The 137,907-nt window shown below is 43.4% G+C and overlaps 12 protein-coding genes, 4 long non-coding RNA genes and 1 pseudogene across 31 annotated transcripts in view; 6 read left to right on the top strand and 11 right to left on the bottom strand.

Annotated features, from left to right (window-relative positions):
* Positions 1-9,637: 9,637 nt before the first annotated feature.
* LOC130520524 (uncharacterized) lies at positions 9,638-11,093 on the bottom strand. Its single transcript, XR_008948898.1, has 2 exons — positions 11,020-11,093; positions 9,638-10,491 (listed from the first exon to the last, which is right to left on the bottom strand). It is a non-coding gene; the product is annotated as an uncharacterized LOC130520524 (long non-coding RNA).
* Positions 11,094-14,865: 3,772 nt separating this feature from the next.
* On the bottom strand, positions 14,866-15,303 carry LOC130517847 (NLR family CARD domain-containing protein 3-like). The gene has a single exon (XM_057020022.1). It carries the CDS (start codon positions 15,301-15,303, stop codon positions 14,866-14,868), a length of 438 nt encoding a protein of 145 aa, XP_056876002.1.
* On the bottom strand, positions 15,009-18,477 carry LOC130520120 (protein NLRC3-like; annotated as a pseudogene).
* A 6,015-nt stretch (positions 18,478-24,492) lies between these two features.
* On the bottom strand, positions 24,493-31,460 carry LOC130520223 (NACHT, LRR and PYD domains-containing protein 12-like). The gene is made up of 6 exons (XM_057023916.1): positions 30,932-31,460; positions 29,831-30,007; positions 29,547-29,720; positions 26,634-28,786; positions 26,253-26,426; positions 24,493-25,721 (listed from the first exon to the last, which is right to left on the bottom strand). Exons 1-4 carry the CDS (start codon positions 31,363-31,365, stop codon positions 28,576-28,578), a joined length of 996 nt encoding a protein of 331 aa, XP_056879896.1. The 5' UTR covers positions 31,366-31,460; the 3' UTR covers positions 24,493-25,721; positions 26,253-26,426; positions 26,634-28,575.
* Positions 31,461-32,497: 1,037 nt separating this feature from the next.
* LOC130520511 (uncharacterized) lies at positions 32,498-33,168 on the bottom strand. The gene is made up of 2 exons (XR_008948889.1): positions 32,826-33,168; positions 32,498-32,726 (listed from the first exon to the last, which is right to left on the bottom strand). It is a non-coding gene; the product is annotated as an uncharacterized LOC130520511 (long non-coding RNA).
* A 2,938-nt stretch (positions 33,169-36,106) lies between these two features.
* LOC130520479 (uncharacterized) lies at positions 36,107-37,058 on the top strand. Its single transcript, XR_008948869.1, has 3 exons — positions 36,107-36,317; positions 36,613-36,723; positions 36,879-37,058. It is a non-coding gene; the product is annotated as an uncharacterized LOC130520479 (long non-coding RNA).
* Positions 37,059-40,762: 3,704 nt separating this feature from the next.
* LOC130519844 (NACHT, LRR and PYD domains-containing protein 12-like) lies at positions 40,763-53,902 on the bottom strand. Of its 9 annotated transcripts, XM_057023461.1 has the most exons (12): positions 53,880-53,902; positions 53,393-53,509; positions 49,369-49,536; positions 48,666-48,767; positions 48,283-48,395; positions 46,358-48,182; positions 45,261-45,437; positions 44,977-45,150; positions 44,499-44,672; positions 42,531-42,704; positions 42,150-42,323; positions 40,763-41,618 (listed from the first exon to the last, which is right to left on the bottom strand). In XM_057023461.1, exons 3-12 carry the CDS (start codon positions 49,497-49,499, stop codon positions 41,438-41,440), a joined length of 3,225 nt encoding a protein of 1,074 aa, XP_056879441.1. In that variant the 5' UTR covers positions 49,500-49,536; positions 53,393-53,509; positions 53,880-53,902; the 3' UTR covers positions 40,763-41,437. The 9 variants fall into 9 exon arrangements, with proteins under 9 accessions (XP_056879441.1, XP_056879436.1, XP_056879459.1 ...); XM_057023456.1 differs by lacking the exon at positions 53,880-53,902 and having other exon boundaries at positions 53,393-53,738; XM_057023479.1 differs by lacking the exon at positions 53,880-53,902 and having other exon boundaries at positions 49,397-49,536; positions 53,393-53,738.
* A 997-nt stretch (positions 53,903-54,899) lies between these two features.
* On the bottom strand, positions 54,900-57,785 carry galr1b (galanin receptor 1b). Its single transcript, XM_057023879.1, has 3 exons — positions 57,046-57,785; positions 56,579-56,644; positions 54,900-55,582 (listed from the first exon to the last, which is right to left on the bottom strand). The coding sequence occupies exons 1-3, from the start codon at positions 57,715-57,717 to the stop codon at positions 55,271-55,273; spliced, it is 1,050 nt and encodes a 349-aa protein (XP_056879859.1). The 5' UTR covers positions 57,718-57,785; the 3' UTR covers positions 54,900-55,270.
* Positions 55,269-56,740, top strand: LOC130520498 (uncharacterized). Of its 2 annotated transcripts, none has more exons than XR_008948884.1 (3): positions 55,269-55,358; positions 55,445-55,611; positions 56,459-56,740. It is a non-coding gene; the product is annotated as an uncharacterized LOC130520498 (long non-coding RNA). The 2 variants fall into 2 exon arrangements; XR_008948879.1 differs by having other exon boundaries at positions 55,445-55,641.
* A 1,952-nt stretch (positions 57,786-59,737) lies between the features above and the next one.
* On the top strand, positions 59,738-61,605 carry LOC130520253 (chymotrypsin B-like). The gene is made up of 7 exons (XM_057023972.1): positions 59,738-59,888; positions 60,025-60,128; positions 60,203-60,282; positions 60,517-60,598; positions 60,801-60,981; positions 61,090-61,223; positions 61,327-61,605. Exons 1-7 carry the CDS (start codon positions 59,837-59,839, stop codon positions 61,486-61,488), a joined length of 795 nt encoding a protein of 264 aa, XP_056879952.1. The 5' UTR covers positions 59,738-59,836; the 3' UTR covers positions 61,489-61,605.
* Positions 61,606-62,998: 1,393 nt separating this feature from the next.
* Positions 62,999-64,881, bottom strand: LOC130520246 (chymotrypsin B-like). The gene is made up of 7 exons (XM_057023966.1): positions 64,726-64,881; positions 64,486-64,589; positions 64,322-64,401; positions 64,006-64,087; positions 63,623-63,803; positions 63,381-63,514; positions 62,999-63,277 (listed from the first exon to the last, which is right to left on the bottom strand). The coding sequence occupies exons 1-7, from the start codon at positions 64,775-64,777 to the stop codon at positions 63,116-63,118; spliced, it is 795 nt and encodes a 264-aa protein (XP_056879946.1). The 5' UTR covers positions 64,778-64,881; the 3' UTR covers positions 62,999-63,115.
* A 2,291-nt stretch (positions 64,882-67,172) lies between these two features.
* Positions 67,173-69,045, bottom strand: LOC130520259 (chymotrypsin B-like). Its single transcript, XM_057023974.1, has 7 exons — positions 68,890-69,045; positions 68,650-68,753; positions 68,497-68,576; positions 68,180-68,261; positions 67,797-67,977; positions 67,555-67,688; positions 67,173-67,451 (listed from the first exon to the last, which is right to left on the bottom strand). Exons 1-7 carry the CDS (start codon positions 68,939-68,941, stop codon positions 67,290-67,292), a joined length of 795 nt encoding a protein of 264 aa, XP_056879954.1. The 5' UTR covers positions 68,942-69,045; the 3' UTR covers positions 67,173-67,289.
* A 2,284-nt stretch (positions 69,046-71,329) lies between these two features.
* Positions 71,330-73,201, bottom strand: LOC130520267 (chymotrypsin B-like). Its single transcript, XM_057023986.1, has 7 exons — positions 73,048-73,201; positions 72,808-72,911; positions 72,654-72,733; positions 72,338-72,419; positions 71,955-72,135; positions 71,713-71,846; positions 71,330-71,609 (listed from the first exon to the last, which is right to left on the bottom strand). The coding sequence occupies exons 1-7, from the start codon at positions 73,097-73,099 to the stop codon at positions 71,448-71,450; spliced, it is 795 nt and encodes a 264-aa protein (XP_056879966.1). The 5' UTR covers positions 73,100-73,201; the 3' UTR covers positions 71,330-71,447.
* Positions 73,202-74,398: 1,197 nt separating this feature from the next.
* On the top strand, positions 74,399-75,919 carry LOC130520275 (chymotrypsin A-like). The gene is made up of 7 exons (XM_057023990.1): positions 74,399-74,536; positions 74,681-74,784; positions 74,864-74,943; positions 75,034-75,112; positions 75,194-75,374; positions 75,475-75,608; positions 75,705-75,919. The coding sequence occupies exons 1-7, from the start codon at positions 74,485-74,487 to the stop codon at positions 75,864-75,866; spliced, it is 792 nt and encodes a 263-aa protein (XP_056879970.1). The 5' UTR covers positions 74,399-74,484; the 3' UTR covers positions 75,867-75,919.
* Positions 75,920-78,420: 2,501 nt separating this feature from the next.
* Positions 78,421-79,364, bottom strand: agrp (agouti related neuropeptide). Its single transcript, XM_057024130.1, has 4 exons — positions 79,222-79,364; positions 78,988-79,127; positions 78,792-78,889; positions 78,421-78,712 (listed from the first exon to the last, which is right to left on the bottom strand). The coding sequence occupies exons 2-4, from the start codon at positions 79,124-79,126 to the stop codon at positions 78,542-78,544; spliced, it is 408 nt and encodes a 135-aa protein (XP_056880110.1). The 5' UTR covers position 79,127; positions 79,222-79,364; the 3' UTR covers positions 78,421-78,541.
* Positions 79,365-81,511: 2,147 nt separating this feature from the next.
* vps13c (vacuolar protein sorting 13 homolog C) lies at positions 81,512-124,882 on the top strand. 6 transcript variants are annotated; one of them, XM_057023179.1, is made up of 86 exons: positions 81,513-81,724; positions 82,842-82,885; positions 84,119-84,161; positions 84,617-84,712; positions 84,819-84,920; positions 85,679-85,741; positions 86,775-86,840; positions 86,991-87,100; positions 87,209-87,268; positions 87,343-87,402; positions 87,672-87,752; positions 88,451-88,508; positions 88,640-88,767; positions 89,118-89,224; positions 89,333-89,507; positions 90,424-90,486; positions 90,570-90,705; positions 91,042-91,136; positions 91,237-91,379; positions 92,023-92,215; positions 92,316-92,430; positions 93,107-93,243; positions 93,570-93,690; positions 93,787-93,904; positions 93,976-94,108; positions 94,820-94,892; positions 95,041-95,135; positions 95,345-95,498; positions 95,599-95,678; positions 95,911-95,970; positions 96,161-96,311; positions 96,415-96,531; positions 96,614-96,717; positions 96,867-97,034; positions 98,997-99,301; positions 99,452-99,599; positions 99,738-99,846; positions 99,934-100,055; positions 100,140-100,296; positions 102,513-102,592; positions 102,716-102,775; positions 102,983-103,127; positions 103,390-103,509; positions 103,586-103,689; positions 104,263-104,430; positions 104,663-104,967; positions 105,080-105,224; positions 105,409-105,547; positions 105,642-105,766; positions 106,271-106,437; positions 106,523-106,776; positions 106,913-107,139; positions 107,213-107,305; positions 107,471-107,701; positions 107,860-107,991; positions 108,230-108,319; positions 108,526-108,681; positions 108,803-109,067; positions 109,303-109,463; positions 109,536-109,657; positions 110,165-110,462; positions 110,576-110,965; positions 111,416-111,520; positions 111,852-112,007; positions 112,087-112,212; positions 112,292-112,425; positions 112,586-112,712; positions 113,075-113,310; positions 113,445-113,589; positions 113,674-113,814; positions 113,890-113,971; positions 114,136-114,205; positions 114,298-114,409; positions 114,587-114,700; positions 114,772-114,899; positions 115,612-115,693; positions 116,072-116,185; positions 116,445-116,520; positions 117,401-117,564; positions 117,646-117,691; positions 117,786-117,909; positions 118,473-118,587; positions 120,800-120,891; positions 121,165-121,288; positions 124,303-124,383; positions 124,468-124,882. In XM_057023179.1, the coding sequence occupies exons 1-86, from the start codon at positions 81,625-81,627 to the stop codon at positions 124,564-124,566; spliced, it is 11,160 nt and encodes a 3,719-aa protein (XP_056879159.1). In that variant the 5' UTR covers positions 81,513-81,624; the 3' UTR covers positions 124,567-124,882. The 6 variants fall into 6 exon arrangements, with proteins under 6 accessions (XP_056879164.1, XP_056879180.1, XP_056879177.1 ...); XM_057023177.1 differs by having other exon boundaries at positions 85,679-85,756; XM_057023184.1 differs by lacking the exons at positions 124,303-124,383; positions 124,468-124,882 and adding an exon at positions 122,664-124,059 and having other exon boundaries at positions 81,512-81,724; positions 85,679-85,756.
* A 3,815-nt stretch (positions 124,883-128,697) lies between these two features.
* The window catches only part of LOC130519819 (EMILIN-1-A-like), a 13,934-nt gene continuing 4,724 nt past the window's right edge, over positions 128,698-137,907 (top strand). Inside the window, exons 1-8 of one of the 2 annotated variants that reach the window (XM_057023411.1) lie at positions 128,698-129,142; positions 131,001-131,126; positions 133,533-133,780; positions 135,207-135,460; positions 135,721-135,888; positions 136,187-137,101; positions 137,191-137,542; positions 137,656-137,883. In XM_057023411.1, coding sequence (XP_056879391.1) covers positions 129,009-129,142; positions 131,001-131,126; positions 133,533-133,780; positions 135,207-135,460; positions 135,721-135,888; positions 136,187-137,101; positions 137,191-137,542; positions 137,656-137,883 — 2,425 coding nt within the window. In that variant the 5' untranslated portion in view covers positions 128,698-129,008. Of the gene's footprint in view, positions 129,143-131,000; positions 131,127-133,532; positions 133,781-134,585; positions 134,650-135,206; positions 135,461-135,720; positions 135,889-136,186; positions 137,102-137,190; positions 137,543-137,655; positions 137,884-137,907 lie in introns of those variants that run through there. The other variant, XM_057023418.1, reaches the window with a different exon arrangement.

Here is a 137,907-nt window from a genome sequence, read left to right as displayed (position 1 = left end):
AATATAAGTACAATATCTGCAAACAACATAACATTTACATTCCTATTATACAACACTTCTTACTGCATGGATAGCCAGCTCTGAAAGCCACGATCTTGGAAGCCAATCCACACTGGACCACGCCCCAGCAGAGGAGAACGGAAAGAAAATGGATTTATCTCCTGAATACTCTTCTGCCAGATGGATTGAATGAAAAATAGTTTTAAGAACAAATGTTTATTACTCACCTTGTGGACATTTGTTTAAATTGCCTCTGTCCTTGCTTTGATGCAAACCCTAACCCAATCCTGAACCTGAACCTGAACCCTAACCCTGGGCCCTAACCCTAACTTGAACCTGAACCCTAACCCTGGGCCCTAACCCTTACCCTAACCCTGGGCCCTAACCCCAACGCTGGGCCCTAACCGTAACCAAATCCCAGGCCCTAACCCTGGGCCATAACCCTAACCCAATCCCGGGCCCTAATCCTAACCCTTACCTGGACCCTAACCCGGGACCTTAACCCTAATCCCAGGCCCCAGGGCTCAAACTTCTCACCTTCAATTTGACTTTTACTGGGAGTCCAAAGCCCTATTGAAGAGATATGGTGATGTGATTCCAGGAAGGGGGGATGATGGACTGTGCATCCAGTCTTGGTGTCGTAGACACCAAGATTAACTTTATCTCATCCTAACCCAGCCCGTGCCTCTCCCTCCGTCTCCTGGTTCCCCCCCTTTTTTCCCCCAGGAGGACAGGACCGCACTATGGACCAGATGTAGACATCTTCACAGATAATTTTGGTTACTATTCTATGCTAAGTGATATATTTTTCAACTTTCCTGTAATAAAAATGGGGTTAGGATCTTAGGTCTTCCTAACTGATAATTTATACCAATGTTCATATTTAACTAAATTTGGTAAGACTTGCCTTGTAGAGAAAATAAGAAAACTTTAATGTGTTCCTGTTCATTATCACGTTTGACAAAATCCTGATTGTACATTCCTGCATGTGATGCGGACATTTTCTGTTTATATGGTGTCAGGGTTTCTGGGTTGTGTAGGTCGTTGTGCTGCAGGGGGTGGTGTGGGGCACAATTGGTGGCAGCTGGCACTGCTGGCGGGCGCACCTGTAGGCAATTTACATCGTGCTGCCTATTTAAGCAGGTTGCGCCTGCCTGTCAGTGCCAGGGTATTCTGTTTGTCTTGTGAGGGTGTTCTGTTCGTCTTGTCAGGTCTTGTTTGTCTCCCTCGTCGTGTGCTCCTGCTCCGTGTTTCCCTGGAGGGCCACCCCTGTTCCCTGTTCGGCTGCCTTCGTGTTCCTCGTGTGCCCCCTCCCCCTGTAAATAAAGATTGTTTGACCATTTTACCACTGTGTCCTGGCCTGCGTTCGGGTCCTGATCACCCTGTCCGTGACATATGGATTTGGTCTTTGGTTATTTTAATAAGGAATTTCATCACATTATATTGTACTGCGCAACCTGTTACAGTAAGGCTTAATGGAAGACGTGGGTATTTTGAATTTAGTCAATTATCTTTGTAAAAAAAATCAAAGAAAAGTTAAAAACGAATTGATTTTTAAGGAAAACAACTTGAAATTTATGGATGGTCTTGAACTCCTCGCAGGGCTGGCGCGAGATCCTGTTGCCCTGCTCTTCCTTCCGTCGTCCTTTCGTCTCCACTTTAGCCTTCCACGTTGGATGGATGCACGTGCTGTTTAGCGCATCATTAGCTAATTAGCCATGAAAAGCAAACCATTGATTTAACAACCCTAGCCTGAAGAAGGTTCATATTAACTGAAATGTTGCAACTTTTGTGCTCACTTTGGAGCAATAAATTTAAAAAGTTTTTTATTCCAGTACTGGAAGAGTCAGCTTTTCCTTAATCTTAACATCTAAATCAGGACGACTTAAACGGAGATGGCCCATTATGACCAAGATGGCTGGACGACGGTGCACTATGGTGGTCGGCGAAGAAGAAATAGGTATGTTTCACCGCCACCTCCTAGACACATCTACACGATACCTACCAAAACGTCCAACACGGCCATAAGCGCTCCTATGCCTCGGTTGTTCGAGGCCAGCCTCCTACTCCGCTTCCCGTTCCAGACAATGAGGCGCGGGAAAATCACAGTACATCAACAGACAAGCTGATAAAACTAATCAATGTTCCAGATTTAATCAGCATTTAAACAGACATCAAAAAACTCCACAAAACTTTCGATCACGTGACAGAGGTGCTCCGGATCGACGATGGTGGCGTACATCGGACGCGGACCGACAGGTGACAACACACTCCACCGACCGTGATTTTGGAGCCAAGGTACGCATACTCCATAAAATCATCAAGGCCACGCATCACCTACTGAATGTATCCGGAGATAAACCTCCTGTCACCATAGAAAATATGACAAAAACCCTTGCTACAAGCATCAAGCCTTCGACACCATCGGACAACACCATGGACCTCATCTGGGGAAACGCCAAGAACTGGGCTGTGACCACTCTGCTCATTCTGAGGGACCACTATTTGGAGGTCATTGAAACAGAAATAACTAAACTAACAACTTTTACGAACCCTGACTGGGAACAACCCTTCCATATAGCAGCCAACTGGGCACGGCATCATCTGGGAAGACGCCTTCTCCCAGAGACGGTGGAACGCGCCGAGGCTGTCCTTACAACCCGACTGTCTGAAGAAGATACAGCCCCACTTCAACCCCAACAACCAGGCGAGTCACCTGGGGACCCCTCCCACCCAAAGAACAGGGTCCCCTTATTTCACCTATCCCCCCCATGGATCCTCCCGGCATCAGACAACTGACCAAAACTGCCCTCACCACACCCAAAGCACTCATAACAACAGCGGAACTCCACTACTCAGAAACCCGACTGTCGAGAGTTACCAATACACAGGATCTCATATCTATTACACTCAGTCCCCATTCAAATGATTCTTCCCACTCACCTGATAACTCTGTCCCCTCCTTCACACAGCGACCTCCTGCCGAAACTCATAAAGACCTGATTCAACTGTCCACTCCATCGCAATACAACCTCCAGGGAGCAAAAATGATGAGCAGGTCCTCAAAAGTCGACACTGACTGCCAGACGACCTTTTCTGAGCCCCCCACTTTACTTGAAACATCTGAGGGGTCCTCATTGATAAACCGCCAACCTCAAAGCACCAGCACACCTACTGACTCTGCACTTACCTGTCCCTTCTCCCCCCCCCCCCCCCACTTTTTTCCTCTGTAAACCCCACCACAGAGCCCGGACACAATCGCCTCCCCCCTCCTCACACACCTCCCACTGTATCATCCTCCAACCCCTCCCCGACATCAGTAAACACCCCTTCTCCCGCTATCAGCCTTCCCCCACCCACCCTGGAACTTCCCCAGGACACTACATCTCCCAACAGGATCACATACAGACCGATTTACCACATCGCAAGACCCAACCGTAAAGTCCAGGACTGGTCCTTTAAAGGGAGGAGGCCAATACTCATCCTGGGTGACTCTAATATCAAGCGCATCCCAGGACACACCAATCCCAATATCCAATTGGACAGCTACCCCGGTGCTAATACCTACCACTTCCTAAAAATCTGTGAAAAGACCCTCCCAAACCCAAATACCAAAATCGTGATCTTCTCAATAGGAATTAACAATAGAGACCAGGACCCCAGAAAAACAACAATAAAACAACTCAAATTACTGTCCCGTACTGCCAAGTCGACCTTCCCGAATGCGGACATCTATTTCCCAATCTTAAACTACTCAACACAGCTCACCCAAGAACAACAAAATAACCTGGAATTCATTAATAACACTATGGCCACATACTGCCCCACACTCCCAGCAATCCCTCAGGACACCTTCACAACGGAAAGGGACAACATTCATTGGACCCCGGCTACGGCCGAAAGGATTTTTGAAAACTGGTGTCGCAATCTAAATTTATGACACCGCTCAAAACAAAACCAGTGAACAGAAGAGGCCTGGGCTGGGACTCCTCTTCCAATATCTTAAACTTATCCACCCTCTTCACCCCATCCATTCACCAACGAAAACTGTTAGAACGAGGCCTCTCTTCATTCATTCCTCACCCCACCAAGTTCGACCGGGAGGAGCTTCAAAGGGACCTATACAACTTTCACAGAAAAATCAAATTAATCGATTACTTCCACCTCCACCCCAAAAACAACCCCATTAAATTCACTTACCCGTCACACTGGGAGCCGGAATCAAATACAATACACCACCTCACCAAGAAACTCATCCATACAAACACACAAGCCCTCAAACACACTACACTAGTTACAGACATTAAGGATAACATATCAAACTTAGAACGCACAGCCCTGACACAACTTTCTCACAACCCCAACATCATCATAAAACCAGCCGATAAAGGAAGCAAGGTGGTCATCATGGACCGACAACAATACCTCACGGAAGCGAACCGACAACTAGCCAATAGAAACCATTACACACCCCTGCCAGATACAATCCAACCCCAAATACAACATAAACTCAGAACTATAATTCAGACACTCTACAATAAAAGATACATCACTGCTAAACAGAAACAATACCTCTTTGGACCAGACAATCCACGTCCACGATATCTCTACCTGCTCCCAAAAATTCATAAGCCACCGGAAACCTGGACCATTCCCTTTGAGGTTCCTCCCGGCCGACCAATTGTCTCAGACTGCAATAGCGCCACATATCATCTCTCCCAATACATCGATCATTTTCTAGGCCCCCTCTCCACCCTTCACCCCAGTTACATCAAAGACACCTACCATTTCATCAGCACCATTCAACCCATGGCTGTTCCGACACATTCCATCCTTTTCACATTAGACATAGACAGTTTATACACCAACATAGACACTACACTTGGATTACAGGCACTACATAGAATATTCAACCAACATCCAGACCCCACTAGACCGGACAAAGAATTACTACAGTTAATAGAACTCTGCCTCAAGAATAATGACTTCCTATTCAACCAACAATACTATTTACAAACACATGGAACAGCCATGGGCCAAAGATTTGCCCCCTCATACGCGAACCTCTACATGAGTGAGTGGGAGCGAGAAGCCCTCAGCAAATGCCCCCTCCGACCAATCCTTTACCTCCGATACCTGGACGATGTTTTCGGCATCTGGACATATACCATCCCACAATTCATGGAATTCATTAACACCCTCAACACCATCATCCATCCATCAAACTCAAACACACAATAGACACGGAAGAAATTAACTTTTTGGACACCACTGTTTTCTTTAACATCATCCAGGCAACACACAAAACATTACAGACAAAAGTTTATTTCAAACCCAGACAACTCACGCCCTTCTCCATAAATCTAGCTATCACCCAAAACACACTTTTAAAGCTATAGTTAAATCTCAGATAATCCGATTTCATCGCATCTGCTCAACCATAACTGATTTCCATAATGCCACCAGCACACTCTTTCAAAGCATTCGCACAAGAGGGTACTCAAAACGCCTCCTTCGTAGCATTAAGACACACTGGCCTCTCTCGCTCCCACTCATTCTGGACACCTTACTACAACACCTATCTCCCTAACCCTAACCCCAACACCCCTCCTTACCCTAACCCCAACCTTCTCCCTAACCCTAACCCTAACCTGAACCCTAAACCTAACCTTCTCCCTAACCCTACCCCCAACCCTAACCCCAACCCTAACCCCAACCTTCTTCCCAACCCTAACCCCAACCCTAACCCTAACCCTACCCCCAGCCTTAACCCTAACCCCAACCCCCCTAACCCTAACCCTAACCCCAACCCTCACCCCACCCCCCTCCTACCCCTAACCCTAACCCTAACACACCCACAAACATAGAGGACAATTCAGGGGGAGTCCCGGACCCACAGACCTCAGCCTTCCCACAGAAATCACAAATCATACCATTCATTTCTACTTTTTCACATAGAACCACAACCCTACAGTACACCATTAAACAAAACTTTTCAACCATACTACACCAACATCCGGCCTTCTATAACCACAAGATCAGCCTAGCACACAGAAAAAACAGAAACCTCCATTCCATACTCACCACATCCAAATTCCCGGACCAATTCATCACACCCCGACCCAGACATAGCCAACACTACCGAAACAGAAAATTCATTCAAAACACATACACTGGTACAGGGTTCCCCACGCTAGGCCTCACTTCCATCCATTCCACCAACGCAGTCTACATCATCACATGCACCCTCTGCAACAAACATTATATAGGTGAAACACAAAATTCCATACATACCCGTCTAACACAGCACCTTTACAATATAGCAGGAAGTCGACTTGGCACCACCCTTGTCCGCCACTTCCAAGAGCACCCAGTCAGCCACCTTATCATCTCGGGGCTGGAAACCAATAACTGCTGGACAGTGGGACAGAGGAGGAGAGCGGAACGCATATGGATCAACAAATTAGGCACAAAGACACCACATGGCCTCAATGAACACCCATAGAACTTATCTGTCCCAGTCAGCCAATTTAAACAACTTAATATTCTTACAAGCCGAACCAGTCTCTTATCTACCTATTGATCGACTTATTTATCTTCTACCCTGCTTTTATTACACAACTTCGTTTTCTCTATTTTATTTCTAATTTATTTTTATTTATATTTATTTTTAATTTTATTTATAATCTGACTGGATTAACCTGCTCTCCTCCTCCCCCCCTCTCCCCCTCCCCACCCACACCCGGCCTCGAACCCTGACTCCTATTGAGAGACAACTCTGACCTGCACACCTTGCCATCAGTCCGATCAGTAGGCCAGTGCACAGAAAGTTGTAACCCAAACCCTGAACCCCAACCCTAACCCAACTCCAACCCTAACTCCAACCCTAACCCTAACCCTAATGCTAACCCTAACCCTAACCCTAACTCCAACCCTAACCCTAACCCTAACTCCAACCCTAACCCTAACCCTAACCCTAATGCTAACCCTAACCCTAATGCTAACCCTACCCTAACCCTACCCTAACCCTCCTGGTTACTTCAGCAGGGAGGCTCAGGGAACCTTCTCCCAGCTGCCCCTCAGCTCAGGTGGAGCACTGAGGTGCAGCAGGGTGAGATGGCAGCAAAGATCCAGCTCATTTTGGGCTGTTTGAAGGTTCTCCAGCCTGACTGGGGGGCCCAGAAAAGGCTCCTGAGGTGGCCTTTACTGACTCCTTCAGGAGGCGAGTCCCTCCACACTGTCCAATGATTTCCCTAACCCAAACCTTAACCTTAACCCTAACCCTAACTCTAACCCTAACCCTAACCCTAACCCTAACTCCAACCCTAACCTAACTCCAACCCTAACCCTAATGCTAACCCTAACCCTAACTCCAACCCTAACCCTAACCCTAACCCTAACCCTAATGCTAACCCTAACCTTAACCCTAACTCTAACGCTAACCCTAATGCTAACCCTAACTCCAACCCTTACCTTAACCCTAACTATAATGCTAACCCTAACCCTAACTCCAACCCTAACCCTAATGCTAACCCTAACCCTAATGCTAACCCTAACCCTATATATGGATATATGAACATGTGATTTTTCCACTATAACACACACACATACACACATCAGTATCAGGGTTCCAAATCCTGTTTTCTTTTTCTGCCAGCTCTTCCTCCAGCGATTACCCTGCATCTTGCGCATGTCCCGCCCTGCTGAGGCAGAGCCGTACTGGGATGGAGCGTTACCGCGGCGATCCAGCTCAGTGGGCTCCATTGCCTCGGCTGAGGAGTACGACAGTGTGAAGTCCCGCAGTGAGCTGATGTTTGAGAAACAGTCTGGGAGACACGGACTGGTGACCCGAGTCACACACGCTGCCAGTACGTTTCCAGAAACATTTAAACACATGAGATATAGAAGCATCAGTAGCTTCATTTGAGTTCTGAGCTTTGGTGTCTGTGTGGAGCTGTGAAACCACAAGAAGAGGGAGGAGCCATCAGCTGTACGCAGAGATCAAGCCGGCTGTGGATGGAGCCACTACATCATTAAACACATGCGCAACAAGAACGACTACAATGAGCTCAGAGGGTTCAAACAGAGTCCTCAACCCAAAGTCTGATTTAAAAAGATCAAAAGTGGCGTAAATGTCTGGTCCTGACAGGAGAAGGATAACTGGAGCGGCATCGCTCGTACAGTAGACCGACTCTGCCTCTTCCTGGTTACCCCGGTGATGACCTTTGGCACCGTAATCATCTTTCTGAGGGGAATCTGTAACCAACCTCCTCATCTGCCCTTCAAAGGAGACCCGCATGACTCCAGAGAGGAGAACCCACGCCTGCTGTGATGCACACACACAGCCAGGGCTTTTTCCATCGCCATCGTTTCTCTGGGGGAAATGTTGCATTTCTTTATCTTAATAACAACAAATCTTTAGTTTGTTCTATAGGAGCTCCATATGTTTAGTGTCAGAGACTTCTTAGATTGTGTTCATTGCTGGCACATAAAGAAAAATGCTTTGATTTTACTAAAGTGACACAAACCCATCTCAGCACTGTTTTTTATATCCTCTATATTATTGTGCGTAGTCTGTGTAACTGTTGTGCTTTATTTCTGCTGGCTTCTTTAATGGGATGTAAACCAGCCTGACATAATACCAGTTGAGTACTTTATTTGATGTTGCCAAAGGTTTAAAAACAGCCTGACAGAATAAGAAATTGTGAAAATGTAGAGGATGAATTATACCTGGTGATATCTGATCTTGAATGGCAAATTTTAGAGTATTTTATAGGGAAGTGAAATAATCTTTGGACCTCTTATCAGGCAAAGAGAAAGTAGCTAAGAACTGCTCTAAAAACACCACCTCAGGGGGACTATATCCAAATCTCTCCCTTTACTGATGGGACGTTGAAACGTCAATACGCGGATTCATACATTTAGAACTGGACGTTGCACCAGAACTGGAAGCGCGGACTGATACATTTTTAACAGCGGTCCTGCTTCAACCCTCCGGGGCTTAATAACAAAATACGAAAAATACGAAAATTTTAATTTTGGAAACATTGTTGTCGGTTGTTCGACTTGCCGGCTTTCCCAAAATTGCTAAATACGCGCTAGCATGCATGTTTTAAGCTATGGTAGCGGTATGTTTTACCATGCCCGCGCCCTATAATCCGGAGCGCCTGATGTATGTGTTAAATACAGAAACAGCACCCGTAACTGAGGCTGCACCTTTTAATACGGTGCGCCCTTTGGTCGCGAACATACGGGATATAGAACATAGGGCACGTTTGTGCGTGATATCACTCCACGTCTGCGCAACGACCACAACCTCCTATCTTTAGTATTGCTGCGCCAACTGGTGGTCTTTTGGGTTGAGGATAACGGTGATCTATATGTAGCTATATGTAGCTATAGCGTCATTGGCCTCCACTCCAGCCACTCCTGGTAGTTCCTCAAAAACACTGAGTTTCTAGTGGATGCACAATCTGTGGAAGCCAACATAGAAACTTCTGAAGAGCCAGTTCTTGCAACAAAAATATAGTCCCCAATTAGGTTGTTTTGTTATCACACGATCCCGTCCACATTATCTTAAGAGAATATAAAAGAATGAGTGGAGACAGAAGAGAGAATGAGACGTTTTTGGCGCGTGTCACTCTTGATTTTGTGTTTATTTTTGCAGTAAACTTAAAGGAGGCCTTTTAACTTTATGTTTGATTAAATTTAAGCTGATATAACATTCTTGACATCTTTAAATTTACAGTATTCATGGGAGTTTTATTTGGTCATTTTGCTTCTTTTTATTTCCTATTTCCCACATTTATTCATAGTTTTTATTATATTGCAATAAATCCTATAACATTGAACAGATTGACTAAAGTCAAATGAGCTGCGGTTCCCACCATAGCGTCATTCTGATGGGTTTTTGCTGGCTGCAGCTGAAATATTCCAGTGCTCCATGTCACAGAGACAGTAAATACTAAACCCTAAAGATTCTGAAGGCATGATGTAAAATAGTAACGTATAATACAGACATTTGAAGAGACAATTAAGAGAATGTTTCCATGCTTATAAGAGTGGCCGAGGAGCCATTTAGAACTTTATAAAGATGCATTGTGTGATACCAGGAACTAATTCAACTTCAAGGCGAAGCTGCTTCTGCTTTGTCGACCATCGACTGATCTCCTGAAAGTTCACCAGCGCTTTTTAAAAACTGAATTCTTCATCTATGGAGGGAGTAGACGGCAGATGTTTCCACAGATGCTCTTCACCAGTGGTCAGTGAGTGATGCAGCAGAGGAGCGGGAGTTGACTGGCTTCAACCAGCTACCGTCTCAATGTCTCCAGCCCATAGTGTGGATTCTTTACGAGATCAGACAGCGGCTTCACTCCTGAATCCTGCAGATTGTTGAAGCTGAGGTCCAGTTCTCTGAGATGGGAGGGATTGGACCTCAGCGCCGAGGCCAGAGAGCCACAGCTGATCTTTGATAACCTGCAGTCCCATAATCTAAATAAAGAAGGGAAACTTTTATAAGGTTATAAGTGAAACCAGTATTCATCTGAAAGGTTAATCAAAGGCATGATCTGTAAATATTTAATTTAGTTACAGGCTAAAAAATGATAGTAATATGTAATTACCACAGTTCCAACCTCTCAGGTTTGCACTGTTCCAAAGGAGAATATATTGTTCTGGCCCTCACTCTTCCCAGGTTCTCCCACCTCTTTCCCTCCCATCTCATCATGGAGATCCATCTCACCTGTGGCTCATCTTTAAAGGCACAACCTGTCTTAGATGACTTCCTGTCTCCCTCACCATCTCCCTCCTCGTTGGCTGGTGTCTACCAGGCACCCTCACCTAGTTTTGTCTATTTTGGTTACCATCTGTGGGCTTTTTCATTGTCCTTAAATCAATTTATCATGAATAAGTGGTCCCCGTGTGGCCCTCCCTCCTGAAGGAACTGGGCACAACACACACACTCAGAAAGTGTGAGGACCCTCGGATGGAATAATGGACATTTTTGAGAATGGTGTTTACCTCAGAGTTTCCAGTCGGCAGTTTGGAAAGTGGAGAAAACCACAGAGCAGCTTCACTCTGGATCCTTCAGCTTGTTCTGACTCAGGTCCAGTTCTCTGAGATGGAGGGATTGGACCTCAGCGCCGAGGCCAGAGAGTCACAGCTGATCTCTGATAAACTGCAGTGACTTAGGCTAAAATAACAATTATTTTGAGAGAAGACAAATAAAAATCAACATGTACCAGAGCAAAGCACAGCTTACAAGCAACAAACCTCTGGTCCTGCACCGGCTTATCTGCCGTATGTTCCTATTTTGGGTTCTTTCAGGTCGGTTGGACAAGATCTACACCGTATGTAAAGTGTGTGTGGGTCAAAATACCTTCCAAGTTGTGAAACCACATTTCCCAGTAGCACTCAACTCTTGTCAGGAGTTGGGACAAAGCGACCCACTCCTGACAGCTTGTGGGCGATGCTGCAGCGACCCTGCAATCCCTACACTCTCTGGTGAAACAAATCAAAGATTTTAGACACTGCTGGATGCTGGAAGGGTGGCTATAGTCTGGACGCATAGTTCCCCTGACTGCACATTTCTCCAACAATGATTGGCAGCTGGTGTCACTTGTTCTCCAGATGAGAGAAGGAAAGAGAGCCCCCCCACAGTGTGTTTGATTGCCCCACTGCAAGCTCAATGCTGCCAGAAAACATTGCAGAAGCATCAATTCCACTCAGGGCATCAACAAGGACCTCAGGAAAGGTGCAGCTGCCACCTACTAGAGACAAGCACGCTGAGCTGAGATTCAAAGCCCTCTCCTCCCAAGAGAAGAGCTTGTTTGTTGGAGGCTCTTCTGGCGATACCTGGTGCCACAGCTCCAGCTCAGCCCGTCTCTGGAGCTGAGGTGGCGCTTAGCAAGTTTCATGGTTCTCCACCACTTCCTCTCGCTGAGGACCTTCTCAGCTGGTGGTTTCTGCTCCACCTTCCAAGTTGAGCAGGTGATACTTCTGCATTCCTGCCACCAGTGTCTCTGCAGAAAGAGTCTTCTCTACTGTTTTATATTAGATTGTAGAAAATTAGGATGTTTGGGTATGTCTTAGATGTTGTTGACTAAGAGCAGGTTTTTCTTTAATAACATAACAAGATTCGATGAGAAGAGCAAATGTATTATTTTATGAGCTACTTCCACTACTATTATATACAAATACTTCCATATTGTCTTAGATTGCCAGCTGCATTTATTGCATTGTTCATAGAAAGTCATATTTGTGAGGAGAAAAACTCAAATAAGGTCATTTTCTTTAATGACCATTACAACAGAAGGAGGCGATGAACAAACAGATTTATCTAAATATTCGTGAAAACTTATGCATGGAAACCTTTTTAAAACGGTTGCATTGTGTAGAATCGGTGTAGAATCAACTTGTTGACTTCTGATTTGGACTCCAATGGAAGTGAGGTGCAACAATTGTGGATGCTGAAAGCTTCAGATCTTCATGAAGGTTTCTGTGGTTGGACTGACCTGCTGCCCCTTTAAGAGGGAGGCAGGTTTGGGCTTCTGGCTGGAATGAAGCCACCTAAGATGAGAATGACTGCAGGCTTTCGGTACCAAGGTTTAACAGGGCGCTCACTTCACACTTGGGCTTTTCTCTTTTTTTGGATGGCTTTTCTCAGTAGAGAAGGGGCATGGCACACTGCAGCAGCTTTCTTTTTGGGTTTTCTAGTTTTCCTTCTGATCTTTAAAAGACAGGAAGAACCATTTTTGATTGGTCTGAATATTTGGGCGGTTTTGTGGCCAGCCTAAAACAAAACAAGACAAATCTACAACTGGTACTTCCTTTCTAGTCATTGATGACCATCCTCACATGGGACAGATTTCCACAACCAATTTAATACTGCAAATCCGTCCTGTGTGGTCTTTTTTCCGAGAACTGTAACACTACGTTTATAACAAAGATCAAACATGTAAACATTATTGTCTAACTAGTTACACCTGGGAAAGTACTGGATCATCTCTGACTGACCTGAGCGTCTTCAGCTTACAGAGAGGATCCTGGAGAAAACCACAGAGCAGCTTCACTGCTGGATCCTCTAGACTGATGTATTCCAGGTCAAGTTCTCTCAGATGGGAGGGATTGGACCTCAGCGCCGAGGCCAGAGAGTTACAGCTGATCTCTGATAAACTGCAGTGACTCAGTCTGGATAAGGAATCATGGCAAGAAATGATCTCTTATTGGAGGAAAAGTCATATTACACTTGCTCAAAATCATTATTTCATTATTTAATCAGGGCCCTTGGAGTCAGGAGAGCTCTGGCCCACACTGATAAACTGGGATATTACATCAACAACACAGTTAAAAAGTATCTATAAAATTGACTTTCAATGGCTCATTTATATTCATACTAAACTTCTCTTCTCCAAAGTCAGTGGAGTTTATCTTGAAGCCTTTCATTGTTTAGTTGTTATGTCGAAGATAAAAGAAAGCTGACCTGAGAGTCTCCAGCTTACAGTTTAGACTCTCCAGTCCAGACAGAGCAGCTTCACTCCTGGATCCTGCAGCTCGGTCTCAGTCAGCTCCAGAACCCTCAGATGGGAGGGATTGGACCTCAGTGCCGAGGCCAGAGAGTCACAGCTGATCTTTGATAAACTGCAGTGCGACAGCCTGGAAAACCAATAAATGGGGCAAATAAAAACACATTTCTAAATCCGGAAATGAAGAGAAAAGCAGAAAATGTAAAGAAATTTAGAAAAGACCAACAGAGGCCTCCTGACCTGAGCGTCTCCAGTCTGCAGTTTGGATGCATCATTGCAGAAGACAGTAACTTTACCGCATCTGTCAGGTTTTGGTTCTCGCTTAAGCTCAGCTCCCGTAGATAAGAAGGGTTTGACGTCATTGCTGAGGCCACAACTTCCCAATGACTCTTTAAAAGAAAACTACCAGACAGTCTGTTGTGTATGAAACAAAAATAGTGAGTCAAACTTTGGGATTTCTGATCAACTTATCTGAGAATCTACCTCAACACAAATGTAGCTCATTTCCTGGAAAAGCTAAATTCAACACCGTAGAGCAACAGTTTGAACGACCATCAGATCTGAAATGTAACTGAATCATTCTTAACATTTGTCTTATTTTAGAACAGCTCATAATTACTCAATATTTAAAATGATTACAGCAAATGGTTTAAAGAAACGTGCATCTTTTTATCTGTCTATCGGCTCTTTGGATATTTTGCATTTCATCCAATTTGTACGATCGTGCGTCAAGTCTTAATTCAGCGATCCGATCGATGACATCAGAGTCTCTGGTTGCATCGATTGCCCTCAGCTTCTGTTATATCTGCCTGTTTCCCTTCAAATCATTTTCACTGCACCTTTTGTTGCTAGTGATGAAGTTGCCACCTAACGGGTGTGGAAAGGGTCAAATAACTTTGTGGGTCACATAAAGGCTCCAAACGGAACCGCCACAAAGACCTAAAACACCCATTTAAACCAACAAGGCCGGCTGTTTTTACGTTGAACAAATGAAGCAAAATAGTCACGTGTCATTAGTTAAAATGTGTTTTTCTGTCGTTAGAATACGATGTATACAAACAAACAAAAGTTATTTAATGACATGACAGGAATTTCATGATAGTCAGTTAACTTGTGGCTCCTATTATTCCTGCCTTATGTTGGTTTGTCTGGATTGACCTTTGAACTTATATCCAGCCAGTGTTGAACATTTCTGGATGAACTGTTTTTTGTTTGTTTTAAATTCATGGACGCTGCAATGGAAATAAAGAATTGAACAAATGACCACTGGAGGGGGTATTGCTGCCTAACATGATCCACTCGCTTGATTTAAACGCCGATGTCCGGCCCCAAAAATCTTTACTTACTTGGCCTTCCTGAAGTTCCTCACAGCTGGAATCAGGCAGCGTCGTCCCTCCTCTGAGGTGTTGTACAGCTCCAGGTTCAGCTCATCCAGAACCTCCTCTGACATCTGCAGCAGGTAGGCCAGAGCTGAACAGTGGATCTCTGACAGTCTCCTCTTTGATTTCTTCTCTGACTTCAGGAACTCTTGGATCTCCTGATGGACTGACTGATCCTTCATCTCCATCAGACAGTGGAAGATGTTGATGCTTCTGTCTGGGGAGATTTCATCACTGTTCACCTCCTTCAGGTTGTTGAGGACCTTCTGGGTGGTTTCTGGGTGGCTCTCCATCTGATCCAACAGTCCACCCAAGATCCTCTGATTGGACTCCAGAGAGAGACCATGAAGGAAGCGAACAAACAAGTCCAGGTGGCCATTTTTACTTTCAAGAGATTTCATTAGTGCTCTCCTGAGGAAGTCATCAAGAGATGTGACTGGATCGTAATTTGTAAACAACCATGTTACCTGGAAAAGCGGTTTGGTTTTAGGAACTGATTTATAACCGCTGTGTCTTTCCTGGTGTAACGGTGGAACATGTAGACGGCAGCCAGAAACTCCTGAATGCTCAGATGAACAAAGCAGTAGACTGATTTCTGGAAGATCACACTCTCTCTTTTGAAGATCTCTGTACAAACTCCTGAGTACACCGACACCTCGGAGACGTCCAGTCCACATCGCTTCAGGTCTTCTGAGTAGAACAGGATGTTTCCTTTCTTCAGATGTTAAACGCCAGCCGACCCAACTTCAGAAGGAGTTCTTTATCAGCCTCAGTCAGTTCCTCTGGTCTCTGTTTTCCTCCATACTTCTGCTTCTTCCTCTTTATCTGAACCCTCAGGAAGTGTGAGTAGAGGTCAGTCAGGGTTTTGGGCAGCTCTCCTCTCTGGTCTCTGGTCATCATGTCCTCCAGAACTATAGCAGTGATCCAGCAGAAAACTGGGATCAGACACATGATGTGGAGGCTCCTGGAGGCCTTGATGTGTGAGATGATTCTCTTGGACAGATCTTCATCACTGAACCTCCTCCTGAAGTACTCCTCCTTCTGGGAGTCAGTAAAGCCTCGTACTTCTGTGATCCTGTCAACACACGAGGGAGGAATCTGATAGGCTGCTGCAGGTCTGGAGGTGATCCAGATGAGAGCTGAGGGAAGCAGGTTCCCCTGGATGAGGTTCACCAGGAGCACGCCAACGGATGATACTTGTGTGACATCAGAGATGACCTGATGCTTGTTGAAACCCAGTGAAAATCTGCTTTCATCCAGGCCATCAAAGATGAACAGAAGTTTCCAGACAGTCAGATCTTCTGCTCTGATCTTCTGTAATGTTGGATGGAAAACATGAAGCAGTGAGAGAAGACTGTGCTGCTCATCTTTGATCAAGTTCAGCTCCCTGCATGAGAGCGGAAGCACCAGACTGATGTCTTGGTTCTCCAAACCTTCTGCCCAGTCCAGACTGAACTTCTGCACTGAGAAGGTTTTTCCAACGCCGGCGACACCGTTGGTCAGAACCACTCTGATGTGTCTCTGTTGCTCAGATAAGACTTTGAAGATGTCCTGGCACTTGATTGGAGTGTCCTGGATGTTCTTCTTGGAGGTTCTCTCAAGCTGTCTCACCTCATGTTGTGTGTCCACCTCCTCACTTTGTCCCTCAGTGATGTAGAGCTCAGTGTAGATCTTGTTCAGCAGGGTTCCACTTCCTGCTTCATTAGTTCCTTCAGTCACATGTTCACATCTTCTCTTCAGACTGATCTTATGACCTTCTATCACCTCCTGCAGATCACCTCCTGAAAATAAGTAAACCAATGATTTCCATCTATAATAAATCATCAACACAACTCCAAATTCATGACATCACAAATTAAATCTCATATTGAACAGTTTTACTTTGTTTGGGCTTCATTTCAGCATCTCCAGATCTGCTTCCAGATTGTGAACAAGAGGACTCTCCTGGTGGAGCTGCCTGGTCCCAGTTTGATAGGATGTGCTCCCCCCTCTCACTATGAAACACATCTCTATCAGTCCTTTGATTTATAGGATGAAAGAACCTGATCAAGACTCAATATTGTTCCAGCATTTATGTCTGAATTCATCTTCCAGTTTAAACCTGATTCTTGTTTCTAATCAACAATATTCACATTAAGTATGTAACTATATGACTGTCTGAGGTTTAAGTGTTAAACATCTCCAATAATAAACTCACAACCTGCTGCTGTTAATGTGACTAACAGCTGGCACACAAACACATCATCACGCTTTAGTTTTCTTACATTTCCTCTGAACTTCTGAAGTTTATTCCTCCACCTTTGGAGTGGTCACTCTTCAGGGACACACAGCTGGGCACTGTGGACTCTGCTCTGTCCTCATCCATCCTGAGGAAACATCAGAAATAGTGATGAGACTGTGATGAAGGTAAATAATCTGTAGAGGTTGGAGTTAAATAATCCCAATTCACTGCATTTTATCAAAAAGGAACATTTCTAATACATTCTGGATAACAACTGAATCAATAAGTCAATGATGTATCTGTATAATTTCCATGTTTTCAGAGTTTAAGCTGCTTTTTTTAACTGTTCCCTGCAGTGAGAAAAGAACTGGCACCTTTTCCAGCCCCTCATCCTGCAGCACTGAATGTGCTCTAAAGTTCTTTCCAGAGCAAACGTCTCTGCACTTGCAGCAACATGTTGTAGTCATGGATCCGTGAGGAGAACCGGATACAGGAAACGCCCCCACTTTGATCCCAAAAACCCAACTGGTGGCCAACGGTGGTCCGGCAACGACGGGGACGCTGGTCCATCGGCCCGAAAACACTGGTTTTCCACAGGCCAACATGGTGAAAGGACTGTCTTCAGCTCAGCCAATAAAGTATTTGGTGCTACATAAACATACTAGTCAGGACTTTTTAACTCCCCTCCTTTGTTCCCCTCTTCAATTATTTCTATAATCCAAGTTGTCAAAGATCACTGCTCTATTTAAAATAGATGAAAGAAATGACACCCACTCCTGCATTTCTTTCACAGTGGTTCCACAACATAGAACAATAAACCACTGTGAGAAAACGTGCAACATGAACCAAAAATCCTGTTGGTGTCCTGTGATCCTGTGTGGATTTATTTAATTATTTTTAAACTTTATTGTCTTAAATTGGTCCGGCTGAGAGATGCTAACTTGCACACGATTAGATGTTGTTTGACAGGTAATACCAAAATATCCAGCTGTAACCTGGACTGTTGAACAACTCTAATAACTCTAAGAGCTTTTCACCTGTCACAAAATGTGTTGAAATGTTGTTAATACCTGTTAAGACTCTCTAACTACGTTAACAGCATACTACTCACTTTACACTCACCTTGTTGCTCTTCCTGCTTCGTCTGAACAGAATACTTTCACTTTAACTTTAACAACCTAATCAACAGCTTCATGGCGTATATATTACTACCATAAAAGCGTTCTGGGAGGGTTTAAAGTTCAAAGTTCTTTTAGGATCAGTAGCAAAGAGCAGAAACATAAACTAAACTTTACTTAGAAAGACTATTCAACTATAACTAAAGCCAGACTATAAGAAAGTTAAATAAGACCGTATAATGTATGTATAATGATGGTTTGTGCTAAAACTAAATATGAAGTCTAGTTGAATTTTCTTAAGCCAAGAATTCTTCAGCTCTATGCAGCTCTTCAATAGTAACAAAATGTTTTCAAATCTTGATTTTATCTCCAAACACAACTGTCAATTCTTTTCAATAATGCTCTTCGTTTACACTCACCTTGTCGGTCTTCAGTCTTCCTGCTCAGTCTGAACGGAATACTTTTACCTTTCCTTTTTCCTCTGTTAATGAACAACTTTATGGCTGTTGATTAATATTCCACTACTATAAAAGCATTCTGGGAGGGTTCAAGATTAAAAGTTGTTTTGTTATTTTAATGCCTTAAATATTTTTTTGCATTTAAATTAAAACTGACTAACTTAGTTAAATAAATAAATAAGATTTATGATGCTTCACGGATTTAGAAAGGCTTGTAAAAGCAGCATATTTCTGCAGCCCTGGAGTCCAGGAGGAGCAGCAGAGGTCAGAATGTGTAGGAGCGCGTTTAACTAATGTCTGCAGTTCCACGCGTGTCCACCCGGTGGCGGTAAAGCACCACATGATATTTCTCCTTTTTGGAACTTCTTCAGCTGCTTTGAGCTTTAAATCTTCACCTGTCGCTCCCCTTAAGCTCCAAACTTTGCGGTTCTGTGTGTAGTTTGTTGGTTTAAATATTTTTGATGAATTGGGATGATGATGACTGAAACTGTCAATGACCAATAGAAAGTTTGTCCATTTTTCTACTGCGTCACACATTTTCATTATTTATTGTCATTTTTGGGTCTAAACTGGACCAGTTCTGTGAGCTGTTTTGCTTTTTCTGTGGACCAGATGTTCCAGGCAGGTTCCATCATCGGACACAGACGGAGACAGGTCACGTGACAACAGTCAGCCTTTAGTTCTTTATTACAGGAGGATCTGGTTTATATACAGACACGAATCTGCAAAATACTAAAAAGTATATGAACCCAAGTACTAAAAAGTCTACATACACGCACACGCGTGTATTAAGTGTTTATACACACGTTTGAATGAAATGGTTTCATCAGCGCTGCCGGGGGCTGAGCAGGCTTCATAAATCTGAAGCTCTGAGATCCTTTAAAGATCTCCTGGAATCAGCATTTCTGAGAACACCTGTTCCCAACAGAACCTGTTTAAAACGGGACCAGTAAAGACGCCCGGCGTGACCACGACCACGGGGAGGGGGGGGGGGGGGGGGGGTGGCAGAGACAGGCGGTAACGCCGCTGCCCACCGATTCACCTGAAACAACAAAAACCCCAGCAGCTTGGACCCAATATGGCAGCGTGCTCCTCAAAAACGCTCCTCAAACTCTCCCCACAGCTTCATTGCTAAACAGGATTTGGGGTTTTTTGTCCGTGCTAAATGGAAAGTGTTTGTCCTTTGGTGGTCCAACAGGACAACGATTTGGATGGATGATTTGATGTTATTGAGAATAAAAACAGCTGAAAATGGAAGCGGAGATGTTTCAGAGCACCAGAGTTCAGAAAGAGTTTCTAATCAAACACCGCCTGTTCAGAATGATGAATGGATGAATTTTTATTTAATTTAGACTAATTTAGACTAATTTTAACATCCTTTATGCCAGTTCCATAGAGCGTGCGCACACACACACACTAGAGATGAAGATGATATCCAAACAGCCAAATAAATGGGAGTCAAAATAAATCATTTAAAGCTCATATGTCAGAGTCAAGGTCGAGAGTTTTCTATGGCCCCCGGGATGATATTGATTTATTATTAGAACCGGCCCACAGGCCGCAGATGTTTTACACAGGCCAATACTACATTTCCCACAATGCAACGGTGACAGTCTGAGCAGGAGGTGGCTTCATTTCATTATTTATCAGTAGTCATTAGCATAACAGCAAAAGTTAACGTTCAGATACCCATAAAATGGCAAAAGGGAAGGTGGACACTGAGAACCGGGGGTTCAAACAAGGTGGGAGTGGGAGTACATGTTCACGGAGGCAGCTGGGAAACCTGGGTGTCTTCTGTGTGGAGAAAGGGTGGCGGTAATGAAAGAATATCATCTGAGACGGCATCATGAAACTAAACACGCGGACAAAGACAAGAATATGGACATGGAACAAAAGCTACAGAAGGTTGAGGAGTTAAAACCAGGCCTCAAATCTGGACAGGCTCTGTTCAGAAAAGCCAAATCTCAAAGCGAGGCTGCTGTCAAGGCCAGTTTGATTCTGGCAGAAGAGATCGCTCAATCAGCCCGGCCATTTCCAGAGGGGGATTTCATCAAACACTGCATGCTTAAAGTTTGTGAGCAAGTTTGCCCAGACAAAAGGCAACTCTTTTTAAACGGGAGCCTGAGCAGAAACACCATTGTTGTCCCTCAATCTAAAAGAGCAGCTGGAGAAAAAGGGGAAAGATTTCATGGCATCTTCCCTGGCTGTGGATGAGAGCAGCGACATTAGAGGGGACTCCAGCCTCAACGTGACAGAGGAGTTTCTGGCGTTACGTCCTGTGCACGGCACAACCACAGGACAGGATTTGTATGAAGAGGTGTCAAGATGTGGAAATGAGATGGAGCTGCCTCGGGAAAAACTGGTGGGTTGGACAACAGACGGAGCACCTGCCATGTGTGGACACAGGAGTGGACTGGTGGCCAAGATACGGGAGAAGATGCAGGAGGAAAACGTTACGGCTGAACTGACAGCTCATCATTGCATCATACACCTGGAATCGTTGTGTGCTGAAGCCCTGAACATGGAACATGGAATGTTCACCATCACGCACGCAGTGAACTTTATCAGAGCCGAAGGTTTAATTCAGCGCCAGTTCAAGGCGTTTCTGAGCCAGTGGCAAACGCAGCGTGGTGATTTGCCCCATCACACTGAGGTGCGATGGCTAAGCCAGGGAAAGGTGCTGCAAAGATGTTTCCAGCTTCCTGAGGAGATCGGATGTTCTTGGACAGCAAAGGGAAAGACACAACTCAGCTCCCAGACCAAAGGTTCTTGTGTGAAACGGCTTTTCTGTGGGACATTCCGAGTCATCTGAATGCAATGAAGCAGCAGCTGCAGGGTCGGGGTGGTGTCCCCTCTGATATGTACAGTACAGTGAAGGCCTTTAAAACCAAACGGACTCTGTGGGAGGCACAGATGCACAAAGAAAACTTGAGCCACTTTCCCAGCTGCCAGACCCTGAAAGAGAAGCTCTCTACCAGTGTGTTCCCGAGCGCACAGTTGCTGATTAAATGAGTGTTCTCGCCGCTGACTTCCCACGCCGAGTCACTGACTTAAAAGCACCAAAAAGCAGGTTTGAACTGCTCAGCCGTCCGTTTGAGGTTGAGGTGGAAAGCTCAGCACCAAAGTTCCAAATGGAGTTGATTGAGCTCCAATGCAGTGATGCCCTGAAGGCAACACATGGGGCAGTGGGTGCTGCGGAGTTTGCCCGTTTCCTCCCCGACACACATCCAGGCTGCTCCAACGTTGCCTGTGTTTGGCAGCACAGACCTGCGGGAACAACTGCTTTCTTTGATGAAGCTGAACAAAACATCACACAGAAGTGGACTTCCTGCTGAACACCTTCACTCAACTGTGAGGAGTTCCTCAGCTCAGAGCCGGACCCCCAACATTGATGAACTCGTCCAAAAGATGAGACACCACCAAGTATCAGCCTCAAACAAGTGAACATTAAGCTGCAATAACACATTTACAATTATTACTCAGCTCAAGTTTAAAAGTTAAATATTTTTCACTGCACATGTGCCTTTTCCTTGAAGAAAGTGTTGTTTTTGGTTCATAGATTTTTGCACTTTATGTTATTGTATTTCAATCCAATTATGTTCCAAAAATATTTCAGTTGAGTGAATGATAAAATTTTTCTTTGAAGTAAATTTAGCCCACTTTTGCTAAATGAGAAAATATACTGATGGTGCCTTGAATAATTCCGCTTCATTCATTTAATGTTCATGTTATGGGGATTTTTATGGAAAGCAAATTTGTCTTTTGTGCCTCTTGAAAATTAAAAATGACTGACAGAGCCATAAGAAACTATTGCTTTATTTATCTGATCATATTGTAAAATATTTGTTAGGTTTTCAGTTGGTTCAATTTGGTTCACTAGACCAGGGGTCACCAACACAGTGCCCGCGGGCACCGGTCGCTCGTCAGAACCACATGAGTCGCCCACCGGCCTGTTCTAAAAATAGCTCAAATAGCACCACTTACCAATGAGCTGCATCTAATTTATTTTGTTTGCGATTCTTGTTTAAATCACACTTACACATAAACTGGAAATAACAATATATTAAAAAAATGTTTAATATAAATGAACTATGACCTAGTCAACTATGACCTTTGAACTGGTATCAGTTCAAAGGTCAGTATGATGCGCATGACCAAAACGTAGCGTCTACGCAGATCGCTACGACCAAATAGCCTTGCGGGCGCAGCCAAAACGTGGAGATGACTGACCCATAAAAAGATGGCAGAAAAAAGAAAGAAGACAGATCATTTTCACGACGAACTTCTCACACTACTGCCCCTAAAGACAACTACGAGGGGAGTTGACACATATAACGAGGGGAGTTGACACATATAACAAGGGGAGTTGACAATATAACGAGGGGAGTTGACACATAACGAGGGGAGTTGACGTATATAACGAGGGGAGTTGACACATATAACGAGGGGAGTTGACATATATAACGAGGGGAGTTGACATATATAACGAGGGGAGTTGACATATATAACGCGGTGAAGGAGTTTTTGGTGGAGAAAAAAGTGCCGCTGGAAAAGCTGGTATCAGTGACGACAGACGGGGCTCCCGCTGTGAGCGGCCCACTACAGACGGGGCCCGCTGTGAGCGGCCCACTACAGACGGGGCTCCCGCTGTGAGCGGCCCACTACAGACGGGGCTCCTGCTGTCTGTAGGCCTCATGTGCCAGAGTGATGGGCTTTGAGCACGTGATGACTCCTGTGGTGAAGATCAGAAACAGCATCCGCTCCAGAGCGAAACAGCTCAGAACATTCAAGGTTCTGTTGGAGGAGCTGCCAACTGAATATGGTGACCTGCTACTACACACAGAAATCCGATGGCTCAGCAGGGGACGGATTTTGCTTCCTTTTTTGTCACTTTTGAGTGAAATAAAAGAGTTCATGCAGTCCAGAGGGGAAGACGCCGCGCTGCTGGAGGACACTGACTGGACACTTGACCTTGCATTTTTAACGTTTTACTGGGAAACGGAACAGTTTGAACTGGGAGCTGCAAGGCAAAGGTGAGACTGTTGCTGATAGGATCAGTGCTGTAAATGCATCTAAAGCCAAGATGAACATTTTCTCGATGCATTTACAGACAAAAGGTGCTGCACTTCCCCTCTGTGCAGATGGTGCTGAGAGACAACGCTTCTGCATGTGAGGCTTTGGACTAAAGCGCAGAAAAGTGCTCTCAGCTCATAAAAAGACTTGGGCAAGAGTTTGAGAACAGGTTTTGTGACCTGGATCAGCTTGAGCCATGTGTGTCATTCATTTCTAACCCTTTCATGAACGTGGACATATCATGCATTGCTCAGCAGTTCAGTGCAACCTTCAGCCTGGATGCTGCACAGATGCAAATTGAAATTGTAACATTGCGAAATGAGCTGCAGCTCAAAGCCTCTCAGGCTGCACCAAACTTTTGGTGCCTTGTTGACACAGAAAAGTACAGTGGTGTATGTACAGCAGCTATGAAGGTTGCAAGCCTTTTTGGTTCGACCTCTCTTTGTGAATCAGCCTTTTCTGACATGAACTTCATCAAGAACCAACACAGAACAGGCCTCACTGATGCACATCTGCCAGACTCACTCAGAGCTGCACTGTCAAGTTCCCCACCAGAGGACAACACACTGGTAACCGCAGCAACGCCAGGCTTCCCCCCAACGGACAAAGAAACGGACACCAGATTTGGTGTCTCCTTCAGAATTTGTTAAATGTGTTTGTAAAATGTAACAATTGTTTATGTTAAAATGTTAATGTGAAAAAAATCTGCAGACTTAAGTGTGAAGTTCAAAACGTAATCAGATTTATTTTAAAATCTGAAAGTTTATTTTTGTATTTTACATGATTTATTATTTGTACAAACGTGGTGCAAAGTAATTCATGATTTGTTAAAAAATGTCAGTGGCTGGTAAAAATGGGACATTGTGATTTCCTAGGACTGTTGTAGAAGTGATCATTTTAAAATGGTTTTGAACATTTTTATTTCAATTTGAAAAACACTTGCACTAAGACAAAATATAGAAATAAAGTGTTGCATATTGATATTTATCTGTTCCCGATCTTGTTAAATCATTGTTGATATTGATTGTGAGAAATCATTAACATGATCAGTGTCTTTGCAGAGATGAATATCATTAACTATTAATAACGACATTTAGTTAAAGGTAAATTGAGCAAATTGGCTATTTCAGAAGTGTGTATCAAACTGGTAGCCCTTAAATTGCATTTAAGCTGATATTCCATTCTTGACATCTTTAAATTTACAGTATTCATGGGAGTTTTATTTGGTCATTTTGCTTCTTTTTATTTCCTATTTCCCACATTTATTCATAGTTTTTATTAGATTGCAATAAATCCTATAACATTGAACAGATTGACTAAAGTCAAATGAGCTGCGGTTCCCACCAATAGCGTCATTCTGATGGGTTTTTGCTGGCTGCAGCTGAAATATTCCAATGCTCCATGTCACAGAGACAGTAAATACTAAACCCTAAAGATTCTGAAGGCATGATGTAAAATAGTAACGTATAATACAGACATTTGAAGAGACAATTAAGAGAATGTTTTCATGCTTATAAGAGTGGCCGAGGAGCCATTTAGAACTTTATAAAGATGCATTGTGTGATGCCAGGAACTAATTTAACTTCAAGGCGAAGCTGCTTCTGCTTTGTCGACCATCGACTGATCTCCTGAAAGTCCACCAGCGCTTTTTAAAAACTGAATTTTTCATCTATGGAGGGAGTAGACGGCAGATGTTTCCACAGATGCTCTTCACCAGTGGTCAGTGAGTGATGCAGCAGATGAGCGGGAGTTGACTGGCTTCAACCAGCTACTGACCCAATGTCTCCAGCCCATAGTGTGGATTCTCTACGAGATCAGACAGCAGCTTCAGCTCTGAATCCTTCAGCTGGTTTTCACTCAGGTCCAGTTCTCTGAGATGGGAGGGATTGGACCTCAGCGCCGAGGCCAGAGAGCCACAGCTGATCTCTGATAAACTGCAGCTCCTTAATCTAAATAAAGAAGGGAAACTTTTATAAGGTTATAAGTGAAACCAGTATTAATCTGAAAGGTTAATCAAAGGCATGATCTGTAAATATTTAATTTAGTTACAGGTTAAAAAATGATAGTAATATGTAATTACCACAATTCCAACCTCTCAGGTTTGCACTGTTCCAAAGGAGAATATATATTGTTCTGGCCCTCACTCTTCCCAGGTTCTCCCACCTCTTTCCCTCCCATCTCATCATGGAGATCCATCTCACCTGTGGCTCATCTTTAAAGGCACAACCTGTCTTAGATGACTTCCTGTCTCCCTCACCATCTCCCTCCTCGTTGGCTGGTGTCTACCAGGCACCCTCACCTAGTTTTGTCTAATTTTGGTAACCATCTGTCGGCTTTTTCATTGTCCTTAAATCAATTTATCATGAATAAGTGGTCCCCGTGTGGCCCTCCCTCCTGAAGGAACTGGGCACAACACACACACTCAGAAAGTGTGAGGACCCTCAGATGGAATAATGGACATTTTTGAGAATGGTGTTTACCTCAGAGTTTCCAGTCGGCAGTTTGGAGAGTGGAGAAAACCACAGAGCCGCTTCACTCCTGGATCCTTCAACTGGTTCCAACTCAGGTCCAGTTTTCTGAGATGGGAGGGATTGGACCTCAGCGCCGAGGCCAGAGAGCCACAGCTGATCTCTGTTAATCTGCAGTCAATTAATCTGAAAAATGCAGGATGAGGTTATACGGTGCAGGTCCGCATGTTATCTGCGTCAGTACTAAACCTACGTTAGTTCTTAGTTGGGTCGTACCTGAATTCACGATATTACAAAGAATTTTTTTTAATGTGGTGCATCACAGCAGTAATGAGAACAGCCTCACTTCACCATCTTAGCAGCTGGTATATAGGTAGAAAAATGAAGACTGACCTGAGCCTCGCCAGTTTACAGTTTGGACTCTCCAGTCCAGAACAGAGCCGCTTCACTCCTGAATCCTGCAACGTGTTGTGGCTCAGGTCCAGAACCCTCAGATGGGAGTGGTTGGACTTCAGAGCTGAGGCCACAGAATCACAGCTGGTTGTGGATAACCTGCAGCCTCTTAGTCTAAAATAACAATTATTTTGAGAGAAGACAAATAAAAATCAACATGTACCAGAGCAAAACACAGCTTACAAGCAACAAACCTCTGGTCCTGCACCGGCTTATCTGCCGTATGTTCCTATTTTGGGTTCTGTCAGGGCGATTGGACAAGATCTACAGCGTATGTAAAGTGTGTGTAGGTCAAAATACCTTCCAAGTTTGTGAGACCACATTTCCCAGTAGCACTCAACTCTTGTCAGGAGTTGGGACAAAGCGACCCACTCCTGATAGCTTGTGGGCGATGCTGCAGCGGCCCTGCAATCCCTACACTCTCTGGTGAAACCAAATCAAAGGTTTTAGACACTGCTGGATGCTGGAAGGGTGGCTATAGTCTGGACGCATAGTTCCCCTGACTGCACATTTCTCCAACAATGATTGGCAGCTGGTGTCACTTGTTCTCCAGATGAGAGAAGGAAAGAGAGCCCCCCCACAGTGTGTTTGATTGCCCCACTGCAAGCTCAATGCTGCCAGAAAACATTGCAGGAGCATCAATTCCCCTCAGGGCATCAACAAGGACCTCAGGAAAAGGTGCAGCTGCCACCTACTAGAGACAAGCACACTGAGCTGAGACTCAAAGCCCTCTCCTCCCAAGAGAAGAGCTTGTTTGTTGGAGGCTCTTCTGGGCGATACCTGGTGCCACAGCTCCAGCTCAGCCCGTCTCTGGAGCTGAGGTGGAGCTTAGCAAGTTTCATGGTTCTCCACCACTTCCTCTCGCTGAGGACCTTCTCAGCTGGTGGTTTCTGCTCCACCTTCCAGGTTGAGCAGGTGATACTTCTGCATTCCTGCCACCAGTGTCTCTGCAGAAAGAGTCTTCTCTACTGTTTTACATTATATTGTAGAAAATTAGGATTTTTGGTTGATGTCTTAGATGTTGTTGACTAATAGCAGGTTTTTCTTTAATAACATAGAAAGATTCGATGAGAAGAGCAAATGTATTATTTTATGAGCTACTTCCACTACTATTATAGACACATACTTCCATATTGTCTTAGATTGCCAGCTGCATTTATTGCATCGTTCATAGAAAGTCATATTTGTGAGGAGAAAAACTCGAATAAGGTCATTTTCTTTAATGACCATTACAACAGAAGGAGGCGATGAACAAACAGATTTATATAAAAATGTGTGAAAACTTATGCATGGAAACCTTTTTAAAATGGTTGCATTGTGTAGAATCGGTGTAGAATCAACTTGTTGACTTCTGATTTGGACTCCAATGGAAGTGAGGTGCAACAATTGTGGATGCTGAAAGCTTCAGATCTTCATGAAGGTTTCTGTGGTTGGACTGACCTGCTGCCCCTTTAAGAGGGAGGCAGGTTTGGGCTTCTGGCTGGAATGAAGCCACCTAAGATGAGAATGACTGCAGGCTTTCGGTACCAAGGTTTAACAGGGCGCTCACTTCACACTTGGGCTTTTCTCTTTTTTGGGATGGCTTTTCTCAGTAGAGAAGGGGCATGGCACACTGCAGCAGCTTTCTTTTTGGGTTTTCTAGTTTAAGAACCATTTTTGATTGGTCTGAATGTTTGGGCGGTTTTGTGGCCAGCCTAAAATAAAACAAGACAAATCTACAACTGATACTTCCTTTCTAGTCATTGATGGCCATCCTCACATGGGACAGATTTCCAAAACCAATTTAATACTGCAAATCTGTCCTGTGTGGTCTTTTTTCTGAGAACTGTAACACTACGTTTATAACAAAGATCAAACATGTAAACATTTATTGTCTAACTAGTTACACCTGGGAAAGTACTGGATCATCTCTGACTGACCTGAGCACCTCCAACTCACAGAGAGGATCCTGGAGAAAACCACAGAGCAGCTTCACTCCTGGATCCTTCAGCTGGTTCCTACTCAGGTCCAGAATCTTCAGATGGGAGGGATTGGACCTCAGCGCCGAGGCCAGAGAGTCACAGCTGATCTCTGATAAACTGCAGCCACTCAGTCTGGATAAGGAATCATGGCAAGAAATGATCTCTTATTGGAGGAAAAGTCATATTACACTTGCTCAAAATCATTATTTCATTTTATTTCATTATTTATTCAGGGCCCTTGGAGTCAGGAGAGCTCTGGACCCCCACTGATAAACTGGGATATTACAGCAACAACACAGTTAAAAAGTATCTATAAAATTGACTTTCAATGGCTCATTTAAATTCATACTAAACTTCTCTTCTCCAAAAGTCAATGGAGTTTATCTTGAAGCCTTTCATTGTTTAGTTGTTATGTCAAAGATAAAAGAAAGCTGACCTTAGAGTCTCCAACTCACAGAGAGGATCCTGGAGAAAACCACAGAACAGCTTCACTCCTGGATCCTTCAGCTGGTTCCCACCAGGTCCAGAAACCTCAGATGGGAGGGATTGGACCTCAGCGCCGAGGCCAGAGAGTCACAGCTGATCTCTGATAACCTGCAGCTACTCAGTCTGGATAAGGAATCATGGCAAGAAATGATCTCTTTATGGAGGAAAAGTAATATTACACTTGCTCAAAATCATTATTTCATTTTATTTCATTATTTAATCAGGGCCCTTGGAGTCAGGAGAGCTCTGGCCCCCCACTGATAAACAACACAGTTAAAAAGTTTCTATAAAATTGACTTCAATGGCTCATTTAAATTCATACTAAACTTCTCTTCAAAAGTCAATGGAGTTTATCTTGAAGCCTTTCATTGTTTAGTTGCTATGTCGAAGATAAAAGAAAGCTGACCTGAGAGCCTCCAGCTTACAGTTTAGACTCTCCAGTCCAGAACAGAGCAGCTTCAATCCTGAATCCTTCAACTGGTTCTCACTCAGGTCCAGAACCCTCAGATGGGAGGGATTGGACCTCAGCGCCGAGGCCAGAGAGTCACAGCTGATCTTTGATAAACTGCAGCACGACAGCCTGGATAAGGAATAAATGGGGCAAATAAAAACACATTTCTAAATATGAAAATGAAGAGAAAAGCAGAAAATGTAAAGAAATTTAGAAAAGACCAACAGAGGCCTCCTGACCTGAGCGTCTCCAGTCTGCAGTTTGGATGCATCATTGCAGAAGACAGTAACTCTACGTCGGCATCTGTCGGGCTTTGGTTCGTGCTTAAGTCCAGCTCCCGTAGATGAGAAGGGTTTGACGTCATTGCTGAGGCCACAACTTCCCAATGACTCTTTGAAAGAAAACTACCAGACAGTCTGTTGTGTATGAAACAAAAATAGTGAGTCAAACTTTGGGATTTCTAATCAACTTATCTGAGAATCTACCTAAACACAAATGTAGCTCATTTCCTGGAAAAGCTAAATTCAACACCGTAGAGCAACAGTTTGAACGACCATCAGATCTGAAATGCAACTGAATTATTCTCAACATTTGTCTTATTTTAGAACAGCTCATAATTACTCAATATTTAAAATGATTACAGCAAATGGTTTAAAGAAACGTGCATCTTTTTATCTATCTATCGGCTCTTTGGATATTTTGCATTTCATCCAATTTGTACGATCGTGCGTCAAGTCTTAATTCAGCGATCCGATCGATGACATCAGAGTCTCTGGTTGCATCGATTGCCCTCAGCTTCTGTTATATCTGCCTGTTCCCTTCAAATCATTTTCACTGCACCTTTTGTTGCTAGTGATGAAGTTGCCACCTAACGGGTGTGGAAAGGCTCAAACAACTTTGTGGGTCACATAAAGGCTCCAAACGGAACCGCCACAAAGACCTAAAACACCCATTTAAACCAACGAGGCCGGCTGTTTTTACGTTGAACAAATGAAGCAAAATAGTCACGTGTCATTAGTTAAAATGTGTTTTTCTGTCGTTTGAATACGATGTATACAAACAAACAAAAGTTATTTAATGACATGACAGTAATTTCATGATAGTCAGTTAACTTGTGGCTCCTATTATTCCTGCCTTATGTTGGTTTGTCTGGATTGAACTTTGAACTTATATACAGCCAGTGTTGAACATTTCTGAATGAATTGTTTTTTTTTAATTTATGGACGCTGCAATGGAAATAAAGAATTGAAGGAATGACCACTGGAGGGGGTATTGCTGCCTGACATGATCCACTCGCTTGATTTAAACGCCGATGTCCGGCCCCAGAAATCTTTACTTACACGACCTTCCTGCAGTTCCTCACAGCTGGAATCAGGCGACGTCGTCCCTCATCTGAGGTGTTGTACTGCAGCAGGTCCAGCTCATCCAGAACCTCCTCTGACATCTGCAGCAGGTAGGCCAGAGCTGAACAGTGGATCTCTGACAGTCTCCTCTTTGATTTCTTCTCTGACTTCAGGAACTCTTGGATCTCCTGATGGACTGACTGATCCTTCATCTCCATCAGACAGTGGAAGATGTTGATGCTTCTGTCTGGGGAGATTCCATCACTGTTCTCCTCCTTCAGGTTGTTGAGGACCTTCTGGGTGGTTTCTGGGTGGCTCTCCATCTGATCCAACAGTCCACCCAAGATCCTCTGATTGGACTCCAGAGAGAGACCATGAAGGAAGCGAACAAACAAGTCCAGGTGGCCATTTTTACTTTCAAGAGATTTCATTAGTGCTCTCCTGAGGAAGTCATCAAGAAATGTGACTGGATCGTAATTTGTAAACAACCATGTTAACCTGGAAAAGCGGTTTGGTTTCGAGAATTTTAGGAAGTTATTATAACCACTGTGTCTTTCCTGGTGTAAAGGTGGAACATGTAGACGGCAGCCAGAAACTCCTGAACGCTCAGATGAACAAAGCAGTAGACTGATTTCTGGAAGATCACACTCTCTCTCTGAAGATCTCTGTACAAACTCCTGAGTACACCGACACCTCGGAGACGTCCAGTCCACATTTCTCCAAGTCTTCTGAGTAGAACATGATGTTTCCTTTCTCCAGATGTTCAAACGCCAGCCGACCCAACTTCAGAAGGAGTTCTTTGTCAGCCTCAGTCAGTTCCTCTGGTCTCTGTTTTCCTCCATACTTCTGCTTCTTCCTCTTTATCTGAACCATCAGGAAGTGTGAGTAGAGGTCAGTCAGGGTTTGGGCAGCTCTCCTCTCTGGTCTCTGGTCATCATGTCCTCCAGAACTGTAGCAGTGATCCAGCAGAAAACTGGGATCAGACACATGATGTGGAGGCTCCTGGAGGCCTTGATGTGTGAGATGATTCTCTTGGACAGATCTTCATCACTGAACCTCCTCCTGAAGTACTCCTCCTTCTGGGAGTCAGTGAAGCCTCGTACTTCTGTGATCCTGTCAACACACGAGGGAGGAATCTGATAGGCTGAGAGCTGAGGGAAGCAGGTTCCCCTGGATGAGGTTCACCAGGAACACGCCAACGGATGATACTTGTGTGACATCAGAGATGACCTGATGCTTGTTGAAACCCAGTGAAAATCTGCTTTCATCCAGGCCATCAAAGATGAACAGAAGTTTCCAGACAGTCAGATCTTCTGCTCTGATCTTCTGTAATGTTGGATGGAAAACATGAAGCAGTGAGAGAAGACTGTGCTGCTCATCTCTGATCAAGTTCAGCTCCCTCCATGAGAGCGGAAGCACCAGACTGATGTCTTGGTTCTCCAAACCTTCTGCCCAGTCCAGACTGAACTTCTGCACTGAGAAGGTTTTTCCAACGCCGGCGACACCGTTGGTCAGAACCACTCTGATGTGTCTCTGTTGCTCAGATAAGACTTTGAAGATGTCCTGGCACTTGATTGGAGTGACCTGGATGTTCTTCTTGGAGGTTCTCTCAAGCTGTCTCACCTCATGTTGTGTGTCCACCTCCTCACTTTGTCCCTCAGTGATGTAGAGCTCAGTGTAGATCTTGTTCAGCAGGGTTCCACTTCCTGCTTCATTAGTTCTTCAGTCACATGTTCACATCTTCTCTTCAGACTCATCTTATGACCTTCTATCACCTCCTGCAGATCACCTCCTGAAAATAAGTAAACAATGATTTCCATCTATAATAAATCATCAATACAACTCCAAATTCATGACATCACAAATTAAATCTCATATTGAACAATTTTACTTTGTTTGGGCTTCATTTCAGCATCTCCAGATCTGCTTCCAGATTGTGAACAAGAGGACTCTCCTGGTGGAGCTGCCTGGTCCCAGTTTGATAGGATGTGCTCCCCCCTCTCACTATGAAACACATCTCTATCAGTCCTTTGATTTATAGGATGAAAGAACCTGATCAAGACTCAATATTGTTCCAGCATTTATGTCTGAATTCATCTTCCAGTTTAAACCTGATTCTTGTTTCTAATCAACAATATTCACATTAAGTCTGTAACTATATGACTGTCTGAGGTTTAAGTGTGAAACATCTCCAATAATAAACTCACAACCTGCTGCTGTTAATGTGACTAACAGCTGGCACACAAACACATCATCACGCTTTAGTTTTCTTACATTTCCTCTGAACTTCTGAATCCTATCATTCTACCTATGGACTGGTCACTCTTCAGGGACACACAGCTGGGCACTGTGGACTCTGCTCTGTCCTCGTCCATCCTGAGGAAACATCAGAAATAGTGATGAGACTGTGATGAAGGTAAATAATCTGTCGAGGTTGGAGTTAAATAATCCCAATTCACTGCATTTTTATCAAACAGGAACATTTCTAATACATTCTGGCTAACAACTGAATCAATAAATCAATGATGTCTCTGTATCATTTCCATGTTTTCAGAGTTTAAGCTGCTTTTTTTAACTGTTCCCTGCAGTGAGAAAAGAACTGGCACCTTTTCCAGCCCCTCATCCTGCAGCACTGAATGTGCTCTAAAGTTCTTTCCAGAGCTCTTTCCGTGGATTTTTCCACTAACTGCAAATAATATTGTCGACTTATTGTGAGTATTAAAATGTGCTTCCTCAACCTCTAAAATGTTGGCTCAGGGTTAGCGGAAAACGCAGTTAGAGGAAACACGCTACAAAGTTTGATCATCCGTCACAACATTCCCGTCGACCAGCCGCAATGTGCGTCCGAAACACGCGCACGCTCATTGCGAACACGCACCTTATTAAGCCGCATCTCGCAGCGGAACATTGATTCGAGACGGCAGCAGTGAAAGAACCAAATGCTACCTGAATATTAGAGGTTTTCCATCAGGGCTCGGTCAGTCAAGATGGAGCCCGAAGTTGAGAACTTTCACTTCTTCGTCCTCTACACGTCACATGTTTTGTGTTTTGATCGCGTCATATCCAGCACAGGCGCCTCTCTTCAGAACAATTTGGTCCACGTTTTAACTGAAATACTGGGAAACAACTGGAGTTCGTCTGACAGATGTTCGTTTTTGGGTGCGGAATCAAACTGTGTCAACTTTTTGATCTGTAGGTGTCACGTTCCAGTCTAGGGTATGGAAAATGGAATTGTGAACCAGGGAAAAGTGAAGGTGGCACGAGGAATAACGCAAGATCAATAAGTGAAATATAGATTGAATGACAAAAGTGGGGTTGATACAAAAAGAAGTGAGCAATTAAATTATAAAGTTCCAATCAATAGTTAAAGGCACGTTGCATGGCAAACACTACAAAAAGAGACAAAGGTGGCTTCTCCCCACTGTGGACTCGACTTTTATGTGCATTAAATGTTGCATATACACTGCTCTGAAATGTGCAGCCTTCGTATGGACATGGAACTCTTTGTTTAAGTTTTAAATGAGTGCGTAAATGTTTGAAAAACATCTTCAGTGCAGGGCTCTATGAATTCACATAACTGGCAATGAAACGCAACTGTGGGTTTACTTGCTTGTCCAATGTCTGATTGAGAATGCCAAACAGATAAATGAACTTTGAGTGCATTAAAAGATTTGAAAACGCACAAGCAATCCATATGAAGGCATGGTGTTGGTTGTTGCCGAGTAAAACCTCCATGTTTTAGGCAACAGTGTTTTAACAACTTTCCTCTTTTGTCTGCGGAAAAGAGGCACTGCTTACAGTTCCAATGCATCTGCAAGAAATATTTTCAAAGGAGATTTTAAGTAAGAACAGTCTCTCGATTTAATCTAATTAAGGTGCAGCACATTGTCAAAAACGTTTCTACTGCTGGTGGTTATAACCCCTTAAAGGAACAGTTCAACCAAAAATGAAAATATAGTCATCATCTACTCACCACCTTGCAGGTAAGATGTCAGGGGAAGTTTTCTTCAGCCCTCTAAGCACTGCTGGAGCTCCAGCTTCCTGTATTTTTTTTATTTTTTATGTTGTTACTGCGCAGGCGCACTTCTTCTTTGAATGCGCAGTGTGAGTGGCTACTTATTGTTGCGAGTTAGCTTAACTATAAATAAAGTAATCTTCACTCTAAACACTAAGTATTTTGCGTTTTTCACCATGCAAGTGACTGTTACTTAATAAATACCAGTAACATATGTATTTTTGATAACCTAGTAAAGTTAACTAATGTTTCCTCTGTTAATGAACAACTTTATGGCTGTTGATTAATATTCCACTACTATAAAAGCATTCTGGGAGGGTTCAAGATTAAAAGTTTTGCTATTTTAATGCCTTAAATATGTTTTTGCATTTAAATTAAAACTGACTATGCAACTGAATTAGTTAAATAAACCTAGTTAAATAAATAAGATTTATGATGCTTCACAGATTTTAAAAGCAGCATATTTCTGCAGCCCTGGAGTCCAGGAGGAGCAGCAGAGGTCAGAATGTGTCGGAGCGCGTTATCTATTGTCTGCAGTTCCACGCGTGTCCACCCGGTGGCGGTAAAGCATCACATGATATTTCTCCTTTTTGGAACTTCTTCAGCTGCGTTGAGCTTTAAATCTTCACCTGTCGCTCCCTTTAAGCTCTAAACTTTGCGGTTCTGTGTGTAGTTTGTTGGTTTAAATATTTTTGATGGATTCTGATGACGACCGAAACTATAATTGACCAATAGAAAGTTCGTCCATTTTTCTACTGCGTCACACATTTTCATTATTTATTGTCATTTTTGGGTCTAAACTGGACCAGTTCTGTGAGCTGTTTTGTTTTTTCTCTGGACCAGATGTTCCAGGCAGGTTCCATCATCGGACACAGACGGAGACAGGTCACGTGACAACAGTCAGCCTTTAGTTCTTTATTACAGGAGGATCTGGTTTATATACAGACACGAATCTGCAAAATACTAAAAAGATTAATTTCAATTCATTTTATTTTTTACTGCATACAGTCCTGGAGCTTGTGGGTGACTTTCAGTGTACTGGATGCTGTTGATACATGCAGAGGAGTTGTTTTCACCAGAGCCTGAGCCTTCAGACTGGCTGCAGCTCCAACCGACTGACAGTCATAACTTCATCACTTGTGTCTGAACTCTGGCTTTGACCAACAGAGAATGGAGAGTGGGAGATCATCCACCGACCCGCCAAGAGAAACACCTACAAACACATTCCCATGGAGAGCAACAAGCATCAGGACATCACCTTCTACCTGGTCATCAGACGCAAACCTCTCTTCTACGTGGTCAACATCATCATCCCCTGCGTGCTCATCTCCTTCCTGGCCTCGCTGGTCTACTACCTGCCCGCAGACAGTCAGTGCAGAGTCACAGAACGTACTGAAGCCAGCGTCAGGCAGATTAACAGTCTGGGACCTTTTCAGAATCACAACTACATGAACTGAGTTAACCTTCAACAGCACCCAAAGAATCAGACATTATAGCTGAATATCACGCCAGCACGGGACAACACAGCTAATAAAGCAGCAAACATCGGTAGTGGGCGGAGCTGAGGGGCCGCCATTAATCGAGAAACATAAATTAGCTCCCCAACAGATTTTTGAGGATATTTTAAAAAGGATAATAAAAATGTGTGTGTGTGTGCGTGTAGGTGGTGAGAAGATGACACTGTCCATCTCGGTGCTGCTCGCTCAGTCTGTCTTCCTACTCTTGATCTCTCAAAGGCTCCAGAAACATCCACGTCCGTTCCTCTTATTGTGAAGTAGGCAAACGCACCATTTACTCCACATCACTTTAACTCTGAATGAGATATATTCTGCTTCTCCAAACTATATATACATTAGGGCTGCAGAACCAGGTGACAACCGGCTGAGATTTAAAAAATGGAAAACATCTGAGTGTGTTTGTGTGTTGAAGATATTTGATGTTCATCATGGTGGTGGTGACGGTGGTGGTGCTGAACTGTGTGGTCGTCCTCAACCTCCACTTCAGGACGCCGAGCACGCACGTCATGTCTGAGTGGACCAAACAGGTAAGACACACACATCCTGTTGTCCCTTTGTTGAACAGATGAACATCAGGATATACGAACATATGACTTAATAACATGAAAGAGTATATATGAACATGTGAATTAATAATATATGAAAGAGGATTTATGAACATGTGACTTAATAACATGAAAGAGGATTATGAACATACGACTTAATAACATATGAAAGAGGATATATGAACATATGACTGAATAACATGAAAGAGGATATATGAACATACGACTTAATAACATATGAAAGAGGATATATGAACATATATGACTGAATAACATATGAAAGAGGATATATGAACATATGACTTAATAACATATGAAAGAGGATATATGAACATGTGACTGAATAACAGATGAAAGAGGATATATGAACATATGACTGAATAACATATGAAAGAGGATATATGAACATATGACTTAATAACATATTAAAAAGGATATATGAACATGTGACTTAATAATATATTAAAGAGGATATATGAACATGTGACTTAATAATATATTAAAGAGGATATATGAACATGCGACTTAATAACATATGAAAATGGATATATGAACATATGACTTAATAACATATTAAAGAGGATATATGAACATATGACTTAATAACATATGAAAGAGAATATATGAACATGTGACTTAAAAAGATATGAAAGAGGATATATGAACATATAACTTAATACCATATGAAAGAGGATATATGAACATTTGACTTAATAACATATGAAAGAGGATATATGAACATACGACTTAATAACATATGAAAGAGGATATATGAACATATGACTTATTAACATATGAAAGAGGATATATGAACATATGACTTAATAACATATTAAAGAGGATATATGAACATGTGACTTAATATATATAAGAGGATATATGAACATGCGACTTAATAACATATGAAAATGGATATATGAACATATGACTTAATAACATATTAAAGAGGATATATGAACATATGACTTAATAACATATGAAAGAGGATATATGAACATGTGACTGAAACATATGAAAGAGGATATATGAACATATGACTGAATAACATATGAAAGAGGATATATGAACATATGACTTAATAATATATTAAAGAGGATATATGAACATGTGACTTAATAATATATTAAAGAGGATATATGAACATGCGACTTATTGACATATGAAAGAGGATATATGAACATATGACTTAATAATATATTAAAGAGGTATATGAACATATGACTTAATAACATATGAAAAGAATATATGAACATGTGACTTAAAAACATATGAAAGAGGGATATATGAACATATAACTTAATACCATATGAAAGAGGATATATGAACCTATGACTTAATAACATATGAAAGAGGATATATGAACATACGACTTAATAACATATGAAAGAGGATATATGAACATATGACTTAATGACATATGAAAGAGGATATATGAACATGTGACTGAATAACTTAGAAAGAGGATATATGAACACATAACCTAATATCATGAAAGAGGATATATGAACATGTGACTTAATACCATATGAAAGAGGGTATATGAACATGTGACTTAATACCATATGAAAGAGGATATATGAACATATGACTCAATAACATATGAAAGAGGATATATGAACATGTGACTTAATACCATATGAAAGAGGATATATGAACATATAACCTAATATCATGAAAGAGGATATATGAACATGTGATTTTTCCACTATAACACACACACACATACACACATCAGTATCAGTGTTCCAAATCCTGTTTTCTTTTTCTGCCAGCTCTTCCTCCAGCGATTACCCCGCATCTTGCGCATGTCCCGCCCTGCTGAGGCAGAGCCGTACTGGGATGGAGCGTTACCGTGGCGATCCAGCTCAGTGGGCTCCATTGCCTCGGCTGAGGAGTACGACAGTGTGAAGTCCCGCAGTGAGCTGATGTTTGAGAAACAGTCTGGGAGACACGGACTGGTGACACGAGTCACACACGCTGCCAGTACGTTTCCAGAAACATTTAAACACATGAGATATAGAAGCATCAGTAGCTTCATTTGAGTTCTGAGCTTTGGTGTCTGTGAGAGTAGCTGTGAAACCACAAGAAGAGCGAGGAGCCATCAGCTGTAGGCAGAGATCAAGCCGGCTGTGGATGGAGCCACTACATCATTAAACACATGCGCAACAAGAACGACTACAATGAGCTCAGAGGGTTCAAACAGAGTCCTCAACCCAAAGTCTGATTTAAAAAGATCAAAAGAGGCGTAAATGTCTGGTCCTGACAGGAGAAGGATAACTGGAGCGGCATCGCTCGTACAGTAGACCGACTCTGCCTCTTCCTGGTTACCCCGGTGATGACCTTTGGCACCGTAATCATCTTTCTGAGGGGAATCTGTAACCAACCTCCTCATCTGCCCTTCAAAGGAGACCCGCATGACTCCAGAGAGGAGAACCCAGGCCTGCTGTGATGCACACACACAGCCAGGGCTTTTTCCATCGCCATCGTTTCTCGGGAAATGTTGCATTTCTTTATCTTAATAACAACAAATCTTTAGTTTGTTCTATAGGAGCTCCATATGTTTAGTGTCAGAGACTTCTTAGATTGTGTTCATTGCTGGCACATAAAGAAAAATGCTTTGATTTTACTAAAGTGACACAAAGCCATCTCAGCACTGTTTTTTATATCCTCTATATATATTGTGCGTAGTCTGTGTAACTGTTGTGCTTTATTTCTGCTGGCTTCTTTAATGGGATGTAAACCAGCCTGACATAATACCAGTTGAGTGCTTTATTTGATGTTGCCAAAGGTTTAAAAACAGCCTGACAGAATAAGAAATTGTGAAAATGTAGAGGATGAATTATACCTGGTGATATCTGATCTTGAATGGCAAATTTTAGAGTATTTTATAGGGAAGTGAAATAATGTTTGGACCTCTTATCAGGCAAAGAGAAAGTTGCTAAGAACTGCTCTAAAAACACCACCTCAGGGGGACTATATCCAAATCTCCCTTTACTGATGGGACGTTGAAACGTCAATACGCGGATTCATACATTTAGAACTGGACGTTGCACCAGAACTGGAAGCGCGGACTGATACATTTTTAACAGCGGTCCTGCTTCAACCCTCCGGGGCTTAATAACAAAATACGAAAAATACGAAAATTTAATTTTGGAAACATTGTTGTCGGTTGTTCGACTTGCCGGCTTTCGCAAAATTGCTAAATACGCGCTAGCATGCATGTTTTAAGCTATGGTAGCGGTATGTTTTACCATGCCCGCGCCCTATAATCCGGAGCGCTTGACGTATGTGTTAAATACAGAAATAGCACCCGTAACTGAGGCTGCACCTTTTAATACGGTGCGCCCTTTGGTCGCGAACATACGGGATATAGAACATAGGGCACGTTTGTGCGTGATATCACTCCGCGTCTGCGCAACGATCACAACCTCCTATCTTTGGTATTGCTGCGCCAACTGGTGGTCTTTTGGGTTGAGGATAACGGTGATCTATATGTAGCTATATGTAGCTATAGCGTCATTGGCCTCCACTCCAGCCACTCCTGGTAGTTCCTCAAAAACACTGAGTTTCTAGTGGATGCACAATCTGTGGAAACCAACATAGAAACTTCTGAAGAGCCAAAGTTCTTGCAACAACAATATAGTCCCGAATTAGCTTGTTTTGTTATCACACGACCCCGTCCCCATTATCTTAAGAGAATATAAAAGAATGAGTGGAGACAGAAGAGAGAATGAGACGTTTTTGGCACGTGTCGCTCTTGATTTTGTGTTTATTTTTGCAGTAAACTTAAAGGAGGCCTTTTAACTTTATGTTTGATTAAATTTAAGCTGATATTCCATTCTTGACATCTTTAAATTTACAGTATTCATGGGAGTTTTATGTGGTCATTTTGCTTCTTTTTATTTCCTATTTCCCACATTTATTCATAGTTTTTATTATATTGCAATAAATCCTATAACATTGAACAGATTGACTAAAGTCAAATGAGCTGCGGTTCCCACCGATAGCCGTCATTCTGATGGGTTTTTGCTGGCTGCAGCTGAAATATTCCAATGCTCCATGTCACAGAGACAGTAAATACTAAACCCTAAAGATTCTGAAGGCATGATGTAAAATAGTAACGTATAATACAGACATTTGAAGAGACAATTAAGAGAATGTTTCCATGCTTATAAGAGTGGCCGAGGAGCCATTTAGAACTTTATAAAGATGCATTGTGTGATACCAGGAACTAATTTAACTTCAAGGCGAAGCTGCTTCTGCTTTGTCGACCATCGACTGATCTCCTGAAAGTCCACCAGCGCTTTTTAAAAACTGAATTTTTCATCTATGGAGGGAGTAGACGGCAGATGTTTCCACAGATGTTCTTCACCAGTGGTCAGTGAGTGATGCAGCAGATGAGCGGGAGTTGACTGGCTTCAACCAGCTACCGTCTCAATGTCTCCAGCCCATAGTGTGGATTCTTTACGAGATCAGACAGCAGCTTCAGCTCTGAATCCTTCAGCTGGTTCTGACCCAGGTCCAGAACCCTCAGATGGGAGGGATTGGACCTCAGCGCCGAGGCCAGAGAGCCACAGCTGATCTCTGATAAACTGCAGCTCCTTAATCTAAATAAAGAAGGGAAACTTTTATAAGGTTATAAGTGAAACCAGTATTAATCTGAAAGGTTAATCAAAGGCATGATCTGTAAATATTTAATTTAGTTACAGGTTAAAAAATGATAGTAATATGTAATTACCACAATTCCAACCTCTCAGGTTTGCACTGTTCCAAAGGAGAATCTATATTGTTCTGGCCCTCACTCTTCCCAGGTTCTCCACACCTCTTTCCCTCCCATCTCATCATGGAGATCCATCTCACCTGTGGCTCATCTTTAAAGGCACAACCTGTCTTAGATGACTTCCTGTCTCCCTCACCATCTCCCTCCTCGTTGGCTGGTGTCTACCAGGCACCCTCACCTAGTTTTGTCTAATTTTGGTTACCATCTGTTGGCTTTTTCATTGTCCTTAAATCAATTTATCATGAATAAGTGGTCCCCGTGTGGCCCTCCCTCCTGAAGGAACTGGGCACAACACACACACTCAGAAATGTGAGGACCCTCGGATGGAATAATGGACATTTTTGAGAATGGTGTTTACCTCAGAGATTCCAGTCGGCAGTTTGGAGAGTGGAGAAAACCACAGAGCCGCTTCACTCCTGAATCCTTCAACTGGTTCCAACTCAGGTCCAGTTTTCTGAGATGGGAGGGATTGGACCTCAGCGCCCAGGCCAGAGAGCCACAGCTGATCTCTGTTAATCTGCAGTCAATTAATCTGAAAAATGCAGGATGAGGTTATACGGTGCAGGTCTGCATGTTATCTGCGTCAGTACTAAACCTACGTTAGTTCTTAGTTGGGTCGTACTTGAATTAACGATATTACAAGGAATTTTTTTTAATGTGGTGCATCACAGCAGTGTTGAGAACAGCCTCACTTCACCATCTTAGCAGCTGGTATATAGGTAGAAAAATGAAGACTGACCTGAGCCTCTCCAGTTTACAGTTTGGACTCTCCAGTCCAGAACAGAGCCGCTTCACTCCTGAATCCTGCAACGTGTTGTGGCTCAGGTCCAGAACCCTCAGATGGGAGAGGTAGGACTTCAGAGCTGAGGCCACAGAATCACAGCTGGTCTCTGATAAACTGCAGCCCCATAGGCTAAAATAACAATTATTTTGAGAGAAGACAAATAAAAATCAACATGTACCAGAGCAAAACACAGCTTACAAGCAACAAACCTCTCGTCCTGCACCGGCTTATCTGCTGTATGTTCGTATTTTGGGTTCTGTCAGGGCGGTTGGACAAGATCTACACCGTATGTAAAGTGTGTGTGGGTCAAAATACCTTCCAAGTTTGTGAGACCACATTTCTCAGTAGCACTCAACTCTTGTCAGGAGTTGGGACAAAGCGACCCACTCCTGATAGCTTGTGGGCGATGCTGCACCGACCCTGCAATCCCTACACTCTCTGGTGAAACCAAATCAAAGGTTTTAGACACTGCTGGATGCTGGAAGGGTGGCTATAGTCTGGACGCATAGTTCCCCTGACTGCACATTTCTCCAACAATGATTGGCAGCTGGTGTCACTTGTTCTCCAGATGAGAGAAGGAAAGAGAGCCCCCCCACAGTGTGTTTGATTGCCCCACTGCAAGCTCAATGCTGCCAGAAAACATTGCAGGAGCATCAATTCCCCTCAGGGCATCAACAAGGACCTCAGGAAAAGGTGCAGCTGAGACAAGCACACTGAGCTGAGATTCAAAGCCCTCTCCTCCCAAGAGAAGAGCTTGTTTGTTGGAGGCTCTTCTGGGCGATACCTGGTGCCACAGCTCCAGCTCAGCCCGTCTCTGGAGCTGAGGTGGAGTTTAGCAAGTTTCATGGTTCACCACCACTTCCTCTCGCTGAGGACCTTCTCAGCTGGTGGTTTCTGCTCCACCTTCCAAGTTGAGCAGGTGATACTTCTGCATTCCTGCCACCAGTGTCTCTGCAGAAAGAGTCTTCTCTACTGTTTTACATTATATTGTAGAAAATTAGGATTTTTGGTTGATGTCTTAGATGTTGTTGACTAAGAGCAGGTTTTTCTTTAATAACATAGAAAGATTCGATGAGAAGAGCAAATGTATTATTTTATGAACTACTTCCACTACTATTATATACACATACTTCCATATTGTCTTAGATTGCAAGCTGCATTTATTGCATCGTTCATAGAAAGTCATATTTGTGAGGAGAAAAACTCCAATAGGGTCATTTTCTTTAATGATCATTACAAAAGAAGGAGGCGATGAACAAACAGATTTATATAAAAATGTGTGAAAACTTATGGATGGAAACATTTTTAAAATGGTTGCATTGTGTAGAATCGGTGTAGAATCAACTTGTTGACTTCTGATTTGGACTCCAATGGAAGTGAGGTGCAACAATTGTGGATGCTGAAAGCTTCAGATCTTCATGAAGGTTTCTGTGGTTGGACTGACCTGCTGCCCCTTTAAGAGGGAGGCAGGTTTGGGCTTCTGGCTGGAATGAAGCCACCTAAGATGAGAATGACTGCAGGCTTTCGCTACCAAGGTTTAACAGGGCGCTCACTTCACACTTGGGCTTTTCTCTTTTTTGGGATGGCTTTTCTCAGGAGAGAAGGGGCATGGCACACTGCAGCAGCTTTCTTTTTGGGTTTGCTAGTTTAAGAACCATTTTTGATTGGTCTGAATGTTTGAGCGGTTTTGTGGCCAGCCTAAAATAAAACAAGACAAATCTACAACTGATACTTCCTTTCTAGTCATTGATGGCCATCCTCACATGGGACAGATTTCCACAACCAATTTAATACTGCAAATCTGTCCTGTGTGGTCTTTTTTCTGAGAACTGTAACACTACGTTTATAACAATGATCAAACATGTAAACATTTATTGTCTAACTCGTTACACCTGGGAAAGTACTGGATCATCTCTGACTGACCTGAGAGTCTTCAGCTCACAGAGAGGATCCTGGAGAAAACCACAGAGCAGCTTCACTCCTGGATCATTCAGCTGGTTCCTACTCAGGTCCAGAACCCTCAGATGGGAGGGATTGGACCTCAGCGCCGAGACCAGAGAGTCACAGCTGATCTCTGATAATCTGCAGCGCCACAGCCTGGATAAGGAATCATGGCAAGAAATGATCTCTTATTGGAGGAAAAGTCATATTACACTTGCTCAAAATCATTATTTCATTTTATTTCATTATTTAATCAGGGCCCTTGGAGTCAGGAGAGCTCTGGACCCCCACTGATAAACTGGGATATTACAGCAACAACACAGTTAAAAAGTTTCTATAAAATTGACTTTCAATGGCTCATTTAAATTCATACTAAACTTCTCTTCTCCAAAAGTCAATGGAGTTTATCTTGAAGCCTTTCATTGTTTAGTTGTTATGTCGAAGATAAAAGAAAGCTGACCTGAGAGTCTTCAGCTCACAGAGAGGATCCTGGAGAAAACCACAGAGCAGCTTCACTCCTGGATCCTTCAACTGGTTCTCACTCAGGTCCAGAACCCTCAGATGGGAGGGATTGGACCTCAGCGCCGAGGCCAGAGAGTCACAGCTGATCTTTGATAAACTGCAGCACGACAGCCTGGATAAGGAATAAATGGGGCAAATAAAAACACATTTCTAAATATGAAAATGAAGAGAAAAGCAGAAAATGTAAAGAAATTTAGAAAAGACCAACAGAGGCCTCCTGACCTGAGCGTCTCCAGTCTGCAGTTTGGATGCATCATTGCAGAAGACAGTAACTCTACGTCGGCATCTGTCGGGCTTTGGTTCGTGCTTAAGTCCAGCTCCCGTAGATGAGAAGGGTTTGACGTCATTGCTGAGGCCACAACTTCCCAATGACTCTTTGAAAGAAAACTACCAGACAGTCTGTTGTGTATGAAACAAAAATAGTGAGTCAAACTTTGGGATTTCTCATCAACTTATCTGAGAATCTACCTCAACACAAATGTAGCTCATTTCCTGGAAAAGCTAAATTCAACACCGTAGAGCAACAGTTTGAACGACCATCAGATCTGAAATGCAACTGAATTATTCTTAACATTTGTCTTATTTTAGAACAGCTCATAATTACTCAATATTTAAAATTATTATAGCAAATGGTTTAAAGAAACGTGCATCTTTTTATCTGTCTATCGGCTCTTTGGATATTTTGCATTTCATCCAATTTGTACGATCATGCGTCAAGTCTTAATTCAGCGATCCGATCGATGACATCAGAGTCTCTGGTTGCATCGATTGCCCTCAGCTTCTTCTGTATATCTGCCTGTTTCCCTTCAAATCATTTTCACTGCACCTTTTGTTGCTAGTGATGAAGTTGCCACCTAACGGGTGTGGAAAGGTCAAACAACTTTGTGGGTCACATAAAGGCTCCAAACGGAACCGCCACAAAGACCTAAAACACCCATTTAAACCAACGAGGCCGGCTGTTTTTACGTTGAACAAATGAAGCAAAATAGTCACGTGTCATTAGTTAAAATGTGTTTTTCTGTCGTTAGAATACGATGTATACAAACAAACAAAAGTTATTTAATGACATGACAGTAATTTCATGATAGTCAGTTAACTTGTGGCTCCTATTATTCCTGCCTTATGTTGGTTTGTCTGGATTGAACTTTTAACTTATATCCAGCCAGTGTTGAACATTTCTGAATGAATTGTTTTTTGTTTTTTTTAAATTTATGGACGCTGCAATGGAAATAAAGAATTGAAGGAATGACCACTGGAGGGGGTATTGCTGCCTGACATGATCCACTCGCTTGATTTAAACGCCAGAAACCTTTACTTACTCGGCCTTCCTGCAGTTCCTCACAGCTGGAATCAGGCGACGTCGTCCCTCATCTGAGGTGTTGTACTGCTGCAGGTTCAGCTCATCCAGAACCTCCTCTGACATCTGCAGCAGGTAGGCCAGAGCTGAACAGTGGATCTCTGACAGTCTCCTCTTTGATTTCTTCCCTGACTTCAGGAACTCTTGGATCTCCTGATGGACTGACTGATCCTTCATCTCCATCAGACAGTGGAAGATGTTGATGCTTCTGTCTGGGGAGATTTCATCACTGTTCACCTCCTTCAGGTTGTTGAGGACCTTCTGGGTGGTTTCTGGGTGGCTCTCCATCTGATCCAACAGTCCACCCAAGATCCTCTGATTGGACTCCAGAGAGAGACCATGAAGGAAGCGAACAAACAAGTCCAGGTGGCCATTTTTACTTTCAAGAGATTTCATTAGTGCTCTCCTGAGGAAGTCATCAAGAAATGTGACTGGATCGTAATTTGTAAACAACCATGTTAACCTGGAAAAGCGGTTTGGTTTCGAGAATTTTAGGAAGTTATTTATAACCACTGTGTCTTTCCTGGTGTAAAGGTGGAACATGTAGACGGCAGCCAGAAACTCCTGAATGCTCAGATGAACAAAGCAGTAGACTGATTTCTGGAAGATCACACTCTCTCTTTTGAAGATCTCTGTAGAAACTCCTGAGTACACCGACACCTCGGAGACGTCCAGTCCACATTTCTCCAGGTCTTCTGAGTAGAACATGATGTTTCCTTTCTTCAGATGTTTAAACGCCAGCCGACCCAACTTCAGAAGGAGTTCTTTATCAGCCTCAGTCAGTTCCTCTGGTCTCTGTTTTCCTCCATACTTCTGCTTCTTCCTCTTTATCTGAACCATCAGGAAGCGTGAATAGAGGTCAGTCAGGGTTTTGGGCAGCTCTCCTCTCTGGTCTCTGGTCATCATGTCCTCCAGAACTATAGCAGTGATCCAGCAGAAAACTGGGATCAGACACATGATGTGGAGGCTCCTGGAGGCCTTGATGTGTGAGATGATTCTCTTGGACAGATCTTCATCACTGAACCTCCTCCTGAAGTACTCCTCCTTCTGGGAGTCAGTGAAGCCTCGTACTTCTGTGATCCTGTCAACACACGAGGGAGGAATCTGATAGGCTGCTGCAGGTCTGGAGGTGATCCAGATGAGAGCTGAGGGAAGCAGGTTCCCCTGGATGAGGTTCACCAGGAGCACGCCAACGGATGATACTTGTGTGACATCAGAGATGACCTGATGCTTGTTGAAACCCAGTGAAAATCTGCTTTCATCCAGGCCATCAAAGATGAACAGAAGTTTCCAGACAGTCAGATCTTCTGCTCTGATCTTTTGTAATGTTGGATGGAAAACATGAAGCAGTGAGAGAAGACTGTGCTGCTCATGTCTGATCAAGTTCAGCTCCCTCCATGAGAGTGGAAGCACCAGACTGATGTCTTGGTTCTCCAAACCTTCTGCCCAGTCCAGACTGAACTTCTGCACTGAGAAGGTTTTTCCAACGCCGGCGACACCGTTGGTCAGAACCACTCTGATGTGTCTCTGTTGCTCAGATAAGACTTTGAAGATGTCCTGGCACTTGATTGGAGTGTCCTGGATGTTCTTCTTGGAGGTTCTCTCAAGCTGTCTCACCTCATGTTGTGTGTCCACCTCCTCACTTTGTCCCTCAGTGATGTAGAGCTCAGTGTAGATCTTGTTCAGCAGGGTTCCACTTCCTGCTTCATTAGTTCCTTCAGTCACATGTTCACATCTTCTCTTCAGACTCATCTTATGACCTTCTATCACCTCCTGCAGATCACTTCCTGAAAATAAGTAAACCAATGATTTCCATCTATAATAAATCATCAACACAACTCCAAATTCATGACATCACAAATTAAATCTCATATTGAACAGTTTTACTTTGTTTGGGCTTCATTTCAGCATCTCCAGATCTGCTTCCAGATTGTGAACAAGAGGACTCTCCTGGTGGAGCTGCCTGGTCCCAGTTTGATAGGATGTGCTCCCCCCTCTCACTATGAAACACATCTCTATTAGTCCTTTGATTTATAGGATGAAAGAACCTGATCAAGACTCAATATTGTTCCAGCATTTATGTCTGAATTCATCTTTCAGTTTAAACCTGATTCTTGTTTCTAATCAACAATATTCACATTAAGTCTGTAACTATATGACTGTCTGAGGTTTAAGTGTTAAACATCTCCAATAATAAACTCACAACCTGCTGCTGTTAATGTGACTAACAGCTGCCACACAAACACATCATCACGCTTTAGTTTTCTTACAATTTGTCTGAACTTCTGAAGTCTATTCCTCTACCTATGGAGTGGTCACTCTTCAGGGACACACAGCTGGGCACTGTGGACGCTGCTCTGTCCTCGTCCATCCTGAGGAAACATCAGAAATAGTGATGAGACTGTGATGAAGGTAAATAATCTGTACAGGTTGGAGTTAAATAATCCCAATTCACTGCATTTTTATCAAACAGGAACATTTCTAATACATTCTTGCTAACAACTGAATCAATAAATCAATGATGTCTCTGTATCATTTTCATGTTTTCAGAGTTTAAACTGCTTTTTTAACTGTTCCCTGCAGTGAGAAAAGAACTGGCACCTTTTCCAGCCCCTCATCCTGCAGCACTGAATGTGCTCTAAAGTTCTTTCCAGAGCAAACGTCTCTGCACTTGCAGCAACATGTTGTAGTCATGGATCCTAGAGGAGAACCGGATACAGGAAACGCCCCCACTTTGATCCCAAAACCCAACTGGTGGCCAACGGTGGTCCGGCAACGACGGGGACGCTGGTCCATCGGGCCCGACAACACTGGTTTTCCACAGGCCAACATGGTGAAAGGACTGTGCACCATTTCATTTTAAAGAGCTGATGAATTTCATTTTTCACGATAGTAGAGGCTAATACCCACAAAATGATGTTTTGTATGGTTGTGAAATGTTCTAAGGCAGAGTTGTGGTTCAGAAAACCTTACTTTAAAGGTGAGCCTTGAGGTTCGATACCGAAGTTTATAGGGTGCCCTTTGGACCTGTCGCTCTTCTTGGACACACAGCTGGACACTGTGGACTCTGCTCTCTCTTCCTCTTCCATCACACATTCGCTCATTTTTAAATGTGAGTCTAAATGGTTAAGCAGGAACAGTCTGCTGACACAGAAAAGAAGATTAAAGAACATGATTCTCAGCATGAAGACAAGCAGAGGTCTGTCCAATGACGTATTGTCGGCTCATTCACATCAAAATCTATTATATGATGTCACCCTGTACATCATACAGGCCACATATATATTGGAAAAAAAAAGTTTTGGGACATCTTAAAAGTTTACACCATGTTAAATATAAAATAGTTGTGGAAAAAATGTTTCTCCTGGGTGTTTCAAAAGGTGCGGTGGCATCAGGCGGACGCACACAAATACAAATGAAATCATTTTTTATCTGGTTATGGTTTACAAGAAAACCTAAATTCTTTCAAGATGTCAGTTCTCAACATTAAATTCAACAAATAAGATGAGAATGCATTCAAAACTAAACAGAAATAAGTCATCACATCATCAAAGTGGGTCAAATGCAGCATCATCTTCTGTCATCTCAGACAGGATTCCAAGAAGAGGATCTTCATTTTCAACAACGCACCTTGACATCTCATCATGGCTCGTCTGTCAGATTACAAGCAGCTTTTTTTGATCAGGTGCATCATGTTTCTCACGAACACATGATGGTGCTGGAAAAAACATTTGTAGCCTGGCCTAGAGGTCAAAACTCTGCATGGCGTGCACAGCTACTAGTTGCAGCTGGTGGTTGTGGTGGAGGAGATCCCAAACATATCTAGCAAGCTTGTTTTGGAGCAGAGCTTGTCCACCACCTCTGACCCCACTCATCACAGAAGTCCCACCATATCCATGGCCAGGTGTGTTGGCAGCATTGGAGCCAGCCTCAGGAAAAAGGTGTGTCAATATCTCAGAAGTGATGATCAAGTTGCCACGACCCAACAGAAGTCAAGCAACCCAACACGCTGAATAGAATAGATGACACACAGCAAAGGGCAAAAAACACCCAATTCTGCTCAGACTAATCTTATCTGACCACATGTACAGGACCAAAAATATGAAAACACGATGGGTTTAGGTTTCGTTTCGTTTTCTTGACTGCTTCATTCAAAACAGAACACATTTCATCAATCCATAATAACAAATTCATATTCCACAAAGAACCAGTTGTTAAAACAATAAAATGGAATGCCTTGATCTCTTCCTCTTTACATACTCTCCTTTTTTAAATAAAGGATTGATTGTCCCCCTGGTGGAGGGACAAAGAGAGGAGGCTAAAACTGTCGCGTTTGTGTCCCTCTTTCCGTGGATTTTTCCACTAACTGCAAATAATATTGTCGACTTATTGTGAGTATTAAAATGTGCTTCCTCAGCCTCTAAAATGTTGGCTCAGGGTTAGCGGAAAACGCAGTTAGAGGAAACACGGTACAAAGTTTGATCATCCGTCACAACATTCCCGTCGACCAGCCGCAATGTGCGTCCGAAACACGCGCACGCTCACTGCGAACACGCAGCTTATTAAGCCGCATCTCGCAGCGGAACATTGATTCGAGACGGCAGCAGTGAAAGAACCAAATGCTACCTGAATATTAGAGGTTTTCCATCAGGGCTCGGTCACTCAAGATGGAGCCCGAAGTTGAGAACTTTCACTTTCGCTTCTTCTTCCTCTACACGTCACGTGTTTGTGGTTGGATCGCGTCATATCCAGCACAAGCGCCTCTCTTCAGAACAATCATCAGCGCTGCCGGGGGCTGAGCAGGCTTCATAAATCTGAAGCTCTGAGATCCTTTAAAGATCTCCTGGAATCAGCAGATGGGGGTTTGATCAAAAACTTAAGAATCAGTCAAGCTATCAAATCTTGACTCAGTCCAAGCGTGAACCAATCCATCCAGAGCTGATTATGGCTCAGCCAGGAGGAAAGCACGGCCTGGGGGGGTTCATATGAAGCAGGCACACTCTGGCTCTATTGCTACTGAAAACAGCCCTTCAGCACAGCAGCCTGAAATACAGTTCTGGAGAACACCTGTTCCCAACAGAAACTGTTTAAAACGGGACCAGTAAAGATGCCCGGCGTGACCACGACCACGGGGAGAGATGGGGGGCAGAGACAGGCGGTAACGCCGCTGCCCACCGATTCACCTGGAAACAACAAAAACCCCAGCAGCTTGGACCCAATATGGCAGCGTGCTCCTCAAAAACACTCCTCAAACTCTCCCCACAGCTTCATTGCTAAACAGGATTTGGGGTTTTTTGTCCATGCTAAATGGAAAGTGTTTGTCCTTTGGTGGTCCAACAGGACAACGATTTGGATGGATGATTTGATGTTATTGAGAATAAAAACAGCTGAAAATGGAAGCAGAGATGTTTCAGAGCACCAGAGTTCAGAAAGAGTTTCTAATCAAACACCGCCTGTTCAGAATGATGAATGGATGAATTTTTATTTAATTTAGACTAATTTAGACTAATTTTAACATCCTTTATGCCAGTTCCATAGAGCGTGCGCATACACACACACTAGCAAAGATGATATCCAAACAGCCAAATAAATGGGAGTCAAAAGAAATCATTTAAAGCTCATATGTCAGAGTCAAGGTCGAGAGTTTTCTATAGCCCCCGGGATGATATTGATTTATTATTAGAACCGGCCCACAGGCCGCAGATGTTTTGCACAGGCCAATACTACATTTCCCACAATGCAATGGTGACAGTCTGAGCGGGAGGTGGCTTCATTTCATTATTTATCAGTAGTCATTAGCATAACAGCAAAAGTTAACGTTCAGATACCCATAAAATGGCAAAAGGGAAGGTGGACACTGAGAACCGGGGGTTCAAACAAGGTGGGAGTGGGAGTACATGTTCACGGAGGCAGCTGGGAAACCTGGGTGTCTTCTGTGTGGAGAAAGGGTGGCGGTAATGAAAGAATATCATCTGAGACGGCATCATGAAACTAAACACGCGGACAAAGACAAGAATATGGACATGGAACAAAAGCTACAGAAGGTTGAGGAATTAAAACCAGGCCTCAAATCTGGACAGGCTCTGTTCAGAAAAGCCAAAACTCAAAGCGAGGCTGCTGTCAAGGCCAGTTTGATTTTGGCAGAAGAGATCGCTCAATCAGCCCGGCCATTTCCAGAGGGGGATTTCATCAAACACTGCATGCTTAAAGTTTGTGACCAAGTTTGCCCAGACAAAAGGCAACTCTTTTTAAATGGGAGCCTGAGCAGAAACACCATTGTTGTCCCTCAATCTAAAAGAGCAGCTGGAGAAAAAGGGGAAAGATTTCATGGCATCTTCCCTGGCTGTGGATGAGAGCAGCGACATTAGAGGGGACTCCAGCCTCAACGTGACAGAGGAGTTTCTGGCGTTACGTCCTGTGCACGGCACAACCACAGGACAGGATTTGTATGAAGAGGTGTCAAGATGTGGAAATGAGATGGAGCTGCCTCGGGAAAAACTGGTGGGTTGGACAACAGACGGAGCACCTGCCATGTGTGGACACAGGAGTGGACTGGTGGCCAAGATACGGGAGAAGATGCAGGAGGAAAACGAGGAACACAGACCTCAGCCTTCCCACAAAAATCACAAATCATACCACTCATTTCTACTTTTTCACATAGAACCACAACCCTACAGTACACCATTAAACAAAACTTTTCAACCATACTACACCAACATCCGGCCTTCTATAACCACAAGATCATCCTAGCACACAGAAAAAACAGAAACCTCCATTCCATACTCACCACATCCAAATTCCCGGACCAATTCATCACACCCCGACCCAGACATAGCCAACACTACCGAAACAGAAAATTCATTCAAAACACATACACTGGTACAGGGTTCCCCACGCTAGGCCTCACCTCCATCCATTCCACCAACGTAGTCTACATCATCACATGCACCCTCTGCAATAAACATTATATAGGTGAAACACAAAATTCCATACATACCCGTTTAACACAGCACCTTTACAATATAGCAGGAAGTCGACTTGGCACCACCCTTGTCCGGCACTTCCAAGAGCATCCAGTCAGCCACCTTATCATCTCGGGGCTGGAAACCAATAACTGCTGGACAGTGGGACAGAGGAGGAGAGCGGAACGCATATGGATCAACAAATTAGGCACAAAGACACCACATGGCCTCAATGAACACCCATAGAACTTATCTTTCCCAGTCAGCCAATTTAAACAACTTAATATTCTTACAAGCCGAACCAGTCTCTTATCTACCTATTGATCGACTTATTTATCTTCTACCCTGCTTTTATTACACAACTTTGTTTTCTCTATTTTATTTCTAATTTATTTTTATTTATATTTATTTTTAATTTTATTTATAATCTGACTGGATTAACCTGCTCTCCTCCTCCCCCTCTCCCCCTCCCCACCCACACCCGGCCTCGAACCCTGACTCCTATTGAGAGACAACTCTGACCTGCACACCTTGCCATCAGTCCGATCAGTAGGCCAGTGCACAGAAAGTTGTAACCCAAACCCTGAACCCCAACCCTAACCCAACTCCAACCCTAACCCTAACCTAACCCTAACCCTAATGCTAACCCTAACCCTAACTCCAACCTAACCCTAACCCTAACCCTACCCTAATGCTAACCCTAACCCTAACTCCAACCCTAACCCTAACCATAACTCCAACACTAACCCTAACCCTAATGCTACCCTAACCCTAACTCCAACCTAACCCTAACCCTAACCCTAATGCTAACCCTAACTCCAACCCTAACCCTAACCATAACCATAACTCCAACACTAACCCTAACTCTAACCCTAACTCCACCCTAACCCTAATGCTAACCCTAACTCTAACCCTAACTCCAACCCTAATGCTAACCATAACTCCAACCCTAACCCTAACTCTAACCCTAATGCTAACCATAACTCCAACACTAACCCTAATGCTAACCCTAACCCTAACTCCAACACTAACCCTAACCCTAATGCTAACGCTAACCCTAACCCTAATGCTAACCCTAACCCTAACTCCAACCCTAACCCTAACTCCAACCCTAACCCTAATGTTGAATCAGAAAATGCGACCGTCCTTATCCCACTAAGACCAAGTGGCTGTTGTCAAGCCCCTTCGAGTCCCTGTGGTTATTTATTTTAGATGTGCGTGTGTGTGCTGTCGAACAGCACTGCCAGCACATGCAGGCTGTTGTAAAAATACACCGAATTTAGACATTTACTGTCACGATCACTTTTAACTTCTGCGCGTCAGGTTGTTGTGACGTCATCGATGCCAATTCTTTGTCTCTATCTAGCGGCCACAGGAGAACATCACAAGCCTGACAGCGACTCCATCCTGACAGCGCTGCAGTCAGACTAAACAGAAAGTGTGTTTTAAGCAGTGTGTTTTTCTAAACTAGTCAGGTTTATATTTATAACAAATGATATTCACTTTCCAGAGACTTGACTGCAATGCAAAAAGACTCATTGGTGAACAGGTAGATTTTAATCATATAACGTCGAAAGAAAAAGATTTAACAGCACAAATAATGAAAAAGGATTCAGACAGTTTCAGTCCGAAAGTGGAAATGAAACATTTAAACTTTTATCCACGTGAAACCACACAAAAAGACACTTAAATGCTATTAGAAATACCTCTTTTTTCAACAGTTTTATGTTGTTCTGCATAATTATTTTTTTCATTTTGTAAAAGGTAACCTTTGTTTACAAAGGTAACTCCATAACCAGTTCTTATTTGCAACGATGAACTGTGTAACCTTTTTGTTGGTAGGTGGGGGAGGGGGGAGGAGGGGGGGTGGACCTGTGCACCCTGAGGACACCTGCCGATTGTGTCATTCATCATCAGATGGTGGAGTGTGTGATGGAGCCGTTCTCCATGCGGCAACGAGTCACTTTGTTGTTGGGTGGAGGCGGGAACAGGAAGCGGCAGGTGAGGACCTGATGGCGAGCCCGGCGGAAGTTCTCGGACAGGAATGCGTAGAGGATCGGGTTGACGCAGGAATTTCCGTACGACAGGCAATGGGACACAATGCGGAAGACAAAGGAGGCGTCATTCAGGGGGAATCTTCCAAACTCCACCCACATGGCGATGATGTGATGTGGCATCCAGCAGATGGTGAAGGCGGCGACCAGCAGGAGAACAGTCTGAGCAGTCTGCAAAGCCGGGAAATAAACACCAGAGAGTAAGATGTGCTCCCTGCTGTGCATTCGTGGTTAGAAATATTTACATTAATTCCTGATTTTCAACTTTAACTAATCTCCATACACCTGTGTAGACCTTAAAAACCCTCCTGTTAAAGCACATCTCTGAACCACAGCAGGACAGTTCCATCTGAATAATGATGATTAAAAAAGGATAGTAAAAGAGGGGCAGGGTCACACTTTCTGGGTTAGAACGTTGTCACCATGGCAGCAGCAAAAGCATGAGCACCTCTGGTCTTTGGTCTGAGGAACTCAGAGGTCGTTGCTCCTCAAACTGTCAGATATAAGCTACAGGACAAAAGTTTGCCTCTTGCCATTGATACATTTGTGAACACAACGGTGAAGTTACCTCTAAACTTTGGCCAGTAGCATAAACAGATCCAAGGTAATGAGAGACCAATTCAGAGGGATTTGACGACCATTGAGGAGCACGAGGAATGGTGACACATGTTTCACCTGGGGGTCCTCGAACTGTCATTTTCAGACCGACAAGCCTGGCTAACGCCAGTGGGGAGAATGTTCCGTAAATAACAATAATCGTGAAATGGCTCAAATTCACAAGTTCAGGGAAAATCTTTAAAACAAAGGTAAACTGTGACAAGTTCATCCTTCACCTTGTCTGATCAACAGATTAAATGTTCAGTCTGATGGCTTCTTCTCTGGTCTTATTGTAAATATTTACCCAGCAGCCTTTGCTCCTCACACGCTCAACTGTAAACTCGTCGGCTGCAGGACGTCTGCGCAGCGTCAAAACCGTTAAACATACTGGACGTCAACAAATGACACCCACTTCCTGCCATTTATATCTACAATGTTTATCTTCGTCAGGGTGACACGGAACGTCTGGAACTGCTTCAGATGCACACATGTCATAATCAAACCCTGACAGAAGCCCAGAGCCGCAGACTACAGCCAACATCAAGGGGCGGAGGAGGAGGACTTGCATACCTTTGTTTTGGAGTGTTTCGATTTCTTCGACATGTTTTTCATCTTTTTGTGAAGATGGAATAAAACCTGGAGGAGGAGAAAATGAAATAATGTCATTAAACAGATACACACATTCAAAGATCAGTCCGTTCATCTTCATCAAATAAATAATGGGGATGATAATATCTGTGAACGGAGGTTTGTCCAGGGTGCACCATGCCTCTCGCCCAACGGCAGGTAGCTCCAGCCCGTCCCATGAACGTCCAGGTATAAGTTCTCCCTCACTGTTTGTGCAAGAGAAAGGTGTGTTGTTCTGTGATGGCCTGATCACCTGCCCGGGTGTCCACCTGCTGACTGCTGGGATAGATCCTAACCCTCTACCCCACCCTGTCCCTCAGCCTAAATAGGAAACAGTAATGTTTGTCAAAAAGTGGATGGGGTGGTGGGCATGTTTTCCGGCTGCTGGTGGTGACCTTTGCAGGACTGACCCGGATGTAGCAGCAGCTGATGAGCAGCAGAGGCAGCAGGAAGCCCAGCAGCAGCACCGACACCTTGTAGGTGTGTTTGGAGGCTCCGGACCACTCTTCCCAACAAAAGGTGCTGTTAGGAGCGCTCGGGTGGTTGGTGAGAACTTGGTGCTGCGCCACTGGCACGGAGCACAGCAGAGACAAGGTCCAGATGACGCACAGCCCGAACAGCGCATTCTTACGGCTTCGAATAGACGTCCCAGAACGCACCACCGCGATGTAGCGGTCCACGGACATGGAGGCGAGCGTGAAGATGCTGACCAGCATGCTGACGGTGGAGAAAAAGTGCGCGAACTTACAGAGGAAAGCTCCGAACACCCACTCTGGCAGCGAGTAGATGGTGGCATGGAGCGGGACGCAGAAGAAGAGGAAGAGGAGGTCCGCGGCGCACAGGTTCAGGATGAAGAGGTTGGTGGGGCTCCTGGATTTTCGTCCCCCAGTGTCTCTACCCCTGCTCCCATATCTCACCTTCCCGATCACCACCATCACTAGACAGTTACCGATCACTCCGACCACAAATATAAGTCCAAATACGACAGGGACGATCACCGACTCGATCCCAGGCGGTTCGTGCTCCGTGGGGGGCGAGTTGGTCTCCATGAACTGAACTGAATGGTTCCCCGGCAGCAGCATGCTGGAGGTCCGCGAAGGAGACGGGCAGTTAGGAAAGTGGCGCCTGGAGGACCGGCTCCATGACCGGCATCAAAGTTTTCAAAGGAATCCCACCGTCTTTCCTGTGGGGAATTTCAAAATAAACCGCTGCCACGACGCACCCGCACCCCTGCACACGCACGCACGCACGAGCGCGGACACACACTCGTGTCGTGGCGTGAGCAGTTCAGCAGGAAACATGCCATTTTTCATCGCTTTGGCAGTGAAATATTAAGGATCATTTCCTGGGAGTTTTACTGTCCTCCAGATTTATTTCAGGTTGAAGTGAGATTTTCCTCCATTTGTCTCTCGGACTCATTTGGAACTTTACTGACATGGTAATGCGATCAAAAATAAGTTTTTACCAAAGATTAAGTGAGTATAATGGAAATAACATATAAGGAAAGCAAAGGAGAGTAGTAACCCCCTAAAGTAAGAGAACCTAAGTACTTTTATAGCACAAGAATCCAACTGCCATCACTAACTCTTCCATCTGGTTGGGGTGGTTGTACATCAGCCGTTCACTCAGGCGGTTGCTGGTTGGATACTGGGCCTATTGGTGAAGTGTCCTTGAGCAATCTTCACTGCTGTGACAGCTGGTGTAATATGTGAGCGTGACTGCCAGAAACTGTGTAAAAATGAGACTTTTAGTGGTTGAGATGACACAAAGGGCTAAAAATAAAGACATTTAAAGGAAGATATGAGGTATTTTAGACCTAAACACTGGAAGGTGGAATGCTTTTGAACTAAGCTCCAGGTTCACTCTCCTTGGCTTCTTTATCTCCTCTATCACAACCATCTTTCTTCTGAATCAGATGATCTTCTCAGACCTTTCAGACCTTCAGCCAGCCACTCACATGTAGTCCACCATGTGTGAAACAGACTGTTTAGTTCAGCAGGATCACTGCTGTGCACACTCAGTGGGTGGGTGGGTTTCTCTAGGTGATCTTCAGATTGGCCAACCTCATATCTGTCAGATATATCCTGCTAACGCATACGCGTCAGATGTTTCTGCGTAGAACTATGGGGTACCACAGGCTCCTAATCTGAGTTATTTTGTGCATCTTTATAACCTGGTCTGAACAAGTGTTGACATATTTAATTGGAGAATGGGGAAAAGGGGTCTGCCACTTTTCAGGTGTGTCTGAAAGAAATAAAATAAAATAAAGTAAAATACTGAAATTTACACAACATTAAACCATAATTTATTTTTTCTGCAAAGAATCAGCTGTTGTATGTGAATCTGATTTAACACACATGTTCCATCAGAACTGCTGAATGTGCACGTTATCACTGTGTCAACAGATGTGATCCGTTGACACAGCAGCTCCCGTGTGTGTTTTCACTTCTTATAGAAAACCGACTCCGCCCTCAACATGATGTACAGTTACAGCAAATGAACAAAAAAATAAATTGTAAGATTTCAAAAATGAACTCTTTTGTCACATCTGAGTTATTAAAAAAACATGTTTCCTGTTATACCACAATAAACTCAATAAATCTCTATCAACACACTCAGCAAATACTCCTTGATCATTTTAATCTAAAAGATACATTTCCTGTAGTAATCATTACCAGGACAATGAGGAGCCAGAACCTCTCCAATGACAACAGGACCAGTTTACTGAACCATTAAAAGTCAGAGTCTCCATCCTGGAACCATCAAGGAGGTCTGAGAGGACAGGAACCATGTTTTATCTCTCTGACTAGATCTATGTTTAGAAATGGAAATCAAAGAGAATTCTTTCATGCAGTTTGCTCTCTGGAATCTGTTGATGATGTTTCACTAACACAAATATTTCTGATGTCTATGCTAAATATTTCATCAAGCTTTGTCTCATGTATGACTGTTTAAAGAACATTCAGTTTACATGAAAATAAATGTCCTTTCTTTTAGTCAGTTTCCATCCTCTCCATAATATTTCAGCCAATCAGAGAGCAGCAGGAGACCCGTGAGAACTCTGCCGCCACCTCTGGTCTGATAAGCAGCTGACGGCTGAGCTGGACAATCAGATAGAACTCTGATTGGCTGAGAGCCACCAGAGGACAGGAATAAAAGAGCAGCTCTTTACTACAGCGCTTCATCATCAGCATCGCCACCATGGCCTTCCTCTGGATCGTGTCCTGCCTCGCCTTCGTCAGCGCCGCCTACGGTGAGAGTCAGTCGTTGTCAGACTTGAACCTGGACTCTGACTGTGAAGAGATTCTGTTGTTGTATCACACAGGCTGACAGCTGAAAACAGCACGGTGCTCCTTTCATGTGTCTTACTCTACCTGTCCTTTCCTCAGGCTGTGGCGTTCCCGCCATCCCTCCCCAGGTGAGCGGCTATGCCCGCATTGTCAATGGCGAGGAGGCTGTCCCTCACTCCTGGCCCTGGCAGGTGTCTCTTCAGGTGAGTCAACTGACAGTAACACATGCTGCCCTTCCTTTTCCTCTGGGTCTGACTTCTGTCTGGTGCTCTCACAGCAATCCAACGGCTTCCACTTCTGTGGAGGATCTCTGATCAATGAGAACTGGGTGGTGACCGCCGCTCACTGTAACGTCAGGTCAGCTCAACACAACATGCCACAAAACCACTGGTGGCTGTCAGCCGCGAGCCAGTTTGGTTATGCTAAACATGTGGTTGTGAAAAACAGCCCACAGAATTGGCTCCATGTGAACAAAAGTTCGGTGATGCTGTCAAAACACAAGAGTGAAGCTTTTTCACACCAATAGCTGATTTTTTTCTTTTCTTCTGTGCTGGATCTCTTGTTGATGTTCTGCTTCCTCTTTTCTGTTAGGACCTACCACAATGTGATTGCTGGAGAACACAATAAGGGCTATGGCTCCAACGAGGATGTCCAGATTCTGAAGCCTGCCAGGGTGAGATACAAAAATGATCAAATCTTTTCATTTTCTTGAGTCGTATTCTCCATTTCGAGATCACGGGGAGGATGCTTGACCCTATTCCAGCCGCATATGGGCGAGGGCAGGGTACACCCCAGAATAACTCACCAGCTCAGTACAATAATAATCCAATCTTTTTTAATAATTACACCTCCACACCCTCCCTGCTCCTCTCCAGGTGTTCACTCATCCCCAGTGGAATCCCTACACCATCAACAACGACATCGCCCTCATCAAGCTGTCCACCCCCGCTCGCCTGGGCACCAACGTGTCTCCCGTCTGCCTGGCTGAGGCCACCGATGTCTTTGCCGCTGGAATGACGTGTGTCACCTCTGGCTGGGGTCTGACCCGCTACAATGGTGAGACTAGATCCACTGAGGTCATGCTCTCAGTTGGACCGCCTGTACATTCACAACAGAGATTCAACAGGAACTGCTGTGACTGTTTGCTGTGACTGTTTCCCTCAGCTCCCAGTACTCCCAACAACCTGCAGCAGGCTGCTCTGCCTCTGCTGTCCAACGAGCAGTGCAAGAAACACTGGGGCAGCAACATCTCAGATGTGATGATCTGTGCTGGAGGAGCTGGAGCCACCTCCTGTATGGTGAGGACCCACCCACCTGTCTCACGTGTCAGATGCTTCTCTGTCAATGTTGTTTTATACTGTTAAAATCACAATATTTAATCACTGCTTTGTGATCTCTCAGGGGGATTCTGGTGGCCCTCTGGTCTGTGAGAAGGATGGTGCCTGGACTCTGGTTGGTATCGTCTCCTGGGGAAGCAGCCGTTGCTCCACCACCACTCCTGCCGTCTATGCCCGTGTCACCATGCTCCGTGGATGGGTTGACCAGATCCTCGCCGCCAACTAAACCCTCACAGGCAGCCCGCTAAAGCCTTAACCTGTTGGTCCTGAGTCCTGAACCTGCCAGGCCCAGTACGACTGTCAGAAGTTGAAAATGATCAATAATAAAAACCATTAACAACAACTCCATGTCCTTTCAATTTGTGGTCTTTCAGTAAACTCAATACATTATTCAAGTAAACAGCTCTTTAGGAATTAAGTAACACTTGAAAACAATGATTTGATATTGTTAAATTCTCAATAATTTTGCAAGAAAATGTCTTTACATCTTTAAGATTAGCTGGAATAAAATATCCGGACTCTGAGTTCCACCCCATATCCCTGGATTGGCTTCCACAGGGTGCTTCTTGGTCATGCAATAAGCCTTATATCTACAAAATGCATGTATAATGGTTAACCTAACTGCCCAACTTGCCCACTGTTGCACAACCAGGACAACCATCACATTGCTCTGATGTCTGAGGTTCAAGTCACAGTTGCACTCTCCTCTATTGTACCCAAGCACAGACCTTCCCAGGAAAGGTGAGAAGTGTGATCCCTCTGTTGTTTGAACACAACCTCTGGTCTCCCTTCTTGAAGATGAGACCTATCACCCCATTTTGCCACTCCACAGGCACAGACCTGATGTCCACAAAGTGCTCCCTCTTCCCCTAAGCTGAGAGCATGTAACCCTGAATCCAAAATGGAATGCATTGAGGGATTGAGGAGAGCCTCAAAGCAGGTTATCATTCCCGTTATTTACTAGTTTACATCAATTTTCAGAGTTTGAGTATTCCAAAGTTACCCATAATTATAAAAGGTGATATTGTCCTATCGGCTCCATCAGATAGTCACATTAAATCAGAGTTACAGCTTGCACTGAGATGGGTTTGCAAACTGTGTGAACAATTCAACCAAGACTTTTGTCTTCATCACACTGAATGTCCATGATTAGGTGCCAGTTCATTGCGGGGCACATATACGCAGGTTGATGACCACGTTTATAGTTATAACCTCTCATCTTCTATTATGTGGCTCAGAGAGGCCCAAAGATGCAGAAGGATGCAAACACTCATTTTATTGAATCATGTTTATGAACATGATTAAATCAAAACACAAAGGATATTTGACAACCGAACCCAAAACCAACATTTGAGAAAAGGGGTTGACAACCCCATCCAAACTAGACAAAACGGAACATATTTGTATTCATTCCTACTTGTTAGGATGGAAATGTTCCCCAGTTTCGACTGTAAAATCACAAATTGAAAGGACATTGAGTTATTGTTAATCGTTTTTATTATTGATCATTTTCAACCTCTGACAGTAGTAATGAGCCTGGCGAGTTCAGGAATCTAGCTAATCTTGATGTAAAGAGATTTTCTTGCAAAATTATTGAGAATTTAACAATAATAGATCATTGTTTTCAAGTGTTACTTCAGTAATTCCTACTGTTTTGTTATTAACGATGAAAAGAGCTGTTTACTGGAATAATATATTGATTTTACTGAAAGACCAAAAATTGAAAGGACATGGAGTTGTTGTTAATGGTTTTTATTATTGATCATTTTCAACTTCTGACAGTCGTACTGGGCCTGGCAGGTTCAGGACTCAGGACCAACAGGTTAAGGCTTTAGCGGGCTGCCTGTGAGGGTTTAGTTGGCGGCGAGGATCTGGTCAACCCATCCACGGAGCATGGTGACACGGGCATAGACGGCAGGAGTGGTGGTGGAGCAACGGCTGCTTCCCCAGGAGACGATACCAACCAGAGTCCAGGCACCATCCTTCTCACAGACCAGAGGGCCACCAGAATCCCCCTGAGAGATCACAAAGCAGTGATTAAATGTTGTGATTTTAACAGTATAAAACAACATTGACAGAGACGCATCTGACACGTGAGACAGGTGGGTGGGTCCTCACCATACAGGAGGTGGCTCCAGCTCCTCCAGCACAGATCATCACATCTGAGATGTTGCTGCCCCAGTGTTTCTTGCACTGCTCGTTGGACAGCAGAGGCAGAGCAGCCTGCTGCAGGTTGTTGGGAGTACTGGGAGCTGAGGGAAACAGTCACAGCAAACAGTCACAGCAGTTCCTGTTGAACCTCTATTGTGAATGTACAGGCGGTCCAACTGAGAGCATGACCTCAGTGGATCTAGTCTCACCATTGTAGCGGGTCAGACCCCAGCCAGAGGTGACGCAGGTCATTCCAGCGGCAAAGACATCGGTGGCCTCAGCCAGGCAGACGGGAGACACGTTGGTGCCCAGGCGAGCGGGGGTGGACAGCTTGATGAGGGCGATGTCGTTGTTGATGGTGTAGGGATTCCACTGGGGATGAGTGAACACCTGGAGAGGAGCAGGGAGGGTGTGGAGGTGTAATTATTAAAAAAGATTGGATTCTTATTGTACTGAGCTGCTGAGTTATTCTGGGGTGTACCCTGCCCTCGCCCATATGCGGCTGGAATAGGGTCAAGCATCCTCCCCGTGATCTCGAAATGGAGAATACGACTCAAGAAAATGAAAAGATTTGATCATTTTTGTATCTCACCCTGGCAGGCTTCAGAATCTGGACATCCTCGTTGGAGCCATAGCCCTTATTGTGTTCTCCAGCAATCACATTGTGGTAGGTCCTAACAGAAAAGAGGAAGCAGAGCATCAACAAGAGATCCAGCACAGAAGAAAAGAAAAAAATCAGCTATTGGTGTGAAAAAGCTTCACTCTTGTGTTTTGACAGCATCACCGAACTTTTGTTCACATGGAGCCAATTCTGTGGGCTGTTTTTAACAACCACATGTTTAGCATAACCAAACTGGTTCGCGGCTGACAGCCACCAGTGGTTTTGTGGCATGTTGTGTTGAGCTGACCTGACGTTACAGTGAGCGGCGGTCACCACCCAGTTCTCATTGATCAGAGATCCTCCACAGAAGTGGAAGCCGTTGGATTGCTGTGAGAGCACCTGAGAGCACCAGACAGAAGTCAGACCCAGAGGAAAAGGAAGGGCAGCATGTGTTACTGTCAGTTGACTCACCTGAAGAGACACCTGCCAGGGCCAGGAGTGAGGGACAGCCTCCTCGCCATTGACAATGCGGGCATAGCCGCTCACCTGGGGAGGGATGGCGGGAACGCCACAGCCTGAGGAAAGGACAGGTAGAGTAAGACACATGAAAGGAGCACCGTGCTGTTTTCAGCTGTCAGCCTGTGTGATACAACAACAGAATCTCTTCACAGTCAGAGTCCAGGTTCAAGTCTGACAACGACTGACTCTCACCGTAGGCGGCGCTGACGAAGGCGAGGCAGGACACGATCCAGAGGAAGGCCATGGTGGCGATGCTGATGATGAAGCGCTGTAGTAAAGAGCTGCTCTTTTATTCCTGTCCTCTGGTGGCTCTCAGCCAATCAGAGTTCTTTCTGATTGTCCAGCTCAGCCGTCAGCTGCTTATCAGACCAGAGGTGGCGGCAGTGTTCTCACGGGTCTCCTGCTGCTCTCTGATTGGCTGAAATATTATGGAGAGGATGGAAACTGACTAAAAGAAAGTACATTTATTTTCATGTAAACTGAATGTTCTTTAAACAGTCATACATGAGACAAAGCTTGATGAAATATTTAGCATAGACATCCGAAATATTTGTGTTAGTGAAACATCATCAACAGATTCCAGAGAACAAACTGCATGAAAGAATTCTCTTTGATTTCCATTTCTAAACATAGATCTAGTCAGAGAGATAAAACATGGTTCCTGTCCTCTCAGACCTCCTTGATGGTTCCAGGATGGAGACTCTGACTTTTCATGGTTCAGTAAACTGGTCCTGTTGTCATTGGAGAGGTTCTGGCTCCTCATTGTCCTGGGTCCTGGTAATGATTACTACAGGAAATGTATCTTTTAGATTAAAAGTATCAAGGAGTATTTGCTGAGTGTGTTGATAGAGACTTATTGAGTTTATTGTGGTATAACAGGAAACATGTTTATTTTAAATTACTCAGATGTGACTTAAGAGTTCATTTTTGAAATCTTACAATTTATTTTTTTGTTCATTTGCTGTAACTGTACATCATGTTGAGGGCGGAGTCGGTTTTCTATAAGAAGTGAAAACACACACGGGAGCTGCTGTGTCAACGGATCACATCTGTTGACACAGTGATAACGTGCACATTCAGCAGTTCTGATGGAACACGTGTGTTAAATCAGATTCACATACAACAGCTGATTCTTTGCAGAAAAAGAAATCATGGTTTTTATCTTTTGTGAATTTCATTCATTACATCTGCTTCACTTTGTCTTCAGACACACCTGAAGTCTTCAGACTCTGCAACTTTTCATAATTCTCCAATTAAATATGTCAACATTTGCTCAGACCAAGTTTTAAAGGTGCTCAAAAGGACTCAGATCAGAAGCTTGAGGTACCCCATAGTTCTAAGCAGAAACCTCTGACAGATACCGTATGTGTTAGCAGGACTTATCTGACATAAATGAGGGCAGGTCTGAGTCTGTTTCACACATGTGAGTTGCTGGTTGAAGCAGTCAAAGAGCTGAGAAGATCGTTTAAGTCCACCAGAGAGATGATTATGTAACGTTCCACAGACTGATGAGACATCAACGTGGTGCTACATATTTATTTGAACATTCTTTTAGTAAAACAAAATAATCAGATGTATACACAGAGAAAACTTTTTTTCTTCTTTTACATTTTTTCCAAGAAACCAAGTGTCCACAAACTCTCTTTCTGAGATCTAATCATCAAATCTTCTACTCTGTGGGGAAACAATGTCATCCACTGGTCAGAAGACATAGAACACTCTTATAAATCTATACTCATTTAATTGTTAATGGTGTTGTAAACACCTGTCGGGAACACATTTGTTTGGTTTGTACCACTTGAAGCCGGCCGCCTAACTAGCTACATAGTTAAGGTTAGCTACATCACTATCTTCATGTCCCAATGAGACTTTGTTCAGCCAGTGCCTGGACCGTTGCTTGTCAAGTCCTGGGAACCCTGTGTTCCACAGCCATCGACCTTCTCTGGTCCCTACCTCAGGTGTTTATGTGTTGAGGTGGTTCCAGATGGGAGAAAGAGTACCTGACTCTGAGCCATCTTGACTCCCCTCCTGCCCTCCAACCATTCTAATGCTTGATCCCTGCTTCCTGGTGGTTCTGGAGAGTTTCAGGGTTCAAGAGGTTTGTTGTGGCCCTGCCTCCACCTGGGATTAGCATTTTCTGCAGATTGCTCCCCCAGCTGCCATCCACCACAAATTACTAGTAATCAATAAGTGTCTCACATCTGCATATAGTGTCCTCTCTGCATTTTATTGAGGTCTTTTAAATTTCCGGCAATGCTGACATCTGTGGACTTCAGCTAAATAAGCCAGGAGCCAGGTTGTTCAACTCTCAAATATGTCACATCCTGTGTTATAAATCAGTTGTGTAGAAAAGAAGCCCGCAAATGAGCTTGTTTTGAATAAATACTAAGCTCAGCCTGATATGCTCTGGGCTCAGGCTTTGAGGATAAGAGTAGCCATAACTCCAGTGTCTATCGGCAACATCATCAATTATATATGTGTCTGTTCTGCTCCTCTTTCTGTTCTTCTTCCCAGCCTCATCTCCCCTGACAGGGATTTTTAATCATTCCTACTGTCTTTATAGTAATGATGAGAAAGAGCTGATTACTGGAATCATTCGTAGATTCGACTGCAAGGCCAAAAATTGAAAGGACATGGAGTTGTTGTTAATGGTTTTTATTATTGATCATTTTCAACCTCTGACAGTCGTACTGGGCCTGGTAGGTTCAGGACTCAGGACCAACAGGTTAAGGCTTTAGCGGGCTGCCTGTGAGGGTTTAGTTGGCGGCGAGGATCTGGTCAACCCATCCACGGAGCATGGTGACACGGGCATAGACGGCAGGAGTGGTGGTGGAGCAACGGCTGCTTCCCCAGGAGACGATACCAACCAGAGTCCAGGCACCATCCTTCTCACAGACCAGAGGGCCACCAGAATCCCCCTGAGAGATCACAAAGCAGCGATTAAATATTGTGATTTTAACAGTATAAAACAACATTGACAGAGACGCATCTGACACGTGAGACAGGTGGGTGGGTCCTCACCATACAGGAGGTGGCTCCAGCTCCTCCAGCACAGATCATCACATCTGAGATGTTGCTGCCCCAGTGTTTCTTGCACTGCTCGTTGGACAGCAGAGGCAGAGCAGCCTGCTGCAGGTGTTGGGGAGTACTGGGAGCTGAGGGAAACAGTCACAGCAAACAGTCACAGCAGTTCCTGTTGAACCTCTATTGTGAATGTACAGGCGGTCCAACTGAGAGCATGACCTCAGTGGATCTAGTCTCACCATTGTAGCGGGTCAGACCCCAGCCAGAGGTGACGCAGGTCATTCCAGCGGCAAAGACATCGGTGGCCTCAGCCAGGCAGACGGGAGACACGTTGGTGCCCAGGCGAGCGGGGGTGGACAGCTTGATGAGGGCGATGTCGTTGTTGATGGTGTAGGGATTCCACTGGGGATGAGTGAACACCTGGAGAGGAGCAGGGAGGGTGTGGAGGTGTAATTATTAAAAAAGATTGGATTATTATTGTACTGAGCTGGTGAGTTATTCTGGGGTGTACCCTGCCCTCGCCCATATGCGGCTGGAATAGGGTCAAGCATCCTCCCCGTGATCTCGAAATGGAGAATACGACTCAAGAAAATGAAAAGATTTGATCATTTTTGTATCTCACCCTGGCAGGCTTCAGAATCTGGACATCCTCGTTGGAGCCATAGCCCTTATTGTGTTCTCCAGCAATCACATTGTGGTAGGTCCTAACAGAAAAGAGGAAGCAGAACATCAACAAGAGATCCAGCACAGAAGAAAAGAAAAAAAATCAGCTATTGGTGTGAAAAAGCTTCACTCTTGTGTTTTGACAGCATCACCGAACTTTTGTTCACATGGAGCCAATTCTGTGGGCTGTTTTTCACAACCACATGTTTAGCATAACCAAACTGGCTCGCGGCTGACAGCCACCAGTGGTTTTGTGGCATGTTGTGTTGAGCTGACCTGACGTTACAGTGAGCGGCGGTCACCACCCAGTTCTCATTGATCAGAGATCCTCCACAGAAGTGGAAGCCGTTGGATTGCTGTGAGAGCACCAGACAGAAGTCAGACCCAGAGGAAAAGGAAGGCAGCATGTGTTACTGTCAGTTGACTCACCTGAAGAGACACCTGCCAGGGCCAGGAGTGAGGGACAGCCTCCTCGCCATTGACAATGCGGGCATAGCCGCTCACCTGGGGAGGGATGGCGGGAACGCCACAGCCTGAGGAAAGGACAGGTAGAGTAAGACACATGAAAGGAGCACCGTGCTGTTTTCAGCTGTCAGCCTGTGTGATACAACAACAGAATCTCTTCACAGTCAAAGTCCAGGTTCAAGTCTGACAACGACTGACTCTCACCGTAGGCGGCGCTGACGAAGGCGAGGCAGGACACGATCCAGAGGAAGGCCATGGTGGCGATGCTGATGATGAAGCGCTGTCGTAAAGAGCTGCTCTTTTATTCCTGTCCTCTGGTGGCTCTCAGCCAATCAGAGTTCTATCTGATTGTCCAGCTCAGCCGTCAGCTGCTTATCAGACCAGAGGTGGCGGCAGTGTTCTCACGGGTCTCCTGCTGCTCTCTGATTGGCTGAAATATTATGGAGAGGATGGAAACTGACTAAAAGAAAGGACATTTATTTTCATGTAAACTGAATGTTCTTTAAACAGTCATACATGAGACAAAGCTTGATGAAATATTTAGCATAGACATCAGAAATATTTGTGTTAGTGAAACATCATCAACAGATTCCAGAGAACAAACTGCATGAAAGAATTCTCTTTGATTTCCATTTCTAAACATAGATCTAGTCAGAGAGATAAAACATGGTTCCTGTCCTCTCAGACCTCCTTGATGGTTCCAGGATGGAGACTCTGACTTTTCATGGTTCAGTAAACTGGTCCTGTTGTCATTGGAGAGGTTCTGGCTCCTCATTGTCCTGGGTCCTGGTAATGATTACTACAGGAAATGTATCTTTTAGATTAAAAGTATCAAGGAGTATTTGCTGAGTGTGTTGATAGAGATTTATTGAGTTTATTGTGGTATAACAGGAAACATGTTTTTTTTGTAAATAACTCAGATGTGACATAAGAGTTTGTTTTTGAAATCTTACAATTTATTTTTTTGTTCATTTGCTGTAACTGTACATCATGTTGAGGGCGGAGTCGGTTTTCTATAAGTGAAAACACACACGGGAGCTGCTGTGTCAACGGATCACATCTGTTGACACAGTGATAACGTGCACATTCAGCAGTTCTGATGGAACACGTGTGTTAAATCAGATTCACATACAACTGCTGATTCTTTGCAGAAAAAGAAATCATGGTTTTTATCTTTTGTGAATTTCATTCATTACATCTGCTTCACTTTTTCTTCAGACACACCTGAAGTCTTCAGACTCTGCAACTTTTCATAATTCTCCAATTAAATATGTCAACATTTGCTCAGACCAAGTTTTAAAGGTGCTCAAAATGACTCAGATCAGAAGCTTGAGGTACCCCATAGTTCTAAGCAGAAACCTCTGACAGATACTGTGTGTGTTAGCAGGACTTATCTGACATATATGAGGGCAGGTCTGAGTCTGTTTCACACATGTGAGTTGCTGGTTGAAGCAGTCAAAGAGCTGAGAAGATCGTTTAAGTCCACCAGAGAGATGATTATGTAACGTTCCACAGACTGATGAGACATCAACGTGGTGCTACATATTTATTTGAACATTCTTTTAGTAAAACAAAATAATCAGATGTATACAGAAAACTTTTTTTCTTCTTTTACATTTTTTCCAAGAAACCAAGTGTCCACAAACTCTCTTCTGAGATCTAATCATCAAATCTTCTACTCTGTGGGGAAACAATGTCATCCGCTGGTCAGAAGACATAGAACACTCTTATAAATCTATACTCATTTAATTGTTAATGGTGTTATAAACACCTGTCGGGAACACATTTGTTTGGTTTGTACCACTTGAAGCCGGCCGCTTAACTAGCTACATAGTTAAGGTTAGCTACATTACTATCTTCATGTCCCAATGAGACTTTGTTCAGCCAGTGTCTGGACCGTTGCCTGTCGAGTCCTGGAAACCCTGTGTTCCACAGCCATCGACCTTCTCTGGTCCCTACCTCAGGTGTTTATGTGTTGAGGTGGTTCCAGATGGGAGAAAGAGTACCTGACTCTGAGCCATCTTGACTCCCCTCCTGCCCTCCAACCATTCTAATGCTTGATCCCTGCTTCCTGGTGGTTCTGGAGAGTTTCAGGGTTCAAGAGGTTTGTTGTGGCCCTGCCTCCACCTGGGATTAGCATTTTCTGCAGATTGCTCCCCCAGCTGCCATCCACCACCAATTACTAGTAATCAATAAGTGTCTCACAGCTGCATATAGTGTCCTCTCTGCATTTTATTGAGGTCTTTTAAATTTCCAGCAATGCTGACATCTGTGGACTTCAGCTAAATAAGCCAGGAGCCAGGTTGCTCAACTCTGAAATATTTCACATCCTGTGTTATAAATCAGTTGTGTAGAAAAGAAGCCCGCAAATGAGCTTGTTTTGAATAAATACTAAGCTCAGCCTGATATGCTCTGGGCTCAGGCTTTGAGGATAAGAGTAGCCATAACTCCAGTGTCTATCGGCAACATCATCAATTATATATGTGTCTGTTCTGCTCCTCTTTCTGTTCTTCTTCCCAGCCTCATCTCCCCTGACAGGGATTTTTAATCATTCCTACTGTCTTTATAGTAATGATGAGAAAGAGCTGATTACTGGAATCATTCGTAGATTCGACTGCAAGGCCAAAAATTGAAAGCACATGGAGCTGTTGTTAATGGTTTTTATTATTGATCATTTTCAACTTCTGACAGTCGTACTGGGCCTGGCAGGTTCAGGACTCAGGACCAACAGGTTAAGGCTTTAGCGGGCTGCCTGTGAGGGTTTAGTTGGCGGCGAGGATCTGGTCAACCCATCCACGGAGCATGGTGACACGGGCATAGACGGCAGGAGTGGTGGTGGAGCAACGGCTGCTTCCCCAGGAGACGATACCAACCAGAGTCCAGGCACCATCCTTCTCACAGACCAGAGGGCCACCAGAATCCCCCTGAGAGATCACAAAGCAGTGATTAAATATTGTGATTTTAACAGTATAAAACAACATTGACAGAGACGCATCTGACACGTGAGACAGGTGGGTGGGTCCTCACCATACAGGAGGTGGCTCCAGCTCCTCCAGCACAGATCATCACATCTGAGATGTTGCTGCCCCAGTGTTTCTTGCACTGCTCGTTGGACAGCAGAGGCAGAGCAGCCTGCTGCAGGTTGTTGGGAGTACTGGGAGCTGAGGGAAACAGTCACAGCAAACAGTCACAGCAGTTCCTGTTGAACCTCTGTTGTGAATGTACAGGCGGTCCAACTGAGAGCATGACCTCAGTGGATCTAGTCTCACCATTGTAGCGGGTCAGACCCCAGCCAGAGGTGACACAGGTCATTCCAGCGGCAAAGACATCGGTGGCCTCAGCCAGGCAGACGGGAGACACGTTGGTGCCCAGGCGAGCGGGGGTGGACAGCTTGATGAGGGCGATGTCGTTGTTGATGGTGTAGGCATTCCACCTGGGATGAGTGAACACCTGGAGAGGAGCAGGGAGGGTGTGGAGGTGTAATTATTAAAAAAGATTGGATTATTATTGTACTGAGCTGGTGAGTTATTCTGGGGTGTACCCTGCCCTCGCCCATATGCGGCTGGAATAGGGTCAAGCATCCTCCCCGTGATCTCGAAATGGAGAATACGACTCAAGAAAATGAAAAGATTTGATCATTTTTGTATCTCACCCTGGCAGGCTTCAGAATCTGGACATCCTCGTTGGAGCCATAGCCCTTATTGTGTTCTCCAGCAATCACATTGTGGTAGGTCCTAACAGAAAAGAGGAAGCAGAGCATCAACAAGAGATCCAGCACAGAAGAAAAGAAAAAAATCAGCTATTGGTGTGAAGAAGCTTCACTCTTGTGTTTTGACAGCATCACCGAACTTTTGTTCACATGGAGCCAATTCTGTGGGCTGTTTTTCACAACCACATGTTTAGCATAACCAAACTGGCTCGCGGCTGACAGCCACCAGTGGTTTTGTGGCATGTTGTGTTGAGCTGACCTGACGTTACAGTGAGCGGCGGTCACCACCCAGTTCTCATTGATCAGAGATCCTCCACAGAAGTGGAAGCCGTTGGATTGCTGTGAGAGCACCAGACAGAAGTCAGACCCAGAGGAAAAGGAAGGGCAGCATGTGTTACTGTCAGTTGACTCACCTGAAGAGACACCTGCCAGGGCCAGGAGTGAGGCACAGCCTCCTCGCCATTGACAATGCGGGCATAGCCGGTCACCTGGGGAGAGATGGCGGGAACGCCACAGCCTGAGGAAAGGACAGGTAGAGTAAGACACATGAAAGGAGCACCGTGCTGTTTTCAGCTGTCAGCCTGTGTGATACAACAACAGAATCTCTTCACAGTCAGAGTCCAGGTTCAAGTCTGACAACGACTGACTCTCACCGTAGGCGGCGCTGACGAAGGCGAGGCAGGACACGATCCAGAGGAAGGCCATGGTGGCGATGCTGATGATGAAGCGCTGTCGTAAAGAGCTGCTCTTTTATTCCTGTCCTCTGGTGGCTCTCAGCCAATCAGAGTTCTTTCTGATTGTCCAGCTCAGCCGTCAGCTGCTTATCAGACCAGAGGTGGCGGCAGAGTTCTCACGGGTCTCCTGCTGCTCTCTGATTGGCTGAAATATTATGGAGAGGATGGAAACTGACTAAAAGAAAGTACATTTATTTTCATGGAAACTGAATGTTCTTTAAACAGTCACATGAGAGACATAGCTTAGTCTTTCTTTTTTTTGTCCACTTTATACACAGAGAAATTTTATGTGAGATCATGATAGAGAATATGAAGTCCATTTTATGGGAATGTCGAGTGTGTGTTTGTCAGGTTTGACTGATAAACACTGCTGGGAAACATGCACATGTCCAATCGTGCATATACACTTTCAATGGTTAAGTCTTTCCATTACTGAACTGACTTCTCTTGGAACACAGCCGCTTTAGAAGCAGCTTTATGATCAGGCCTTGACCCTTAGTGTCACAGTGCTTTGAAAGTCACATTTTGTTTCCATTGAGGGCTGGATTCCACCACGGCTGCCCTTTGACAAGATTCTCTTTATAACCTTTCTGGATATAATTTCTACGCGCCGCCTTTGTGGCTTGGTAGCTTTAGGATCCTTTCTCTGCTTTTTGCAGATGAATCTGTTGGCTTTTCAACTCTCACTAGGATGGTTCACAGCTGAGCGTTAGGATACAAATTTACCCCTCAGAACCCAAGATCACCCCTCCAGAAAGGGATGAAATGCCCCCTTCAGTTTGGGACTGGGGCGTTTTGTCCAGGAGTGAGGGAATGTTGGAGAGTGGCTTTTTCTGAAGACTTAAAGTGTTGCACGATCTCAAATATCCCTTTTTTAAATTCTTGACAAAGCTAAGATCATTGCATTTGGTGCTCAACACTTTCTCTTTCTGTTAGACAAAACTTAAACTGACAATTTCTTCAGCAAACCAGCCATCCATTGGTTCTCATCACAATAACGTTGCTTAAAGAAGTTCTATTCATTGTGAGCACTTCTCTCTCTCTAAATGACATCTAACCTCTGAGAAAAATTCTTGAGAAAGTCATCATTGCTCAGAGACTCTCCAAAATCCCAGAAGCGGCATTAGTTCAAGAAACAACTTTGTTCATCCATGTTTGTTAAACTGAATGTTTTTAGAACTAGTAAACTGAGTCAGACTTAATTGCTCCAGAATATTCCTTTTTTTCCCCTTGGTTGGAAATCTCCACCTGCCCGATTCCCACTGTCCTGATAAAATGTCCCTGCTCTCTTATCCAATCACATTGCTCAAAGTTGAATAAAAGCTCCACACTAACACGTTACAAACACATCCAGCCATGGCCTTCCTGTGGATCCTCTCCTGTCTTGCCCTTGCAGGGGCTACTTACGGTGAGACTTCCCTTAAGACAGTAACACTTGCCGAGTAAAATGTAAACATACAGTAACAACCAGCTGAAAGCATTTTAGACGAAAGATACATCCATCAAACAACTTAATACATTGTCTTATATGATGACGCCATCCTTTCACCAGGTTGCGGCGTTCCTGGCATCTCTCCTGTTATCACCGGATACTCTCGTATTGTTAATGGTGAGGAGGCAGTGCCTCACTCTTGGCCCTGGCAGGTGTCTCTGCAGGTAAACACACACACATACAAACACATATAAGTGCACAAATACACGTATGCACACACTGAGTTAACACTGTTTGTTTCAGGATTACACTGGTTTTCACTTCTGTGGGGGCTCTCTGATCAATGAGAACTGGGTGGTGACAGCTGCTCACTGCAATGTCAGGTAAACATTTAAGTCACCATGTAACATCTTACCAACCTTTAATTTGTAAACAGAAAGTAAAAGGTCATATCATGTTGTTTTCTCCTATAGAACGTCCCACCGTGTGATCCTTGGAGAGCATGATCGCTCTTCCAGTAACGAGGCCATCCAGGTGATGAAAGTTGGAAAGGTGAGTGACGCTCAACAGATCCTCAACTCTTCTTCACCAACTCGTAGTGTGGAATTCTAATTGAATGTCGCCTCCTGTCAGGTTTTCAAACACCCAAAGTACAATAGCTACACCATCAACAATGACATCCTGCTCATCAAGTTGGCGAGCCCCGCCCAGTTGAACGTACGCGTGTCACCTGTGTGCGTGGCTGAGACCTCAGATAACTTCCCTGGTGGCATGAGGTGTGTGACCAGCGGCTGGGGCTTGACTCGCTACAATGGTAAGAGCTAATCACAGAACTAAGGTTTGGAGTTTCTCTGAGGACGTGTATTTTGTGGAGTCAGGTTTGTGTTTAATTCATTAGTGTCTGTTTGCTGCAGCTCCCGACACCCCAGCTCTCTTGCAACAGGCTGCTCTCCCCCTGCTGACCAATGAGAGGTGCCGTCAGTTCTGGGGCAGCAAGATCACAGATCTGATGATCTGCGCTGGAGCCTCCGGAGCCTCCTCATGCATGGTAGGTCTCAGGCTGAAGTATGTTTTGCCCATGCAGGCCACACTTTGTGACTGTAGAGTCTTGTTCCCTGTTAATCGTCTTTTTGTCCCTTTTCAGGGTGACTCCGGTGGTCCTCTGGTCTGTGAGAAGGCGGGAGCTTGGACTCTGGTTGGTATTGTGTCTTGGGGCAGTGGATTCTGCAGCGTGTCTTCACCTGGTGTGTACGCTCGTGTCACCATGTTGCGTGCCTGGATGGACCAGATCATTGCTGCCAACTGAGCTGGGAATGCCTAATATGAACCTTCCTCAGTAAAAAAAAACATTAAAAGAGACTTTATTTGTTGTCATGATTTTAATCAAACTCTGTTCAAAGAAACACTTACAGGCAGAACAGCATATAAAGAGCTAATAGATAGAGGTTGTAGCTCAAGTGGACGTCTCAACATGTTGACTGCAGTTAACATGTTGTTCAACCAAGTCAATCAACCAGTCAATCAAATGATCAACCACCAACGTATACAACTTTACAAGTGCTTCACCTTAAGTAAAGATAGAGATAATAAAGTAGAGATAATAGCACAAATAAAAAACATCACATAAGTGAAAGAGATAAAAGAATAAAACTTTCATGTCATTACTAACTAGTTACAAAATCTAGTCTAAAAAGATGATTTGAGAATCTTAAATCTGAATCAGAGGGTCAAATGTTAAATAGTTTAGGAAAAGCCAAAAGCACAACCATTTCGCTGTTTGCATCTTGACCTTTGAGCTAAAAAGTAGTCGGCCATTTGAGTGTTTAAATCAGGGGTGGGGAACCTCAGGCCTCCGGGCCGTATACGGCCTACGAGACCATTTCTACCGGCCCGCAACGCAATAAGATTTTTATATTTTATATGTGCACTTATACAGTGGGACCGTTCGCTAAACTCCGCGAGCTGCGAGTAGCAGCGGTAGCGTATTTTTGCCTTTCGTATCCTGAAATTTCTTTCGTAACGAGGAAATATTTTCCCGTTTTCTGAGATAAAACAGACGGTTATGTTATGTCCGAGTCAAGGTCAGGGTCAGTGAACACAGCATGTGATGTACGTAGTGGGCTGGACTGATTGACACGGACGAAAAATGCATAGCGAAACACGCTAAACTCGACGAGTTGAAAGGACAGATGAGTTTGGATAAAATTAACGCTCTTCTCCGGAGTTTGGAGGCTCAACAAGCAGCTTTCACACGACCATGTGCCGACAGAGAGAATATTACGCGTGCAAGTTTTGTGATGAGTGAATTAATAGCCACGAAGCTGAAACCTCACGCCGAAGGAGAGTTCGTGAACGCGCCTCGTAGCCGCCGCTGAGGCGCTCGCGCCGTACAAAGTAAAATTGTTTCAAAGCGTGAATTTTTTTTTCGTGAATAACTATTGAACTAAGACATATATTGTTATGATTCCAGTGGCTATCGGTATGTTTTTATGGTCAAGGAATCTAAATATGTAGTCAAAGTATATGTGGGACTAATATTTATGGTGGAAATCACAATATGCCAGGAATTGTTGCGCTTGGCGGAGGTCTGCGCTCTCCGAGTGCTTTCTAGTTGTTATTATTATTGTCTTTATCTTTCTTTTCATTTATTTTCTTGATTATCTTGTTGTATTGCAGTTTTTGTGAGTAGAGGCCTCGAACAGGCCCTTACGGGTCTCTTGCCTCAACTCTGCACCTCTTTTTATTGTTTTGTATGATCATGAAAACATATTTTACTTGCCATTTTATTCTATTTTTTTGGTGATTTTTATATGCATGTGTGCTAAATAAATAATTCAAACTCAAATGCAGCAATCATGAGACTTAGTAACACAGTAATTATAGACTTTTTTTTGTCTTTTTTTTTTTGCATCCCTAGGTATGTGTTCATAATAGTATGGCCCTCGGAGGACTTTATAAAAATTGAAATGGCCCTCGATATGAAAAGGGTTCCCCAGCCCTGGTTTAAATGTTAAATGAAATTTGGTCCAGAACTGGGAGCCAGTAGAGGACAGGAGCTTTGTGACCCCACTTACATGAACCAGATGGAGACAGACAGAAAATTATTGTTGACTCCAAACTACTGAACATTTCAATGACCAGTTCTTGAGAGTGATGTGAGGAATCTTGACCTTTGCTTCAAGCTGAAGCTGAAAAAGTTCCATTTCACCACAACTTAGTATATCAAATTTAAATATGTTTTCAAATGTTACTGTTGTGGTTTTTGTGTGTCCTTGATGCATCGTGGTTGTTTTTTGCTCCGTCCCCTCCCTTTCTGTGTTTTCTTTCCTTGGCAGAGTGAAAGCTGGCACACCTGGTTTCCTTCCCAAGACGGCTTTAAATAACAGTTACATTTTCCGCTTCATGCCAGATTGTTTCAGTCAGTGCATTTTGAAATTTTGACACTATTTTTGTGCAAACCCCATGAGGCAAATATAATAGACTGTTTTGCTTTCATTTAAATGGGGAAAGTTTTTGACAACCACTGTTTCATGCAGTTAGAGAATCATGTGATCCCAGTGCATTTGCTATAAGGGCTGGGTGGATTTGTATATAATTTTCACAGAACTATATGTAGCATCTATGTAGAAAAGATGGGTCCAAAAATGGACCCCTGTCACACCCCGTAATAGAGAGGTGCATATAAAGATGAGTGTTTATCAATCAGAACAGAGGAACTCCTACAGGTTGAGTGGGATTTAAACCAATTCAACATGTTCACATGGGGTCTTTAAATTAATTTTTAATGGCATTTTGACTACCTCAGAGATTGATCATTAATCAGTCAGCACACATTAAGAATTTCATTGACACTAAACACATTAAGTTTGCACTTTTATTTATTTATTACACATAAAAGATAAATAAATGCAAATCGTTTGTATGCACACATCCTCATGATGTCATCAGGGCATCCCCATTATAGTGTGACATCATCTGTGGTCAGGTGCGTCTGGGTGAGCAGTTGTGGCCAACTTGGCGACAGTAGCAGATAGCATTAAAGAAGCGACAGTAGCAGGTGTCACAAGGGTCACAGCATGGTAGCGGGTAGCCCAAACAAGACTGCTGATGGGGGATGCAGCGACGCAGGGAGCGCATGGCTCGACCCTGAAGCTGCAAGCATGCAACCAGGAAGTAAACAAACAAACAAACATATCAAGAAGATGAAATTCTTTAACTTAGCTGCACAGACCTCATCATAGGAATCATCATCCACCATGAAGGAATCCTCCACTGAGTCAGCATGGGGGGGAGTGGGCTCATGCATGGCATCAAGGGCTTGGTTTCTGTCTGCAGATCAGAGACCAGGACTGTTAAAAACTACGACTTAAAATGCTGAAGACAGATCAGCTGGTGCTACATAGATCAGAACAAACGGAAGTTCTCACCTCTGTGAGGCAGGAAGAGGGGGTCTGCGTGACGGCCAGCAGCAGGACCATCATTCAGCTGGACGCCTCCATGAACCAGAGAAGAAGACACATGCAACAGACTGAAGGATAAAAGACAGACAAGCACAGAGTGGAACATGCTGAGGGGGGAGGGAGAGAGAAAGAAAGAAAGAAAGAATTAAAACAAGGGACAGACAGACAGACAGACAGACAGACAGACAGAGGGTGACTCACCTGTCTCTTGTTAGAGTCTCTGTAACTTTCTCAGGGGATGAAGAGCTTATAAAGACCCCCAGGAAGTCACATGACTAGTTACAAAGGGCTACTATAACCGCAATATCTGAAATCTGAGCGAGACAAAACAGGAAATGACATTACAAACACTAAACTCTTGTTTTTTTTCTACATGTTTTGGATTCAGGACATCAGTTAAGCGCTCGGGTCTCATCTCTGTGCCTTTATGCCTTTGTGTTTTTGTGTCAGCATGTTTTTTGTTGTGGTCGGTATGTTAGCAGGAAAATCACTATTTGATTAGTGAACATATGGTCACCTGGTTCATTGCTCTACTTCTATTATCTTTAATCAGTTGTTGAATTGAAAACTTCATCCTTGTTTTCCCTAATTGTACTACATGGTTCTGTGACACGCTGTTGACATCATCAGTTGAATAGAGTGCTCATTACAGCCCATCAACAGCCAATCATTCGTAATGAACATGTTTGCCTTTATCAACAATCGGTTACCATGGCAATGTATGAGGTCAATGAGTAATTTTATTTCAACCAATTATCAAACTTATTCCAGAAAGATTTTGATTTTGACGTATATTTCATGTATCTTTTGCTGTGGTGGCAGCTTGGCTTCCCCTAGAGGCTAACAGCTCTGTGGTTCCAGTTACCCTGTGGAAGTGGTCTCCTTGAATATTAACAGGGCAAAGATTCACAAAACTGGGCCATGGAACCAAGACTGTGTTGAAAAATTAAATTATAGGGAAATATTTTACTGGTGCTCTTTATTGGGGCTCTGTGCATCAACGATAAATGCAGACGTTGAACCTAGACGGTGCATTGTAATGGTGGTTGTTGCATTGATTTGACCACTGTAAGGAGCCACACCCACCATCACCAGAGAGCTCTGACAAGATATTAGACTTTTTAAGGAATGTTTTTTCTGTTCAGTTTAGAAATCATTAACTTTTAGACTAAAGCTACTTTTTAAAAGTAGGTGTAAGATTTAATTCCAGGTTCAAATTCAGGCGCTCTAGTGTTTCTAGGAGTCCTTTTTTTCATATAATAAGTTGTTGCTGTGTTCCTGTTTTGCTCATCTCGCCTTGTCTTTTCCGCTATATCCCATTCAGGGTCACGGGGAGGGTACACATTTTAACAACCTTTCTTAGAGAGTACATGGACTGCCTGAAATGATCTGGAAGGCTGGATGTCACCTCCCACTGTGACTGGGCAAAAGTGGAAACAGAACCCCCTTCATAAATGGACTGGTGGCCTCCAGTGGACAATTTACCATGCAGACATTGCTTCTAACACTTCTGTCTCTTTGTCCTACAGTTTTGGACAAATGTCCTTTTTGTAATCCTTGTGGGAAAGTTTTTCAACGTAGTTTTTAACAGGCATGTTTCCTTCTCAAAGGTGACCATTCTCTCCTCCTCGGCTGAGCAGGAGTATTTTTTCTGTCTCTTCATCATGATCTTTCTGTCCTCAGCATAGCAGTTTGCTGGGATTTTCTTATTGTAGATTGTTCACTGAGCTGAAAAATATTTCTCTTCATACAAATTAAATTAAAGAAATTACTTAGAATAGGCTGGTCCCAATTATGGGAGAGCTGGCTTCAGTAATGACATTACTGAAATCTCACATGGTAACAATTATGGAACAGTGTTCTATATTGTAACTCTCACAGCAGATATATGCATATATGTAAAGTTGAAAAAAAAATACAAAATGTAACTTTATGAACACGTGCGACACACAGAGGTTAAATCTGCAGCACCATTAACACCATCCACCCCGGGGCTACTGGGGTGAAGCTGGAGGTCATGGAGGATCACCGACTCTCTGATGAGAGACAAACATTTTTGCAGTTGTATACTTGCATGTCTGGACGTTGCTTTATGCAAGTATACTTTGTACTTGTAGTTTTTGGAACAAGAAAAACTCAGCGGGCAGCGCTCCTTTAAACTGTTACCACCAGGATGTGGTCACTGGTGCCACAAATCTCTTTACAATGTGGTTTTTGTCAACAGCATTTTTTGGTGACACAAGTTCTCGCCTGGTTTTTAAACACTTGAGAACAGATGAAGGTGATGCCACTGTTTGATGACTTGTGACAAGGGATTTGCTGATGTCACTTAATTCCTCTGAGGTCACAAAGTCTCAATTCTTTTAGAGAATCTTGATTTATCCCACCTGGAATCATCTCGTATCCCACCTTGTATCATCTCGAGAGGTGATAGTGAAAGTGGGAATTGAGGATGAGTGCTTTCACTTGTCCGATCGATGTTTTCTCTCTGCAGGACGTAGTTGTAATCGATTCCAGAGAGACTCGATCTCATATCGCTGAAACGGATATTCGCTGAGTGCTGAAGGCGACCCTGCATAGGGTCAGAGCCGGGGGTTGAAAGTCATGGTGTTCGAGTCCCTGGTCAGTGACCTGCTCAACAGGTTCATTGGCGACTACGTGGAGAACCTTGACAAGTCTCAGCTGAAGATCGGGATCTGGGGAGGTGAGCTTAGCAGCTAGCTAGTAGCTACACGGACTTGGGTCAAGAAAATAAACAAACGCATCATTTAAAGCTCCAAAATTTCTAAACGCAAGACATTAAGTAGGGATAACCGTGCTGTGTCGGTTTAAATTTGGCATTATCCACGCAAGCAACTAAGTATAGTTATATGTTTAATCTAATTTTAACACGTCGCGTTTTGTGGAGTTTTACGTTTGACAGGAGCGACAGTAATTGTGCGCCATTTGTCCCGAATCAGAGATCCCACAGTTGTTTCTGCTACTTAAGTTCAACATTTGGCAGGATGACGAGGCTTCCTTATCATCGCAACACACTCATCCCTCTTTCACACGCCCGTTGCTGGGAGGAATTGTTAAAACACCAACAAAATCCTAAGATCTATGATGCGAGTTGCTCCAAGAATCGTCCATACACCTCATGAACTCCAGCAAAATGTGCGCAAATGATGGCAAACTGAAGTAAAAACTCTCTTTCCTAATTGGTTAGGGATATTTGAAACAGTATATGTACATACCTCGGATAATTTTGGTTTTACCTAACTAACTACCTAACTAACTGGATGAACTGGATTCCTTGAGGAATTATCAAACACTCCCAGTCTTTGTCCACCTTTCTCTTCCTCTCTGTTTTTATCTCTCCACAACATGGGAATAAACAAAAACCTGACTGATCTGTTATGACTTCATCAGTCAAATGTGGTTTAGTCTTAATCATGTGCTACATGGTCATTATTCATCAGCCATGTAATGATGTTCAGACGTGATTTGGTTCTTTTCAGTTTTTCTCTTTGATGATACTTTGATGATATTTGATGCATTTCCATCGCTGTAGTTAACCCGTGTTCACACATTTTCTGTGTTGACCTTTAGAGGGATCGGATGTGTCCGTGGAACCTTCCCCTGCAGGGCAGCTGTATTTGAAAACAGCCATTAAATACAGAGTTTGTGCACTGCACAAATAATAAATTCTATCCCAGTGCTGCTCTTTTTGTTTATAGGCCTATTGGATTTTGCTCATCTCTAGGTGATGGTTGCTGGAAATGGACACAGTCCTTCATCATCAGCAAAATTTGATTTAATCTATCTCTCTCTCTCATAAGGAAATGTTGTGCTGGAAAATCTCAAAGTGAAAGAAAATGCTTTGGTAAGTAGAACGATTGCACCCATGGGTGCTCGGGTCCAGACCAGGTCATACTTTCATCACATGATTATTGATCTTTACACGGCGCTTTCATATCAGAGTGGTGTCACCACTGGTGGTTGTAACTTTATTTGGAATGGAAACCTGAGGCTGGGAGACTTTTAAAGTTTTTCAAATTTGAATAAACTTAAATGACATTTGGATTAACTCTCTCTAGATAATGTGCATTTGTGTAATTGTGTAATGGGTGTGGTGGTAGGAGATGAACACCCTGTATCAATTGTGCATACATACTAAGCAAAATGGGCCAGAATAGAGATCAAACAGGCTCGAGAAAGTCAAAACTTTTGGAGGGATGTGGTAGCTAATTAACTGCTAAAGATCAAACATGTAGTGACCAGGAACAGGAAGTAGACACTGCACACACTGGTTAAGGAAAATGTCAGTGAATCCTTAAAGATCATTATTTTTATGCAAGACAATGCCCCATCTCATGCATCGAAGTACTCCACTGTGTCTGACTTTAACCCTCTTGAGAACTTGAAGACCCCGACAGACTCCATGGATGGATGACTTTTGATTCTTTTTGAAAAGATGGGTGGCTACACTGGGCATTTTTTTTTAAATGAAAGAGAAGAAGTGAGACGGGAATACTGCCCGATCTTTTTCTTGGAGTTGCATAATAATTCTACACACTAAAAGCTGCCTAATAATTGGGCGCACCTAGAAAATTCTCATACCACTGCCTAAACCTCACTTTCACTTCATTAAATGTTCATGTTTGAGGTGTAACCTTTTTGACTGACTGAGCACCGTTGCTAATGTGTATGCAGTGTACTGTGTGTTAAAAAATTTGAGTCATTTCGTAATGATGCGTGATTGACATGTTGTAACGTGATAACATATGTAACAGGTTGACAGTGAGTGTAAAGGAAAAATACAGGAAAAAAATGAAAAACAACAGGCGTAATGGGACGTGTAACGGGCGTAATGGGATGGGCAAATCCAGTCCTTGAGGGCCAGATTCACGCTGGGTTTTATGCCCTACCAGGAGAAAACTGTTTTCACCAGGGGAAGCGGAACCGCAGGTGAAAGGGTTGTCTGCCTGTAGGATAGAAAACCCAGCTTGAATCTGGCCCTTGAGGATTGGATTTGCCCATCCCATAGCCTTCAAGTATTTCCACTTTATTTCGTTTTCATCCTCAGTGAGTGGTTGTGTGATTATTTGTGTTTCAGAATGAGTTTGATGTTCCATTCATGGTGAAGGCTGGGCAGATTGGTGAGTTCCTCGTGGTTTCTTCTCAGCATTTGTTCACAGAGTTACTGACTGACCCAATCACATGGCTGCAAAACCTGTTGCCAGCACAATAAGCTCATACTATACATTAGAAACTGAGTAGTGTTGGATTCCAGCTTCACCTCTTTACCCTATTTGTGGTTGGAAAACTTGTTTCTTAAAGATTAGCAGCGCAGATTTCATGTCCAGAAATGGGGAACTGCCTCTTTACAAGCTACTGCTTGGTTTGTTTGCATAGGACCTGAAAACAGTTCTCACAAAATACTGTGAACAGGAATGTGAAGTGAAGGGAACCTTGATAGCAGTAGAGTTGCACAGTTAATGAATCCTTTCTCTCCTCTATCTATGACTTGCTGAAGTCAGGCAAGGACGCCTTCCATCGATTTATAGCACAAAGATAATAACATTAAACCTAAAGAGAATCCGTGATTTTTCAGGGAAGCTGACATTGAAAATTCCCTGGAAGAATCTCTACAATGATGCTGTGGTGGCCACACTGGATGGTCTGTATCTGCTCATCGTTCCTGGAGCTGGTAAGTTTTGTTCAAAGGCCTCAAAGCTGAATAAAGGTGATGCTTCTAGGAAAATGCATATCTTGTAATAAAAAGGACTTTTACCGTGTTTAATTAATTGTTGTAGCAAGAAAATATGATGCGGCGAAAGAAAAGCATTTCCAGCAGGAGGCGAAGCAGAGAGAACTGCAGCGCATCGAAGGAGCTCTACAGATGGCAGCACGCAGAGGTGAGACAGGCTGGTCTGTGGTAACTAACCCTCTTCTTGTTTCTTCTACTTCCTATTTTGGCGTTTCACTTTCCTGTCTTTTCTCTACTACCGCTCGATCTGTAGATTTCAGATAATTTTAAACTTCTTCAGTCTCTGGCTGTGTCATTGTTTGCCTCGTCCTGGTGAATGTATACATTTATTATTGTATGAAAATACATGACAAATTGTCGCAATGAAGGCTTTAATTTCAGCAAAAACTGAAAGCTCCAAACACCTAAATTAAAATGTCCTCTAAGTCTAACAAAGCGTATAACTAAAGCACTATCATATAATTTATTTTTATTTTTTTAAGTCCTGACATCCGACAAGTCAACAGTAAGACTTGGTGACTAGCAACCTCAGAAAATGTATTTCTAGTTGCAAAATTCTGGTGTCATATGCCTGAATAAGCTGAGAAAAATCAGAGTTTGAAATTTATATCCTTGTTTTTTACCCGTTTGGCAGAGGAGAATTCATAGGATTACCAACATGACTTCTAACATAGTCATTTGTATTTTAAATGCAACATTAAGTCATTATTAAATCTTCCTGTTTGCACTAAGACAATCCTTCTGACTTGTTTTTGAGCACCTATTTTCCTGTTTTATCACCTTTATATAGTGGCTGATCATGTGTGATGGTCAAAGGGTCAAATATATGAATATATATGATTTGGTTAAATTATAATTATTATATTGAACTGCTCTCTCTGCCGTTCATGCTCCCTCTGCTGTCAGCATCTCAAACTGGAGAGTTAATCTTCAGTCTGGAGACTGTTGTTTACAAGAAACATCACCATGGTAACACACACAGAGGCACGTGCCCACACACACACACACAAAAACACACACATAGTACAGTATAGTACAATCTATAGTTAATTGGGCGGTATGATACTGTGTGTAGAACACTCTTTTTGTCTGTTTTGTATGATGTGCAGTAGTTTTGTAGTGTGGAACACTGTTTTGTTCAGTGTGAAGTTCTAGTGAATGTCATATAATTTGAATTTCACCACATTGATTTATTTTCAGAGATCCAATTCAAGAAGTGAAACTTATAATGATTCATTGCACAAAGACTGATGTATCTCAAAGGTTTATCTCTTTAAAATTTGATCATTATGACAAGCTGTGACAGACAGTTCCATAAATTTGGCCATTTTTAAGAAGTGACACAGTAAAGGAATTATGTATCTCAATGATGTATATTGTATGCCTCAGTTTTTCCCATTTTTGTAGTTTTGCTTAACAAGAATAATTATATCAACTGAAGGCGTCTAAGTTCATAGCAAGTCAACAAATGACTCCTGGCCTAATCAACACATATCTTGCATGTGACAAATGATGAATTTTAGTGTGGAACAGCTCCAGGAATTCACTTAAATTAGTATCACATCTAAATGTCTATATTCAGATGTTTTCCAATATTTAATTTTTGACAAAGCAAAGCTTTTACAGCTCCTGCTAACAACCCTATTTTATGAAAATCTGCTCTATGCTCTTAGGAAATCTGATTGTTTGACATTCTTGAATATCAATTTGAATGTTTGTTTTGTATTGTGGAAGTTTTTTGGGGGGGAAATATGATGGAGAATTGTGATCTCAATTCAAGAAAATTGGGATTGACATTTTTCCCAGAATGGTGCAGCAATTTCTAGCACAGTCTTGTGTGGTGTGTAGTACAGTGTTGAGTAGTGTGTTGTGTTGTACGGTGGTGCCTCAAATTGCTGTTATCCTATTGGTGGAGATATTTGCCTTTTCTTTATGCTTTTTCTCCAACTTTCTCTTACTAACTGCACGGTTGTTTCTTTTAACGCTGCCAATATTTCAAAAGGACTGAAAAAATATAAAAAAACCCAAAAATGTTTCAAGAAGCTGAAACGCCATGACAACAGAACAGGTGAGCTTTAATTTTTATGTTCGTTGGTGCAACTCCACCGGCTGGCACTCAGGCGACTGTATATCGGGCGACATCATGAACAGGGTCCTCGCATTACCTGGGTGAGACATGGGAATGAGCACGGTTGCTTTCTTTTCAATTTATTTACAGAGAAACTTCAGGAGGAGAAAAAGGACACGTTTGTGGAGAAGCTGGCCACTCAGGTGATCAAAAACCTGCAGGTGAAGATCAGCAGCATCCACATTCGATATGAAGACGACGTGAGTATTGACAAGACGCAGGTCTCAATCCAGCTTTAGATTCAAATCCCAGTGATCAGTAGGCGAGTCTTATTAGATCTGCTGTCATGTAAGTGTTCTATGTTTCAGCTGTCAGACCCCCTGCACCCCATCTGTGTGGGAATCACACTGTCTGAGATGAGCCTGCAGGTAAAACCAGGCCCTCGCACTCGCACGACCCTGCACATGCACGCACTCAATTTTATCGCTGTGTTGTGTTTCAGACCACTGATGAAAACTGGAAAGCGTGCATCCTGAATGAAGCTGCCAAGATCATTTATAAGGTGACGATCAGTCAGTCAGGCGATCAATCGTACATTTACACTCTACTCCTTGCTGGTTCGGTTCAGCAATTAAACTTTTCTTTATTTATTCCTTTTATCTCACAACTAATGTTTATATTTACTGTTCAGATATTATGGCTATTTTCTTTCCAAAATCTTGTAGTTTTCTTTTTTTTGTTTGATTTTTTTCTTTTTTTTACTGTTTGTGATTGTACTTGTGATGCTCAGCCGTGGAGGCAGAACGTTGTCACTGTTGCTTGTGTTTGCAGCTGGGTTGTCTTGAGTGTCTTTGTGTCTACTGGAACGTCAACAGCCCCATGTTTTATAAAAGATCACAAGAAGATATTTTGGTGAGTTAACTTATTTTTAAATGGTGTTGAACAACAGTTAATTTGTCTCTCAGTCTCCTTATTAAATTTATTATAAAATCTACAACAAAATTGTCTCACCCACACCTGGATGATTTTATTTCTTAGTTCCAAAACTCCTTTTTTGGATGAAATGATGTACTGATTTCACACATGGGAATTGAACTCCCCACCTGGGCCAAGTTACTTAATTTTTTTTGTAAAATCTGGTGCCACTGGACTTATAAAATGCTCCTTCACAAAGGGGAACATGACAAGATGCTGATTTCTATGACCAGTTTTGAGAGATGATGTCATCATATTGCACTGAGCTGGTGACACGAATGTAACGCACATTCTGCCTAATGGCAGCTGGAGTAGGCTCCCCCCGCCAAACTGTTAAGCGGTAAAGTGGATGGATAGACAGACATGCCTAAATCTGAGAAAGATTCCAGGAGAATGTATCAATGACTCACAACAGAGGGAGGAGGAATAACTAAACATCTGACAAAAAGGGAATATCCCGAATGCTAAACAATCTATGTAATGTGACCGCGTAGTGAACCATCAATTAGTTTGACCCATGAAGATAATGGACATTTTTGAATGTTTACGAAACATTTCCTGCACTCTAACCAAATTGGCTCTGCCCTCCTTCCTCCTCTTTCTGCCTTCTCCTCCTCCTCCTCCTCCTCGTGCAGGAGGCGTTAAAGTGTTCCATCAGCAGTAAGGACAAGGACCTCCCTCATTACCAGTACAGTGAGTCTTCTGGTCTTGACTGTCTAGTCCACAAGTTCTACTACATGTCCTGAGCTTGGTTTGAGCCCCACTGAGTTCTATTATATCAGTCAGTGATTAACAGATCATTTTCTCATTGTTTTCTTTTGTAGTTTTCAAGCCGATCTTTGCTTCAGCTAAAATGTGCATCAACCCAAATGCTGAGCTGGAACTAAAGAGTCCAAAAGCCAGTTTGAACCTGGAGGTTCAAAACATTGCCATCGAGATGAATAAAGCTCAGGTAACTGAGAAAATTCCAGGGATGGGGTCAAGTGAGATAGTCAGTCTGGGGAGATCACGTGAGACAGTCAGGCCAGGTGGGTCCAACTAGGTGAGACAGTCGAGCCAGGTGAGAACATGTGAACGTCTTTCCCTAAGTCAGGCTTTTGTAATAAACATATTTTTCTTTTATTGGTGCTTTGTTTTGCTCTGTAATCTCTCTGCATTTATGTCATGTCATTCTTGTTGTCACCTACATTACTGTCTTTTCTATTGCGTAGTGCTACATGTTTTGTTATCATGCTGAGTCACTTCCCTGTTGCCTGTCCTTTTCCCTTGTGTTGTTGACGTCCTCTGTGGTGTGTCTCTTAGTACCTCACCATGGTGGAGATGCTGGAGTCCATTGACTGCATGGTGAGAAATGCCCCCTACAGGAAGTTTCGTCCTGAGGTCCCTGTCCACACTAACTGCAAACTTTGGTTAGTTTAATCCTGAAGATTTAGCTGCAACTCATCTAATGTCAGCCCAAGATCGGACTTTGACTTAACATACAAGTATTTATTGACTGTGTATTTGTTTTTTGGAAGGTGGCATTATGCCTTCAATGGTATCATGGATGTCCACATCAGACGCGTCAGTCGCATGTGGTCCTGGTCCAACATCAGACAGCACAGACAAAACCTTAAAGCCTACAGGACAGCATACAAGACCAAACTTGTCAGCTCTGGCAAAGTGAACCAGGACACAGAGCAACAGATTCAGGTACTGGAATGTAAAGAAACTCCTTATCACAGGATTGAAACAATTTGATAAGGATCAGCTGGCGAAAGGATTCAGTGGATGTGCATGAAGGTTCTAATTCAATCAGGTCGTAAATGCTAGAGTCAGCTGGACTGTTGAATGAAACTTGAAGATGTATTTTCATCCAAAAGGCTTCTTCAGTTCTGACCAGCTTAGCGGGAGTTTAAAATTTAAAATTTAATGGAAGTTTAAAAATTAAAAACTAACTGCTCTGACTGGTATGTAACGTGAAACGCGACCCCGGGTGCAATTATTAGAGTCTGCCCTTCCTGCATCATCAATAACAGGACTTTGTGTCCCAGCTATTATTTTTATTGCCATTGTGGTTTCCATATACGAAGGGTTTGCAAGAGGGAAAAGAGCAAAAAGTACACAAACGCTGGACCACCAGCCATTTTGCTGGCTCATGTTTTGCTTAACCACTTCCGGCACACTTTTTATAAGATAGCGTACATCGTGAAGTCTGCAGAAAAACCTGGGTCAGCTGTGAATGTTGCCAAATGCTGATTTCAAAGGGGTGAATCAACATGTTCCCTTTTGTTCTGCCGTCCTGAGGGCAGCAGTGTGACCAGTCCGTGCACTGGTGGATGTCTGCAGACTGGGAAGTGGAAACCTTGTGACCTTCTCAGCAGTCTTCATTAGACTCTGCAGGCATCTGCTGTCAGTCGCAGTTGTGCTGTTGTACCACACGGTGACACAGCCGTCAGTAGTAATTCCTTCCACTACGAGTGTTATTGGTAGCATAGTTTTTTATAATGACACTGGCTTGTGTTGCACGAGATTCCCCGCGTGTTTTTCACAGGATATCTTAATATCTTGGAGATTTGGTGTCATTCCAGTGGAGTTTAATCTGACTACTGTACTCTGTTTTTGTCAGGATCTGGAGAAAGTTCTAGATGTGTTCAACATTACTTTGGCTCGGCAACAGGCTCAGATGGAGGTAAACTTTATGAAGAATGATGATCATACTGAACTGTTTTATTCATTTATCTTTTTCATCACACTTTTCTTATTCTCCTCCAGGTGATCAGGTCAGGACAGAAGGTGCAGTCAAAAAAGGCAACAGGGGGACAGAAACATGGAGGTTTCTTCAGCAGCTTTTTTGGTAGAAAGAGTAAAAAGGATGAACCGGAAAAAGAAGAGAGCAAAGACAAAGAGAGTAATTGAATGCTTCATCTTTGCACAAGCAGCGACATTCATCATTTCACATTTAAGCTGTCACATGTGTCACCTGTTGATATGACCTGGAGATTTTCAGTACATATCTATGAAACATAGAGGGCATCCTTGAGGAACTCCCCAATTTGGATTTTAAGCATATTATCACTATTTATACATGCTTTGATTTAAGTCTGAGCGTAAAGTAAAACCTATACATAATTTGTGAAATGTTGAGGTGAGATTTGCTCTGATGGAGTTGGGGGTTTAAAGGTGATTTTCAATGTTAGTCCTGAGCAGATAACTGACACAAAGAATCTTCAATGTTCAACTCCAGGTTTGGAGGATCTCTTGACAGCTGAGGAAAAAGAGAAACTCTACACAGCTATTGGCTATAGTGGCAGCTCCCAGAATCTTGCTTTACCTAAAGAGGTAAACATACGTGTTGTGGGTGTAGTTATGTGTGGAACATAAATGCCACTTGACAAAACCCCAGTAATCAACAAGTCTGTGTCTTTGTATTTACGTGCAGTATGTAGCATTGGTCATCACCTTCCAGCTTTTGAGGACTTCAGTGACTATCCGAGAACAGAGTGATATTCCAGAAATCCTAAATGTGCAGATGGTTGACCTCAGCACCAAAATCTCACAGAGACCTGGAGCCCAGGCCTTCAGGTGAGAACCCCAGCACCATACACAGCGTCACTCAAGTGACGCCAGATCAAAAATAAAGATTATTCATAATAAAACAGATTAAAAACAAACACAGTTAGCCCATTTTATCATGTTTGTATGGTGGATCATTATGCATGTAGGCATAGGCAGAAAGCCCCGGTCCTCCCCTGGGAAGTGTTGCTACCACCATTTTTCAGACTACCTTTGTGTGTAGTTGTAGTTAAAAAATTATGCCCCCCCCCACTGTGATTTTATCCTCTGTTGAACTGGTGCTCCTCTGTGTATTAAGCAGGAAAGAGTGTGGTTCTCCTGCATCAGGAAGTAGCATGTTGTATTTATACACAATAAGGTTAAATGCAACACATTTGCCCAATGTTATAAGTAGGGTTAGGTTAAAAACATAAATGACATGACAGGAGCAGATAATCAAAAACTGTTTAACTCTAAATAGACTAAAGATAGAAATGAATGTCTCCCCCCTGAACTAACACTAGTACGTTATGCAGTTTTTGCTTAATAGTATAAAGGCAACATTGACACCCCCTCAATATTTATCTGCCCACGCACGTGCATTTTTTTGCCTCATGGTCCAGGGTTGCCTGAAAGGCGTGGTAACATATGAAACCTTTGTCTCCTCTTTCAGGGTGGAAGCAACATTGCAGCACTGGTATGTCACAGGTTTACAGCAGCAGGGGACAGTACCTTCTCTTATTGCCTCTGTGGGTGAAGATTCCTCTTCGCTGCTCAGTGTTGTGTTTGAGTTAAACCCTGAGGACAGTTCTGCTGACCAGATGCTCAGACTTTACTCCCAGCCTGTTGAGATCATCTATGACACAGTAATTATCACATAACGTCTGTTTACATGACTACCTGTGTCATAAGTGTCAATTGGGGCAGAAAGTCAGTGATTTTTCTTTAATACATTTTATTTTACAGCTAACAGTCAACAGTTTGGCTGATTTCTTTAAGACCGAGAAAGGGCTGGATTTGGAGGTGTTGACCACAGCCACACTCTCCAAACTGGAGGAGATCAAAGAAAAAACTGCCACAGGTCAGTGGTTCACATTTTATTTTTTCTCAAAACCACTAAAAAGACGTATTCCTCCTTCGAGCTGGGGTCCCTTCCCAGAGGGATTTGGTTGTTTCTAGCACTGCACTTTTCTGGACACAGGGCTCAGATGTAGTTTTGGGAATCTGCTGCATTCTAACCCACTATGGGGGGTCACAGCCCTTCGTCCTATGAACACCTCTATCTATCATCAGCCTTCCTGTGCCTTTTGTCCACCAACACAGTTGTTGTCAGTTTGTATCTGCACACGCTACCCGGTCTTAGCCAAATCATTCATCACCACCTTTGGAGAAGACTTCCATGCCAAACAGTTGCAGTAGACCACGCCAGCTCTGCATAGTTGTTACTCGGTAGCGCCCCCCTTTGGTCAGTATCACAGATTTTAAAGACTTTTTTGCAGCCAGGAGTGTTTCAGGTCTTGCTTCAGGGATTTTCCCCATTCATCCTCACAAAAATCTTCTAGTTCTGTTACATTTCTGGACTGACTGGCACACACTACTTTCTTGAGGTCTGTCCACAGATGTACAATGATGTTTAGGTCAGAAGACTGACACAGAAAGCTGTGCATCAGCTGTATGACCCTTGGCCACGCTGCATGAAAAATAGAACATAATGTTTGTGTCCATTTGGCTCAGCAGTCTGGTTCTGATCTTTGCAGGTTTATCTCACATCATTGAGACCAGGAAAGTACTAGACCTGAGGATTGACCTAAAGCCATCCTACCTTCTGATACCAAAGTCTGGCTTCTATAGTAAAACATCAGACCTCATCATTATTGATTTTGGAAGTTTTCAGGTGAGTTCTTTAAGTAATAAAGCAGTCCTCTTGGCAAGAGGTTGACCATCATGTATTTCATTAATTTAGAAAATGCAAGTAGATGTTTTTTTTATGTCACTTGAGATGAGTATTACAGTGAGAAGTATTATACAAACATGGACAATTGTCTAGTTACGCTTCATAAATTAGTCTTTAGTTACCTTTCTAAACCAAGAGTGCACCTCCACAGTTTCTAACATGATTCTTTTGAATGTTGACTTTACTGAATGCCCCCCTGATGTCTTGGACTTATGCAAACGTCTCTCCCATGTTATAATTATAGTTGTCTGTGTCTCTCTTTGCAGCTGAACAGTGTTGAACAGAGTGCTCCATTTCCCTCCTCCTCTCTGGAGGAAATTATGGATCGAGCCTACGACAGATTCAGTATAGAGTTACGAAGAGTCCAGCTGCTGTACAGCCAATCGGGTAGATGAATTATGAACACACATTAAAGAGCCACAATTGCCTCAGAGATTTTTTTTTATTTGCTAAATCTGCCATTCAAAATCAAATAAATTGTAGGTGAGAGCTGGAAGTCAGCTCGGTTACAGAGGTCATCAGTACAACACATCCTCCATCCAATGGACTTCACTGTACAGCTGGGCAAATGTATGGTAGAGAAGGATGCCAGGATGCCCAGGTAGGATTTCATACCTGTGGATGAGTGCCGCTCCCTGTAATTGTTGCATCAAATCTTGATTTGTGCTTCAGGTTCAAGGTTTCAGGAGAACTGCCCCTGATGCACATTAAAATCTCAGATCAGAAGATCCAAAACATTCTGAACCTGGTCAACAGCATCCCGCTACCCAACGTGGGCTCCACCTCTCACACTTCCACAGATAAGGTAAACTTCTCACACCTTTGATCACACGTGTAGGCGTAAAACTTAACTTTATTGCTCCACGCAGTTGAGAGGTCGCGAGGTTCGTGTTTGCGCACCGCTAATAAGACAGGCTGTGGTATATGCTAATAACATCACAGCTAGAGAAGTTGCTCAGCCCTACGTGAAACAGAAACTGTCCAAAAATCAAAATATTAGATAGAAACACACAAACCAAGTTGGATTTTTTTGAGTGAAAATAAAATAATTGCACCATGAGGACATATAATGTTTTTATTTGTTTTTTGCATACTTCTATGTTTTCTTTTGCCCGTTTCTACCGGTACTTCTTTTACGTAGTACCTTTCTATTAAAAATCAAGAATTTTTATCAATACTTATAAACTAAGTGTTTATACACAAGTAAGACCAGACTCATATTGGGCGACCAAATCCAACCTCAACTATTGCATTGCCATCGGCAAACATGGATCGTTGTTCATTGTTGGAAACAATAGTAATGAACTCACCTAATTGTTCAGGTAGGCTTATCAGTGGTCATGGTTGTCTGCATTCTTATATAAATCTCTCGGTAAATCCTAAAATAGTAACCATGTTAATTTTGTAAAAGCTGAAAATTAAAACTAGACTTGGACCATATTGATATGATGAAAACGGTGTAACTGTTAAAGTAATAACGGACCCGACATCATATTTTTTTTTTTTTTTCTTGTAGATGCCGTTGTTGGTACACGAGCGATCTGGAGTACTTGGCCTTCATCCAGTATTTCTTGACGCTATGGAAACAGGTTTGTATTGTTGATGCTGTGATTGATACATCGACATTGTTGAATCGAAATAAAATATTACTTCTAGTAACGCATACGAACATTGTTTTTATAATCCGCCAGTTGGTATTATTCAGTTTTAATTGATTACATTTTACTGCTGTGGTAGATTCAGACATCAGTGATAAATCAATAGATGAAGAACACCAGCAGCAAACTCTGGAGGAGCTCACCAACCTTCAATTCAAGTTTGAAGTCAAAGAGGTTTGTCGTTGGCTGTTCTCGTCAGGGAAAAGTTAATCCCAGAGCTGGTTGAACCCCATCCATACTGGGGTGTCCCTTCACCACAATATGGTGTTTCTATGCTACAGATCATAATGTTTAACACTTAAGATTAACAGCCTGTTCAGACTATTCCTTTAATAAACTGCAATTACATTGACGCTAAACAGTAACGGGAGTGATGTGTTCAGGTACTCTTGGAGCTAACTCGTCATTTGGACCAGGAGAAACCTGTTCTGTCCTTGAGCATCTATCAGCTGGGAGCTGAAGGGAAGGGCCGGAGCTTTGACCTCAGCATTACATCATACCTACGCCGAGTCACGCTGGACTATTGTGATGCACCAGGTCACCAACATTCTACCACCTATAGCAGCATTGAAAAATCAGCTGGCCTTCACAGTGCAATCATCTGCATTGTGTTACTCTTCTTCTGCTCCTTGTTCAGGTGGCAGCAGTCGTTCTCTCCATCTGATTCGTTCCTCAGATCAGCAGGGCTCCAACCTGCTGAAGGTGGAGTTCATCAAGGTGGGTTCCCCGTGAACGATTATTTGAGGGGGAAGTAGTTTGGTTAGCACAGTAGAAATTCTCTTGTGATACTTCAGGAGGTTTATATCTGGGCTGACAATGTAATTATTGCTCTAATAACGCTGTTGATGTTCCTCCTAAACCCCAAACCCATCTGCAGATTGCTACACAGAACAGGCCTATGATGCAGATGATCAGTATCAATGTACATTGTTTGTCTTGTATTTTGCAGGCTGATCCGAAGGGTCCCAGTTTTCAGACTGTGTTCTGCAACACTGAACAAATGCTGAAGGTAGAGACGAAGTTGATAGCAATAGGATGACAGTTATTTTTTTTTTTTTTTTTTTTCAAAATTCCTCAAGGGGCATGAAGAAATATTCTTTCTTCCACTTTTTGGATGTAAAAGAAAAAAGTTTTCTTTTTATTCACTTCATCTACAGTATTTCATCATTATATGCATGAAATGTCTTTATTAATTTCAGGTGGAGTTTTCTTCTTTAAACTTTCTCCTCCACACTGAAGCTCTCCTGTCAACAATCAAGTATCTGAGCAGCATATTACCCTCGGAACTTGCTACTGCCCGCAATCCAGACACCAAAAAACAGGCAGACAAGAGTGATCATGGTCGTTCAGGTAAGCAAAGAACATCCTTTTTTTGGTTTGGTGGTGTTTTCTTTTTCATGTGATTTTTGACCCCTAATGTTTCTTCTGTGTTTGTGTGTGGGTTTATGCGCAGTGTTTAAAGCAGCCAAAAATGGTGGCGTGTTCAGCTTAAAGCTTTACGCTATGTTGGGTTCCTTCCATGTTGAGGTTTGCGATGACCACTGCAACATTGCTGATATCAAGATCCAAGGTAGGTTACATGTTTCAGCACACGCAGCGGCTGCGTTCCTGGGCAGGAACCTGTTTACCACATTATACAACTGCCTCTGCAGGAATTGACGCATCAGTGTTGGTGCAGGCGAAGCAGATGCAGGTATGTGCTCGGCTCAGAGATGTCGTGGTCACTGACGTCAACCCCAACACTATCCACAGGAAGGTTAGTAGCAGAAAAATATGTATTATGATACCTGAACACATAGTACATGCAATACAAATGTCAACAACTACAGCATCCACAATGATGACTTTACACATCTTTATATTTCATCCTGCTGATCAGGTTCCTTGTTTCTTGCTTACCCGTAGGCCGTATCCATCGTTGGTGAGGAGTTGTTCAACTTTGAACTGTCTTTGTTTCCGGGGGCAACAGAGGGAGATGGTTATAGCGACATGTCAAAGGTGGACGGAAAGGTCAAAATGCGCCTGGGATGCATCCAGATCATCTACCTGCACAAGTTCCTCATGTCCCTGCTGGTCAGACATGCTGATACACACATACATCTAAATATGTTCACACATGAGAAAAACAAACACATTCGTGTAAACCTTTTGATCACATGTGCTGTCCAACATTTTTTAATTCTTAGTTTAAGCTTCGTCAGTTTAATAAGTTACATTTCTGTGTCTACCAGAGATTTAAGATATGCTTTAGAGTTTCACTATGGAATTTGTCCTAAAGAGGTCAAGTGGTGTAGTTGAGCCGTCCACCTATCAGATGTTGAGTGTTGTGTCTTGTAGGAGACACGGTGATGTCCTGTAAAATTGCATGGTTGCTTCTTTACATTACAGCAGCTGTCTTCACACATGTAGCTGCTTGTAGATCTTGATGTCTGAGGTCCATTAGTTCTGTCTGTCCCTACATCACCACAGCAGCCTATAATAGGAACAGATGGATCTCACTGCCAATTTCCATTGAAAGTGTCCGCGCTTAAGTTTTTTCTGAGCTTTGTCCTCTCTTCCATAAACTTCTCCTTCTCTTCCTCCCCATCCTCCTCCTATTTCCTCCCTATATCTCTTAAACTCCATAGATTTCAGTAGTCTGTAATTGTCCCCACTCCACTTCTTGTGTATTTAAACCCAATTCCCCACCCCTCCTGTTCTGGCCTGTCTTTTGTGGATTATTGAGCTGACTCTTCTACTGACTTTCAATTTTTTTCACCTGATTGGATCACCTGGTGCAAACATTGTAAAAAAAAAAAAAAAAGAATAAGAAAAGTTTTGAAACTTTCCCATAGTCTCAGACAGACATGTATATACCGATGTCTTTCTGGCTTTGTGTGTAGATACGTGCAAAACTTGAACCATATGGAACTCTGGAAATGCATAGCAGGTGCACAACGTTAGCGTTTACACTTTTCATTCCAATTTAATCCGGATTAGCGTGAAGAGTTATAAATCATTCTTTGTTCTGTCCTGTCAGGGGATTTATTTGAACAGATTTTTAAAATGGTCTTCTTTAAGTTAAGTTTAAGATAAGAACTTTATTAAATCTTGTAAGAAATTGTGTTGCAACTTTGGAAAAATGTTTTCCTACAGGATTCATAAAGTTTTAGCTCATTTTAAACTTAACTTGCCGCATTGTGTTTGCAGTTCTGCATTCAGGTTGAGCCAGATTTGTCATCCTCCTACTAAAATAAGTGTCTACATTTATACGGAGGACTTCGTCTCTTTCCTTTCATGTTTCCAGTGTCTTCTCTCATGATGTGGGTGTTATGTTTCCAGATGCATCTTTCTTGTCTCTCCTCTGTTTTGTTTTTTTCAGGCTTCTTTTAGCTTTCAGTATTCGTCTGCCGATGAGGTATAGCTTCATATGCATCAAGGCTTCTGCTATAGCATCACTCAGGGACTCCACTGTACCTGCTGTTCCCCAGAATGTTCATTTGCTATGAAATGACTGATGAATTATAGTCTCAGTGAACAGGTTTACCCTCACCCCCAGCTCTCATCTTTGGCTTTCTCTTATGTGAATAAGTGAATCCAGTCTGAATCAGTGTGATAGACGATACAACCATTGAGCTTTTCATGCAATCATGACAACTATGAGAACTCACTTTCTTCATCAGCGCTTGGCAGTTAACTTGCTAGTTGTCACTGTCACCGACCCTCTACTTTGTAAATCACATGACCTCACCTCCCTCACTGAACTGGTTCCACACTGTTTGAACTTTTTTGTTTCAAGTGCCTGTAATGGGATTGAGCTGAACCTCTGAAGTCTAGAAAAAGATTAGTCTATTTGGTTTCTTCTGAACTAGTGTCAATCCAAAATATTCTCTTTATTAAAAAAAAACAGTTTTCATGAGGTTCTGTTGATTCCACTGTGTATGAAACAAAAGAGACTGACAGTCTTCCAGACAGTAAATACATCACTTACTTCTGCCTTGGCTTCTTCATTGTGACTCTTGCCTTGTCCTCATCATCTGAATCTGCGTCCTGCAGATGTTCATCGACAACTTCCAGATAGCCAAAGAAGCTCTGAGCACAGCAACTGCACAGGCAGCGGAGAGGGCCGCGTCCAAAGTCCGTGGCTTTGCGCAGAAGAGTTTCCGCCTATTAATGGACATCCAGCTCAAGGCTCCACTTATCATCATTCCTCAGTCCTCCAGTTCCCACAATGCCGTGTTGATGGACCTGGGTATGATTACAGTGGGAAACAGCTTCTCTCTGTTGCAAGCTGAAGGTTTCTCGCTGCCAGTGGTGGTGGAAAAGATGGATGTGAAGCTGACTCAGCTGAAACTGTCCAGGTAACAATTCACAATTCTGAGAAAATTTGAGAGAACTCACTGTAAAGAAAAGTGTGAAATAAATGCATCTTTTTCTCTCTGTGGTGTCAGACTGGCTTTGAACCTACTAACTGTTTTTCTTTGCTGCTGCAAAACATGAATGGTTTTTAGAACCACACTGAAGCAGGAAGGCTCTCAGCCTGACATTCAGATTCTCCAGCCAATCAACCTGCAAGTGCTCATCACCAGGAACCTGGCAGCTTCTTGGTATGGCAAACTTCCTGGAGTCCAAGTCCAGGGTGTCCTGCAGTCTGTCAGCGTAGGTTTTTATTTTAAACATCTTGTTGACAACAAATTCCCTCTGATGTTCAACTGTAAATCTACTGCTGTATGATGACAGGAAGTACCGATGTCTTTAAATTTTTCAGTCAGTTTTAAAACCTAAAACTGTTTGCAGATGAATTTGGGTGAGGAAGACCTTTCTGTGTTGATGAAGATCTTGGTGGAGAACATCGGAGAAGGCAGTTCACAACACTGCATCGATGCCAAAAGGCAGATGGTGCAAGGTAGATTTATTCACTACTGCTGATGGGAGATCTGTTTGTGCCTTAACAAAAGTATTTGAGGGCGAAAACTGCTGTTACCATCCACAGACAAGGTGGAGGTTACTGAAAAGCAGTTGGAGGTGGCAGAATCTGAAGATGTGTTGGCAGCCACCAATGGAAACGTAACTGAGAACATGATCATTATTCTTTTGGACTTTAAAATCAAGGAGGTGTGTTGATTTATTTTTCTTTACAAAATCGATTTGCTATGTCACCTAACTGACTCATCCGGCCTTTGCTGGTTCCTCTTAAAGGCCTTGCTGACCCTGAAGAAGTTCAGAGAGCAGGAGGAATTTCCTTTCCTGGTCTTCCATGTTAGCCATCTGGGCATTGACATCAAAGTCAGGAAGTTTGACATGTGTGCCACAACATACATCAAAGAGGTCACCATGAAGAGTCTGGAGTTCAAAGGTCAGACACTTTCGCAGACTACCATCAAAGATTTATAGGCATCAGGATTTAGGGAACTGTACAGTCCACTCGAAGTGTCTGCAGAAGCAAAACAACGTATTAACAAAATTGTTTTCATATTGCTTAACTGCTGAGCACTTGTAGTAGACAGCAGGTGACACTGGCTTCTCCTATGCCACTGGATGTGATGTGTGGGCGGAGCAAATGTATGCAGTGCATGTTAAATCGACATGCAGCCAACTGAGCAAGCTGGATCCTTGCATTAAACCATTCAGTCTGACCCAATCAATATTAGCTTTTCCGGGAATAGAAATCTGAGGATTTTCAGGGCTGTACTCTAGAGCAGATGCCCTCAAATAGGCTCAGCACCTGCTGGAGAGCTCACAATTTGTTCAGTCCAAGTGTGAATTTGATAAGGTCCATAAGTGTGGTTGGCACCCTGACTCCCGAGGACAAAGCTCAGGGATTCATTTTATACACGGGTCAGCTGAGCTGCTGCCATATGTTCTAGATGTTCAGGTAAAAAGTGGAGCTAGAGAGCTGGATCAGATATTAGTGGAAACTTGCAGGCAGACCTGGCAGACTTAAACAAACCGTTAGGGTTTTGTGGGAGGGTCCTGCAGGGGCCATGTTTCCTGCTGACATTGTTTGGACAGTTTGGAACTGCAGCCTTAATGTAATTCATTTTAGTCCTAGAAGCACCCCACCAACCAACTACTGGACACTAGAAATGGGCCTCAAGCCAAAGGAATTAGATAAAGACAGGTGACAGCATTCAGTGAAAGTCATGCACAGTCTCGACTCGGGGAAAAAGCTAAGTATGGCTGCAGTGAGGTCATGGAGGAAGAGTGTTGGGCTCTGTTGTGGACCAGAAGGCTTATCATGACTGTATCACTCTTCTCAGGATCCTTGAAAAGAGTTACACCAGGGTGCTGGGGAGGACAGTTTGTATGGCAGTGATGCAACGCAGTTCAATGTAGAGTAGCATGCTAAAAGTTGTGCCCGACAGGTCAAAATGTCTGTTAATGTGAAGAGCTCAGATAACATATTCCCTTTAAATTTTAATCAAAAGCATTTTTCACAATAACAGAATAACAGAAAAGGAAAATTGGCCGTAGCAAGCGTTAGGTAGTAGTTACTCGTGCCCCCTCTTGGCCAGTATTACAGCTTTTAACTGCTTTTTGAAGCACAAGTGTCTCATTTTAGGGATTTTCCTCCATTCCTCCTCACTAAAGTCTTTACTTCTGTCAGATTCTCCTCAATTAATTCTGTGTCTTCAGTTTCAAACACACATCTGCTCATTGTGGCCCCAGAGTTGTGGCCCCCTGCTTCTGTCTGTCCCAACCCTAAATGCCCACAGCAGTCTCACCCACGTCTCATTGTCCTCCTTAGATCTAGTTCATTGTGTTGGATAGTTTTGGCTTAAAGTACAAGTGCTCGGCTCAGGGACCTGATTCTGTCTGTGTTTCTGGATTTGACTACCTGTGTGGTATGCGAAAAAGACACAAACTGTCCACATCAGAGTCCTGTCTTACCCATTCCTGACAGTTTCTGTTAACTGTCCTTTCTTCATTACATTCCAAACTGAGGAACTGGGCACTTGAAAGCACTTTACTATCTTCTTACAGCCTTTTCCTGCTTTGTGGGCATCAATCATTTTCATTTTCAGAGTTCTATACAACTGCCTCAAGGAACTCTGGCTTCTGATTGATGGGACAAGACATCTTTGTCAAATATGTTCTAATGTAGGAAATATGTGTCAGGAAATACCTCTGCGTTATGTTTTCTTGTTGGTGTGATTAATACTAGAAGACAAGCAGAAATTTCTTAATGGAATCTGTCCGAACCCCTCCTTAGTGTCCAAACCGGTCCTTACTGTCGTCTTTCCACTGTGTTTGACTGTGAGTTTCCTCTGATCTGTAGCTTCATTTTCTCCTACTTTTACACCCTCTTCATTGCCAATACCACCATGTGAGGAAAACATAGTGTGGATTCTCTGTTTTAAACATTTAATTTGCATCTATTGTGCATTTTTTTCCTTTATTTTTGTGACATTTCAGATTTGCTTCCCATTTAGATGGAAACCAGGCCAGTGATCATTTTACCTTTATACAAAACAAATAAAACAAAGATGTGACTTCCTGTTTGGGTGATGCAGCAGAAGCATGCATAGATGTACTGATAATGTAGAAATGACTGTGAATATCGTGTTTCAGACCAAAGTGGACAACCATTGTGTCTCATCAGCTCCTCTGTGGAGCCTGGAGCCGAACTGTTCAAAGTGCAGTATTTGAAGGTGATGACATCAGTATTTTTATGTGGTTATCTGTCCGAAATATTCTTTGCGATTATAGTAAAATGATTTGATGACTTTAAATTGAACCTTTTGGTCACCTTAACGGTCATTTGTTTGACTCAGGCTGACCGATCAGGACCAAACTTCTCATCAGTCTATAAGAATACTGAACAGATGGTCAATGTGAGTTTTTGTTTTACATCATATTCCATTTGTTTTGGGGCTGGTGGTATTCCAGCCTATAGGGGACTAAGCTAAGAGCCCCTGTAACCTCTTCTTTAGTTTATGTGTGTTCATTGTTCATATTACGAGTATAATACAAAACATTGATTTATTCTCTTTCTTAAAGACTATTTTTCATTGCTGATCTTTGCACATTGTTCTCTCCAGGTGAGTTTCAACTCTCTGGACCTCATACTGCACAGTGAGGCTCTGCTGTCAACGATCAACTTCCTGTCTGTTGCATTGTCGTCTGGAAACACCGACAGAGAGATCAGACCTACAACAGAGGACCAGATGTTGGCCACAAAGTCAAGTCAGTGTCAATAAAAATGCCTCCGTAGAATGGCTTCCATTACTGATGTGGGAGTGACGGATATGTAATGACTTTATATGTTTACATTGGTAATGTCTGACAATGTGAAGTACTATAAATTAACTGCATAGATGGAACATCTGAACCAAAGATCATGCGCTTTCAAAAGGGAATTGGTACCAGTCTGTGTGGTTGCTGTCAACCTCCAGCTTGATCAACTGTTGGTTTATTAACTAGGTCGTAACCTCTCATCTCCCTTCAGCCACCATGCCGTTACCTGCACAAGACAACATCATCAATTTGAAAGTGATGATGTCACTGGGAGCCTTTAACATCATGGTGTGTGAGCAGAACTGCAACATAGCTGACATTAAGATCCAAGGTACAAAAGGGCAACTGACATTTGTCAACTTGGTGTCGAGGGTAACTAATATTTTCCATTCTTTCCTTTCCCTCAGGTATAAATGGGTCTATCCTGATGCAAGGTCCACAAACTCAAATATCAGCCCGTCTGAGAGATTTCATTGTTTTAAATGCTGATTCAAAAAGCATCCACAAGAAGGTATGTTCTGTTATTTACAGTGATTTCTGTGAGACAGAGTCCACCACATCTCATTTTGCCAATATAGCATTATTTGGATAACATTTTACAGCTACTATCGCCCAAAGAAATATTTAAGTATTAACATTCATGTCAACTCAGCCCGGTACACAACAGAATTCCCACCTATATTTTTTATTGTGTCACGCAGACTCATAAAGCTCCAGTTAGCTGTCGTAAACAGTTTACAGACCCAAGACCACCAGCATAAAACACTTTCTTAGGATCACTTAATGTTATGCGGGTGTTGGTTTGTGGGAAAAGTCAAGAAGACAGCAGAGTTTTCTCAACTGGGTCTCTGAGGATATTAGGAATTAAGCTCAAAAATGTGCTGCAATGATATTCATTTGCTAACCTTTGTGATGGATGCTACACAGCAAAGTGTTCCAAAAATAACATAAACCCAGTTTGTTTACCCTTGTTTAAATGGAACTCTGATCATTTAGGACACACTTTATTGCCGATGAGTTGTGCTTCAGCTAATGTTCATTGCTTGAGTCAGATTGAATAAAGTGAACTCTTTCTGTCGTTGAGGTCGTGTCCATCGTTGGTAACGAGGTTTTCAGCTTCACAATGAGTCTGATGCCTAACGCTACCGAGGGGGCAGCCTATACTGATACATCCAAAACTGATGGCAGATTGAAGCTGAATATGAGCTGCATCCAGGTGGTTTACCTGCACAAGTTCTTCATGTCTTTGCTGGTGAGTTTGTGGATGAAGGAATAATTTATTTGGACTTTAAAATCAAGGAGGTGTGTTGATTATTAAATTATTTGGATCAATTTGTTCAGAAAAAAAACCTATGAAAATTTAGTTTGATGTAAATGTAAAATGGCTTCCAGTTCTGATATAACAGCAATTCAAGCCAGTTCATCGTTGCAAATTAAAAAAATAAATTGAAATTCTTCACGTTTGTTGATTTGTTTTCTTTCAGAACTTCACCAACAGCTTTCAAATGGCCAGAGAAGCGTTGAGCGCAGCAACTGCTCAGGCGGCAGAGAAGGCGGCGTCCAGTGTTCGAGACTTTGCGCAGAAGAGTTTTCGTCTGTCCATGGACATAAATTTAAAGGCTCCACTCATCATCGTCCCACAGTCATCCGTCTCCCAGAATGCTCTTGTGATGGACCTGGGTCTGATTAAGGTTGGAAACAGCTTTTCTCTACTGCCCATCGATGGCTGCCCACTGCCAGCCATCATAGACAACTTGGACATTCAGTTGTCGCAACTAAAACTTTCCAGGTGGGTATTTCCAGTTTCCAGGAAGTGATGTCAAATTCATCATGTCTCAACTTAAAACTTGATTCTAAGCCTTCTATATTTGAACATAGTTTTATTCCCATTTTTTCTTCAGAACCTCTGTGGACCAGATATCAGGCCCGCCAACTGAACTACTGGAACCAGTAAATCTGCACCTGAATATTAAAAGAAACTTGGCAGCTTCCTGGAATAAGAAGATGGTTGCTGTGGAAGTGTTTGGAGATCTGAAACCCATGAAGGTAGGAGGGGTTAGAGGAAACAGAAGCTGGATATGAATTTTGAGCATTTTGTTTATATGTTTCAGCGACCATTTCACTGTCTTAAAGGATTTTATGCATTTACTTTAAGTGGGACGTTGAAATTGTTCTGGATGTTGCTATTCAGTTGCTGTCTGTTGCTAACCTGGACCCTGCTTGTCTGCAGGTGGAGCTGAGCCAGGATGACCTGATGATGCTCCTGAAAATCCCACTGGAGAATTTGGGAGAGGCCAGCAGTCTGGGACACCTCTCGCATAAACAGGATGTTAGCGTGCATTTGCAAACATCTGAATGTTCATCCACAGGTATGTCAGTGCAGACTGAAACTGACAAGTGTACAAACATCCTCTTCAAGGTACTTCATTTCCCTGTTCTGGTGGATTTTCGATGTACTTTTAGCTTCAGCTCATGTTGGAAAGTCGTCAGTTAGTGGTGATGAAGAGGGGGATTCCCTGGAGACCATGAGGTTCACTGTCAACATCGAGTCTCTTTCTTTGGTTCTGTATGGCAATGACCCCAAACAGGTCAGTAAGAGATTCTGAAAAATTGGGTGTTAATTTCCTTTTGAAGTTATGAGAGCAATCAGAATCAAGGTCCTCATCATGACCTAGGACAAATTTGCACATTCACATCTGACTCTTCAAAGAGCCCTGTTGGGTGCACGTGAGGTCAGCTGTGCATTAAAAGTCGTGGCAAGAAAAAGTATGTGAACCTTTGGGAATTTTATGTGGGAGCTTCCACTGTAAAACCAATCCCCAGTCTGTGCTATCAAAGCCTTGCCTGCAGCATTGAGGTAGCTTTCGCACTCCACACAGTTACTGTCCTGATAGCTGATTTGGATTTATAGATTTGGGGGTCTGAAGGATTGGTCTAAACATCTTCTGATCCATAGCATTGACCTGTCACATCATTGTCATGAAGAGGCCGGTTGATTGAAAATTGTAGACCATTGGTGGACCACGTGACCCACTAGAGTTTTTTTAATTTCTATCTATCTGACCAAGCGACCATATTTATGTTCTTTCCAGCCCTCAGAGCATCAGCATCAACAGAATCTCAGACTGGCTGAGTTTGCCCTCCACCTCCTGAAGACTTCAGGTAAGCTATGGACTAATGGCTGTGTGGAGGTGATTACTGTCCTCAGCACCTGCACACTGGATGACCTGAGGGCTGGCATGAACAGGGTCACTTCTCGGTAAGTCTCATGTTATTGTTAGTTTTTCCCAGCCTCAGAACAATACTTTGGTCAGCCTTTAGTTTTACCTGTACTGTGGTGGCAGGATGATCAGGCAGCGAGATGAGGAAAGCTCCGAGGCGATGATCGATGTGACCTACCGACAGAATACTGAAGGCCGAGAGCTGGTGGCAGTCCTGCAGAAACTGTACTTGTGTGCCAGTATTGAATTCCTTTTGGCAGTCACAGAGTTCTTCGTCCAGGCTCTGCCTAAAAGTGACTCCATGAACAAGAGCTCTGCCTTGAGTGACAAGCTCTCACTGAGAGAGACCTCAGAACCCCAAACAGGCTCTAAGACCGGTAAGACCAGAGATTGGGCCTGGTAAGATGAGATAGATGAAATAGCCTCAGCTTTTAGAACTGATCCGTGGTTCCAGTCTTTGAAAATCAGCGATCTTGCAAAACTTTTCTCATCAATAAAATGGTCTCTCTGCAGCGGCAGCAGTCAAAACACGCGTGCAAGCTGTGGTGTTGGACCCCGAGGTGGTGTTCGTAGCCAACCTGATGAAGGCTGATGCACCTGCCCTCCTTGCCTCATTTCAGTGTGATTTCACCCTGCAGACTGAGGTTGACTCAAGTCAGATCATGAGAGCCAACCTCAGGGAACTGAAGGTCCAGGCCTGCCCATTCATCCGTAACAAGGATGACAAGACCATCACCACAGTAAGATGCCGGTTCACCTACTATGTTCACTAGTATAACCAGTTTGTTACAACCAGTCTGACTGTGTTTACAGGTACTGAGACCTTGCTCCGTCGTGATGGAAACCAAAAGCCACGTCAACCAACCACTGACTGGTTCAGTTATAGTGGAGGAAGTCATTGTCAAGGTGCATCCATCTTCATTATTCAAACATGTTTGAAAGTGAGATTAAGAGATTAAAATGTTCCCAGATCTCATTTTCTTAAAAGATGTTGTCAAAGTTGGTCTTTGTGCAATAGAATGTGTAGGTCTCTGGAGCTGTTCCAGACAATAATTTGTGTTTTTCCTGCAGATTTCTCCGTTCATGCTCAACACAGTGATGACGATAACAGCTGCCATGAGGGCAAAGACAGAGCAACAAAAGGAGGAAGTTAAGTCAAACGTTGGGGATCTCTGGTCAGTCTTGAACATTAACAACTGTAACTACTGGTTCCTTGGAGTGGAAGAGGCCACAGAGGTCACCGAGAGTTTCCAAGAGGCCAGTCACTGCAACGAGGGCGAGAACTTTTCTGCACAGATCAAGGTGCCACACAGAATTTCTGAAATTATCACACACGTCACATTTTTACCTCCATTCTAGCTGAGGGATTTCTTTCCATCAAATGCCTGTTAATGCCTGTTTTAAGTTTTTTTCTGCAGACACCCTACAGCTCTGATAGGATCCTATTTCCCTTATTACAGGTGTTCCAGGTGACACTGGAATCTGGTCTGGGTCATCAGACAGTCCCTCTCTTGCTGGCAGAGTCCTCTTTCAATGGACTGGCCAAAAATTGGTCATCTCTTCTCCAGCTGAGAGGTGACATGACACTGGAGGTGAGAGCTGCTGTCTCCCACATGTACAACCTATATACACACATATCCCAGCAGAAACAGGACGTTTGGATCAGTTAGCAATGAATCAACCTTTAAAAGTCAGCAAGAGTATGAGTTTTCAGTGGTGTCCTGTAGGATGATGTTCAAATAAGCTGAAGTTTAGACTGAGACAAGAATGAATATTGAACTATTGAGGTGACCTGAAAGATGTTTGATTTTGTACCTTTGTGTCCTTAAGGTGAACTATTTCAATGAGCTTCACGCTGTGTGGGAGCCTCTGATTGAACGAGTTGACAATAGCAAACGCAGGTGGAACTTGGAGCTGGAGGTAAATATCACAACTGAAGATTTGATCATTTCCACCAGAGAAATTTTGTTTTTTACACTTTTTTATAATATCAATATCAGATGAAGCAAGAGTCTCTGATGCAAAAAAACTTGTCTTAGAGCTAATATACGCGGTCGAATCTTTAAGATTAAATTAAAATATCACTGAATTGTGCCTTGTATCAGCTAATGATCTTTTTTCTACAGGTAAGGACGAATCCAATCCAAGACAAGAGTCCTGTTCACGGAGATGAGTTCATCATTCTGCCTGAGCCTCGCACTGCCATCAGCATCTGCTCCACAGACACCATGAATGTCACCGTCTCGCAGTGCGCTCTCACTGTCTTTCACAACCTCACCAAGGTAAATAGCTTATGGCACCTTCTGGAAGTTCAGCACGAGATCTCTGACCACAAACTACTGCATATGTGAAAATGTGTAACTGTAGGTGGCACCATCATCTTGTCTTGTGTGCTTTGATTAGGCATTCTCAGAGGCTGCTACCAGCGACTTTAACTTCTTTCTGAAGGAGAAGGCACCTTTTACCATCAAAAACTGCCTCGGAATTCCTCTGATTGTTCGGCATGGTGCCAACCTGAGGGTAATGGGATCACCAGCACTGGGAAGATTCCACGAGCTGACTGTAGATCAGAGCATAGACCTGGAGCACACCATATTTGAATCATCATCACGGGGAAAATTGTCGACTCTGCAACGGCAGGAAAGCTGCCTGTTCAACCTCACCATCGGTCAGAATGCTTCGCTTTTCAGAATTCTGCCTTGTTTGTGCTGAAGTTCCAAACACCTACAGTATTCTGATTTAAGACCCAACTGAAACACCTTTTGTGTTGTTTAGCAGTAGAATTTAACAGCATATTTCACAGGTAGATAAAAGATAAAGTCTGGTCCTTTTTTAATGCAGTGTTTTTTGCTGGAGATTAAGTGAAGAGTTGAAATGACGATAATGTGTTTATAATCCTGTAGTTCCAACTGGATACAGTGAGATCTCCAACATCGCTGTTGACAAACCAGGCCGGCGTCTGTATAATATTCGGGGTCCGATGTTGCAGGAGGCACTTTCTGTTCTGCTGCAGGTCGATGCTGCCGATGGAAACAAAGTCGTTACTGTCCGTGCGCCGCTGCAGGTTTGAAAAATTTAAATTCATGGTTCCAGGGGGAAAAGGCGCTTTCTAACTGTGTATTCTTTCTTTTTTAAGATAATAAACCATTTTTCCATGCCTTTCACTATCATGAAATACTGTCCAACATCCAGGAACCTTAAGAGTGTCGGAGAGGCTGAGCCTGACACTGAGTTTCACATCACTTTAGATTCATACAGGTAGCGTCACACTCTTACTCATTACAAATGTGTTATTAATGATAGCGTGAATGAATAAGCCCCTCCCATTCATCATTACCGTCATATACCTCATGGCACAGATCACTCGGGGAGAGACAAAAGCGTAATTCTCCAGTTTATCATGACCCGCAAACCCAAACCTGCTACAGTTCATTTGGACTTCTGATATCACTCAACTGAGCTGATGGACCAAAAAAGCCAGTTCTTGTAAATGAATGTTGTCAGTCATCCAGTGTTTCAAATTATAATGAAGGATTCTTTCTTGGACAGAACACAGTTTTATTACAGCTGGTGTTTGTCAGATAATGCTGCAGCTGGGTTTAATAGCCATGCTGCACCATATGACCTTTGTTTAATGTACTGTGTGGTTCGTTGATATCCAAATTATTTAAGTAATTATTATGTAATTGTTATCATCTTTTGTCTTTGCAATGATGGGAAACTTGTCCTCAGGTGCTTTTGATTTGTTTTTCTTTTACATTACAGATGTCAGCTGTTTGTATGCCCTTCAGGAGGTCTTACCGGCCAGTTTGCACCATCCTCCTCCTGCATCTCTTGGAAGGAACAGGTGCACTGCAGCTCGGAGGTGCGTTCTGTGCTACATTGTCCGTCAACGATTAGCGGCCTCCTGCCGCTGACGGTTAGCACCCTGGCCGTTTCCGATGATCTGCGACACATTGCCAGCCAAGGAGAGGAGGACTGGGATCCTGCCTATGTCATTCATCTGTTCCCGGTGGTCACACTACGGAACCTGCTCCCCTACACCGTCCGCTACATGATGGAGGTGCATCAACTTCCCCAGCAACAGTCATTTAAAGACCCATAAAATTATTGAAGTTTGACCATTAGTGAACTTTGAACAGATCTCATTCATTAATGTGTTTTTTTTCTTCTCAGAGCTCAGTTGACTCTTATGACCTTCTAGAGGGAAGCACAGCAGACCTTCTGAACGCAAGGGTCACTGGCGAAATTGTGTCTTTGGTTCTGATTAAGTATCAGGGTCGTAACTGGCACGGACACATTCGAATCCATCAGGAAATGACCGAGTTTTTCAGCGTTTCCCTCGTCTGCGAATTGGACACCAACATGACCGTGGACGTCAGTGTTCATGTAATGAGGACAACGAGCAGCGTGACCTTGTCCTTATTCAGCCCATACTGGATCATCAACAAAACATCTCGAGTGCTGCAGTACAAGGCTGAGAATGTAAACGTCAAACATCCTGCTGATTACAGGGACATCATCCTCTTCTCCTTCAGAAAGAAGAACCTCTTCAGCAAGAGCAAGGTGAGAAAAATCCCTACAAGTGGCCCTGTCGAGGCAACTCTCTTTTCCCATCAAATAATTTCCTAAATGTAATAAATAACATTCTCTCCTAGTGGGATTAAAAACAAAATGGAATGGACAGTCATGTTTGTAAGGACGAATATATTTAAACTATAAAAACTGGAAGAATCTGCCATTTTGTAGGCTGTCCAAATGTTAAGTGGAGATCTCTGTACCCTATTGAGTGGCTCAAATTATCCTATAATGCACTGTGAAAGTAGTGTACGACCAACATTCCCGAATCAAAATTTATATCACAGTTGAGATGTTTGATGTGGTGTTAATTTTAGTGTTTAATATCACCAAATCTTACAAGAATTTTTGTTTTATGCTGGGCTCTCCTGAGTATTAAAAGGATGTTTTATAGTACAGTAAATGTAGTTTTTTCTGCATGTCTTTTTTTGTTTTTAGCTCCAGTTGTGCATTTCCAACAGTTCCTGGTCTGATGCTTTCTCCCTGGACACCGTGGGAAGTTATGGCTGTGTTCAGTGTCCTGCAAGCAACATGGATTATCTGGTAATATCACAAAGTTTCCATCAAACTGATGTTCAAATTTTCATTTATTTTAAACATTTTCACAAATTTCTTCAGAAGATGACCAAGTGTTGAGGAAAACGCACCAAATGATACAATAGAAGGTGGCCTCGGACACACATTATGCTTTGCTAGGACAACTACCCAAGCAGCCCCAGCTAATCAGTGGAATTCTATTAGCCAACCATTCACACTGTCAACAGTTAACTATAAACCATTAGTTAGACTATAAACTGTTTTTAGAACTGATGAGGTGTTTTGTGGTCCGGCTGTCCTGAGTTATAACTCTTTGTTTGTTTGTTTGTCCTTCTAGGTTGGAGTCAGCATCAGGATGAGCAGTTTTAATCTAACAAGGATCGTAACCATGAGTCCATTCTTCAGTCTGGTCAACAGGTCGTCTTTTGAGCTGGAGATCGGAGAAGTGATCAAGCACTCCTCCACCAGGTGGCACTACATCTCTTCTACAGAGGTAAAATTCTACCAAAGGTGTTCATAACGTTTGGTTAGGGTATTTTGAAGTTTTAAGCTTGTTTTGTTTGATTTGGCAGTGCCTCCCTTTTTGGCCAGAGAACACTTCTGGAAAGTTGTGTCTCCGTGTGGTTGGTTCGGAATCCTCCTCCAAGCACTTCATGTTTAACCGGCAGGACAATGGCACCCTGCTGAGCCTTGACATGGTCAGACTCTGATCACAGCCCTTACTTTACCCGCAGCTCTCCCTCTTGATAAGACGTATTTGTGCCTTCTATTTTTTAGGTTGGTGGTATAATTGTTGACATCAACATAACCGACTTTTCAACAGTGATTGGTTTCAGTGATTATTATGAAGGAGCGGCTCCGGCTCTGCTGGTCAATCACACACCCTCAGTCACTGTGAACTACAGGCAGAGGTCAGCATGTGGGCTTACACACACACACACACACACACACACACACACACACAGACGTAAAATTATATTTGTGAAGAGTTTCTACTAATATTGACAATGTTGTGTATTGACATACATTTATCAATGCAAACCTAAATCTTAATTTCTGTCCTCCATTCAGTGGCTCCAATGTTGCCCACGAGCTAAAACCAGGTGAAGCTCGGCTGTTTGCCTGGGACAACCCAGCAGGGGACCGGAAACTCTGCTGGAGCTGCATGGTGCACTCTGCGGAGCTGGATCTTCTGAAGGTTTCATACTAGTATTTTGCCATAAAAAATAGAAATGAACAAGCCATCACAAATGATCAAATCTGAGAGAAGAAGAAACTAAAGTAGGCCAAGGAATAACTAAACCTTTCACACACTAAAAATGATGAGGCAGAGGGTGGTTAACAAGCCTCGTGTTGCCTGAACACTAGCAGAGAAAAATGCAGGCGCAGCAAACCAGGAAGAGACACAATAGATTACCTCAGGTGTCTGAATCCCTACTTCCAGAGCACCAAGTCCTATTCATAAAGAAATCAAAGACACAGATTCCCTTAGAATTAGAAAAAAATCACAAGAGGAGATAATGATTTTGTTCTTCATCTGAGGTCTGACCTTTGTTTCAGGATGAGCTGGGCCAGTTGACATACGATGGCCTGTCCCAGGTGCACTGGGTTTCTTTCCTGGATGGACGTCAGCGGGTGCTACTGTTTACAGAGGACTTGGCTGTGGTGACAAAGGCTCGACAAGCTGAGGACCTTGAGCAGTTCCAACAGGAAGTGAAGGTGTCCCTGCGAAACCTTGGGCTGTCTCTGATAAATAACAGCCGGCGTCAGGAGATCGCCTACATCGGCATCACCAGGTAATGAGCACAGACCTGGACAGTGAATTAAATAATGTTAATCTTCTTCAAAGGATTGTCACATGACAGTTTATTCTGTTTGCTAGCTGTTTTTCAGATTATTGCAATGAAATCTGTGTATTTGTGTGTTACAGCTCAGGCGTAGTTTGGGAGATGAAGCCAAAGAATCGCTGGAAGCCTTTCAGCCAAAAGAATATCAATGCGCTGGAGAAAGCCTACCAGAGTCAACTGAGTGGGGAGATGGGCGGAGGCTGGGTCAGACTAGACACTAACTTGGAGGTCAGTGGGTAAAACTATCACAGACACCCTCTCTGGGATAGGCCATTGAGTTTGTGGCACTGACTTCAGCATCTGTGCTGTCAGGTGAACTTTAGTGGATCAACTATGATGATGCGTCATCCAATTTCCTGCTCGGTGAGGAGAAACTTTCTTCCCGGCATCCAAGTGGAGTTCAAGCAGTCAGACCACCAGCGCAGCTTGAGGGCCCAGTTGCACTGGCTGCAGGTAAATACACACTCACCAGAAAAATACACTCAGATATTTCCCTCACGTCAGATGAGCTACCAACCTGTTTCCTAGGTGGACAACCAGTTGCCAGGAGCCATATTTCCAATTGTTTTCCACCCAGTTCCTCCTCCAAAATCCATCGCACTAGACTCAGGTGGACATTCTTACTCCTTTTACATTATAGACAACCCTACTAAGCTCATTATTCCCTGTTCTTACTGATTTTCCTCCTCTCTGATCTAATTAATTTAAGTCCTGTTTTGACTCTCAGATCTTACAGTTTTTTAGTCCTTTCTAAGAAGGTATTTGCAATTACAGAACCAAAACCTTTCATCGATGTGTCTATCATCACCCGGTTCAACAAGCACAGCACCGTCATGCAGTTCAAGTTAGTATTTACCTGTTTGATGTGTGTGGTGGTCAAATTCAGATGGATTCAATCCTGCTGAAACGCCAGTGTTCCTGTTTTTGCTGATTTAGGTACTTCATGGCCTTGATTCAAGAGATGGCCGTGAAGATTGATCAGGATTTTTTGGCAGCCTTGTTGGCTCTGTTCACGCCTGTGACTGATACCCAGGCTGACAGACAGAAGGTAAAGCAAGGCATCATGGTAGTTTGGGGCCTTTGTTCACCCTCATACTGGAACAGAAGGCAGGATTTTATCGTGTGGTACCGATGTTTTGTACTGCTGCAGAATTCAACGTGTCTGTAACTGTTTGGAACTCCGTGGTCACAACATGCTCAGCTTTTTCCTATTTCTCTCTGTCAGTCGCAGCTCTTAAATAAGGATCTGGAGCTGCTGCAGGCTGAACTGATGGAGGCGTCTCTCTCCGACACATTGGGACTCAATTTCTTTGAAGATTTTCACATCTCCCCTATAAAGGTGAGAGCATGAGATGTAAAATAGTCATGTTTGGTGATCGTTATTAATGCATGAATGTTTTTATCGTACAGCTCCATCTCAGCCTGTCACTGGGCTCCGGTGAGGATTCAGGTCAGGAAGCAGAAGCCATTCAGTCTCTGAACCTTCTGCTAAAAAGTATTGGAGCAACACTGACAGATGTTGATGATCTCATTTTTAAGTGAGTCACTTTATACTCTCTGCGTTCTTCTAGAGCAGTGCATTGTGGGTGTCTCAGACCAAGCGCCAAATGTGGGTCCATCCTATTTCAAGTCATTTTTCACAAATGCTTGATTTAATGATCAGATCCTGACTTGAGTAATGTTTGCAAACCAGTTCCACATGATCTCAAAGCATGCTGGGAAATTCTGCCTGCATACTTTCTTAAAGTGCTGCGGTACATTCATAGTCTAATCCCTTCAGACTTTAGTTTACTGTGAATCAGATTTGCCTGATTATGATTAAGTTATGATCAGTTTAGAGCAGCCCTCCTGCATGAATCCCTGCTCCACTTGGTTCTTGGACTTCAGCTTGGCAATTTTAATGATTCAAGATCTCCTTGAGCTCCTTGGCGATCCAGGAACCGTGTGAAATTGTGACGGGGTTAGGTCTAAGCCGAAGGAGGAGTATGATGAGACTGTGTCCGCCTGTTAGTTGATAAAACAATGCATAAAACTAAATGCTTCAACAAAGAACAAATGAAAACACAGTAATATTGTGCTGACTGGTGCCGGTGGAGCTTGACCTCCAAGGTCATATCGAAGGATTTTAAAGTCAGTTCTGGATTTTTATTGGCAGCCAATGAAGGAAACTCTTAAAGATTTTAATGATCAGTTGTTTAGGAGTCTGGACTTTATTTATTAATCCTATAATAAGCTCATCCTTTGCTCCAGACTTGCCTTCTTCGAAGTGAAGTACCAGTTTTACCGTCAGGAGAAGCTGATGTGGGCTGTGGTCAGACACTACAGCGAACAGGTGACGTTACCCCTGCATCATATTTATCACCCGAATCTTTTGTGTTCTGTGTCCTCTTTAGTCAGCCACCTCTTGCTTTGCTCCTTTTACAAAATAAATTGTTAACAAAGTGAAGCTTGTAGAATTCAATTAAATAAGTTTGCGGCTCAAACCCAACCCTCTGGCTTTAGCATGGGAATGGTTAATTATTCCATGGTTTTTTTCAGTTCCTTTGGACCTTTTAATAAGTTCTCACCTTTACAACTATTTAAAGATACTGTCCTGCATATGACAGGTGCTAAAACCGCAATATCTCAATTCTGATTTTTATTCACTGTCCTTTATTTAAAGATATACACTTATATACAAATATAAAATATATACTTGTTTTTATTGCAGTTTCTCAAGCAGATGTATGTCCTTGTCTTGGGACTGGATGTTCTGGGAAACCCATTTGGCCTGATCCGAGGTTTGTCTGAGGGAGTGGAAGCCTTCTTCTATGAACCATTCCAGGTACAAAAGAAGCATTTTCTTATTTTGGACTTTACTGAAGGTCTAACTACTATGGTGCTACGCTTACTGCTATTAAATGATAACAATGACGATGAGAATAGTAGCAGTAAAGAATATCATTTACATACATATTCAGCGACTTGCTGCAGTCCTCACAGTTCTGGTGTTTATCACATACACTCTGCACTGTATAGGTAATGGTATCATTTATTGGTGTTAGGTTTAGGTTTTAAATGTAATTTGCTTTGTATTTTCTCAGGGTGCCGTTCAGGGTCCAGAAGAATTTGCAGAAGGTTTTGTGATCGGAGTTCGCAGCCTGTTTGGTCACACAGTCGGTAGGGAGCCTGACAAATATTGGACTTTTGCTTCATTTTCTGCTTTTAATATTCATGAGCCAGTCATCAATCGGTGGTTAACCCCACTAATGTTGATGTTGATGGCATGGGTTTGAATCCTGGAATGGATAAAAGCAGTAATCAGTAAGGGCCCTTGGCCAAGGCACTTAATGCAACCATGCTGCTGATTCCTGTCTACTTCATAATGAGTCATTAACATACAAGTCATAATGCCTCGTTACTCTAGTCAACAAGATCCAGTCAGGTGTTGAGGAACCAGGGCAACTGGAGGAATACTCACGTAAGGAGTAGCATTCCTCAGACTGGAGTTGGTACATCTAAAATATTTGAGATCAGTGGATTCTTCAGAATAACTCATCAAGACAATCTCAACAACAATTAGTAGGCCAGTGTTCCAACATCTGGTACCAAGCCCCAATAACAGCATGAGCAATGCACAGAGGCTTCACACAAGAGCAGCTAGCCTGAAATAAGCTCATTACCAAGCTGGACACCTGGAACCTCTGTAGTCGGGGATCAAGAATAAGTTTCCTACCCTGTGAAAAGCGAGTGGAAGTCTACCAATGATGTGTAGCCAATAGTGAGACGTGGACCTGTGGATCCACTCCACCAGGCAGTACCCAGATGTCTCAGTCTCAACAAATGTGGTCAAATGGCAACCAAGAGAGTCAAGACAGGAATAAAGTAGTCAGACTATCCGATGGAGTGTTGCTAATATCAAGAACAGCTGCAAAGGTCAAACACAACCAATGACCTGTTTCTGTTGGAAATATGATTAGGGAAGGGCTGGTAATCATCAGTTAGTAACTGGCCAGCTTTTGTTGGTAACTAGTCTGTTCCCTGTTTTCGTGGCCTGCAGGTGGTGCTGCTGGTATGGTTTCCAGGATAACGGGCTCAGTCGGTAAAGGTTTGGCAGCCATCACCATGGATAAAGACTTCCAACAAAAACGGAGAGAGGAGATGAACCGCCCCCCGAAGGACTTTGCCGAGAGTCTGGCTAAAGGTGGAAAAGGACTTCTGAAGGTGCAGTTGGCAGTGTTTACAATATTTCATTAGTGGCAGAATCCATCAGATTGAAAGTCTGTGTCATCTGTCTCCGTGCAGGGTGTTGTGGGAGGAGTCACAGGCATTGTCACCAAGCCTGTGGAGGGTAGGTCCTTAAAGTTGATCACTACATCCATTTTGCATTCTTTATTCACTTAAATTAATTTGGAAGGTAATTACTGGTAAATTCTTTTGTGCAGGAGCCAAGAAGGAGGGTGCCAGTGGTTTCTTTAAAGGCATCGGTAAAGGCTTGGTGGGTGTGGTCGCTCGCCCCACAGGAGGAATCGTGGACATGGCGAGCAGCACGTTTCAGGGCATCCAGAGGTAGACGTTCTTCTCTCTCAATTACTTTACCTACGTTTCTGCAATTTATTTCTCTCACAGAAGCCAGTTTGATATTTATTGTGTGAATTATTTTAGCTTTGGGATTATGAAGCGTGTTGAGGACATAATAACAGTATTATTAACAAACACAACTGGCCACCTGTAATTCTGGTAACACACTCAGAGACGGTTCCACCCAAAGGACAAAACAGCCCAACATAAACCCAGTAAGCTGGTTTATGCTGCCCAGAGCAGTGACGAATGGACAGATCTGTACGTTGGTGAGACCAAACAGCCGCTACACAGACGCACCGTCCAACACAGGACAGCCGTCCATTTATACTTAAATGAAAAGGGACACACGCTTGAAGACGCCAATGTTCATGTTGACCTGATCAATCAAGTTTGGTAGATTAGTGGAGTCTTAAGTGGAGCCGTCCAGCTACATTGAAATCACATCTTGTCTTTTGGTTTGGATTTTTGCGCACGTGTGAGCATACATGAATGTTTTTGTGTGTGTTCAAGTGTTGTGCCTCTGTGTTTTTGTGCACGTGTGACCTTAGAGTGGCAGAATCAACAGAGGAAGTGACCAAACTTCGCCCGGCGCGTCTGATCAAAGAGGATGGGATCATACGACCATATGACCCAACAGAGTCTCAGGGTTTCGACCTCTTCCAGGTTAGACTGATTGACTTTTTCCATTATGTTTCAGGCAGAAAACTCTATCATACATGTGTTTGTGTCATTTAGGGTCAATTCTTTTGTTTAATTTAGAAGAAAAAAAACCCTCAAAACTTGGACCACTCAAACCTTTTCCAGCTTTCTTCTGCTTGCTGATGTTATTTCTCAGTGTAAGATTTACACGTTTGCTGCTACGCTGCTGCCATGACAGGGACACCTGATGGTGACGTAAGTCTATCTGGCCACAATCAGAGATGCCAGTGTCGGGGAAAATCACATGCCTTGTTTAAAAAAAGAAGAAGGGAACACATCAGTCATCATTGAGCTTGATCAATGAAGTATTGCTTTAGAAATCATTGCAGAACAGTGTAAGAACCAAAGGAGATCACATGCTGGTCCAAGAGCTGCTGTCCTGCTGAATGATCTCCCTAAAAACATCTGAGCAGGTTTCTGATGAGACGAGGGATGATCTTCTGGAGGATCTCCTCCCAGACCTGCATTAGAGTATCATTTCCCTCCTGATTCAGGTCTAATGAACAGTCAGAACAGTTAATAGCGACACCGTCTACATCCTCCAAGAGCTGTTGACACGCTTCAGACCCATGATGGTGGGCATGGTCGTGCACCAGAGTGAAACCCCAAGGCCCACTTAGGTCTGAGGGTCTCATCCTGGTACCCAGCAGCCATTAGGGCTACCCCTAGCTAGCATGACTCATGCTGAGTGTGAAGCTGCTCTCATCTGTGAAGATAACAGGGGGCTGATGGTAAACCTGCTGTCTGTCATCTCATCTGGCCGATGGCGGAGGGCTCCTGCCACCCTCATAGAGAAGGTCCTTCTCGAGAGGTCAGACGTCTCCTCGCTACCCAGAGGAGTAGAGAGTGGTCCTGTTGCTGGGCCGCTGCAGTTGCCTTCACCTCTCCTGGTGTGCTGCTGTGAATGCAACTTCTGTTGCCTCCACGATCCTGAATCAACCAGAAATAATTAGGAGATGGGTCCGGTCCAGGGCACCACCTACATAACCGTTCTTTAAATGGGTTTTTCTGGCCAACTGCCTCTTCTCTCCACCAGTTTTCTTCCCCATTTGCACACCAGCAGCTAAAAACTGATCCACAGTCATTGTTGCTGCTCTGTTAGTTTATATCCCTGAAGTGTGATTGACTCAGGGTTGAACTGTGACGATGATGTGTTCCCTTTGCTTTATCAAGTACATCCACGGCGTCAAGTGTTGGAAAAAATGTTTTCACACAGAACCTTTTTGACATAAAGTTTATGAAATTTCAGCTTTATTATTGTGAGTATTAGTTGCGTTCCTTCAGCCTGCTTTCCCTCTTTAACAAGCATAAATCACAACACCGTTACTAATATTCTGCTTCTAACTAATTTCTTCTTCTTTTTTTTCTCCTGTTGTGTTTCTTTTTTTCTTGTCTTTCTGTCCCATGCAGTCTGATGAGGATTAACCGGGTTTGAGTGGATCAACTTTTCAGCTATTTAGACATAAACGCTGTGTTTCAGACAAATTTTCCCTCAATAATCTACTTGTGTATCTGTAGTTATTGATCACTTTGTTCTAATCTATAGCAGCAGCCTTGATATGAATGGAAATTATAATGCAGCATCAACAAATATTTCTATCATATTATATTAGGTAACTGATTTAAAACTGCTTTAAAAGGTGTTTTGAAGGTTGCTAAATGTTCTGCTAAATGTCACGAAGCCATCATGGCTGTGCTGAGCACACTGTTGCTGACCTTGACCTAACCTATAAATCAAGTTTTTAGATATTGAATTATATTTTGCTGAGCTGAATCAGGGTTCTATGCATGATTTGGTCTGTGTCTCATACCTCAGCCAACAGTAACAGGGCTCCCTACTGAGGAGCGGCTGCTACTTCTCATTGTATCTATATGCAGTGCTCCACTGTGGAACAATTTTGTACAGAATTAATTTCCTGAGGTGTTGTCTTAAGCCCACCAGTACATTTGTTGCATGTTTTGCCACGTTTGTGTCTCTGTGCCAGCATATTGTGTATTTTGGTGTCACGAAATCTGAAATAAATCTGAAATATTATTTTTGTTCTTTAAGATATGCAATCAGTTATAGTTTGTCTGTCAAATTGGGATCAATATTTGTTATAAAAAAAACACACACACATTGTGAATTCCTGTGTGTGCATGTGTGTGTCACCTCTGTGTGTGCATGTGTTTCCAGCGTTCACAAATCAAACAGCTAGAGGGGGAAGTGTTCCGAGGCCATTTTCCATTTGCTGGTCACAGAAAGACCAACATCATGGTGACCAACAGGTGCGTGGTCGCCGCCCAGCTCTTCTCCTCATCACCCTTCCTGTGCCGTTCCATCATGTTGTGTTTTGTTTCTGTTTCCGGGATGATTTTCTTTCTCAGTCTTTAATCTTGCCTCCATGACACCATCTGTAATAAAATGCATCGTCTTTTGCTACATTCACTGAACTGCATGCGTGCGCTCCAAGTCACCGCCTGCATTTTATATTCAAACCTTTTGCCTTTTGTCCGTCTGTCTTTTCATGTTGTTCATTTTCGTCTGCTGTCTTTGTCCAGGAGGATATTGTGTGTGAAAGAGATCGATTTTGTCGGCCATTTTAACAAAGAATGGGAGTGTTTGCTGGAGAACCTTTCTCAGCCAATGGCTGTCTCAGGATCTGAACTCAAGATCTTCTTCAAGGTACAAATACACCGCACACACCCACTCACACACACAAGCACACCCACACATTTCTGAGTGTTAATGCAGTGACACCTGTAGTAGTACGACACGCTGGCAATGAGGACAGGAGGAAGTATTGACCCTGGAGGTAGATGAGGGTTGGAGTTAAGGTTGGATGGAGCTGCTTGACTCATTTTGGTGAATGCTGCTCACTGGACAATAATGAGACTGAAGCTGGAGAAAACCCAGAGAGGAGCACTCAGTGTGCCAGCCATCCCCTAACCTCACTGCTCCAGCCATGTTTCCAACATGCTGCTTTCTGCACACAATCCTGTGCTTGGACACAATAAACACACACGGGTGAATGTCACTGTGTGCTCTAATACAGTGGCCACCCCAGTCTAACGGCCCACAAACCAGCAGGGTTTTATCCTCTTCCAGTTAGACACCTGCTTTCTCCTGGGTTTCAAGTTTCCTTTGTTATAACTAGGTAGGATAAAAAGCTCTTTCGGATAGATGACCCCTGGCTCAGTTCAGCTGTCCCAAAGCTCGAACTCCAGCACCAGCTGGCGGCACTGCAGAGAGGCTGTGGCCAAAGACGGCCAACTTGAACTGGAGTACCAAGTTTCCACTCGCTCAGCCAGAAAATCACAGCTTAGGCGGAGGTCAGGAAGCTTTGCTGACATGTCAGCAACCAGTTTACACAGCAGTCAGTGCTGGAGACTGGATGTCCCTGTGTTAATAATAGACGTTATTGTCTCCATAGTAGTTTTCAACTCACCATTAATTCGATGGAGCGGCGCCCTCTGGTGGATGAAAGGGCGTATTTCACCCTCTGTCCGCTCCAAGCATGTTTACGCTGCGCGGGTCGAGTCTTTTGTCTTTTGAAGAGATTAACAATCCTCTGGAATAAACATCAATTTCTTGACCACTGAGAGCGACATGGCGCCTTTTGGTCTTAGTCTGGTCTCTGTAGCCTAGTTACAGAGCGGTACGATCAAAGCAGCTTAGAAGAGAGGCTGAACACAGTGCGTTCAATAATGTTTAGTCACTTGAGGATTTTAGGATGACTACAGTTACTGAGAACAGAACATTTGTTTTAAGAACGGTAGTTTAAAAATAGAATCAATAGGGAGAGAATCATGGAAATTTACTTCATACTGTATTTGTTAATACGGTTGACATTGACAAATTAATGCAGAAAACCCTAAAACACAGATAAATAATTATCATCAGGCTGTCGATGATTAATATTGGTGATTTTGGATATTTTATTCCATAATTTATTGCTGTTTTTTTAGTGATTCATCAGTAAGGTGGGATTAGAGTCTCTTTTTAAAATGGTTTCAGAGCATAAACGCACCAAATATGTTCATGGTTCATGTCTGTGTAGCAGGAGAACTTTGAACCAGAGCTCTTCCAGAGGAAATAGAACTGAAACCATCCCACATCACCGACAGAGACCTGTGTGAGATTATGATTTAAACGGTGCCTGAAGAGCATCGAAACTCTGCGATGGGAACTGAACTGTGGCTCTGCAGCAGCAACCAAATGCACTATGGGAAATGACTTTCTAATCGTGCAACTATCAACCTGGTGTGACCCATCCAGCTATGTACGTCTTATTGATGTTGTGCAGCCGTGTCCTTTGTTTGTTATTCCCCAGAGAGTCGCTATAACAACCAGCCTTGAAAAACAGGTATGTGTTTTTGCTACAGAGCTACATCAGAGGTTTGGTATTATAGGTGACTAATCTGCCCAATATAAATAAGTTCTGGTCACAAATATATTCCGTTTTTACTCCAGCTTGTTAATGTTCTCCAGGCTCAAGTGTGATTGGGAAGTAGATCTATTAAAGATCGGCCCTCTCGGGGTCACATCATGGCGCTCTGCTAACGTGCTGCCCGAAGGGAGAACAGACAGTGTTTAAGATCTCAGGGACTTTTTGTGTGTGTGTGTGTGTGTGTGTGTGTGTGTGTGTGTGTGTGTGTCAGCCAACATCTTCACAGTGAGCCACTGGAAGGAGATTTCCTTGTTTGTTCTTATATAAAGTTTCAGACTTCTGTTGAAGTTCCTCTTTTTTGAATTTCTCCTGAAATTTTGCTTAAGACCACCTGTGTCTCTTTGTGTCACGCGACAACAGTCAGGCGAGTCTAAATCTTCTCTTTGTAACAAGTGCAGTCAGGGTAAACTAGTACCAAAGGACCAGTCTGTTACTGGGCAGCTGGGGGTCGGTTCTAACCCAACTGGCCGCCCTCCTGCAGCTCTGGGCAGAGAGCTCCTACCTGGACGGAAGCTCTGTTCCGATGATGTTCTGTAGGACTTCCTGACGAGGGCGAAGCAGCTGCTGTACCAGACAGTGATGCAGCTGAAGATCTGTGTTTTTTTGATGGTGCTGGTGTGACTCCAGATCAGGTTCTCAGTCATGTGAACTCCCAGGAACCTGAAGCTGCCCCAGTTCAGTTTTCTCCACTCTCCTGCTGTTACTGCTGGGGGGCGTGGCCTCCGCCCTGCTGCCTCCCGCAGTCCCCTACCTGCTCCTTGGTTTTGTTGATGTTGAGTTGGAGGCTGTTGTTCTGGCACGAGGATGTCGGAGTTCGGACCTTTGGACAGTTGTGTCATCAGCAAACTTTGCTGATGGTGTTGGAGCCGCGTGCCACCAAACAATCGTGCGTGAACAGGGGAGCAGGCCGAGCACAGACCCCTGAGGGACACCGGTGTGGACAGTTACTGTGGAGGAGGCAATGGTGCCTTCCAGGGTCACAATCCAGTCATGTATGTGCACATGTATAGGCATGTGCGTGCACGTTGGGCAGTTCAGCTTTAAAATTGAAATGTTTTGAAGATTTGGGCACATTTGTGTCAGTCCAAATGTTCTGTGAACCTTTTCCTATATGGTTGGTGGGTCAGGTGGGTGTGCAGAGACCGTGTGTGATGGGATGATTAGACACTTTCATGTCGTGCACTTTAGTGACACAAACACGGTTTATGTTTGGGTGTCTGTTGAATCAATCTGTCCGTCTGTCTGTCAGGAGCAGAAGAAGTTGATGCTAAAGCGGGATGATCAGGAGTCCGTGAGAACCCTCCAACTGAGAGACCCACATGCAGCTCAGGTAGGTGTGAGTGCGTTCGCCTGTGTCTGCGTTTGTGTCTCGTTGTGGACTTGACCCTCACCCGGTTTCCACGGTTACCTGCAGAGGTTGAAGGCAACCATATTGGAGGCTCAGTTGGCACGTCAGCAGCATCGCATGGCGAGACAGAAGTCCCAGCGCTTCCTGAAAATGTCCAACAACTAGTGACATCACATCCTGCCGGAACTTCCTGTTCTGACCATCTGCCGCACCATCCAGAAGAGAACAACAGCTTTAAACTTGCTTCTCACGTTTGGCTAGAGGCTGCACTCGTTTATAATGAAGTCCTAAAATTCTTTTGCACTAAAATGAATATTTAGAATCCATCTGTCGTGGGAATGTTGATTATTGTTAATTATTTGCTGTTATCATGCTTTCAAATACGACATCTGTCAGCTTTCTATAATATATTATTTGTCGTTAATCAACTTTTTGTTTATTGATGATTTAAATTGGATAATAAAATAATTTGTTTACACTATGAATTGTGATCATTGTTGGGTGTTTCATCATAACGTGTGAGACACTTAAAGGTCACCTTGAAGAAGGTTGATTGGTCCGTGCAGTCAGTGGAGACGATCTACTTCATCAAGATGATGGCACTAAAAAACCTGTGTGGGGGAGTCCAACAGGATCTTGTTACTGTCATTCACCACTTTTGGAAGTGTGTCCCACTTTGAGCTGGAAGTTTCCAGTACAGACTCTGTCCAGATGTTCCTGTACATCGGGGGGATAATCCAGTCCTACGAGTGCCACAGACAGACCGGGTTTTCTGTCCTACCAGGTAGACAAGGTACGCATTTCTACCTGGTAAGACAGAGAACCCGATCCGACTGTAGCACTCGTAGAACCGGGTTGCTTCCAGCTGCTGTCACTATGTCAGCTACTTGGTTATAATGTTCCATGTGTGCTTTACCTGCTGCCCTCTTACATCACCTGCACCTCAGATCTTGCCCTGTGGGGTAGATCCTGTCTTATACCGCTCCTGTTCTCACCGGCATCTGCACTGTCTTTCCAGCCTGGTTGGACTTCCTGATATCAGCTGCTTCCTCGCAGGTCTCTGCTCCAGCTTTCAGCTCCATTGAATCCAGTGTAAAATCAAGGGCAATAACCTTGATTCTCTTTGCTCTGGTGTCGGTTCATTGTGGAAATTCATAATTGATCCACTCCCGAGGAACTGATTTCGCACTATAACTCTGGATTTCGCACTATTCTGGGCTCCTTCGCTCCAGTGAAACCCAGATCTGTGTCGTAATCCCATTCTGCTCCTGGCAAACATCTGAACTTCATTTAAAGATAGTCGGCCTGTCTGTTCACAAGGAGATGTGCATAATTCATATTCACCACTAGGAGAACTCAACTGTCAGATCCAAACCCAGCTGTGTTAGTAGCATCATCTGTTCTCAATGCTCCAAAAACTCATGCAGCCCCTGGACTCGTCACCTGATCTTCTTGACTGCCCTTTATATTCCTCTTTCAGCAGTAGAACCAGTCCTGCATCCCTCAGAACCACAGTTAAAAACCTAATTCTGAAAAAAATCTGATTCCAATTTTACCAACTTCAATCATCTCCATCCTATTAGCTGTGGTGCCTTCACTGACCTGCCGGGGGCCACAGCGTTTACAGCTGAGCTGAGTTCATTTTAGACTTCTAAGTATTCTTGTTTCTTCTCATTTTTTTTCACTCTGAGTTTATTAGTGCTTTCCTAGGAACTCTCAGATTTTTCCTGCAATGACGTCCCAGAATATTCCCCCTGCACTAAATATTTGGACGGTTCTAACTTGGAGAGTCTATTTCCTTTTTTCCCCCGGGGAAACATAGTTTTCCTTCTAATGACCAGGAAATAAATGTTTCTATTCTGTCTTCAGCCAGAATTTGATTTTTTTTTTTTTTGAGTTGTTGCAGTTTTTGCTGCCGTTGAAGAGCTTTTATTGTCGCATAAAGTGATTTTAACAGACAAATGTTTGAACAGCAGCAACCAGCAGAGACCCATTTGTTCTCTGCTGGATGTTTAACTCATTAGATCACAATTGTGGGAGGTAAAACGCTGTGTGTGTGTGTGTGTGTGTGTGTGTGTGTGTGTGTGTGTGTATGTGTGTGTTTGTGTGTGTGTGTGTGTATGTGTGTGTTTGTGTGTGTGTGTGTGTGTGTGTGTGTGTGTGTGTGTGTGTGTGTGGTAATAACTTCCAGCTGTTTTCAGACTGAGTGGAGGATGTTTGATTTCTTCACCCTCAAAAACAAACTGTTGATTTGAACGCACAACAGTTTTAAGATAAACCTTTTTTCCCCCCTTCTTTTTATTAGTTGAAAAAAAATCTACCATTTAAAAAAACTATATTTGGTAAAGAGAGTTTTATTTGGGATCGGAACACGACAAGTGGCTAACCCCTGACCCTTGACCTCTGACCCCTTCAGCTTATATTTGCAGCAGCCTCAGACTAAACATGAAGCTTCTTTGTGTGTCGACCTTCATCTTAAACTGAATTATTGCATCAACTCGGAACTCTAGAGTCTAGTCCAATGTTTCCATGTCTGCACCCAAATATACAATAAATACTCCCCTAATACTGAAAGCATCAAGTATTTCAAGCATCTGTATATTATAAATTCCATGACGTCATTTCCGAAGAAGAAACCGGGTGTCAGGATGAATCAGTCGTCCGGACCGATTGAGGTTTTGTCTCCTTAGAAACGCTGTTGGTATTTTTATTCACAGTTTATTTGCAGGCCAAAACGCCACATTTTCCTCCGCAAGATAAGACGTCTGGAAAGTGCCGACAGGAAGTGTCCCAGTGGAAGCAGTCAGCAGATTATAATATTTCATCATCGCTGGAAACCTGCCAAATATTCTCCTTCCTTCTCCTTCTGGTATTTTTCCCGATATGTAACTATTTTTAGAACGTTCCCTCAATGAAGGTTTGACTTGTGGCCCCATCTGGTAATTATCCTCCACCATTAACCAGTAACTACCAGTAATGGTTTAACTGGACCCTTAAATGCGGCCCTGAACTTCTAACGTGCTCCTCAACGTCATTTATCAGTGACGTAGGATTTTTAAAAACTGAGCAATTTGATATTTGTTTTTGTAAATATAAATAATGTTAATATATTTCGCTGTGGTCAACTGTTAAATAAACTTCGTTTTTTAACTATTAATTACAGGTTGTGACAGGAAAGCGGCGCAGTAGGTTTCGCTTCCCTTCTCTTTATTGTAAAAACATCTGCTAACCATCACTTCAACCTGAACCACAACAGCATGTGTACAGTACAAGTACACACATCCTGACATGTGTTCCGCCTCACTCTTCCTGTATAGAACATTACAGCTGGGGAACACTCGTCCTAAATGAAGAGACGGGGCGGACGCGCACACACCTGTGCAATAACCGTGCTGTCTATCTCTCACCTGTCAGGTGGGTGGATCATCTCACAGTGACACAGAGTGGAGAGAAATGAGCCTTTTGTGCACATGAGAAAAAGTCTCAGCTGTTTGCAAACGTTAACGTTTACATTTGTCTGCAGTGCATAAACATCTGGCTTTAGGTAGTAAAGAAGTAACATGTGTTTTAAGAACTACCAGAAACAAAAAGTTATGCGTTTGTTGCGCATCTGGGCAGGTTGTTTATCGAACCGGTGCAGTTCCCGGTCCTGACCACGTGGCCGCAGTGGCGCGCCATAATGCACAGGTGAGCGAGCGCGTGACAAGAAAAGGAACGACGGGGTCCTGGATGTCTTGAAGGAATCTTACCTGCATGCGGAAAAACCCAGTAAAGGTTCTCTATATAAGAAAACCCTTTTTCGAGGAGGACAAATTGTCCGATGTATTGAGATAACGTTTTAATTATCTGCGTTAACGATGAAGACAAACTCCGGGAAATAGTCCCAGTTTTGGGGGCCTAACATCTCACTCCCAGATTAAGTGTGACCGATGACTCAACCGGAGTCATTTATAAACAGGAAATGCTATAGTATTTTATATTAAAGTGGAAAAGAGTGCTCTATATATGCTCAGAAGCTCAGAATTAACTCCGCATGACCCGCAATAATCGTGATTTCAAAATTGATCAAACGTTTTGAGTGTTTTGAACTTAAACATTAAAATAATGAAACAAGAAGCGGATCATATGTCGGCTAAAACGTCTTCGACGCTTTATTATTGAGTACAAAATGAGTCTGAGTGATCAATAAAAGCGGGGGCCAGGTGTCACCCCAGAGCTGCACGTGTCTGGTTTCTCCTCTGGGAGGGGCGGGGACGGTTCTGGAGGGGTGGGAACAGTTCGGGAGGGGGGCAGTGATGAAGAGGAGGAGCAGCTGGTGTCGGTTCAGATTGTTGCAACGTTCTCTTTGTTTCATGTGAAAAGGTCCAGATGGATCGATTTTGAGTGGATTAAATCGGATTAAACCCCAGTGAATCCTGTTCTAAAGGTTTCAACAGAATCCGGATTCGGGACGGGTCCAAAGAAGACTGCGGATCATGGGTCGGGTGGCCGGACGGACTTGGACCCGCTTAACATTGTTTCCATAAAGATTCGCGTGTTTCCGCCCAGATGAGTAGCTGATCACTGATCAGCTGTCGATATCTCGCGCTCGTGTATCGATCCGCAGGATGGCCGCACTACTTCTGCCGCTACTCGCGCTGTGGACCTTCGGACACGCAAGGAGCGCGTTCGCGCCGCGACCCGCTTACAGCTTGTACGCTAGCGGCCACGCGCACGGAGCTCGCGCTGCCAGCAGGCACAGGTAGGCAGTGACGTCAGGTCAGATGACGTCTCGACCGGAGCGGTGACGTCGTGTTGTTTACGGTGGGATCAGACCAGGAGCTCTGGCAAACTGAAAGAAAAAAAAAAAAACAAATTAAAGTAATAAACTTTTTACAGTGTAAAGTTACAGTTATGATTTAAATTTGAAGCTTACTTTCCATGTGAATAAATTTTCGCCACAAAAACACGTAAACTCGAGAGGATACAGAATAACCGATGATGATGATGATGATGGTGATGATGATGATGATGGTGATGGAAGCAGCAGACGAGTTCTGGGACCATACAAGTTTCGCGGTAGCACAGAGAACAGAGATTCTTGACATGCAGAGTTGTTCTCATCAGCATGATGAGGGATGAGCAGGTGAGGCCACAGGTGAGAAACACTCGGCCCCCAGGTGAAACACATGGACAGAGCAAAGAGGCTTGAGACTATTTCCACCCAATTAACAGTGATAAATACTATAGAAAAGAGTTAATCTACATAACATTAACATTAGCCAAGAGAAGTGAAGGAAAAGTGAATATTAGAGGTCCAAACACAGACCTTTGTGGAACACCTAGAGGAGCACTTGTAATGAACACAAATCAATGTTTTTAAACCCTTTTAAATCCCTTTTCACCCTTTAAAGTGTCCAGTGAGTGTAACAGGATGTGACATCTAAACTCTGACACAGCTCAGATCAAGGATCTTATTTCTAAATCCCTTCATTTGTATAAAGTTGTCACCTTCCTTTAACATCATCCCTTATCAGCAGAGATTCCTGTGTTAGCATCTAGCACAAACTTATTTATTGATAAATTCCTTTTTTAGGAACATGAATGGTGGCCAATGTACTGCAGGATATTGACTCTGCTCACCCTTCTTGAGGGAAGGGAGACACATTAGGACACACACACCAACACACACACTTTATCCTGACTGCTCATCAACAGCCACCCTCTCTTTGCTCTTATCTCAGCCAGTTTAGGCCAGTTTTCACTTCCTGTGTGACATTAATTTCATGCTGTGTTGCGTTAAACACCGAAACAGTCATGCTTCAGGATTCCAGAAAATGAAAAAGAAAATTGAATTTAAATTCCTTGCGTCTGTCTGCTGATACAACAATGAGTTTATTCACCATCAACACATTCGTGACATCACTGACATGCAATTAACATTTCTTGAGATTACACACACACACACACACACGGTTACACAGTCTGATCTAGAGGTCCTCGGCTGGGTCTGAGGGATACCGGACCAGATAAAAAGGACCAGGTGCACTGGTCTTCGTTTAGCTTGACAACCAGAGATGTTTAAAGGTCACTAAAGTCTCCCAGTAAAGACTGACGTGGTGACACAGCTCCAAACAATAACATGTGAAGTGTCAGTGGAAAACTTGGAATGTAGCTTTTTCTCCCAGGCTGTGAAAAATTCAATGCACAGTTTTCCATCGTTTTCCCTACGGATACCGATTGTAAGGCTCTGGAAATGAAGTGGAATTTAATTTAAAAGCTGTAAACCGGACTTCAAAGGGTCAGTTTCTTTTTGAAGATGTGTTTGTAGAACATTTCATGGGTGAGTTTGTGACCCAGGGCCCCAGGTCGTCCGTCCCAAATGTGGGTCTGACATCCTGTTTGTGAATCATTTCTTAATTTACACTGACGTCTTCATAGTCGTCAATTGAGGTGAAAAGCTGCTCTTTGCCACGTGACCGATCAGTCGGTCTCATATTGATCCTACGATATTTTTAAAATATCAGATGGTGCCAAACTGGACACGATTTCAGTTCATTGTGCACATTCACCAAAACAACAGTGTGTATTATCATGACTTCTTGTTGTGTGTTGAACAGGAACTGGTGTGCATTTATTGTGACAAAGACTGTGAGCTGCATGGTTGAAGATGGAGTGGAAACATATGTAAAGCCAGATTATCATCCCTGCAGCTGGGGAAGTGCACAGTGCAACAGGGTTGTGCTGTGAGTATACACACACACACACACCACACACATGCACCCCCCACAGTGGTTGACATTAGCAGTTAACACTGTTGCCTCATGGCAAGAATGTTCTGGGGGCTTTTCTGTGTGTTCATGTTCTTCCCGTGCCCAAGTGGGTTCTCTCCAGGTCCACTTGGCTTCCTGCCACACTCCAAAGACTTGGAGATCAGGTGAATTGGCTACTCTAAGTTGCTTTCAGGTGTGAATGGTGGTTTGCCTTTGTGCGTCAGTCTTGAAATGAGCTGGAGACTTGTCCAGGGTGACCTCGCCTCTTGCCTGAGGGCCAAGGCTCTAGCTGACATTGTCAGTAAAACCCAAACCACGAGGATTGGAAGCAGGATCGTGGTGAGTCACAAATCTGGAACAGGCTACAAAAAATATTTCTGCTGCACTAAAGCTTTCCAACAACCCAGTGGCCTCCAACATAGTAAAACTGAAGAATTCTGGAGCAACGAGGGTGGGTGGGCATCAACTCCATGGGTGCACACCTCAGGGAGGACCTCTCCTGGACTGTCAACACCACAGCACAGGCCAAGAAAACCAACCGGTAGCCCAGTTTTATCGATACACTGGGGAGAGCTACAGCTACAGCCACAGCCTCCATCATCCCACCTTTTACAGTGGCACCATCGAGAACCTCCTGACCAGTAGCATCACCGTGTTGTAGGTGCTGCACTGCCTCTCCACTCCCTCTAGGACATCTACAGGCCTGGGCTCACCAAAAAAGCCCTCTGCATCCCAGACCCCCACCCACTCATCACCCAGCTGTACTGCCATCAGAAAGGAGACAGTGGATCTACGGGCCAGGACCAGCAGGCTGAAGGACAGTTTCATCCACCTGAACTCTCTCTCTGCTCTTCCCCCATCGCCTTCCTGTCCCCAGCACAATGACACCCCAAACAGCCACGTATTATGTTCTACATTTGCCATATTTGTAATTTTCCCATCTTATTGTTAGTTTAGTTATGTTACTTCACCTCTGGCTGACCTTTATAAGCTACAGAATGGACCACACCACCACATCTTTATAACAGTATCCAGACAGAACGTTCTCCTTAGAGGCCCTGAGTCCAAAGACCATGTTTGGAGGAAACCAGCTACCTGTCAATAAGGGTTGAGGGAATGCTGAATACTTGCGCCTGAGCCACTGCTTGTTTGGTGACTGGTGGTGACAGCAGCAAGTTTTTTACTTGTGTATTCATGTTTTTCGTCTGTGCTAAATGTCTTATACTCCTGTCTTCGGACCCCAGGACACTGCTGAGCAGCTGGGTTGTTTTTTTCTCATCACCTGTGTCAGACTTCTATAACCTGCAACACTTTACCCTAAATTTGGATTCATTCAACTGTTATCTCCATATGGAGAAAGGCCCCCTGCAAAGGTTCTGAATGATCTAAGGTCTGTCGCTCCCACCTCCCTGGGAGAGAAGGCCTCTGAGAGGACTGTTAAAAACCACGTCATCAGAATTGCCCCTGATGAACCCAGTTTGGATACAGGACTGACAGGGGAGCGAATGATGTGAAGATGTTTATACTGGACCCCATCCACAAACATCTGGACTCCTTTAACACCATCATAAGGCTCCTATGGGTGGCCTGTTTTTTTGCTGCATTGAACTTCTAAGTTAACAGCTCACGTTCACCTGGACAACCAGCTCATCCTATGGATTACTGATTTTTCCATAGGAACCTATCCCGGCCACCTTCAGGGAGAGGCAGGGTAATATCCTGACCTAGTGACCAGCTCAATACCTAAAATATTAAAAGAAAATGTTCTCAATTAATGCGCACAAAATGGAAGAAACCACGTGAAACACTTGAGTTTTAATGTTGGATTTACATATGAGTTGAACTCCAGTGAAGTTCTTCTGGAAATGACTTCTGCCAGATCTGTAAAACAACAAACATCTGATTTTATTCTAATTTTGATCATGTCTTCAGTGCCGATGTTTGTTTTTTGGTTGGTTGATCACTATCTACACACGTATCCGTCAACTGTCCACCCATGATTTGTGCCATGTCACCATTTACCAGTCTTCACATTAGGAGTTCTCTTTGTATTATGAAGAAGAAAAAAAGTCATTCTTGACAGTATTTTCAACTACTTGTGCTTTTGGACTGTAGCAGCATGGTTTCTCCTGTCTTTAGATTTATTTTAAAAGTCCTCTGTGTGTAATCTGATTTTCTTGAAGCTGTAAAAAAGCACCATTTGAGAACAAGCTGCTAAAAGCAGAGTCCATATTTCCAGTTCTCTAATTAACACCCCTTTTTTTACATTAATCTTAGACACTTGAGTTATTGTTTGAGCACAAACTCGTCACTGTTTGCGAATAAGGTCTAATTTTGTCATCACTGTGAACATTCCTTCCCTCAATTATGCCTCTGCAGATATCGGACCTATATGAGGCCACGATACAAAGTAGCCTACAAAATTGTGACAGATATGGAGTGGAAGTGTTGCCATGGTTATCGAGGAGAGGACTGCAATGATGGCCCAGTTGGCAGCACAGGAAGTCAAATTCCTGCTACCAGGCCTCAGCACAGACCAGGCTATGGAGGAGGAGGTGGTGGTGGTCATGGATTAGGAGGCTTCGGAGGAGGCAGTTCTGGAACTGTCGAAAATGGAGGACAAAACGGTAAATAGAGTTTTGTCCACGTGTTTTTGTTCTGGTTGGTCAGTATTGTACACTTTCTGTTAACCTTTAAATTCAGTATTAATCAAACATTCAGGTTGTTGTAAATCAAAATATATTTCTTGAAAAATGCTTTAATATCTCACATGTACGAGTGAAGGTCGATCAACATGAGTAACACTATTTTATAGAATTCACCCTCTTGTCCTGAATATCTTTTTATCCTTGTGTAAAGATGTCCTAACTTTTTTCAAATGTCTTATTTACATTGGAAGTGTGACTTTTGTCCATTTAAGTATCAGCTTATGCCAGTTAAAAGTTAACAGCTAACATTCTACTGTGACATTTGATAATGGCTTCAAACCTGACTGACTGTAAATAAGAGTGGTATATAGTAGTACCGGTTATTTAGTGGGATGTTTGGGCTACACCGTTATGTCAAGGTGTAAATTAACAACCCTGTGTTTCTTTTCAGTACCATAGCCAGACTGGCTGAGAGTCATAATGCCGTGGAGCAAAAGTCTTTAGTGAAGGAACCAACTTATTGAGGTTTTTCACTAAAGACTATTTGGAAAAATATATGAAAAATGTTATCTGAAGTAGCATCAGAACGGTCCTTGGAACTCATAGATTTTTGTGAGAAGTCCTCTTTATCTTCTCTTCTTGACCAGATTAATTGCTCTTTAGCCACAGATTATGAACCATTCACTTGCAAGGTTGCAGTAAGACCGTTGATTAAAAACATCATTTGAACCAGATACGTTAGTGAACTCTTGTCCTGTATCTAACCTTCCTTTTATCTTCAAAGTTCTTGAGAGGATGAAGAGGTGGCTCAGTTACTGGACCACCTGCAGGTGTTTTTGTCACCACAGGTCAGAAACAGCACTTTGATAAAGTTCCTGATGATTTCAGAGCTTCAGAAAATGCGCTAGTTTCTACACTGGTTCTGCTGGACCTCTGATACAGCTGCCTTTGATAAGTTGACCATAGCGTCCTGTTAAAGAGACCAACACGTGACACTAGGATTAAAGGGACAGCACAAGGCTGGTTCAGATCAGATTTCTCAGATGGATTCCAATTGGGTCACGTTTATTATGTTTCCATTTTATATAATATGGTTAGTCAGAGTTCCATTGGACCAATCTTTGCTTTCACTCAGTAGGAGGTAGATGTCTGTCTTCACTGCTCCCCCATTTCATTTTATAATCTAATCTAATCTAACCTAATCTAATCTAATTTGCACTGGATCACTGTTCATTCATCACTGCAAATTCGTTTCCACACCTTATAGATAGATAAACCTATAGCTCTGACTCTAGCACAAGCATTGGTAAGTAGAGAAATCTAAAAAGACACCCAATTAAGGATGACCCGATTGGTCGGTCTGAGCTGTGCCGGCCTTGACCCTGTTTCTTCACACTCTCCGTAGGACAAAGTGACAATAAGAAGATGACACAGTTGGAGGAGAAGATCCAGAGTCTCACCAAGACCTTTCAGAACCTTCAGTCCACCCTAAATGAGCGTTTCCTGCAGCTCGACAGAATCACAGAAGGAGGAGGAGGAGGAGGAGGGAGCGACACCATTTCAGGAGGAAGAAACCCGGCTGACGCTGCGCAGCCTGAAATCAAAGAAACAATTAATATCATTAAGACTAAACTGGATCAGCTAGACAATCGAACACAGGTAGCCATTCTTTTTTCCTTTAGATGAGAAAATTTACACATACATAACAGTTTTAATGTTTTAAATTCACTGTACTAAATAAGATGGAGCGTTCTCGATACACAGACTTGAAAGCAGTTGTTCAGTTTGTCCGATGTCCCACCTGAGTCGAATTTATGCTGCTGAACTCACATGCAGCTGAAAGTGCAGCTATAATACTATTACACAGAAAGCAAATCACCATTGCAGAAATCCCCATCTGCCGGATGTTTCTCTAACAGGCCCATGATAAAACCTTGGTCAGTATCAATAACCACCTGGTGAACGGGAAAGGTGATGATGGAGTTCAGGCTGGAGGAGGAGTCAGTGGAGGAAGGCTGAGCGTGCTGAAGGAGGAGGTTCTTCGAGAGTTGGAGAAAAGGGTGTCCCTGTCCTGCAGCTCTTGTCAGGTAATTGTAGTCAGCCATTCATCAACAACAGTATGGCTACTAGATGGTGTGGGAACGTAATCTGGAATCAAACACATCTAAGAACACAATCTGCATCACAGTTGATATGAAACATGCATGCCGGTGTGGGTAAATTGGCTTTAAGGAAGACGGAATGGTGACGCAGTGGTTCACACAAAGGTGGTGGGTTCGATCCCCAGTTACAAGAGACCTTTTATGTTGCGTTTGTGTGCCTCGGAATTTCATTGTGTAAGCAGACGTATGCTGACAAATAAAAGTATTCTTATTATTATTCTAGGTTGGTGTAGAGAATTTGCTCAGGCAGCAGCAGAAAGACCAGGAGAGGATTCGTGCTCTGGAGAAGGAGCTGAATCTCATGGATGTACGGTATCGCCAGGTCCTAGAGGGACTCCAGGAGGATGCACAACGATCACAGAAGTGCTGTGACACCATCGGTGACCTCCAGACCCGCATCACTCAAAATGAGCGCAAAATTAGCTCAGCCATGGAGAACATTGATGGTGTGCAGACCCACCTGGAAGGACAGCTCAGGGGACAAGCTGGCGGTAGTAAAAATGAAAGCAGTGGTTTGGTGGGAGGTGGGTTTACTGCCGGTGAAGGACCGGGGGCTGGTGGTGTTGTCGTGACCAAGGATAGACTGGACAGTCGGCTAAAAGATCTAGAGCAGCAGATGAATAAAACGTGGCACAATACCGAGCAAAGTTGTTTAAATGTGAAGAATGAGCTCAAAAACTACGTTAACAAAGAACTGGAGGGCATCCGGGTTAACTTTCTGGATCGGTTCAACTACCAGCTTTCAAGAATCGCAGCTGGGGAGACGGACTTGGGCCTTGTGAAAGACCAGGTGGATAACCATCACAAGAAGCTCTTGAATATGGAAAACAATACCTCTCTCTTGAGCTGGAGAATGAGGAAGTGCGGCTGTTTGGAGTCTGAGACTGGAGAACATGGTGGTAACCCTCTAAATGAAACAGGAGGTTGGTCAAAAGGCGGAAAAGAAGAATCGACAGGGGGCGTGGGAGGGGCCATCACTGGGAATAAAGAGGGAGGTTTATCTGGAGTGGGAGGAGAAAGACATAATACCACTGAAAAATCACTGGAGTGGAGAGTCGTTGCCAATGAGAATCAGATCCGACATTTTAATACCCGAATCAAAGATCTCTCGGTCTCTGGAGACTCGTTGCAAAACAAGGTGAGAAACAGACTTGATTTTGTGACACAGACTAGATCCACTTCGAGGGCGATTATGAATATTGATGTCATCTCACTGTGATCTCTGAGGTTTTGGACCTGAGCCAGGATGTCTATCAGATCAAGACCCTCACCGGAGATCATGGTGAACATTTCAATCGCATCGTAACGGAGGTGGAGCTGTTGGGGGTGGGCTGTGACCTGTGTGGAAAGATGGAGGCAGAGCTGCAGCAGTTGAAGAATCATTCGCAACATGCACTGGGGCGTATGCAGGCTTCCATCCACAGAATCCAGATGAGGCTGGAATCAGGAAAGGAAGGCTGCTCCCAGGTATGTTCTCACCTGGAGGATGAAGTCCACCTGCTGCGGGAAGACATCAAGGGTTGCGTCAGCCAGTGTCGAGACAACCCGGGCACGCAAAAGGATAACATCAAGCAACTGGGTGATTGTCAGTGTAACATAGCCACAGTTAACGTGGTTACATCTAGTACAAACAATTTAGTTGCAATCATTTCTTTTATTGTGCAGCTCATGTGTTAAACGTTTGTCTGTCAGGTGAGGATTCTGGCACTAAAGGAGACACCAGCGTACAAAGACCTGGGTTGGATGCAGAAAAACCTTTAGATGGCCACAGTGTGCTCGGAGGCTCCATTAATAACAATCAGCTGAAGACGCTACAAGGCGAAATGTCTGAGGTCATCCTGACGTTCAGCTCTATCAACGACACGTTGAAAGGACTCGAACACACGGTGCATAAACATGGCAGCTTCATCACCGACCTTGGTAACTCCAGCTCGCCCATATACA

This window comes from Takifugu flavidus, chromosome 2 (genome assembly GCF_003711565.1).
Source record: "Takifugu flavidus isolate HTHZ2018 chromosome 2, ASM371156v2, whole genome shotgun sequence".
NCBI lineage: Eukaryota > Metazoa > Chordata > Actinopteri > Tetraodontiformes > Tetraodontidae > Takifugu > Takifugu flavidus.
Note: the sequence above shows the minus strand (reverse complement) of the source record. Positions and strands in the feature narration are given on the sequence as shown.

Excerpts from the sequence above, each read along its gene's own strand:
- LOC130520253 (XM_057023972.1), top strand. The coding sequence starts at position 59,837 with ATGGCCTTCCTCTGGATCGTGTCCTGCCTCGCCTTCGTCAGCGCCGCC. Across the intron at positions 60,283-60,516 it reads GCCGCTCACTGTAACGTCAG|GACCTACCACAATGTGATTG; the intron begins GTCAGCTCAACA and ends CTTTTCTGTTAG. Across the intron at positions 60,599-60,800 it reads AGATTCTGAAGCCTGCCAGG|GTGTTCACTCATCCCCAGTG; the intron begins GTGAGATACAAA and ends GCTCCTCTCCAG.
- LOC130517847 (XM_057020022.1), bottom strand. The coding sequence starts at position 15,303 with ATGAAATCTCTTGAAAGTAAAAATGGCCACCTGGACTTGTTTGTTCGC.
- LOC130520223 (XM_057023916.1), bottom strand. The coding sequence starts at position 31,365 with ATGAAATCTCTTGAAAGTAAAAATGGCCACCTGGACTTGTTTGTTCGC. Across the intron at positions 29,721-29,830 it reads TGCAGACTGGAGACGCTCAG|GCTGTCGTGCTGCAGTTTAT; the intron begins GTCAGGAGGCCT and ends TTCCTTATCCAG. Across the intron at positions 28,787-29,546 it reads TGTAAGCTGGAGGCTCTCAG|ACTGAGTGGCTGCAGTTTAT; the intron begins GTCAGCTTTCTT and ends TTCCTTATCCAG.
- agrp (XM_057024130.1), bottom strand. The coding sequence starts at position 79,126 with ATGTTCCACTCTGTGCTTGTCTGTCTTTTATCCTTCAGTCTGTTGCAT. Across the intron at positions 78,890-78,987 it reads CCTCTTCCTGCCTCACAGAG|ACAGAAACCAAGCCCTTGAT; the intron begins GTGAGAACTTCC and ends TCTGATCTGCAG. Across the intron at positions 78,713-78,791 it reads ATGATGATTCCTATGATGAG|CTTCAGGGTCGAGCCATGCG; the intron begins GTCTGTGCAGCT and ends GCATGCTTGCAG.
- LOC130520275 (XM_057023990.1), top strand. The coding sequence starts at position 74,485 with ATGGCCTTCCTGTGGATCCTCTCCTGTCTTGCCCTTGCAGGGGCTACT. Across the intron at positions 74,537-74,680 it reads CCTTGCAGGGGCTACTTACG|GTTGCGGCGTTCCTGGCATC; the intron begins GTGAGACTTCCC and ends TCCTTTCACCAG. Across the intron at positions 75,375-75,474 it reads GGGCTTGACTCGCTACAATG|CTCCCGACACCCCAGCTCTC; the intron begins GTAAGAGCTAAT and ends TGTTTGCTGCAG.
- galr1b (XM_057023879.1), bottom strand. The coding sequence starts at position 57,717 with ATGCTGCTGCCGGGGAACCATTCAGTTCAGTTCATGGAGACCAACTCG. Across the intron at positions 56,645-57,045 it reads TCAGCTGCTGCTACATCCGG|GTTTTATTCCATCTTCACAA; the intron begins GTCAGTCCTGCA and ends CTCCTCCTCCAG. Across the intron at positions 55,583-56,578 it reads CGAAACACTCCAAAACAAAG|ACTGCTCAGACTGTTCTCCT; the intron begins GTATGCAAGTCC and ends CCGGCTTTGCAG.
- LOC130520267 (XM_057023986.1), bottom strand. The coding sequence starts at position 73,099 with ATGGCCTTCCTCTGGATCGTGTCCTGCCTCGCCTTCGTCAGCGCCGCC. Across the intron at positions 72,136-72,337 it reads AGATTCTGAAGCCTGCCAGG|GTGTTCACTCATCCCAGGTG; the intron begins GTGAGATACAAA and ends GCTCCTCTCCAG. Across the intron at positions 71,610-71,712 it reads CTGGAGCCACCTCCTGTATG|GGGGATTCTGGTGGCCCTCT; the intron begins GTGAGGACCCAC and ends GTGATCTCTCAG.
- LOC130520246 (XM_057023966.1), bottom strand. The coding sequence starts at position 64,777 with ATGGCCTTCCTCTGGATCGTGTCCTGCCTCGCCTTCGTCAGCGCCGCC. Across the intron at positions 64,590-64,725 it reads CTTCGTCAGCGCCGCCTACG|GCTGTGGCGTTCCCGCCATC; the intron begins GTGAGAGTCAGT and ends TCCTTTCCTCAG. Across the intron at positions 63,515-63,622 it reads GGGTCTGACCCGCTACAATG|CTCCCAGTACTCCCAACAAC; the intron begins GTGAGACTAGAT and ends TGTTTCCCTCAG.
- LOC130519844 (XM_057023440.1), bottom strand. Across the intron at positions 48,396-48,665 it reads TTCAGAAGTTCAGACAAATT|TGAGAGGGGGGAGCACATCC; the intron begins GTAAGAAAACTA and ends TGTGTTTCATAG. Across the intron at positions 41,619-42,149 it reads TGCCGACTGGAATCTCTGAG|ATTAAGGAGCTGCAGTTTAT; the intron begins GTAAACACCATT and ends TTCTTTATTTAG.
- vps13c (XM_057023177.1), top strand. The coding sequence starts at position 81,625 with ATGGTGTTCGAGTCCCTGGTCAGTGACCTGCTCAACAGGTTCATTGGC. Across the intron at positions 102,776-102,982 it reads ATACTGAACAGATGGTCAAT|GTGAGTTTCAACTCTCTGGA; the intron begins GTGAGTTTTTGT and ends TGTTCTCTCCAG. Across the intron at positions 108,320-108,525 it reads GGTGGAACTTGGAGCTGGAG|GTAAGGACGAATCCAATCCA; the intron begins GTAAATATCACA and ends TTTTTTCTACAG.
- LOC130520259 (XM_057023974.1), bottom strand. The coding sequence starts at position 68,941 with ATGGCCTTCCTCTGGATCGTGTCCTGCCTCGCCTTCGTCAGCGCCGCC. Across the intron at positions 68,754-68,889 it reads CTTCGTCAGCGCCGCCTACG|GCTGTGGCGTTCCCGCCATC; the intron begins GTGAGAGTCAGT and ends TCCTTTCCTCAG. Across the intron at positions 67,452-67,554 it reads CTGGAGCCACCTCCTGTATG|GGGGATTCTGGTGGCCCTCT; the intron begins GTGAGGACCCAC and ends GTGATCTCTCAG.